This window comes from Acomys russatus, chromosome 11 (genome assembly GCF_903995435.1).
Source record: "Acomys russatus chromosome 11, mAcoRus1.1, whole genome shotgun sequence".
NCBI classification, from domain to species: domain Eukaryota; kingdom Metazoa; phylum Chordata; class Mammalia; order Rodentia; family Muridae; genus Acomys; species Acomys russatus.
In genome coordinates, this window is record NC_067147.1 from 40,516,365 (window position 1) to 40,657,703 (window position 141,339).

Below are 141,339 nucleotides of genomic sequence, written 5' to 3' on the forward strand. Positions count from 1 at the left end.
CTACACAGAGAAACCCTGTCTCGAAAAACCAAAAAAAAAAAAAAAAAAAAAAAAAAAAAAGGAAAAAAGAAAGAACAGGGAGCCAGGAATTAAGTTTTCTAGAAAGAATACGAATTAGGGGGATCAGAGGGTAGCCCCAGGGGCTGTCATAAGACAGTGACCAATACAGGCCAGCTGCTGAGTTATTTTTGTTTGTTTTGTTGGTGACGTTTCTTTTCTTTTGGGAGGATTTCATGAAGATCAACTTTGTTTCCAACTCTACACAGCTGAGGATGGCCTCAGCTCTAGAGTCCATCTCCAGGGTGATAGGATTGCAGGATTGCAGGCATGCGCCCCTAGACCCAGTCTAACAACTTTACTTTTTATACAGGGTTTCTCTATGCCTCTCTAGCTGTCCTGGAACTCACTCTGTAGACCAAGCCGTGCTTAAACTCACAGAGATCCACCTGTCTCTGTCTCTGAAGTGCTAGGATTATAGCCATGTGCCCTGCCTGGCTACTTTTTATTTTTATTTGTTTGTTTGTTTATTTATTTTGTGTTTTGAGACAGGGTTTCTTTGTGTAGCCTTGGCTGTTCGAGACTCGCTTTGTAGACCAGGGAGGCCTTGAACTCACGGTGATCCGCCTGCCGCCTCCCTAGTGCTGGGATTAAAGGAGTGCGCCACCACACCCGGTTCTTTATTTTTATTTTAAAAAATGATTTATTCTTCTTTTTTTTTTTTTTTTTTTTGGTTTTTCGAGACAGGGTTTCTCTGTGTAACCTTGGCTGTCCTGGACGGGCGTGGTGGCGCACAGCTTTAATCTCAGCAGTCTGGAGGCCCGGCTCAAAATAAATATTTAAAGTAAATGTTAAAAAACAGCCAAGTGTGGTGGCACACGCCTTGAACCCCAGAAGCAGAGGCAGGCGGATCGCTGTGAGTTCAAGGCTAGCTTGGTCTCGAAAAACAAAACAAAAAGAATAAATAAATAAATAACATACACACACACACACACACACACATACTTATTTTGTATATGTTTTGCCTAGATGTATGTGCATCACATGCGTGCATGGTGCCCACAAAGTCTAGGATTCTCTGGAACTGAAGTCACGCAAGGTTTGTGAGCCATGGTGTGCTGGGAGCCAAACTCAGGTATTCTGCCAGAACAAGTGTGCTCTTAACCGCTGAACCATCTCTGCAGCCCTCAACCTTTATTATAGTATCTGCGCGCGCAAGCAGTGCATGTGGGGCGGTCTGAGAAAGAACTTGTGGGAATCAATTGTCTCCTTCAACTAAGCCGGGTCTGGAGATAACCCAGGCCGTTCAGCCTTACTGGCAAGTGCCTTTAGCCATTGAGCCATCTTGCTGGCCTCGCTTTCATTTTGACAGAGTTTTTCTCTCTCTCTGCAGCCCCAGCTAGCCGGGAACTCACTAAGATACCCAAGCCGGCCGTAATCTGGAGTTGACCCTCCTGCTTCAGAATCCTGAGTGCCGAGACTGTCGGCCTGAATAACCTCGTCTGGCTAAAGAAGTGGTAAATTTTGAAGGACCAACTTCCCCGCAAACCTTCAGACAGAAGACCAGGACGCAGAACGCCCAAGACGTCTCCCCCTGGGTGACGCCCACTTCCGCTTTGATCCCCAGACCCTCTTGGCTGGAACCCAGCTGGTGCGTCATCATTCCGCGCCCCCGCGCCTTGGGCATCATCTGGCCCCGCCCGCGCGGCGGCCGGGGCTCCTGTCAGAGCCGGCTCCAGCCATGGTGCTGCCCAGTGTTTTGTAAGTTGGCAGCGGAGGCTCGGGACGTGGCGCAGGTCCCGATGGCGGCGGCGGCGGCCCTGGCGGCTGCGGCCGACCCTGCACCCGCGGTGCCGCAGGCGGCAGGGAACGGAGGCCCGACCTCGCGCCGAGACTTCTACTGGCTGCGTTCCTTCCTGGCTGGAGGTTGGTGTCGGTGTCAGCTGCCGGGACCCGGGGCTGGGTGGTGAAGCCGGGCCGCAGGCAGGTCAGAGCCAGCGGCCTGGGTGACAGCCCGGGGCCTCTCCTGCTGCCATGGTCAGCTGGACGTTTATCTCAGCGGCTGCAGCCGGGGCTAATCCTTCCCCCGTCCTCCCTCCATTGAACCAAGCACCTGTTCCCAATGGTAAAGAAGAAAAAGATCCTTTAGGTGGGATACGGTGAGCACCCGTTTCTGTTACAAACAACTTGAATGACAGTATAGGATTGGATTTTGCTGTTTGCTTAAATATTGGAGGTGAGGCCAGCTTGGGCTCACGCCCCCTTGGAAAGAGAGAGGGGATGGGGGGCAGAGTGGCGGCGGGATAATATGAGAATATTTCACATAGCCCGCACTTCATGCTGGTATGTGGCACCATATCCTTTATTCGATCAGTCTAGAACCATCCCTGTTGGTAGGCTGACAGCTCAGGCATCTATGTGCACTTCCTACAAGCATGCCTCCGTGTCCATACATACCTGCAGGTCAGTGCAACCGCCTAGGCACGGAGGCATAATTGCTGCGCTATAAGTGGGTGGTTGATTTTGTGGGCAGAGGTTGTTTTTAATGAAAAACACATTTCTAGAAGAAGAGTTTCAAATAGAACTTCCCAGTTAGGTAAGCTGCCCTCTGCTCTCCAGGCCTTGGGTATTACATTGCTGCGTGCTCTTAGAGCTGTTTGGCAGACACAGGCAACGGGGGCCAGTCTTCTGCCTGACGCTGTTACTAAGCGCCTCTGCCCATGGAGTAGGAACTGAGCTCTAGGCGCTGTGCTGACTTCCCTTTAGGAAGAGGTGGCCTCCAGTTTCTTCCTGACCTTCCATTTTCTTTTAGGTATTGCCGGATGCTGTGCCAAAACCACAGTTGCCCCTTTGGATCGAGTAAAGGTTTTATTACAAGCTCACAACCACCATTACAAACATTTAGGTGAGTTACAGATGCTGTCTTAGTCCCGGTTTCTATTGCTGTGACAAAACACCAAGAGCAAAAGCAAGCTGGCAAGAAAAGGGTTTATTTGCTTACTCCCCTGTATCACAGTTCATCACTAAAGGAAGTCAGCACAGGAACTCAAACAGGGCAGCACCCACCCAGTGCCTAACAACCATCCCTGGCTCCAGTCCCAGGGGATACAGTACCCTCTATTGAACTCTTTGGGCACCTGGCAGTCATGTAATGCATACAGACATGTAGGCAAAACAGTTGTCTGCATAAAATAAAATAAAATAAATAAATAGTTAAAAAAAGAAGAAATTGAGGCAGAGGCAGGCAGATCCCTGTGAGTTCGAGGCCAGCCTGGTCTACAAAGTGAGTCCAGGACACCTAAGGATACACATAGAGAGACCCTGTCTCGAGGAAAAAAAAAAAGAAATTACTGTTTGTGGTCAGGCATGATGTTGCATACTAGTAATCCCAGCACACAGGCGGAGGCACGAGATCAAGGTCATTCTATTTTTGTTTTGTTTTTCTAAAGATCTATTTATTCATCTGGGGTGGTAAATGCCTTTAATCCCAACACTGGTAAGGCAGAGGTAGATAGATCACTGTGAGTTCGAAGCCAGCCTGGTCTACAAAGTGAGTCTAAGACAGCCAAGGCTAAACAGAGAGACTCTGTCTCAAAAAAAAAAAAAAGTAATTTCTCAATAAAATCTCATTATGAGTGATGGTTTAGTAATCTCTATCAGTATTTTTTTGGGAGGGTTTTTAAAAAATTTTTTTATTAATTTATTCTTGTTACATCACAATGGTTATTGGGAGGGGTTTTTTGAGGCAGGATTTCTCTGTGTAGCCTTGGCTGTCCTGGACTCACTTTGTAGACCAGGCTGGCCTTGAACTCACAGAGATCCACCTACCTCTGCCTCTCGAGTGTTGGGATTAAAGGTGTGAGGCACCAGGCACAGCTCTATCAATATTTTTAATGGAAAGTTGGATTTAGGTATATTTATTAGAGGAAGGAACATTGAGACATACTGACCTACACAAGCACAGCAGTGTTGTAATAGTGCTTACAGCCATGCTGTAATCTGGTATAGGAAGTTTATCTGGGCAAGAGAAAGCCTTTGGGGCCTTCAGGAGGAGAGGGAGAGGCAGAGGACTGTACATGTGGACAGGCAGACAGGAGAGAGAGAGAAAGAGAGCGAGAGGGAGCTGGGGTGGCAGGCGGGTCCTGTCCCACCTGGCAGCACACCCGGCAGTGGCTGAAGGTGATGACGTAAGATGGTGGTAAGAACCTGAGGGCAGGCTAGTGGGATTGCCTGTGAACTCAGCCAGTGTGCACACATTGTCAAACAGGTGTACAATAATAAGTAAACACATACTAACAAGACAAAGCAGCCAAGACAGGATACGTGTGGCTCAAAGTTAGATAGTTTTCATTACTTTAATAGTGATTTTCTTCTAAACTCTTTTCATAAATAGGAGTACTTTCCACGCTGCGTGCTGTTCCCCAAAAAGAAGGCTACCTTGGACTGTATAAGGGGAATGGCGCCATGATGGTTCGCATCTTCCCCTACGGTGCAATCCAGTTCATGGCGTTTGAGCACTATAAAACGGTAATTGGTTTTTTCTCTCTTTTGTGCCTTTCAATGTTCTGTTTAGTACTAAATATCTGTTTTTATTTGTGTGTGTGTGTATACATGTTGTGGTGCACACTGGGGGTTAAAGAACAACTTGTGGAATTCTTCCATTATGTGGGTCCTGTGTGTTGGACTCAGGTTGTCAGGCTTGGGAGCACCAGCCTTTATTGCTGAGTCATCTTGTAGCCTTTGCATCTTGGTAAAAAATTAGTTTTCTTTCTCTCTTTTTCCCCCCCTTTGAGACAGGGTTTCTCTATGTTGATTTTCTTTCTTTTCTTTTCTTCTTCTTCTTTTTTTTCTTTTTCTCAAGACTGTGTTTTTCTGTGTAACCCTGGCTATCCTGGACTTGCTTTGTAGACCAGGTTGGTCTGGAACTCACAGAGATCCACCTACTTGCCTTTGCCTTCCTAATGCTGGGATTAAAGGTGTGCGCCACCGCCAGGCTGACACTGGTGGTTTTCAAAGTCTGGGAGCTGTGAATCCAGTGCAGGCTTCTATGCTTGTGTGGCAACACTTTCCCAACTGAGGGTCTCCTCATTTCTTTTCTTTTTTAAAAAATTTATTTATTTATTATGCAGACAGTGCTCTGTCTGATTGTACCCCTGCAGGCCAGAAGAGGGCACCATTCTAATTTCTCCAGTTCTCTAAGAACACCAGTGTGGCTTTTCTTTTATAGTTATATATTTATATTCTTATGTTTATATATTTTAAATTGACATAAGAATTATATGTGTGGGCCGGGTGTGGTGGCACACGCCTTTAATCCCAGCACTCGGGAGGCAGAGGCAGGCGGATCGCTGTGAGTTTGAGGCCAGCCTGGTCTACAAAGTGAGTCCAGGATGACCAAGGGTACACAGAGAGACCGTGTCTCGAAAAACAAAACAAAACAAAACAAACCAAAAAAAGGATTATATGTGATATAGTTAATAAGCATAGCATATATAATCACACACACACACACACGTGTTTTGCTGTTCTGGGGACCAAACCTAGAGCCTTGAGCATCTTAGACAAATGTTTCACTAAAGAGCTATATCCTCAGTTTAGGGTTTTGTTATTTTGTTTTGTTTTTGTTTGGTTTTTTGAGACAGGGTTTCTCTGTGTAGCCTTGGCTGTTCTGGACTCACTTTGTAGACCAGGCTGGCCTCAAACTCACAGCAATCTGCTTGCCTCTGCCTCCCGAGTGCTGGATTTTATTTTGAAACAAGTAAAGTCATGTTATAAAAATCTTTTTATTTGTTTGTTTTTCAAAACAGGGTTTCTGTATGTAGCCTTGGCTGTCCTAGACTTGCTTTGTAGATCAGGCTGGCCTTGAACTCACAGTGATCTGCCTGCCTCTGCCTCCCGAGTACTGGGATTAAAGGCCTATGCCACCACACTCGGCGCTCACAGCCATCTGTAATGAGATCTGATGCCCTTTTCTGGCCTGCAGGTGTACATGTAATTTAGGCAGAGCCTTGTATACATACTAATAAATACATCTTAAAAAATATTTTTTTTTAAATTCAGAATTTGTCTGGTACTCACTCTGTAGATCACTCTGGCCTTGAACTCACAGAAATCCACCTGCCTCTGCTTTCTGAGTACTGGGATTAAAGACATGTCCTCCCCTTAAAACTGTCCTTTCTTTTTATTTATTTATTTACTTATTTTATGTATATGAGTGCTCTATCTGCATGTACACCTGCATGCTAGAAGAGGGCATCAGATCACATTATAGATGGTTGTGATCCACCATGTGGTTGCTGGGAATTGAATTCAGGACCTCTGAAAAAGTAGCCAGTGCTCTTAACCACTGAGCCATCTCTACATCCCCCCTCCCTTTTTAAAAAATAAAGATTCGTTTTTATTTTAGGTGTATGAGTATTTTGCTTTGGTGCATGCATGTATGCGTGCATGTGTGTATATTGTGCATGTCTGGTGCCTATGGTAGCCAGAAGAGGTCATCCCCTAGAACTGCAGTTATGAGCTGCCATGTGGGTACTAGGAATTAAACTCAAATTTGCAAGAGCATCAAGTGTTCTTAACTCTGAGCCATCTTCCATTCCCTCCCTCTAACTTTATTTTAACACACAGACTAGAATCTTATTTAATGCATTGTTTTTTGTTTCTAGTTCATTACTACAAAGCTGGGAGTTTCTGGTCATGTGCACAGATTAATGGCTGGATCCATGGCAGGTAAGATGAGTAGGTATATTTTATATCTGATAAATAAATTCTTTATATTAAGGTGCTTAATTTTAGGGGCTAGAGAGATGGCTATGCAACTAAGAGTTCTGCCTGTTCCTTTAGTTTTTTTTTATTTGTTTGTTTGTTTTTTTTCTGAGACAAGGTTTCTCTGTGGTAGCCTTGGCTGTCCTGGACTCACTTTATAGACCAGGCTGGCCTCAAACTCACAGAGATCTGTCTGCCTCTGCCTCCCCAATACTGGGATGAAAGGCATGAGCCACTAAGCCCGGCTTAAAGATTTATTTTTATTTGTGTGTGTGTATGTGTGTGTGTCTATGTCTGTGTATCTGTATAAACCTTCCAATGGAAGGCAGAAGAGGATACCAGTGTTGGTACTTTTAACCACTAAGCCATCTTTCCAGCCCTATTTCTGCTCCTACAGAGGACCACAGTTAGGTTCCTAGCTCCCACTTCAGGTCATATGAGTACCCTAGTTGGAGGAAGATCCAATGCCTCTGACCTCTGTGGGCACCTGCTCTGTCACACACACACACACTTACACACATACACACTTAAACACAAGAAAAAGCCTCAGGAGGCAGAGGCAGGCAGATTGCTGTGAGTTTGAGGCCAGCTTGTTCTACAAAGTGAGTCCAGGATTTCCTAGGCTGTTACACAGAGAAACCCTGTCTTGAAAAACCAAAAAAAAAAAAAAAAAAAAAGGAAAAACAAAAAAGTTAGATCATGAGCCTGGTATGGGAGATCAGGCCTCTAAACCCAGCATTTGGGAGGCAGAGGCAGGTGGGTGGCTCTCTGTGATTTCCAGACCAGCCATGGCCAAATACTGAGAACATGGGTGTGGGGGTTATATACCTTCTGGGCTGGCAGAGAAGTTGCCAGAGAGGAGAGGGCAGCAGTGCCAGGATGACCTCATACAGCCCAGTGACTGTTAGAATTGCTGTGCACTGTGCATTAGAGTCTCAGAAAGGAGCGGGTCTTATCCACATGCTATATTTAGGGCTGGGGATGTAGTTCAGTAATTGAGTGCTTACTTTGCATGCTTGGGGCCAATATTACTGGAAAAAGTAAAAGCAAACCAAATGCTTTAGTTGCTTGCTTCGTTGTTTCGGGAGACCAGGTCTCATGTACCCAAGGCTGGCTTTAAACTTCCTGTGTTGCCAAAGATGATCTTGAGTTTTTGATCCTTTAGCCCCCATCTCACAAGTACTAGCACTAAGGCAATCCTGGTTCTCCCAAATACTACTGTTTGTTTTGAGGCAGGGTTTCCCTATGTAGACAGGCTGGCATGAAACTCACCATGTAGAGGGAGAAGGACTGAAACTCTCAGAGATCCTCCCTCCTCAGCCTCCTGGGTGCTGGTGTAGACCTGAGCCATCATGCCTGTCTTTCATACTTTATGTTAGAAAAGGAATCCTACCCCCAGTGAGCCATGTCCTGTTTCCACACCCCAGCTGCCTCCTAATTCTTGTGTAGTTCTTTTGTTTGTATTTGTATGTGTATCAAAATACAGTTCAGAAAACGTAGATCTCTGGAACACAGCTCAGTGAAAAAGTACTTGCCTGGCGTGCTTGCAGCCTTGGTCTAGAGAGCAGAGGTCTGCATATGAGACTGGCTCCCAACTCAGACAGATAAGCACAAACCAAGACCCAGGTTGTAATAGTCAGAACATACTTATGTTTCAACTTCAAGAAATGCATCCCAACTCTGGGGAAGAGGGGCAGGCAATCTCTGTGAGTTCTAGGACAGCCAGAGCTACATAGTGAGGTCTGTCTCAAACAAACAGCACTCATCTACCTCCACAGAACACACTGTAGCATTGGACTCTCTCCAACAGCTAAGGAATTTCTTTGCTTTGTGGCTTAGTTTTTAATATCTCTAATGCATTGTAATGCTCTCTTTGTTGCTATAGCAGAATACTGGAGGCTGGGTACTTTATAAACACAAAAGAGTTATTTATTTAGCTCATAATTTTGTATGCTGAAAGTTTAAAATGTGTGGCTCCATCTATTTAGCACCTGGTGAGGGACTTAGGGATAATGACTTCACAGCAGTATGAGAGCGTATGTATGAGAGCTATCGCACTGAGAGACAGGAAACCAGAGGTTTCAGGCTTCAGAGAATAACTTCCTAGAGTAGCTTCTCTCCTACTGTCCCTGGGGTTGAACTCAGCCTGTCAGACTTGGCATGTAGTGCCTTTATCTACTGAGTCGTTCCACCAACCCAGTCTCCTCCCTTTTTTGGGGGGTGGGGTGGGTTTCTCTGTATAGCCCTGGCTGTTCTGGACTCACTTTGTAGACCAGGTGTGTGCCTGGCTCAAACTTGAATTCTTGAGCATTGACTCTATAGCTGGAAAGAGACAAGGGATGGGAGCGTTGTAAACAAGAAGTAAGTGGTTTGGCTCTGAAAGAAGAGGATCAAAAACTAAACCCTGGGCAAGATAGGCAGTTAAGCTGGTAAAGGTACTTGCGGCCAAGCCAGGCAACCTGAGTTCAATATGCAGGATCCACGCGGTGGAAGGAGAGAACCTGCTGCTGCAAGTTATCCTCTGACCTCCACACCCCTGTGCCGTGGCAAAAGACTGAATGTAAATAGACAGCCCCACTGGTTGTGATTGTGTGCTCCATGCTAGTAGGATATGCTGAAGAGGCGGAGACAAGCAGATCACGCCCGGCTGATATGTTCTTTTCTGAACTTAAAAAAAATTTAAAGCCGGGCGTGGTGGCGCACGCCTTTAATCTCAGCACTCGGGAGGCAGAGGCAGGCGGATCGCTATGAGTTCGAGGCCAGCCTGGTCTACAAAGTGAGTCAAGGATGGCCAAGGCTACACAGAGAAACTCTGTCTCGAAAAACCAAAAAAAAAAAAAAATTTAAATGCCAGGCGTGGTGGCGCACGCCTTTAATCCCAGCACTTGGGAGGCAGAGGCAGGTGGATCGCTGTAAGTTCGAGGCCAGCCTGGTCTACAAAGTGAGTCCAGGACAGCCAAGGCTACACAGAGAAACCCTGTCTCGAAAAACAAAAAAAACCAAGAAAAAAATTAAAATTACATTTGTGTATGTGCATGTGAGCATCCTTGCGTGTGTGTGCGTGTGTGTGTGTGTGTGTGTGTGTGTGTGTGTGTGTGTGTGTGTGTGTGTATCAGAGGAGAGCTTGCTTGAATTGTGTCCCCCCCCTCAAAGACTGAAGTCTTGTCAGGCTTGTTTGTGAGTGCCTTTACCTGTTGTATTCTCACTGGCCCTTTACTTTTTAATGTTTGTGTGTATGGTCATACACACACATGTGAAGGCCCTGACAACTTTTGGAAGTTGGTTCTCTCCTGCCATGCTGTTTGGGGATCAGACTCAGGACACCATGCTTGTGCTGCAGGTTCTTTCCCTTCCGAGCCATCTTGCTGCCCTCTTCCCTCTTCCCTCTTTCTGGTTTCCATTTTATTTTGGCTGACACAGAACTCACTATGTAGACCGGACTGGCTGCAAACTCAAAGAGATCCACCTGCCTGGATTATAGCTACCGTGCCAGGCTTGTAGCCCAGCCTGGTCTCACATTCACTGTGTATGAAAACGGGGGTAATGCCCTGTTCCTGCCTCCCTGCCTCCACCTCTCAAATGCTTCCATGTTCTACCACCAGACTGTTTTGTTTTTTGAGACAGGGTTTCTCTGTAGCTCAGGCTGCTTAGAACTTACTATGTAGCTCATGGTGTCCCGGAACTTGTAACTTTTGCCTCAGCCTCTGGAATGCTGGGTATTCATATTTTTTTCATTCTATTTAGTTAATAACAAAGTAATCTACTTTTTCTTTCGTATGGACGGCCCTGAGGCCCTGAGGCCATCCATATTAGCACCAACAAGTACCTGGTGAAGAGTTGTGAAGCTGGCACTCGTTCAACTGCAGTTCTACCCTTCCTACATCGTACGCTTCCACAGGGTGTCGTCCTTTGCAGGGGCTCCCAACAGCAGCTATTCAGGGTCACAGGAAGGCCCAGGACACGGTAGCCAGGTTCACTTTGGCCAGGTCTTATGTTGATAAGGAACATGTGATTGAGGCTCTTTGTAGAGCAAGTTCCCTGGTCACCAGAAGACCCACATCTCAAAAAAGTTGAGCTTCACCAAATTTCATGCAGATGAATTTGAAGACATGGTAGCTGAGAATTGGCTCATGCCCAATGCCTGTGGGGTAAAAATAAATCCCAATTTCCCTCTGGACAAGTGTCAGGCCCTGTGCTGGTGAGGGCTTCTACTGTGCTGACCTCCCACCTCACCAATATTTATACTTTTTTTTATCTTCAAGACAGGGTTTCTCAGTATAGCCCTGGCTGTCCTGGAATTCTCTCTGTAGACCAGGCTGGCCAGAGATCCACCTGCCTCTGCCTCTCAAGTGTTGGAACTAAAGATGCATGTCACCATGGCCTGGCTTACAATCATTTTTACTATTAATCTCAACATCTAGTAACATAAAACCCCCTAGCCGGACGTGGTGGCACGAGCTTTTAATCCCAGCACCCGGGAGGCAGAGGCAGAGGGATCCCTGTGAATTCGAGGCTAACCTGGTCTTCAAAGCCAGTTCAGAATAGCCAAGGTTACACAGAGAAACCCTGTCTCAAACAACCAAACCAACCAACCAAACAAACAAACCCGTGATCTGTTTGGGCTTTACCATTTTGGTGCTGACAGCAGGATTTCACAATGAGAGGAATTTGATGATTTTGTTAAAAACTGACTCTTTCCAGAATTGGTGACACACACCTTCAAACCTAGCACTTATTGGCAGAGACAGCTGGTTCTCTGAGTTGTAGGCCAGCCAAGACTGTATGCTGAGGTCCTGTCTCATAAAACCAACCAACCAAGTGTGTGTCTGTGTGAGGGTGTCAGCTCTTGGAGTTATAGACAGCTGTGAGCCACCATGTGGTTGTTGGAAATTGAGCCCGGGTCCTCTGGAAGATCAGACAATGCTCTTAACCACTGAGCCATCTCTCCAGCCCAGGTTTCACTATTTCTATAATACAGAGAATGTTACTTTAGGGAAGATGTGCATTTGTACATGTATATATCCCTTTTTTTACACTTATGATTCCACTCTTCTCAGGCATGACAGCGGTTATCTGCACTTACCCCCTTGATGTGGTTAGGGTGCGCCTAGCTTTCCAGGTGAAAGGAGAACACACCTATTCAGGGATCATCCATGCATTCAAGACAATTTACGCAAAGGTATTTCATCCCACTTTCAAATTTATAGCATATCTTCTTATATTTAGGAAACTACCTTTTCCTCTGTTTGGACTTAATGATGCTAGGTTAGGGGTGTAGATTAGTGACAGAGGACTTGCCTACGCTGCACAAGTCAGTCCTGCATTGATCCCCAGCAGCACAGGAGAAGGAGGGGGAGGAAGTTAGTGATAGTAAGCCTGAGACGCCCATGCTTGTGTTGAGGTGAATCTAGGGTGGTTTCCATGGTATCACTTGCTTTTGTTCTATGGTGTTTATGATATGATGTGATCGTCTGTTTTCTTCATTCAAAGGAAGGTGGCTTCCTTGGATTCTACAGAGGGCTGATGCCTACTATACTAGGAATGGCTCCATATGCAGGTATGAGTCAAGTTGGGCCAGACAGGTGATGCACATCTTTAATCTGGCACACAGAGACAAGCAGGTCTCTATGAGTTGGAAGCCAGCCTTGTCTATGCAGCAAGGTCTAGGTCAGCCAAAGCTACAGAGCAAGAGTCCAACTCAAACCTAAAGCAGACCAACGCAAAGCAAAATGAAATTTGGCAGCATCCTACTGTGTTTCTATGTCACCAGTGGTTTTTAAGTGACAACATGAAAAGATACTATCTGAAAATGTTTTTTACTTAATGATGAAGATAGACTTATAAATCATATATGGTCACTAAGTCCATTATATAAAGTTTGCTATTTAGGTACACTGAGTATAAATGCAATTTTATGCCTTTTTATTAATACATATGACTCAGTTAAAGTCTTGTTAATGAACACTTAAGTTGTTAAGAATTCAGGTTTGGGAGCTGAGCACTGGCTGCCCTTAAAGGAGACCAGGGGCCAGCATGGTGGCGCATGCCTTTAATCCCAGCACTTGGGAGGCAGAGGCAGGCAGATCTCTGTGAGTTTGCGGCCAACCTGGTCTACAGAGCAAGTTCCAGGACAGCTAGAGCTGTTAAACATAGAAACCCTGTCTTGAAAAAACAAACAGAAGAAGGAGGAGGAGGAGGAGGAGAAGAAGAAGTTGTTGTTGTTTGGGTGGGGACTGGAGAGATGGCTCAGAGTTTAAGAGCACTAACTGTTCTTTCAGAGGTCTTGAGTTCAATTCCCAGCCATCACTCACATTGGTAGCTCAACCGTCTATAACGTGATCTGGTGGCCTCTTCTGGCATGCAGGTGTACACGTGGGGAGAGCATTGTATAAGAAATAAATAAACAAACAGATAGATAGATAAATAAATAAATCTTGAAGAAGGGGGAGAAGAGGAGGAAGAGGAAGAAGAAGAAGAAGAAGAAGAAGAAGAAGAAGAAGAAGAAGAAGAAGAAGAAGAAGAAGAAGAAGAAGAAGAAGAAATAGTAGCAGTAGTTTTTGAGTAGTTTTGACTAGGGTTTCATGTACCCTAGTCTAGCCTTGAAGAAGGACCTTAAAATTCGGATCCTCTTATTTGGGACTTCCAAGTGCTGGGCTGACAAGTGTGTTCCACTGAGCCTGGCTTCTATGTCTTTATAGTTAAGAATATTCTGATTACGTTTACTTATTGTGTACATGTGTATATAAAAATTAAGAATTATGGGTCACGTGTAGTGGTGCCTGTCTTTAATCTCAGCACTTGAGAGGCTAAGGCCATCCTGGTCTACATAGTGAGCTCCAGGCCAGCCATGGGCACAATGAGACTGTCTCGGAACCCCTTACCAAGTTATGATTTATGAATTTAAATTTCGGCCACTTTAAACTATTATTACTACAGTAATTCTGCTCCTATATGGTATGAAGTTGTCTTCACTTCTGCCCCTTTAGTGAATGTATGGTACATTAGTGTGTGAGAACCAATGCTATCATTTTTGATGAGTGCTAATGTCTTTGAATTAGTATTTATAGTATTAGTTAAATATATTAGGCAATTGTCTTAGATGAGGAAATGCATAATTGATTTCTTCAACTAACTTGTTATCATGTCAGGAAGTTCTTTTTCTCAGGTCATGTCATGGTGAATTTGTTTCTTTTCAGGTGTTTCCTTTTTCACCTTTGGTACCTTGAAGAGTGTTGGGCTTTCCTATGCTCCCACCCTGCTTGGCCGACCTTCGTCTGACAACCCTAATGTCTTAGTTTTGAAAACTCACATAAACTTACTTTGTGGTGGTGTTGCTGGAGCAATAGCACAGACGATATCGTAAGTGTTTCACCTTCAGCTCTCCAGTCCCTTCCTCTGTGTCCGTCATGTCTAACATCATTGATCATTTTTTCTCTTCTAATAGATAATTGGAGGGCAGAACCTCTCATAAAATATAACTTAATTTTGATAAGTATTAATTTAATCCATTTTTTCTGATATGCTTTCATTATAAGCATATTACAGGCCATTACATCACATTAATTTAGATCCACTTTCCTATGGATTCACTTGAAAAACAGCAAGAGAATCACTTACATTACATATGATCATTGATTTGTTCTAACCAATTTGCCCACAAGAATTTTGTGAATGTGGTTTGTAGTGTGTGTGTGTGTGTGTGTGTGTGTATGAGCCTTTTGCAATAAAAAGTTTTTTTTTAAAGATTTATCCGTTATGTAGTCTTCAGCCTGCATGCCAGAAGAGAGCACCAGATCTCATAATAGATGGTTGTGAGCCACCATGTGGTTTCTGGGAATTGAACTCAGGATCTTTGGAAGAACAGTCAATGCCCTTAACTTCTGAGCCATCTTTCTAGTCCAAGCAAGCACTCTTAACCACTGAACCATCTCTCTAGCCCTATGTTTCTTTATTGAAACAGTTCAGTGTATAACTGGATTTAAAGATGCTAGTATCAGTTTGCCTGAGGTGGCGTATGCCTTTAATCCCAACATTTGGGAGGCAGAGGCAGGTGATTGCTGTGAGTTCGAGACCAGCCTGGTCTACAAAGCAAGGCCAGGGTAGCCAAGATAACACAGAGAAACCCTGACTCGAAAAACTGAAAAACAAAAAACAAACAAAAACCTAAAAGATGCTAGCATCTAGAGGGGACATTATAATAAATATATTACTGTATCAAAATTGGAAAGGTGGTTTCAAGAAATCTCTCTAGACCAAGAGAGATTGAGTAGACTGAGACGTGAAGTGACTGGAAAGCAAGCAGCAGGACTTTTCAGAGAAAGAAAGTCAGAAAGCCTCTGTGGTGGTGATGGACACGTCCTGGCAGGAGGAGTGCTGTCAGCAGAGTCCAGGGTGGGACAAGTAAAGCCAGCGTCAGCTGGATAAGACGCTCAGAGCAAGAACTGCCCTGGGAAAGTAGATCGCATGTTCAGGTGGAAGCTGATGCTATCTGGGAAGTTAAAGGAGAGAGGTGTCTGCTTTGCTGTGGAAACCTGGCTGCGAGCACACGTCTTCTGTGGACTCATGACCATCTCCTGATGGTCTAGTCCTCTTCCTGGCCTCTAGACCTCCCTTTCCTCAGAGCTGACTCACAGTTTAATGTTCTCTTTCTCAATACCCCACCCCACCCCGAGACCAGGGTCTCCTGTAATCAAAACTGGTCTCAAACTTGTTATGTAGCTGAGTTGCTTTGTACTTCAGATGCTCCTGCCTCCACCTGCCCAGTTCTATACTGCCCAGTGGATTTAAGATTTTTGTTTCAATGGTTGTGAAGTAGGAAACGTGAGATTATTTTTTTTTTTTTTTTTTTTTTTTTTTTTTGGTTTTTCGAGACAGGGTCTCTCTGTGTAGCCTTGGCCGTCCTGGACTCGCTTTGTAGACCAGGCTGGCCTCGAACTCACAGCGATCCGCCTGCCTCTGCCTCCCGAGTGCTGGGATTAAAGGCGTGCGCCACCACACCCGGCTTCGTGAGATTATTTTTAAGCCTTTAATTCTTGTTTTTCTTTAGCTACCCATTTGATGTGACTCGTCGGAGAATGCAGTTAGGGACAGTCCTACCGGAGTTTGAAAAGTGCCTGTAAGTGTTGAGAAGTCTACTGTTGATAACCCTTAGAAATGTATTAGTAGTAGTACTAGTAGCATTTGTTTCTGTTTTTTGATTTTTCAAGACAGGGCTTCTCTGTGCAGTCTTGGCTGTCCTGGAACTCACTCTGTAGACCAGGCTGGCCTCAAACTCAGAGATCCACCTGCTTCTGCCTCTAGAGTGCTGGGATTAAAGGCGTGTGTCACCACGCCCAGCTTGTTTGTTTTTCTGAGACAGGGTTGTAGCCCTGGCTGTCATGGGCTCCCTTTGTAAACCAGGCTGGCCTTGAATTTAGAGATCCACCTACCTCTGCTGGATTAAAAATATGCATCACCACACTTTGTCTAACTTTACATTTAAAACCAAAAAAAGGTTTGTTTTTGTTTGTTTGTTTTTTGTTTTTTGACAGGATCTCTCTCTGTGTAGCCTTGGCCGTCCTGGACTTGATTTGTAGACCAGGCTGGCCTTGAACTCATATCAGCCCGCCTGCCTCTGTCTCCCGAGTTCTGGGATTAAAGGCGTGCGCCACCATGCCCAGCTTGCAAGAAGTTCTCTTAACTGCTGAGCCAAATCCAGGCCAGGTCTCAAATTTCTGATTTATTTTAGCAAAGGCTAGCCTTGAATTGCTGGTCACCAGTCTCCATCTCCAAAGTGCTAAGTGTACAGGCATGTACCACCCGGACTCATTTGTGTGTGTGTACACACATATATGTACATATATATATTTTAAATATTTATTTATTATATAGTGTTTTACCTGCATGTAACTCCTGCAGGCCAGAAGAGGGCAACAGATCTCATTACAGATGGTTGTGAGCCATCGTGTGGTAGCTGGGAATTGAACTCAGGACCTCTGGAAGAGCAGCCAGTGCTCTTCACCTCTGAGCCATCTCTCCAGCCCTGTATGTATATATTTATATATGTAAATATGTATTGGTGTCTTTGAGACAGAATCTCTCTTTGTAGCTCATGTTGGCCTTAAACTCCCATTTTAGCTTCTGAAGTTCTAGCATTACAAGTTTGAGGAACCACAGCCAGTTACGCCTCCTTTAAAAATGCTACTATGGTGGGCTGGAGAGATGGCTCAGCAGTTAGGAGCACTGTCTACTCTTCAAATGTCCTTAGTTCAATTCCCAACATCCACATGGTGGCTCACAACCATCTATAATGTGATCTGATGCTCTCTTCTGGCATGTAGGTATACATGCAGGCAGAGCATTCATATATATTAAATGAATAAATAAATCTTTTAAAAAAAAAATTCTACTATGAACTGGGGCTGGTGGCATAGTCCTCTGTCCCCAGCGTTTGGGAGGCAGAAGATTACAGTGCAAAGCCGGACTATGCTATAGAGCAAGATTCTGTTATAGAAGCCAACCAACCAAACAATAAACAGAGCTTCTCTGGGCTCTAAGGTTGTCTCGATGTCTCAAGAATGGTTGCTATCATGGTATATACTCACTTATAATTGGGCACTAACCCAAAAGGCATGTTCCATGAAAGTCTTCATTTACCATGAGATTGGGATAGATGTGAGGACATTCTACTGGGACTCTAGGTAAGAGAAATACAGGAGATGGGGAAATAGAAGGATCTAGAGGGTCCTAGAAACCTATGTGAAGAACATCATGACAGGTGGATCAGGGCCCAGGGGTATCTGCTCAAACTTTTGCACTAACCAAGGACAATACAAGTAGTAAACATTGAACCCCTACTTGGATCTTGGATCTACCCAATGGGCAGAGCATTCTCCACACTTGGGTGGAGAGCAGGGACTGACTCTGACATGAACTCTGGTGCTCCATATTTGATGACCTCCCCTTGGTGGGGAGCCCTGGTGGCACTCAAAGAAAGAATAAGCAGGCTACCAAGATGAGACTTGATAGCCTATGACCATATGATGGGGGAGGAGGTTCCCCTGGGTCTTAGACCTAGGGGAGGGGAAAAGGGTCAAAGTGGCAGGGAGGGAGGAACGGGAGGATACAAGTGATAGGATAACAATTGAGATGTAATCTGAATAAAGTAATTAAATCTAAAAAAATGGTTGCTACATCATCTTACCCACTGCCTTTCAGTACGATGCGGGAGACTATGAAGTATGTCTATGGGCACCATGGGATTCGGAAAGGACTGTACCGCGGCTTATCTCTGAACTACATCCGCTGCATTCCCTCGCAAGCTGTGGCTTTCACAACCTATGAACTTATGAAGCAATTTTTTCACCTTAACTAAGAAAAAAATTATGATCTGTGGTGATTTTCCTCAGTAAATTCTCTGAGGGGGGTGGGAATATATATATGTAAAACCTTAATTGTGAGGGAAACATTACTTGAAGAGGACATTTGCCCTGACACAGGAGCCGCTGGTGTTTTAGTACTTGATTTCTTCCAGTTTTTAAATCATAGATCAAAAGTACTTAGCATAATTTTTTTTATCCTTGGTGTGATCTCCATATGACACCCTGGCTGGCTTGGGACTCACTGTGGAGTCCAGGCTGGCCTCAGACTTGTGTCAATCCTCTTGCTCCTGCCTCCTAAGTACTGAGATTCCAGGCACGGGCCACCATACCTGTTCTAACATACTTTTCAATGCCAACATTATACCTTAGAGCCCTGAAGAGCCACCTGGGGCTGACAGTGCTTCCCTGTTTGGTAATTTTAAAGTACAAGGAAAAGAAAGCTCATATTGGAGTTCAAAAGATTGCCATTAGTTGTACTGTACTATTCCAAACCTTTCGTTGTGATTGTGGTTTTTGAGGTGGGGGAGGGACTGGAATGAAATTTAGGGGCTTTTGCATGTCAAGCACATGCTGTTCTGCTAAGCCGCATCCCCAGCGTGCAAGCGCACTGAGCTACATTAACGAGGTGCTGGGATCAAACTCACACATGCTCATTGCACACTGCCAGTGGCCCTCTAACTGCTCCCTGTTTACCCCACCCCACCCTGCCCTTCCTTCCTTGTGCTGGGGAATGAACTCAGGGTCTCTCGCCTGTCCTGCTAGATAAGGGCTCTACCTCTGAACTGCATCTCCAGCCTTCTAACAGCTATTAAGATCAGCAGCCTTGGTTTTACTTAGCACAATGAGAACTGAATATTTACGTTCCAGGAAACATACCCAGCAACAAGTAGTTCTTGTTATGTTTCTTCTCCTAATTCTGCTCCAGCTGATAATGGACACCTTTTCCTTCGTTGATCTGAAAAGCATTTTCTTTATTTTTATTTTACTCTTTGGGGATTGAATCTAGGACCTTGTAAATGCCAGGCAAGGGGTGTAGAACTGAGCTACATCCCCAGCTGTCTTTCATTTCTCAGTAAAATTAGTGTTGTACTTTAAAGGAGAGATTCAACAAACGAAGTTATCAGGTTTTGTTCCAATGCTATTACCAGGTACTTTGATTTTCATGAGTTTTTAAAAGCCACTGTATTCCTCAAAGGCAGTGATAATAAAAATTAAATATATTTGCTCCTAAAAGGAGGGTAGCATTGTAGATGCTTGTCTTAAATAATGTGGTATATACTGGAAAATTTAAATGGACCATGAATATAATAGATGAAACAATGTTTCTGAGGTATTATGTTAAGATGCAAGTTCTTCCATGTAAAGTAAGCTTAGTGTGTTATACTCCTAACTGTAAATATAAAACCTGTTTGATAGTTACATTTTACAGAAAGTTGTCTAGGATATAAGAATTCTGATCATTGTGTTTAGAGCACCTTTCCTCTTTTATTGTAAGCATGGCACATAGAGTAGAAGCAGTCAACCATCTGTCCTTAGAGGTAGTGGTTTGTAGAACTGATGTGACTTTTAAGATACTAAACTAAGTTGCAGAAGTTTTTTCTGCCCCTTTTTTTTTTTTTTGCCTGTAAAGATTTTTTGTCATGCCAGGTGTGGTAGCCCATGCCTTTAATCCCAGTACTTGGGAGGCAGCCGCAGATGGATCTCTGATTTCAAGGCCAGCCTGGTTTACAAAGAGAGTTCCAGGATAGCCAAGGATACACAGAGAAACCCTTTCTCAGGGGGGAAAAAAGATTTCTTATCATATCTTGGTAAAAATTGGATGAATTATTTTCATTTTTATAATCTTTACTTTAAAATAAATATGTTCCTTGTGATTTGTACAGGTACCAGGAGTGGGGATACATCTGTTTATAAAGCTCTTTTGTATATTTTAATTTCTGGACCACACTGTAGCTAATTATTCCATTCAGTCTTGAGGTAATTTTAATTTATAAAATAAGTATTTCAATTATATTATCAATAAAAGAACTGAAAATATTTTTTAAAATAAGAAATTGCATTCTATGTTACAGAATCCGTAAGATATTAAAAGTAATTTTTTAAATCCTTGTTTTGATGGTTTCTTTTACTTATTTATCATCTGTGGGACCTGAGATCAAGCCAAGGGCTTTGCACATGCTAGGTGAACACTACTATTGAACTGGATCCCCAGCCAGATGTATTTAGTTATATTTTATTTTATTTATTTAATATTACTTTATATGAATGAGTCTTTTGCCAGCATGTGTCTGTGGCCCACAGACATGCCTCGTATTCAAGGAGGTCAGAAGATACCAGATTCCCTGAAACAAGTTATAGATGCTTGTGAGCTGTCATGTGGGTACTTGGAATGGAACTGGAGACCTAGAGAAAAGCAACCAGTGTTCCTGACTAAAGAGCTATCTCTCCCGCCTTTATTTTTTGAAACAGTCCCTCTCTTTTTTTTTTAAGGATTTATTTATTCATTAAGTATACAATGTTCTGTCTGCATGTGTGCCTGCAGGCCAGAAGAGAGCATCAGATCTCATTATAGATGGTTGTGAGCCACCATGTGGTTGCTGGGAATTGAACTCAGGGCCTCTGGAAGAGCAGACAGTGCTCTTAACCTCTGAGCCATCTCTCCAGCCCCGGTCTCTTTTTTAAAAAGATTTATTTATTTATAATGAATGCAACATCCTGCCTGCATGTACACCTGCACACCAGAAGAGGGCACCAGATCTCATCATTATAGATGGCTGTGAGCTACCATGTGGTTGCTGGGAACTGAACTCAGGACCTCTTGAAGAGCAGCCAACTTTCCAGCCCCCGAACAGCCTCTTTATATATGTAACTGAAGCTAGCCTGAAACTCAGTCTTCCAGCCTCAGGTTCCCCTGTGGTGGGAGTGTAGATACGTGCCACCGGATCAGGCCAATACCTTGCGCCTGGCGTGGTGGTACACGCTCTTAATCCCAGCACTTGGGAGGCAGAGGCAGGTGGATTGATGTGAGTTCAAGGCCACTCTGGTCTATAAAGTGAGTCCAGGACAGCTAAGACAACACAGAGAGACCCTGTCTCGAGAAAAAAAAAAAAAAAAAAAAATTTAAAAACCAAATGTTTGCATCCCTGTAGAAAAAAAAAAAAAAACGTTAAACAAATACCGGAATGGAAGGGCTAGGGAGATGGTGGTTCAGGTAATAAACAATTATATAACCTACATTCATATTTCTAGCATCCAAATAGTAGCCAGATTTAGGAAAATAGACCTTGCCTGCCTCATAAAGTGAAGAGCCTTAGAAAGTGCTGAATGTCATACCACTGGTGTCCGCACTTGTGGTGGTGTCCATACAGGGCGCAACACATGCACAAAAACCAGAATAGAAGAATGTTAAAATAAGGAAGGCATGGTGGCGCATGCCTTTAATCTCAGCAGTCGGGAGGCAGAGGCAGGCAGATCACTGTGAGTTTGAGGCCAGCCTGGTCTACAAAGTGAGTCTAGGACAGCCAAGGCCACACAGAGAAACCCTGTCTCAAAAAACAAAAACAAAAACCAAAAAAAAAAAAAAAAAAAAAAAAAAAAAAAAAAAAAAAGTTAAAATTATGAGATGGCTTCGTTTTTTAAAAAATTTATTTTTATTTTATGTGCATTGTATGTCTGTGGAAGTCAGATTTTGGAGTTACAAACAGTTGTGAGCTGCCATGTGGTTGCTGGGAATTGAACTCAGGTCCTCCGGAAGAACAGTAAGTACTGCCAACCACTGAGCCTTCTTCCCAGCCCGAAATGGCTTTTTTAAAAATATTTTTTTATTTAGACTTTTAAAAAAGATGTATTTGTGTGTGTGTTTGCCTGTGAGCATGTGTGTCCACTATGTACATGAGTCCTTTGGAGCCTAGAGGAAGGCGTCAGCTCCCCCATATTGGCATTATAGGCAGTGGAAGGGGCCAGATGTGGTAGTGGAAACTCAAACCAGAGTCCTCTACAAAAGCAGTGCCTGCGGAACTCAGAGGATAATCTGCCGGGGTTGGTTCTCCACCCATCATGTGGGTTCCCGGAAAATCGAGGTCGGCAGTCCCCACCTTTCCCTTTACCAGCAAAGCTGTCTCCCCAACTCGCAACGTTTTCTCCAACTGCACACAGTGAAAGCCTGAGACAGGGGATTGCTGTGAGTTCCAAGCCAGCCTGGGATACTTGAGACCCTGTCTCAAACCTTCTAAAACCCAGAGCGTCGGGCTCGAGAGGTTAAGAGCACTGACTGCTATTCCAGAGGTCCTGAGTTCAATTCCCAGTAACCACATGGTGGTTCACAACCGTCTATAATGATGCCCTCTACTGGCCTGCAGGTGTACATGCAGACAAAACATTATACGTAATAATAAATAAATCCTTTAAAAAAATTAAAAACAAAACAGAAGCGTGGGAGCGGGGCAGGCCCACTCAGGTATCCCGTCCAGGACGGGAGAAGGCGGGAAAGCGTCTCCGGCCCTGCGCCCTGCTCCCCGGCGCTGACAGCGCGGGAGCCGCTGGGCGCGCGGGACGCCTCCTGCGCATGCGCAGCGCGCTGGGTAGTCTCCCGCCACGAATAGGTCCCGGCGCCGCAACTTCACGCCGCCACCTCTCCTGGCGGACTCGGCAGAGATGGAGCCGCTGGACGAGATGGACCTGCTGCTGCTGGAAGAGGACGGCGGAGGGGAGGCCGCGCCGCGGGTGGAGCTGTGAGCGGGCGGGCGGAGGGCGGCGGGCGGGATCCGCGCAGCCGTCCCTGGCTTTAGCTGGAGGGTTTTCCTCTTGTCCGCCTGTTTCTTTGGAGCTGGTCTTGTGGAGCCCACGCTGGCCTTGAGCTTGCTGCTTTTCACACGACTGCTTAGCACTGTCGTTAATACCTTGGATTGTGGCGATCGGAGGAGCACCTGTGGAAGTTCTTTGCTTTCACGCCAGAAATCGCCTTTAGAGAGGCCCAGGGATAGCATTTTGTGAGAAGTTATTTACGGGTGTGTGTGCATGTGCCTGAGTTTAGAGGCACCTCCTGGCGCTGCAGTTATAAGCAGTGGTGAGCTGTAAGCGAGGAGTGTTGGGAACTGAACTTAGGTCCTCTGCAAAAACAATGCATCCACGGAGCCATCTCTCCAGCTCATTGTATCTTTCAAAAACACCTCTAGGTCTCACCGTCTACGTCAGGAAAATCTTGGCGAGAGGCTAAGTAGGTGTTGAGTGATACATTTACAAAACAACAAATTGTAGAGCCAGCGGAAGAGGTTGGTAGGGGAAGGCATGGTCTCTCTATAGTCATGACCCGCCTGAGACCTTGAACTCGCAGAAATCCTCTTGCCTCTCCCCCATAGTGCTGGGCTCAAAGGTGTGTGCCACCATGCCTGGCAGGCATTTAATGTTTTTAACTGGAGAGAGTTGGTGACTTGGTCGGATTATGGAAACCGGTTCCTGAGGAGCCCGAGGGGCAGTTTGCTTTCCTGACAAGGAGAGGGAGGCCAGGGCCTCTTCCTTCGTCTGTACTGTGTTGGACTAGATTTGTTTAGTGGTGCAGGGGAACCCACACTGATTTACAGTAGGACTAAGCCCTCTAATGCTTAAAGATTCATATGATTGGCAGCTCCTGGCAGGAATTGCAGTGAACCTTCCGTGCTGCTCTCCAGGCTCCCTCCCACTCCCCCTCTTTCAATCAGTGACTGAGATCAGGCACAGCTTGGCAAGCAGGTGCTATGCCACTGAACTGTGCCCTGCCCGGTATATTAGTTATTTGGAAAATTGATCAAAATATCTCTCTTTCGTTGTACTTTGTAAAGGCGTTCAAGGATGGTAGGAACCTGTTTCAATATTTTCCAGGTTTTAAGGTAGCCCAGGCTAGCCTTGAACTGAGACATGTAGCCCAGCCTAGTGTTTGTTTTGCTGCTGTTGTTTTACACAGGGTCTCATTTTTTGTAGCCCAGGCTAACCTTGTTTGGTAATAGGCAGGAATGGGCCCTAGAGGCCCAAGAAGAAACAGCCATGCGGGTCAATTAATGGCTGGTTCAGGTATTTGTGAGAGTTGTCCAAACTGGTGGGTACTCTCATGTTTGTAAAGACTGACCATCTCCCCTGCAAACTCCCCACCCCAATCCTAACCATTACTGCCTACTAAGTTAAAAACCAATCACAGTATATGCCGCAGTGTGTAGAGGACAAAGCTAGTCTTGTGCTATTGGGAGCTCTTTACTCTTTGATACCGACCCTCTAGAGATAGTCTGCCTCCTTACTTAGAGCAGCTTGGGTGTCTCATGCTTCCATCTCTTGCACCACTGTATTTGTGGTAGTCCCCCTGCCTCACCCTCCCAAGCCCTGGGATTATAAATTTGAGCCATCATGTACAGCTTCACTTAGTACTTATGTGTTTTGTGACAGTTTCTCTGTGTAGCCTTGGCTGTCCTGGACTCACTTTGTAGACCTGGGTGGCCTGAAACTCATAGAGATCTGCCTGCCTCTGCCTCCCTAGTGCTGGGATTAAAGACACGCACTAGCACGCCTGGCTAGGACTAATTTTTTAAAAAAATATTTATTATGAATACAGTATGATCAGATCACATTATAGATGGTTGTGAGCCACCATGTGGTTGCTGGGAATTGAACTCAGGACCTCTGAAAGAGCAGTCAGTGCTCTTAACTACTGAGCCGTCTCCCCAGCCCTAGGACTCATTTTTTGTTTGTTTTGAAAGGGTGCCTCATGTAGTCCAGGCTAGCCCAAACTCCCCATGTATCTAAGGATGCCGCAGTTTTCTTGCTGCGTCCCACGTGCTGGGATTAGAAGAATGAGCCACCACACATAGACAGTTTATGCAGTGCTGGGGATCAGATTGACCCCTGGGGCTTTGTATATGCGTGGCAAACAGTCTGCCAACTGAGCTCCAGCGCCAGTCTCTGTAACAGGAATTCTCCCCCTGTGTGTCTGTTCAGTTTAAGGTTTTCTGATCAAACAAAACCAGAACACTAGGTTGACTCCTAGATAGTCCAGGCAAGCTGCTGCTTACATCACAGCTCTGATAGGATGGTTTTTGTGTTTACCCTTTAGGCTTCAGAGGAAGGTGGAAGCTTTCTTTCCTAACACAGTTCTGAGCCAAGGAGTGGATAACCGGTACCTGGTGCTGGCTGTTGAGACCTCGCAGAACGAAAGAGGAGACGAGGAAAAGCGCTTGGTCATCACCGCGTCCCAGGAACTGGAGAGCGAAGAGCTGTGCATCCTGAGGAGTGGCTGGTGATTTGCATTTGACTTTGAGTCATGGTTTGGTGGTCTGGAGGTGGTTTTCTTGTTTCTGTTTGCTTTCGGATACAGGCGCTCGCATAGTCTAGGTGTCCACCTACTCACCTCCCAAGCGCTGGGATTACCTGGCATGATTTTTGGTAAACTGGAGGATAGCACCTTCTGTGAGGCCTGTGTGTGCTAGGTAAACACTCCACCACTGAGCGCCAGTGCCAGCTCCAGGCTATCATCTGAAACCCAACTTGTGTGGGTTAATTAGTTAAGAGGAGAGAAAGGAGCCGGGCGTGGTGGCGCACGCCTTTAATCCCAGCACTCGGGAGGCAGAGGCAGGAGGATCGCTGTGAGTTCGAGGCCAGCCTGGTCTACAAAGTGAGTCCAGGATGGCCAAGGCTACACAGAGAAACCCTGTCTCGAAAAAACCAAAAAAAAAAAAAAAAAAAAAAAAGAGGAGAGAAAGGTACGTGCCGCCAAAACTGACCACTGGAGTTTGATACCTTCAAACCACATAGCTAGAAGAAGAGGACAGATGACCTCCACCCCATACAGGCATATAAAATAAACATGCTAAGAAAGGAAAAGAATAAGTCTTTTTTTGTTGTTGTTTTTTGTTTTGTTGTTGTTGTTTTTCCCCCCCGAGACAGGGTTTCTCTGTGTGTATCCTTGGCTGTTCTGGACTCGCTTTGTAGACCAGGCTGGCCTCGAACTCACAGCGATCCGCCTGCCTCTGCCTCCCGAGTGCTGGGATTAAAGGCGTGCGCCACCATGCCCAGCTAGAGAAGACTAAGTCTTAAGGGGGGAAAAAGAAAGGTTTGAGAGCCGGGCATGGTGGCGCACGCCTTTAATCCCAGCACTCGGGAGGCAGAGGCAGGCGGATCATTGTGAGTTCGAGGCCAGCCTGGTCTACAAAGCGAGTCCAGGACAGCCAGGGATACAGAGAAACCCTGTTTCAAAAAAAAAAAAAAAAAAAGAAAGGTTTGAGGAATGGCTCAGGGATTAAGAACACTTTCTGCTCTTGCAGAGGTCCTAGGTTTGGTTCCCAGTGAGCATCCACATGGCAGCTTACACCTGCCTATAACTCCAGCCCCAGATGGTCTGAGACCCTCCTCTGGCCTCATTAGGCACTGCACGGATGTGGTGCGCGTACAATCAGCCACAGGCATGTACACTTAATAAAATAATCACTTTAAAATGGAGAAAGATTTTTCCAGCTTATTGAAAGTGTGGCCGTCACTTAAGCATCTTAGTTCTTTTGTGCGCCAAATTGACAAGCTAAGTTGATTTAATTTTAATTTGTATTTAAAAATTTTACATTATGTGTGTGAGTGTTTCATCTGTATGTTCAGACACCGTGTGTGTGTCTGGAGGCCAGAAGAGTATTGGATCCCCTGGACTTGGAGTCACAGACAGTTGTGAGCTGCAATCAGGGGTGCTAGGAACTGAACCAGGGTCCTCTGCAAGGGCAGACGACATTCTTAACCATAGAGAGATCTCTGTAGTGCCCCCTGCCCCTTAAGTGAATTTTTGGGGGGAGGTTTCGAGACTAGGTTTCTCTGTGTAGCCTTGACTGTCCTGGACTCACTTTGTAGACCAGGCTGGCCTCGAACTCACAGAGATCTGCCTGCCTCTGCCTCCCAAGTGCTGGGATTAAAGGCATGTGCCACCACTGCCCGGCTTCTGTTTCCTTTCTTGAACCCAGAGGTTTAGAAATGTTTGTTCTTAGGATAAAATGCTCGATGCTTCTGGGAGTGTTTAACTGTGAGAACCTAGGTTACACATTTCTACTTCACCCTGGCTTTGTTTCAGGTGTTCGGTACCAGTGGAGCCAGGGGACGTCATTCACTTAGAGGGAGACCGCACATCTAAGACATGGGTAATTGATGATGACTCGGGGTATTTGATTCTGTACCCAGACATGCTGATCTCTGGCACAAGCGTCGCCAGTAGTATTCGGTGCGTGAGGAGAGCCGTCCTGAGTGAGACCTTCAGGGTAAGTGATTGCAGTCAGATTCCTCAGTGCTTCCCTCTGCTATGCTGAGGGTGTCCAAGGCCTTGCTCTGCTGCTGAGCTGTATGTTCAGCCCCTAGGGAACCCCTCCCCACTCACATCATTCAGTCCTCACTGTTTTACAGAGGGCAAGTGGGCTGAGAGCTGTTAGCTGTGCCACTTGCCCAGAGTCATATACCCAGTAACTGCAGCACTGGGGTTCAGACCAGGTATCTGGTCCTCAGAGTTTTATTTAGCATTTAATAGCAATACTTAAATCTTTGTGGGGGTACGTGACTGTGTCCAGCTTCCCCCCCCCGCCTTCTTAAGCTCAAGGACAATTTTCTAAGAATTTAAAAGAACACCTCTATGGGAGGCAAGCTGTCAGTCTCAGCAGCTGCCCAGAGGGAGAGAGAGAAAGCCATGCTGTGTGAGGTAGGCCAGCGAAGAGGTCAGCTACATGGTAGAAAAAATGGTGAAGCCTAAAGTGTTACAAAAAGCATGACGAGAAAGATAAAGAAGAAAGGAAAGGTCATGTTTTTGTGAGAATTCAGACAAGTGGACAGACCCATGAGGCTGCGTGTCGGTAGATTTTTTTTTTTTCTCTGTGTAGCCTTGGCCATCCTGGACTCACTTTGTATACCAGGCTGGCCTCGAACTCACAGTGATCCACCTGCCTCTGCCTCCCGAGTGCTGGGATTAAAGGCGTGCGCCACCACGCCCGGCTGTCTGTAGAATTTTTTGTTTGTTTTGTTTTGTTTCGTTGAGACAGGGTCTCTCTGTGTAGCCCTGGGTGTCCTGGATTCACTTTGTAGACCAGGCTGGCCTTGAACAAACAGAGATCCGCCTGCCTCTGCCTCCCCTGAGTGCTGGGATTAAAGGCTTGTGCCACCACGCCTGGCCCATGTCTGTAGTTTAAAAAAAAATATTTTTTTATTAATTATTTGACAGTTTCATATAATGTGTTTTGGTAATCCTTACCCTACAGCTCCCAGATCTATTTTAACCTCCCGCAAACAGGGTTTCTCTGTGTAACAGCCCTGGCTTTCCTGGACTGTTTTATAGACGAGGCTGGCCTTAAACTCACAGAGATCTGCCTGCCTCTCCTGGGATTAAAGGCATACACCACCACCACCCTGTGAACTAAAGGTATATTTGGGGATATTCTTTTTTTTTTTTTTTTTTTAATTAATTTATTTATTTTGGTTTTTTCGAGACAGGGTTTCTCTGTGTAGCCTTGGCCATCCTGGACTCACTTTGTAGACGAGGCTGGAACTCACAGCGATCCGCCTGCCTCTGCCTCCCGAGTGCTGGGATTAAAGGCGTGCGCCACCACGCCCGGCTTTTTTAATTTATTTAATCACTTTACATTCTGATCAAAGTGCACCCCTCTCTTCTTGGTCCCACCCACTTCCCCCTTTCCTCCCTACCTTTCTCAGAAAAGGGGAGCACCCTGCCTGGCGCATCAAATTGCATCAGGATTAATTGGGGGCATATTCAAAGCTGCTATGGCTATCCTGGAGGGTGCTGTGGGGGTTGAGAGAGAATAGCAAGGGGGGGGCAGGCAAGTCATGCCAGTTTTAAAGACACAGGTGTTGGGACAGGAGGATGCAAGTAGCGCCAAACAGCCTGAGTGTGTGTGTGTGTGTGTGTGTGTGTGTGTGTGTGTGTGTGTAGGGGGGCGATGGTTTGTGATCTAGAGGAGCCTGGGAGCTACCTGGGGACTTGGGTATGTGTTACAGGTATGTGTGATAGGGAACTAGATGGCTCACCGCTGAGTCAGCTGGAGGGGCACATATAGGAGGTAATGGCTCTTCTTTGAAGAAACGGAAGCTGATTCAGAAGTTTGTGAGGAATGCTGACTTTAGGCTTTTGTTGATCTGCTAGCAACCCTTCTGTTTACCCGGTCAGGGTCCTGCCTGTAATTTGGACACTGTCAGTGGCACTGCCATTTTGGAGGCCTAGTTTGGACCTAACACACCTCTATGCTAGCATGTTAACTGGCTGGATCTTGCACAAGCAGCCACAGCTGCTATGAGTTCATAGGTTGTCTGGAATTCTCTCTGTAGACCAGGCTGGCCTGATCCTCACAGAGGTCCACCTGCTGCTCAGCTTCTCAAATACTGGGATTAAAGGCAGGCACCAACTGCTCCTTGTTGCATCTGGCTTTGTTTGTTTGTTTTTGGTTTTTGGTTTTTTGAGACAGGGTTTTTCTGTGTGTATCCCTGGCAGTCCTGGACTCACTTTGTAGACTAGGCTAGCCTCGAACTCACAGGGATCCACCTGCCTCCTGAGTGCTGGGATTAAAGGCTTGAGCCGCCACTCTTGGCTTGTTTTTTGTTTTTCAAGACAGGGTTTCTTGGCTGTCCTGGACTCGGTTTTGTAGACCGGGCTGGCCTCTGCTTCCCTGAGTGCTGGGATTACACAGGCATGCACTACTGTTCCTGGCTGGCTGTTTTTAATATGAGATCCGGGAATCAAACTCAAGTCAGTAGTTTTGTGGGGCAAGTGGTGTGCAGGCGTACATTTGGACAAAACATCCATGCTCAGGAAAATGAACTGATGAAAAAACTTTGTAGCTGGGTGTGATGGTGCACACCTGTAATCCCAGCACTCAGGGAGGCAGAGGCAGGCAGGTCTCTCTGAGTTCGAGGCCAGCCTGGTCTACAAATTGAGTCAGGACAGCCAAAGCTACACAGAGAAACCCTGCCTTGAACCACCACCACAAAACAAACAAACAAACAAAACAAGTAAAACCCAAAACTTTGCTAAGGTATTGACATTTGTCTTAGTTCATGTTGGCTTCAGAATGTATAATCACTGTGTTAATGTATTGTGACATGAGATGTGCACGTGACTTGTTTTAATAGGTTTCTGATCCAGCCACTCGCCAAATGCTGACCGGTACGATTCTCCATGAAGTCTTTCAAAAAGCCATAAGTGAGAGCTTTGCCCCAGACAAACTGCAGGAGCTTGCTTTTCAAACTGTCCAAGAAATACGGCATTTGAAGGAAATGTAAGCAACAGAGAAGTGCAACTGTATCATTCAGGTCTCTGGAAGGAGACCCTTCGGTATGGCTAGTGTAGCCGAAGTTCAGCCATCCTGCTCACTGTATCCTGTGGTGTCTCTGGGCAACAGAGGCTCTTGGGTACCGTTATTGAAACACCCTACACGTGTGCTCAAGACAGACTGGGCTACACAGTCCTCAGCCACATCCTCAGAGAGCATGTGACAATTGCTTTTCGGTTAGATCTGGAAACCGACAAAGTGAGCACTTCCTGGATTTGGAATCAATCAGGCAGAGGGAAAGTTCACTTCCGGCTTTGCCAGCTTTAATGATGTGAAGACTTTTGTGGCTCCCTACCCAAAGATTGGCCTGTTGTGTTATCTTTTTCTCAGGATGTGTATATTGAGTCAGTCCGTCCTGTTTCTGCTGCTCTGCTGTATAATCCAGGGTAGTTGGCTTACCTGCTCCCAGCGAGCTGGCTCCTGCTGGCCCACTGTACTAGAGTGTTCGGGTTACCTGTGGTGCATGAGTTTGTTTGGTTTTTTTTTTTTTTTTTTTTTTGGTTTTTCGAGACAGTGTTTCTCTGTGTAGCCTTGGCTGTCCTGGACTCACTTTGTAGACCAGGCTGGCCTCGAACTCACAGCGATCCGCCTGACTCTGCCTCCCGAGTACTGGGATTAAAGGCGTGCGCCCCCACGCCCGGCAGTTTGTTTGGTTTTAGACTTCATTTTGCTTTTTATTTTTGTCTATTTGTGTCTGATGTGGGCTAAGCACATGTGGGCAGCATGTGATGATGAGGGCAGCTCTGTGCAATTGGTTTGTCACATTTACATGGGTTCCAGAGATCTCAGCCTTGTGGGGCCAATGCTCTTACCTGCTGAGCCGGCTCCCTGACACCTCCCTCTCTCTATTTCCCTCTTCCTCTCCCCCCCTCTCCTCTTCCCTCCCTCCCTGCCTTTTTTCTGTTATTTTGAGTCAGGCTGGCCATACCCAGCAGGCTGGCTTGGTACTTCTATGTTGTGCAGGCTGCCCTGTGACTTGTGATTCCTCAGTGTCTACCTACTCCTGTTTAGCTTATCCACTGGCACCAGCACACTCGGTTTTGTCTCTTATTTCTTCTGTCTTGTTTTGTTTTTAATAATAATAACAACAACAACAACAACAACAACAGCTGGGCGTGGTGGCACACACCTTTAATCCCAGCACTTGGGAGGCAGAGGCAGGCAGATCTCTGTGAGTTTGAGGCTAGCCTGGTCTACAAAGTGAGTCCAGGACAGCCAAGGCTACACAGAGAAACCCTGACTCAACCAAAAACAACAACAAAAATGTATTTGTGGTGCATGTTTGTGCATGTGCAGCATCCTTGGAGGCTAGAAAAGGCGTTAGATCCCTTGGAGCTATACTTACAGACAGATATGCATTCTGGGAGTCAAACTCTAGTACCTGTGAGAGCCGCAAGTGCTCGGAACCGCTGAGCCATCTCTCCAGCTGTTTGTTTCTTCACTTGGAAGCAGATCACCTTTTTTTTTTTTTTTTAAGAGGTAGTTTGGTTTTTTTCAAGACAGGGTTTCTCTGTGTAGCCCTAGCTGACCTAGAACTCCGTTGGTAGACCTGGCTGGCTTGGAATTCACTCATAGAGATCTGCCTGACTCTGCCTTCTGAATGCTGAGATTAAAGCTTCCACTTTATATAATTTTTAAAGATTAATTTATTATTTATATAGTGTTCTGCTTGCATGAATGCCTGCATGCCAGAGGTGGGTACCAAATCTCATTATAGATGGCTATAAGCCACCATAGGGTTACTTGGAATTGAACTCAGGTCCTCTGGAAGAGCAGCCAGTGCATGCTTGTGCCACATTTGGAAACATCCATTCAATAGCCTGTTTCAATATTTTCTTCATTTATATTTCTTATGTTTTCTTATTCATTCCCCCCCCCCCCTTTTTTTGGGCAGGTATCGCTTAAATGTGAGTCAAGATGAAATAAAATGTGACGTTGAGGAGTATCTCCCCTCCTTTTCTAAGTGGGCCGAGGACTTCATGAGTAGGGGCCCTACCTCTCGACTCCCTCAAGTGCAGCTCTCTCTGTAAGAAGTGGATTTTATTGATGTGCTGTTCAGTTTTTTTAAACAGGATTCATTTATGCTTGTTGATTCAAAGCTTTTTGGGTTTTGTTTGTTCTTCACGTGTTTAAGACGGGGTCTTACTGCCTAATTCTGTCTAGCCTGGAACTCCACATGTAGACTAGGCTAGGCTAAAACTCATACAGATCTGCCTGCCTCTCGACAGCCAGCTCTGAGCTGTTTAAAGGGGGCTGGAGAGGCGACTCAGTGGTTAAGAGCACTTACAGAGGACCGAGTTCTGTTCCCAGAACTCATGTGAGACAATTTCTGTAATTCCCGTTCCAGAGGATCTGGTGCCTTCCTTATTCTGGCCCCTGAGGACTGGTGCATACACTGGTGCATATAAACTCACAGGCACACAAACGTGTATAAAAAGGATAAGTACGTAGAGCTTTCAAAACTTTTTAAAGGTCGAGATGTAGGTCAGCAAGGTGGCTCAGCTGGTGAGCCCACTTCCTTTCACACAGTGGGAATTGAATATCGTCATCTGATTTTTGTATGCATGCGATAGCATTTGTGGGTCCACATACTTACACGCAAGCACACACACAAAGTAAATACATAAACGAAAATAAATTAAGGCAAAATTTTCACTGTTTTGTGACTGGAGAGATGGCTCAGCGGTTAAGAGCACTGACTGCTCTTCCAGAGGTCCTGAGTTCGAGACCCAGCAACTACATAGTGGCTTATGACCATCTATCATGGGATCTGATGCCTTCTTCTGTCATACAGGCATACGTGCAAATAGAACACTCATATGTATAAATAAATAAATCTTTGTTTAAAAAATTCACTGTTGGAATAGTTTTGATTTAGCTGGGCGTGGTGGCGCATGCCTTTAATCCCAGTACTCTGAAGGCAAAGGCAGGTGGATCTCTGTGAGTTTGAGGCCAGTCTGGTCTACAGAGTGAGTGCGGACAGCCAAGGCTACATATAGAAACCCTGTCTCAAAAAACCACAAAAGAAAAAAAAAAAAAAAAAAAAAAAAGGAATGGAGAGATGGCTCAGCTGTTAAGAGCACGGTCTACTCTTCCAGAGGTTCTGAGTTCAATCCCAGCATCCACATGTTGGCTCACAACCATCTATAATGTGATCTGGTGCCCTCTTCTGGACTACAGGTGTACATGCAGGCAGAGCACTATATACATAATAATAAATAAATAGTGAAGAAGGAAAAAAAAAAACAGTTTTGTTTTGTCTTACCTTTTATGTTTTTTCCCCCTCCAGTGGGCACCATGATTTTGGGCCTTAAAATGCTTTTGGAAAATACTTGATTACATTGCTGATTCTCGACACTTGTCACAGCCACAGTGTTTCTAGCAGCTGCCTGAGTAGCAGGATTCAGATCATTCAATCATCTTCCAAACACCATGGCAGTTTTTTGTTTGTTTGTTTGTTTAAGATTTATTCATTATTTATACAGTATTCTGCCTGCATGCCAGAAGAGGCCACCAAGTCACATTATAGATGGTTATGAGCCACCATGTGGTTGTTGGGAATTGAACTCAGGACCTTTGGAAGAGCAGCCAGTGCTCTTAACCTCTGAGCCACCTCTCCAGCCCCATGTGTGGCAGCTTTTCTGTCTTGTTCCCAGGTGATGCGAATATTATAGGTTAGAAAACAGGACTTCAGCAATCAGAAGAGATACTTGTGTGGCAGTCACTGGTCAGGTGTGGAGTGAGCTGTGTTCTAATTAAGCATCTGTGTTTCTTTTCAGACCAAGTGATGGTAGCAACAGAGGTTCATCTTGTAACATTGAAGTGATAAAGTCACTGGATATTGAAGAAAGCATCTGGTCCCCTAGGTTTGGACTGAAGGGTAAAATAGACGTTACAGTTGGTGTCAAAATACATCGAGATTGTAAAACAAAATATAAGATAATGCCACTGGAGCTTAAAACTGGCAGAGAATCAAATTCTATTGAACACCGAGGTCAGGTATAACTCTTAAACAAACATTTATAGTGTTGAGGGTCTTTTGTTTTGTTTTGTTTTTTTATTTTTGTTTTTTTTTGTTTTGTTTTGTTTTTTGTTTTTTCGAGATAGGGTTTCTCTGTGTAGCCTTGGCTGTCCTGGACTTGCTTTGTAGACCAGGCTGGGCTCGAACTCACAATGATCCGCCTGCTTCTGCCTCCCAAGTGCTAGGATTAAAGGTGTGCACCACCATGCCCAGCTATGTTGAGGGTCTTTAATCATAAACTGTTTTATTATCTTTCAGCTCAGGCAGCGTTTGTGTTTCACATTGTACTTTTTTATTTGTGATTGAAGTTCGGAGTACTCGGCTTGTTTCATCAGTACTTATATACTCGGTAGAAAGTTTTCTTCGGCTATTTAGTATAAGAGCTTGGAAAAGGGACTTTTATTCATGTGTTTCAATTGTTGTCTGGGAGGCTTACTGCCTCTGTCTGCTAACCTAGCCCTAGTCCTGGAAGCTTCTAGCCTCTGTACTATCTAACCTAGGCCTAGAATGTTTTCATCCTCGGACTTACTGCTTAATAAGCATCATATCTCCTGGAACTGGAGTTAATGTTGTGAGTGGTCATGTGGGTGCTTGATTCGAACCTTGTTCCTCTGGAAGAGCAGTCTTTTGTTTGTTTGGTTTTGGTTTTGGAGACAGAGTTTTTCTGTTTAACAGCCCTGGCTGTCCTGGAACTTGCTTTGTAGACCAGGCTGGCCTCAAACATAGAGATCCACCTGCCTCTGCCTCCCGGGTGCTGGGATTAAAGGTGTGTGCCACCATGCCTGGCCACAGACAGTACTCTAAACTGGTCAGCCATCTTTCCCAGCTCTTGCCAAATTATTTTCTCCCCTTTGGTTATTTGAAACAAAGTCTCTAGGTCTGGCTGTTCTGGAGCTCACTATGTAGACCAGGCTACCCTGGAGCTCACTATGTAGATCACTTTGCTCACTATGTAGACCAGGCTATCCTGGAACTCAGCCATCTTCCAAGGCATGCACCACCACTCCAGGCAGGCAGGCTGTATTTGTGATGGAGCTAGTGGCGTCCCCTGCTGGACACTTTTAATGTTAACCCTCCAGCAAGTGATGAGAACTCCTGCTTTGGGAAAGTCACTGCTAGTTTTGTTTAATTGTCATAGTGGCTAATGATGTAAATTGTGAGCGTTTCAGGCTTCATTTATTTAAATGAGGAAGTTATGGCGTAACGGCTATTTAACTGTTGAGGTGAGGAAACCGTTTTCTCCCTCCCTCCTTGTCTTCCTGGTTTTTAGACAGGTACTCTGCCTAGAAGCCATGCCCCCATTTCCCAATCCACTACATTTGTTTGACACTGAATTTGGTTTGTCACCTTTACCAGGTGATTGTTCCTTTTCCATATGTGCTGGTTCCAGACGGTGTAGGGAGAGAGCAAGTCACAGTTTGTTTGACAGTCTGTCTTACACAGGTGGTCCTGTACACGCTGCTCAGCCAGGAGAGACGAGAAGACCCCGAGGCTGGCTGGCTTCTCTACCTCAAGACCGGGCAGATGTACCCTGTGCCGGCCAACCATCTGGACAAAAGAGGTTGAACTCTTCTCTTTTTGGCTTTCCCTCTCTGACCCTGCTTCAGCTGTCAGCTTCTGTTGATACTTTTTGTTGCTGTTGTTGTTGTTGTTTGTTTTTCTAGATAGGGTTTCTTTGTGTAGCCCTGGCTGTCCTAGAACTCACTCTGTAGATCAGGCTGGCCTCAAACTCACAGAGATCCATCTGCTTCTGCCTCCAATATGCTGGGATTAAAGGTGTGCATCACCTCTGCCTGGTTTGGTGGTACTTTCATGCTACTTGCTAAACTATACTATAAGTTGTAATTTGTAGTTATATACTTTATAAAATTATCATTTATTTTTATTTATTATTCCTGGGAAGAGTGCAGATATAGAGGTTGAACGGCAACTTTGTGGAAGTCAGATCTTCCTTCCACCTTTATGTGGGTTCCAGGGATTGGACTCATGTCTCCAGGTGTGCACAGCAATTTCTCTTACCTGCTTAGCCATCTCACACGCCTTCAATCTGAGCACTCCAGCACTTGCGGCAGGCAGAGTCTCTATGAGTTCAAGGCTAGCCTAGTCAACATATCCAGTTCCAGGCTAGCCAAGTCTACACAGAGAGACCCTGTTGCAAAAACAAAAACACTAGCCTCCTAGTACTTAGCAGACATGAGAGAAAGAGGTTGTTTTTTTAAAAAAAAAAAAAAAAAAGACCTCATCAAGTAGACTGGGCACGGTGGCAGGAGGATCTGTGTGAGTTCAAGGCCAGCCTGGTCTACAAAGAGAGTCCAGGACAGTTAAGGCTACACTGTCTCGAAGAACCAAAACAAAAAACTCATTAAGTGTACAAAACTTTGAAGTACACCTTCACGGTATGACTATGGTTACTCAATACAGAGGTGACTACCCATATTCTTCTCTACTTTTTTTTTTTATTCCTCCCAAGACAGGGTTATTCTGTGTGGCCTTGGCTGTCCTGGGCTCATTCTATAGACCTCCGACTTACAGAGATCCACCTGCCTTGTGCCCCACCATGCCCAGCTCTCTACTTTGCTTTTTAAATATGAAGCTTTGGCTGGTAGAAGCTGTGCCTTCTTCTGAAAAGCCACCTTTCCGTGTCCCCAGAACTGCTGAAGCTCAGGAACCAGCTGGCGTTCTCCCTGCTGCACCGAGTGAGCAGAGCTGCTGCTGGGGACGGGGCTCAGCTCTCTGCCTTGCCGCAAATAATCGAGGAAGAGAAAACCTGTAAATATTGTGCACAGATGGGCAACTGCGCTCTTTATAGCAGGTAACCATGCTGGCGTGAGTGCGTGCATGTGTATGTGTGTGCATGTGTGCGTGTGTGTTTTAAGACAGGGTCTTTTTTTAAAAAATTATTTATTATTTGTATAGTGTTCTGCAAAGAGGGCACTAGATCTCATTATAGATGGTTGTGAGCCACCGTGTGGTTGCTGGGAATTGAACTCAGGACCTTTGGAAGTGCAGTTAGTGCTTTAAACCTCTGAGCCATCTTTCCAGCCCTTAAGACAGGGTCTTGTGTAGCCCAGGCTGGTGGTCTCAAGATTGCTATATAACTGAAGATGACCTTGAACTTTGGGAGGGCAGAGACAGTGGCACTAGATGTCCTGGAAGTCACTATTGTAGACCAAGCCTGGCAGCCTTGAATTTGTGATCCTCCTGCCTCCGCCTTTCAAGTGCTGGGATGGTAGGTACGCATTGCTTTAATGAATAGTGTAGATGTTTTGTTTGTCTGATTTTCACTCATCTTGATTTGTTTTTAATTTATTTGTGTGTATTCGTGTATGCATAGGCATCTGAAATCCCAGCGCTTGGAAGTAGAAGCAAAAGTTGTTGCTGGACATAGGAGGCCAGTGAGGTCTATGCAGAGAGTTGCAGGTCATCTAGGGCAACGTACTGAGACCCTGTCTCAGAAAACCAAAACAAAACACCCCACCTCTGCCTGTAACTGCAGCTCCAGGGAATCCAATGCCCTCTTCTGTTCTCCAGAGAGACACATGTGGCAAGTACATACACGTAAATCGAAATATATTTTTTAAAAAGCCAGGGTGGCGAATGCCTTTATCCTAGCATTCAGGAGGCAGAGATAGGGAGATCTAAGTTCCCCAGGGCTGTATAATGAAGCCCTATTTGTTTGTGTTTTACACACACACACGTGTGTGTGTGTGTGTGCTCAGTTTAGGAAAACTTTATTTCACAGCCTGCCAGGGAAATGTCTGTTTAGCTCTAATTGGAACTTTGTCTTTAGAGCAGTTGAAGAGCAGGCGGGCGACACGTCCATCCCAGAAGCCATGCTGTCCAAGATCCAAGAAGAAACCAGGCACTTGAATCTGGCACACTTGAAGTATTTCAGCCTGTGGTGTCTCATGTTAACCTTGGAGTCACAATCGAAAGACAATAGAAAGACTCACCAGACTATCTGGTTAAGGCCCGCTCCCGACGTGTGAGTGTTCACTGAGTGCACTGTGGTGTCAGGGCTGTGCTAGGTAGCAGTGTACGGTGGCATTTGGAGTTCATGACAGCAGAAGAAAGACACGGACCATGGAGACTTGGTTGGTAAAGCGCTAGTATTACAGGCATGAGGACACACGTAAAAACTAAGCCCGGTGCTGGGGCCACTGAGATGGGTTGGTCTTGGAGCTTCCCTGTCTGGCCTCAGGCCATTGAGAGGCTTCGGGTCAAATCCAAGGGACCAGTTCTTTTTTTTTTTTTTGGTTTTTCGAGACAGGGTTTCTCTGTGTAGCCTTGGCCATCATGGACTCGCTTTGTAGACCAGGCTGGCCTCGAACTCACAGCGATCCGCCTGCCTCTGCCTCCCGAGTGCTGGGATTAAAGGCATGCGCCACCATGCCCGGCCAAGGGACCAGTTCTTAAGGGAACACCCAAGGTTGTCTTGTGGCCTTCTCAGGTAAGTGAGCAAATGAGTGCATGCATCTGCACAGATGTGTGCATACATGAACACACTCATACACACAGTTTCTAAAAAGTGTTTGTGGCTCCATTTATTCCTGACTTTGTCATAGTGACACAAAATTATGTTTTAAAAAAAAACCTGAAAACAAATAGAAGCTTGTTGAAGTGGCATTTATACTTTATAGTGGATTTTATAAACCATTAAGGGAAAAAAGAAGAAGAAGAAGAAGAGGAAGAAGAAGAAGAAGAAGAAGAAGAAGAAGAAGAAGAAGAAGAAGAAGAAGAAGAAGAAGAAGAAGAAGAAGAAGAAGAAGCTATTAGCATTGTTTGCCAGGGGCCATAGGCTAGCAGGATTGCTCAGGGAGTAAAGGCCCTGCAGCTAAGCCTGATGATCTGAGTTTGATTCCTGGGATCATGGAAGGAAAGAACCATGTCCTGAGAGTTGTCCCCTGACCTTCACAGGAGCAGCTAGCTCACACTCAGATCATACAACAATAATAATAATAACTTAAAAGAATGTTTTACCAAGAAGAGACTTGATACCCTATGAACATATACAGGGGAAGGAGGTCCCCCTCAGTCACAGTCATAGGGGAGGGGAGTAAGGGGGAAATGGGAGGGAGGGAGGGAGGAATGGGAGGATACAAGGGATGGGAGAACAATTGAGATGTAATATGAATAAATTAATAAAATATATTTTAAAAAACAATAAAATAACCCATAAATTTGATGCAAAAAAAAATATATTGTAGAAAAAAACAAATATACTATGTCAGTAGCAACTGTCTTGTTTTCATAGGGAGGAGAGTGGTAACTGCGTTGGAAACCTGGTCAGGACCGAGCCTGTAAAGAGAGTTTGTGATGGACAATACTTACATAATTTTCAACGGAAAAATGGTGCTATGCCAGCCACCAATCTGATGGCAGGTGACAGGATTATTTTAAGTGGAGAAGAGAGAAAACTGTTTGCTCTGTCTAAAGGCTACGTGAAGAAGATTAACACAGCAGCAGTAACCTGCTTGCTAGACAGGTACATTGGCAACAGCCTTTCGTTTGTTTGGTTTGGTTTTTCAAGGCAGGGTTTCTCTGTGTAGTTTTGGCTGTCCTGGATTCACTTTGTAGACCAGGCTGGCCTCGAACTCATAGAGATCCGCCTGCCTCTGCCTCCCAGAGTGTGGGGATTACAGGTGTGTGCCAGCTGCTTTGGGCGGCAACTTTGTCGATAGGGAAGTCATAGGTCATGTATCCATCCACTTAATAGTCTGTGCAGTAGTGTGGTTTCTGATAATATTCAGAGGGACCCAGAGGGTTGAGGATGAAACTAAACAGCAGAGGGCTTTCCAACAAGCAACACACCCTAGGATCTATCCCCACTGCTGTGAATATTAATAACTAAATAAAATATAGCCATCATCAGTTTTGGAGCTTTTCATGACCCAGAAGAGACATGTCTTTTAGCACTCACCCCCATGTCCCCTCACTCCCTAGTCTGGTCAGGTTAAGATTATATATATGTATATATATTACACATTATATTATATATTTTATATTTTATGATATATAATATATTATATACTCTTGCTTTGTAGTCTAGGTTAGCCTGGAATTCACTACATAGCCATGCTGACCCAGAGCTCTCAATCTTTCTGTCTCAGCCTCCAAAGGACTAGGATTATGCATGCTGCTAATCTGCTTCCTGTCTCTGAAAATTTTCCTCCTGAACATTTCAAACAATTTGGCTCAATATAAGGCCTTTGGTAACTGACTTTTGTCACAGTGGTTAGAAGAGGAGTGGCCCCCATGGGGCCCATAGGGAGGGCCACTATTAGAGGGTGTGGCCTTGTTAGAGGAAGCATGTCACTGTGCGGGGGAGCTTTGAGGTCTGCTATGCTCAAGCTACACCCAGTGTGGCACACAGGCTCCTTCTGTTGCCTGTGGATCAAGATGTAGAACTCTCAGCTCCTCCACCACCATGCCTGTTGTTGCTTATAAGATGTTGTTCTTTATAAGAATTGCCAGGGTGCCAGTGGTGGCGCACGCCTTTAATCCCAGCACTAAGGAGGCAGAGGTAGGCGGATCGCCGTGAGTTCGAGGGTCTACAAAGTGAGTCCAGGGCAGTCAAGACTACACAGAGAAATCCTTCCTTGAAAAACCAAAATAAATAAATAAATAAATTATATGTATACACACATACCTACACACATACCTACACACATACCTACATACATACATACATACAATTGCCATGGTCATGGTGTGTTTTGAGCAATATATATATATAACCCCTAAGTAAGACACAACTTACTGTGTTCTTCTCCCCCCGCCCCCAACCCGAGACAGGACTTCTCCGTGTAACCTTGGCTGTCCTGGACTCGTTTTGTAGACCAAGCTAGCCTTGAACTCACAGTGATCTGCCTGCCTCTGCCTCTGCCTCCCGAGCGCTGGGATTAAAAGCATGTACCACCACACCCGGGACTCATATTGTGTTTTGTTTTCCCCCTGAGTTTTCGTTTTTTGATGCATATTAGTTGTTCACCTCTGTACCCAGCACTCCCAGCCTGCAGTTGCCATCCTCACTGCCCAGTCCTTTATCTTTCATGCTTGAGTCTGAATCCAGGGACTCAACGATATTAGGTAAAAACTATCACCGAGTTGTATCCCCAGCTCACCTCAGCAATTGTTAGTATACTGAGATCAGGGATCAAGACAATGACGGAGGCTGGCAGGATGGTTGAGGAGTACTTGCCGCACAGTCTGCCCATATTCCAGGGATCCACGCAACGGCAGAAGGAAGAGAACCGCTCCACATGGTTGTCTTCCAGCTCGACGCTCGACACACACATACACAATAATGATAGTCTCCGAGAACCCCGTGCTCCACTCAGAAGGCTTTTTAGGAAAGCCAGTCCCTCCAACCACAGGCTAGATAACAGCATGAGAGGCATCCTCAAAACCAACATGGTGCCAGGAAATCATGATGGTGGAGTGTCGTGTGACCCAGGGGTGTTGGAGATGTGTGGGCAGCTCTGAAATGTAAAGTATAAGGAGGTGGGGTAGAAGTGCCTTCCCACATATGGACGAGGCCTTGAACCCCACCCCCCAAGTGCTAGAATTACAGGCGCACACCCCACGCTCAGCTCTTTTACAGTCTTAGCCAGTAGCATTGTGCGCCTCACAAGCCCGTGTGAAATGAATGTTTCGTTTTGTTGTTTTAGGAACCTGTCGACACTCCCGGAAACAACGTTGTTCAGATTAGACCGGGAAGAAAAAAATTGTGATATAAGTACGCCACTAGGAAATCTCTCAAAATTGATGGAAAACACGGATACCAGGTTGGTGATGGCGAGAGTCTGACTCTCTTCCCACTTTTCTAGAGATTCTAGTAAACACGCTTTTGTTTTTCTTTACAGCAAAAGACTTCGAGAATTAATCATCGATTTCAGGGAACCTCAGTTTATAGCCTACCTCAGCTCCGTTCTTCCACACGATGCGAAGGACACAGTGGCCAACATTCTAAAGGGTATGCTGTAGCCAGAATTTTGATTTGATTTTCTTGTTTCTTTTTATAACAAACTATGCCTAGTGTCCAGTTGCTTAGCAATCGACCAGACATGTAGTTATATAGGGCCGGGGAAGGGGACCTGCCATGCAAGGCTGACGAGCTGAATTTGATTCCTGAAACCCATTTGAAAAACAGAGATGCAGTGTCTTTCACCTGCACCTCAGCACTCATGGCGAGATGGGAGAAGGGTAGAGACAGGAGAATCATCATGACGCTCTCGGGCCAGCCACTGACCTTGAGCGTGTGGCCGAAATAAGAGAAATCCTGCCTCAAAATGGTGGGAGGAAAACACCAACTCCTCCAGAAAGTTGTCCCCCTGACCTCCACACATGGTACAGCACACACACTGTTCCTATACACACAGTGAGTTTACAAAGGTAGATACTCGATGGCTCAGTGTGAGAAACCACTTGCCATGCAATTGTGACGTTCAGATTCCCACCACCCATAAATGCTGGCTGGGCATGACAGCTGGCCAGACCAGGGCATCCCTGGAGCAAGCTGGGGAGCCAGCCCAGCCCATAGTGGTGAGTTTGGGGTTTAATTTAGAGACTCTGCTTTACGTGCTTCAGTGAATAAGGCACAGCATGACCAAAAAACACTCCTGGTGTCGACCCTGGGCCTCTGCACGCATGCGCACACGTGTGCACCTGAGAACATTTGAATATGCATGCATATGCAAATGCATACTAAAGGCACAATATCGCCGTAACAGAGCAAGCTGTGGTGGGTCACAGCTATAGTCTCAGTACTTGTCCGGTGAGCTTCTGAGTTCGGAGCCAGCCATGACTACATAATAGACCTGGTCTTAAAGAACACACCGTTGCCAGGCTGCGGTGACCCACGCCTCTATTGCCAGCACATGGGAGGCAAAGGCAGACGGATATCTATAAGTTGGAGGCCAGCCTGGTCTACAGAGTGAGTCCAGGACAGCCAGGGCTGTTGTTACACAGTAAAACCCTGTCTCAAAACCAAAAAGAAAGAAAGAATGTACTCATATTCAGAGCCTGCTTTTTGTTATAAAATTTTATGAGCCAAACATGGCTCTTATCCCTAATCCCAGCACTTGAGAGGCTGAGGCAAGAGTGCATTTCAGGGCCAGCCTGTGCCACACAATCTAGTTAGCAAGAGCCTGTATCTAAAAAAGAGAGTTCATTGAAATGAAATATTCTCATTTTTGTTCTGTTATTTGAAATGCAGGTTTGAATAAGCCTCAGAGGCAAGCAATGAAGAAAGTTCTTCTTTCAAAAGACTACACACTCATCGTTGGGATGCCAGGGACAGGGAAGACCACTACAATATGTGCTCTCGTAAGCTCTGAATCCCAACGCTCATATTGGACCCTTCCCTCCTTCCTTCCTTCCTTCCTTTCTTCCCTCCTTCCTTCCTTCCTTTCTTCCTGATTATGGGATGCTTGATACCACAGCTGCTGTTAACCCTGAAAACCTCGAAGAGAAAGACCAGTTCCACAGTTATGCAGTCAAAGCAAGCTTTACTTAGTACTGGCTAGGAAGATGGACACGCTCCAGGTCCAGACCCAAGGTTCCCAGAGAATGGTGCTGGATTAGGTCAGTCAGGTGCCTATAAAGGCCAAACCCACAAAGCTATGTCCTTTCCATATTCACCCAATTGGGGACAAGCGTCAAGCATATACCCTGCCTTACTGCCTACCTATGTATCTCTCACCTACATGCAACCAAGCACATCCTGTGGAGTTGGGGCAACCAGCCTTGTTCATTAAAGTGTTATCTTACAAGAATAATAGCCCCCAGCTTTCCAGGAAGATGTCCGTTTTGGGGCAAGCAGGGCTTACAGGTTAACTTTAGCTATTGTACTGCTGGATTTTGCCTGGTGTGGTGGCTCACACCCTTAGTCCCAGCACTTGGAGGCAGAGGCAGAAGAATGGATATATGTAAGTTCCAGTCCAGCCTGGTCCACATAGTAAGTTCCAGACCAGGCAGGTGGTACACAGACCCTATCTAACCGAAACAAACAAACAAAAAAAAGTGATAAATTAACTTGGTATGGTGGTACAGTCTACACCCACACCACTGTGGGGTCTTTGCTGGATACAGGGTCACTGAGATTGGCATGAGTAATAGCATAATAAAAACTCCCACCAGGTGTGATGGCACACGGCTTTAATCCCAGCACCCGGGAGGCAGAGGCAGGCAGTGAGTTCGAGGCCAACCTGGTCTACAAAGTGAGTCTAGGACAGCCAAGGCTACACAGAGAAACCCTGTCTTGAAAAAACAAAACAAACAAAAAAACCTCCTCAGGCAGGCAAGATGGCTCAACAAACAAGTGTTTGTTAGTGACCCTGCTAAGCTGAATTCAATTCCAGAATTCACCTGGTAAAGGGACTCCTGCCCTCTGACCTTCACTTGTGTGCCATGGTATGCATACACGCACAGAAATAAGTAAGTAAAATGTAATAAATTCAATGCCATATAATTTTTGTAGGTCATTCAGTTTTATAGCTCTTTAGAAAAGTTCCTTAGCCCCTCTCTTAGATTCAGGTCTTACTGAACTCCGTGACTATTCCAAAACTGTAAGCCTGTTAGCGGTTATCTGGGTTTCAAAGTAATGCTATTTTTCTGTCTCCCATTTCTAGGTAAGGATCCTCTCTGCGTGTGGTTTCAGTGTTCTGTTAACCAGCTACACGCACTCTGCTGTTGACAATATTCTCTTGAAGTTAGCCAAGTTTAAGATGGGATTTTTGCGTTTGGGTCAGTCTCATAAGGTCCATCCAGACATCCAGAGGTTTACAGAGGAGGAGCTGTGCAGATCAAGGTCGATTAAGTCCTTAGCCCATCTAGAGGAACTCTATAATAGTCATGTAAGTCTGCCTCTGTGTGTGCTTGTGCATATATGAAAGGACACCCTCTCATGTCTCAGGTGCTGTCTGTCCTGGAGTTTGCCAAGTAGGCTAGGCTGGCTGCCATTGAGGGCCAGGGGAGCCATCTGTCTCAACAAAAAGGTTTTGTTCTCTCTCTTCTCTCTCTCTCTCTCTCTCTCTCTCTCTCTCTCTCTCTCTCTCTCTCTCTCTCTCTCTCCATCATTTGTCTGCCTGTCTCTCTCTCTCTCTCTCTCTGTCTTTTTCTCTCTGCCTGCCTCCCTACCTTTTTCTCTCTTTCAGTGTCTCTCCTTTTCTCTCTTTCATTGTCTCTTATTGACCAGGCTCATCTTGAAGTCACTTTGTAGTCAAGCTTGCCCTTGAACTCTAACCCTCCTACCCTCAGGAGCTGGGATTATAGGCATGTACCCCTCTGCCTGGCTTCCTGTGGAGTTTGGGGACTTAATAGCCTTATGAGTGCTTGGATTAAAGGCATGCACTACCACCCCCAGCTGGATTTTGATCTTTTATTTAAAAAAATGGAGGATGATCCAAGTCCCTTTGACATATTTACTAATTGGCTTGTTTTCTGTTTTAGCTTATAGTTGCAACAACTTGTATGGGAATAAACCACCCAATATTTTCCCGGAAAACCTTTGATTTTTGTATTGTGGATGAAGCCTCTCAAATCAGTCAGCCCATTTGCCTGGGCCCCCTTTTCTTTTCTCGGAGATTTGTGTTGGTGGGGGACCATCAACAGCTTCCTCCCCTGGTTGTAAACCGGGAAGCAAGGTAGGTAGATGTCCTTGCTGGCTTCCTGTTGCTGTGACAAACGCTGATCAAAATCTTGGGGGAGGAAATGTTTTATTTGGCTTACAGGTTACAGTTCATCATTGAGGGAAGTCAAGAACTGAAGCAGAGACTGTGTTCCCAGGCTCATGTTCAGCTACTTTTTTTTTTAAAGATAGGTTTGTTTATTTATTTACTTATTTAGTGTCTATCAGTACTCCACCTGCATATACACTTGCAGGCCAGGAGAGGGCATCATAGATGGTTGTGAGCTACCATGTGTGTGCTGGGAATTGAACTCAGGACCTCTGGAAGAGCAATCAGTGCACTTAACCACTGAGCCATCTCTCCAGCCCCATAGCTACATTTGTTTTTCTTTCTTTCTTTTTTTTAAAGATTTGTTTGTTTGTTTGTTTGTTTGTTTATTATGTATACAGTGTTCTGCCTACATGTACACCTGCAGGCCAGAAGAGGGCATCACGTCACATCACATTACAGATGGCTGTGAGCCACCATGTGGTCCCTGGGGGTTGAACTCAGGACTTTTGGAAGAGCAGGTGGTGCTCTTCCCCACTGAGCCATCTCTCCAGCCCTAGCTACTTTTCTTATACAGCCCAGGCCTCCCTGTCCAGTGATTGTACAGTGGGCTGGGCTGTCCTGCTCCTCCATCTGACAGCAGTCATTAAAATGCCCCACAGACATTCCTGTATGCCAGTTCTTCCATCGAGGCTCCCTCTTCCCAGTGCATTCAGTTGATAACACTGGGGACAGTAGATATTTCACTGTAGTGTTTTTGTTTTGTTTTGGAGACCAGGATCTTACTGTGTATCCCTGGTTGATCTGGAACTCACTATGCAGACCAGAGATGTACTGCTCAGCCTCCCGAGTGTCGGCACTAAAGCTGCGTACCATCACACAGGTCTCAGTTTTGTCTCAATAGGTTGGATTTCGCTGTCTTGTCCAGCCTTGAAGGATCTTTCTGCCTCGGGCTTCTAGGGACTTGGAGTGGCACACCTGTGTCACCGCTCAGTGCTGAGGTCTTAACTGTAGGAGCTGAGGATGTAGCTCGGTTTGTTTGCCTGCAGTGCATGAAGCCTCGGGTCAGTCCCAGTACTGCATACACCAGGCAGGTATATACATGATAATTGCAGCGCTGGGGAGGTAGGAGCTGGAGGGTCAGAAAGTCGAGGCATCCTCTGCTACCTTTTAAGTCTGTAGGTCCAGCTGGGACACTTAACCCCGTCTCAAAATAGACCCAGTTAGGTTGCTCAGCAGGAAAAGCACTGTCACCAACTTTGATCCCTTGGTAAAAGTGGAAGGAGAGAAACACTGAAGGAAGTTGCCCTTCTACCACACAGAACACCACAATGGGGGGTGCAAAGCGCATATGCATATATATCTTAGTAAGTAACATTAAAAAATTAATTGGATTTTTTTTTTCTTTTGAGGCAGGGTTTCTCTGTGTAGGCTGTCCTGGACTCTCTCTATAGACCAGGCTGGCCTGGAACTCACAGAGATCCTCCTGCCCCTGCCTCCCCGAGTGCTGAGATTATAGGCATGCTGCGCCACCGCTCCCGGCTTAATCGGGTTCTTTTTAAGGGACAGTTTGATGTGCTTCTCAGCCTGAATGTGATTTGTTGGCAGAGCGCTGGGTATGAGCGAGAGCTTGTTCAAGAGGCTGGAGCGGAAGGAGAGCGCCGTGGTGCAGCTGACCGTGCAGTACCGCATGAACAGGTGTGTGCGGCCCTGCCAGCCCTGCGCGCTTTGCTTGTTTATTTTCATCTCCGTCCAAACTGAGGTTGTGCTTTGCAATTCTTCCAGTAAGATCATGTCCTTAAGCAATAAGCTGACATATGAGGGGAAGCTGGAGTGTGGATCAGACAGAGTGGCCAACGCGGCGCTAACCCTGCCCAACTTGAAGGATGTCAAGCTGAGCCTGGAGTTCTATGCCGATTATTCTAATAACCCCTGGCTGGCAAGAGTGTTTGAGCCAGACAATCCTGTTTGTTTTCTTAATACGGATAAGGTAAAATAAGAATGAAGAAGAAAAAATCTGTTTTTTTTTTTTTTTTTAATATTTGTCTTACTATTTATTTATTTATTTTGAGACAAGGTTTCTCTGTGTATCTCAGGCTGCCCTGGACTTGATTTGTAGAACAGGCTGGCCTCGAACTCACAGAGAACCACCTGCCTCTCCCTCCCTGAGGGCTGGGATTACAGGTGTGTGCCACCGCACCTTGCTTGTCCTAATATTTATTTAAATCCCTCATTTTGTCTACTTTTTTGTGTGTTTGTTTGTTTTGGTTTTCAAGACAAGGTTTCTCTGTGTAGTCTTGGCTGTCCTGGACTTGCTTTGCAGAGCAGGCTGGCCTTTAACTCACAGTGATCCACCTGCCTCTGCCTCCTGAGTGCTGGGATTAAAGATTTGTGCTACCATGCCCGGCATCTCTACCTTTTTGAGTAAGGCTCTCATTCTAGCTGGCCTCAGACTCAGACATCTATCCATCTGCCTCTGCCTCACAAGTGTGGTAATAAAGGTGTGTGCTACCACACCTGCTGGCTCTCCGGACGGTATTTATTCTACAAGTTGGTACATGTCAAGGTTAACTTCTCTCTTTTTAAGACAGTATTTTGCTGTGTATTCCAGCCTGTAACTAAAGCCCAGTCTGGCCTCAAACTTGTAACGATCCTCCTGCCTTAATTTCTCAAGTGCTTAATTTTTATCCCGTGCTAAGTACTGAACCCATGCCTTTCTGTATAGTAGGCAAACATTCTAACCCAGTGCATCTCCCAGTCCACACTTAAAGGAAAGCCTGCCAGCCTGGAGACACACCTGTGCGCTCAGCACGTGGGGTGTACAGTTCGGTAGGCTCAGAAGTCCAAGATCATCCTGGGCCACAGGTGTAGTTTGAGGACATCCTGGGATACACGGGCACTTCAAGCAAACAAATATACATACATTAAAAAAAAAAAACCTTCACACATAAGATGAAAGCTAATGTGCGCAAATAAATCACCCCTTAGAGCATTCCTTCAGGCTTGGTGGGGGCGCTTCTGCCACATTATTTGAATAAAAGCACCAAGATGTGTCAGTGTTGGGGCTGGAGAGATGGTTCATTGGTTAAGAGCAATTCTCAGTGTCCACATGGAAGTTCACAATTGTCTTCTGCCCTCTTCCGCCCTCTGTGGGTACCAGGCAAACACATGATGCACAGACACATGCAGGCAAAACACCCATACACCAAAAAATAGGGAAAAAAAGATGTGTCAGTATGGAGCACTGTGCTGGAGCCAAAGTAATTGTGAGGGCCCTTGTCGGTCACTGCCTTTCCTGTGTTTGATTTCTGTGCAACAGACAACACTGAACTGTGAGAACCAGCCTGAGCTGTAACGTGTTTATTATGAGTTGTTATCATGTGCTTTTCTGAGGATGAACTCTGCCTGTATGTGCTGAGTGTGTGTGTGTGTGAGTGTGCGTGTGTGCGCGCCCCCCACCGCATGCACATGCCCCCGAGTGCACATGCACCCCTGTGTATTTAAGACTGTTTTAAATTTATCTCCAAACCTAGTAGTCCTTGCAGCTTAAACCTGACAGATTGCATCACTGCCTCACATTTCTCTGCTTAGGTTCCAGCTCCAGAACAAACTGAAAATGGTGGCGTGAGCAACATCACAGAAGCCAGACTCATCGTCTTCCTAACCGCAACCTTTATTAAGGTAACATAGAGGGTTCCCGGCCAGTCAGTAGGCACACAGAGTAATTATTGACTATTTCATTAAACACTGTCAGACTCTTAGGGACATAAGACCTGGTGTTAACCCTTGGCCACTGAGATAAGAGGGTTGGGGGCTGGAGAGGCGGATCCGTGGTCAGGGCTGATGCTCTTTGAAAGAGCTGGGGTTCAGTACCCATCATCCATGATGGTCAGTTCACAACCACCTCTAAGTCCAGCTCCAGGAATCTGAAGCCCAGATATTATAAAATAATAATAATAATAATGAGACTGAAAGCTTATTGGTTGGAAAACTTAAGGATTTTTTGTTGTATTTTTTTGGCAGGGTCTCTCTGTATATAGCTCTGACTGACCCGGAATTCACTCTGTAGTCCAGGCTGGCCTAGAACTCAGAGATCCACGTGCTTTGTGCCTTGTGCCTCTGGAGTGCTATTAAAGGCATGTGCCCCAGACCCAGTGAAATAAAATTCATTTATGGTGGGAACTGAGGTTTCCTTTTATGATCATTGAGTAATACCCTGAGTGTAGGGTCTGTAGAAACTTGACAGTGAGTGGGATGGCAGAAAGCTGAAGGGAGAGAACATAGCGGCGGTGGCGTACGCCGTTAATCCCAGCACTCGGGAGGCAGAGGCAGGCGGATCGCTGTGAGTTCAAGGCCAGCCTGGTCTACAAAGTGAGTCCAGGACAGCCAAGGCTCCACAGAGAAACCCTGTCTCGAAAAACAAAATGACAATAGCAACAACAACAAAAATCACCTTGCTCTCCTTGCTTGGGGACCTGAGTTCAGATTCCCCTGGACCCACACAGACATCAGGGTTGTGTGTGATGGCCTGCCTGTAAGATCAGTTCTTTGGCTTTCACATCCACAGGCATCCCTGCCTCGCACACAGGTACTCAAACACACATACAAACCATGTACACCTGCAAAAGATGAAAACTTAAAACATTTTCAAAGTTGGGGCAAAAAAAAAAAAAAGTAAATATTGAGCAATAAACTCAGTAAAGCTTAAAGAACTTGGGAATGCATGTAAATTATCCTTGTTTTCCGTTTAGGCTGGCTGCAGCCCCTCCGACATTGGCATCATCGCACCATACAGGCAGCAGCTAAGGATCATCAATGACTTGCTGGCACGTGCTTCTGTGGGGGCAGTTGAAGTTAACACAGTAGACAAATACCAAGGAAGGGACAAGAGTCTCATCCTGGTGTCTTTTGTTAGGAGTAACAAGGACGGGACTGTAAGTTGACTATTTGCTGCTGATTGATTTGGGCTTTCCGCCCCGCCCCCCACCTTTCCTGCCTCACAGCGCGCACGCACACACACACACACACACACACACACACACACACACACACAAACACACACACGCAAACTTGCCACCAGGAGGATCTCTGAGTTCCAGGCCAACCTAGTCTACGTAGTTTCAGGGCAGCCAGGGCTTCATGTGAGACCCTGTTTCAAAACAAATAAACAGAAGTTTCATTCATTCATTCATTTTGAGGCAGCGTGCTCTATAGCCTAGACCTGTCTCTAAGTCACTTTGTAACATGTTCCTGTCTCCACCCGCCAGAAGCTGGGATTGTGGCTGTGTGCCCCATGCCTGCCTGTTGTAACCATTGCTATATGTGTAGCTCAGTACTTTTTTAAAAAATTATTTATATATAGTGTTCTGCCTGCATGTACACGTGCAGGCTAGAAGAGGGCATCACATCACATTACAGATGGTTGTGAGCCACCATGTGGTTGCTGGGAATTGAACTCAGAGCCTTTGGAAGAGTAGGCGGCAACTCTTAACCACTGAGCCATCTCTCCAGCCCATGTAGCTCAATACTTTGAAGCAAAGCTATTCAATGTTACAAACATTCTCATTTTGTGACTAACAGTCCACGCCTCATCCTTGTGACCACTGCTCTTTCTTCTGTCCCTGAATTCTGTTTTGTTTTGTTTTGTTTTTTAGCTTAGAAAGAATTTTTTTCTTTTTAAGTAGATGTATGTATTTATTATGTATACAGTGTTCTGCCTGCGTGTATACCTGCAGGCCAGAAGAGGGCATCAGATCACATTACTGAATTTCCTGTATCTTTACCCTGTGACTAGCTTATTTCACTTGGGTTGATTCACAGTATAGCATGCATCAGGATTTTGTTTGTAAGATTGAATTATATGCTGGGTGTTGGTGGCACACAGCTTTGATCTTAGCACAGGGAGGCAGAGGCAGCCTGATCTCCAAGTTTGAGGCCAGCCTGGTCTTTAGGTTGAGTTCCAGAACAGCAGGGACTACACAGAGAAATCTTGTCTAGAAAAAAAAAATTGAGCCAGGTGGTGGTGGCGCACGCTTTTAATCCCAGCACTTGGGAGGCAGAGGCAGGTGGAGCTTTATGAGTCTGAGGCCAGCCTGGTCTACAAAGTGAGTCCAGGATAGTCAAGGCTACACAGAGAAACCCTGTCTCGGAGAAAAAAAAAAAAGAAAAAATATGGAATTATGTTTCATCATCTTCACATTACATTTGGCTTTTCTACTTATCTCTAGATGAGTGTGTGAATCACGTTTACCACTTTGCTTTTGCATTTGGGACATTTTTAGCACAAAATCCTTTCTAATTCACAGATACTTCCAGGTTTTTGTTGTTGTTGTTGTTGTTGATTTGGTTACATTTTTCCCACTATTTAATACCCTTTTTAAAAAAAAAACTTATACTATTATTTTTGCATATGAGTATTTTGCTTGCATGCATGTCTGTGTACCTTGTTCCTACCTGTTGCCTTAGAAGTCCCTGGACCCCCTGGAGCTGAAGTTACAGATGATTGTGAGCCACTGAATGGGTGGGTGTTGAGACTCAAACTCAGGTCCTCTGGAAGCGTAGCCAATGCTCTTAACCACTGAGGCACAATACCATTTTTTAAAACTGTATAATATACCATATGCTTTTTTGTTTATTGTTTTTTGTGGTTTGTTGTTTTCAAGACAGGGTTTCTCTGTGTAGCAGCCTTGGCTGTCCTGGACTTGCTTTGTAGACCAGGCTGGCCTCGAACTCACAGAGATCCGCCTGCCTCTGCCTCCCAAGTGTTGGGACTAAAAGTGTGCACCACCACGCCCAGTTTATCTGGATGATTTTTAAAACACACTCAACAAAAAGTCTGGGTCTTTGCTGTGTCCCTCACTACTTAGTTGTTACCTTACACATACGCACATTTTTTTTATTTTTGTGACTTCTAGGTATGTATAAGTCATGATGGAATTCACTTTCCCACCTAATATTTTGGGTTATGCCTGTAATAGATGATGAAACAGGAAGGCCTTGATCTGAAAGCTAGCCTGGGCTACATAGCAAGAACAAATAACAAAGCCACCACGGCAGCACAGGACTGTAATCCTAGTACTTGGGAAATGGAGGCAGAGGATCTGGAGTTCAAGGCCAACCTTGACTGTAATAACAAGTTGGAGGCCAGTCTAGGTGGGCTATAAGAGAGCCTAGCTGGAAAGCCAAAAACAACAATTAAAAAAAAAAAAAAAAAAACTGAAATCACTCAAGGGAAACCATGTCCTTGGCTGTAGCAAATTCATACTATGACTGCAATAATTGGAATCTTTTTTTTTTTTTTTTTTTTTTTTTGGTTTTTCGAGACAGGGTTTCTCTGTGTAGCCTTGGCCATCCTGGACTCGCTTTGTAGACCAGGCTGGCCTCGAACTCACAGTGATCCGCCTGCCTCTTCCTCCCGAGTGCTTGGATTAAAGGCATGCACCACCACGCCCGGCCATTGGAATCTTTTTATTTTCCAGCTTGGTGAGCTCCTGAAGGATTGGCGACGGCTCAACGTGGCAATAACCAGAGCCAAACACAAACTGATCCTCCTGGGCAGCATGTCCTCGCTGCAGCGCTTCCCCCCGCTGGAGAGGCTCTTTGACCATCTGAGCACCGAGCACTTAATATCCTTGTTCATTCGCGTGGTCACTCGAGGTTTGCTGCTGTGGCTTCCTGTGCTTGAGTGAATGGAGACTCGCTGCCTTCTTTTTCCATAGGCATATTTTAAAGACTGTTTTAAGTGGTGTCTATCTTTAGTCCCAGCCCTGGGCAGGCCAAGGCAGGTGGATCTCTGAGTCTGAGGCCAGCCTGGTCTACACAGTGAGTTCTAGGATAGCCAGGGCTTATATAGACCCAGTCTCAAAACAAATAAATAAATAAATAGGCCGGAGGGGTGGGCAGGACTGGCCTAAAACTCTTTACGCTCCCGTGTCAGCCTTCTCCTTGGTTGGGTTGTAGGCTTGTTCCACCATGCAAGTGTGTAAGCACTCATTCAAAGCAGCCTCTGTATGAAACCCTGACTGGCCATGGACTCAGAGCTTGCCTAGGCCTCTGCAATGTTGTGATTAAAGCAGCAGTTCTCGGGCTGGAGAGATGGCTCAGTGGTTAAGAGTGCCGTCTGCTCTTCCAAAGGTCTTGAGTTCAATTCCCAGCAACCACATGGTGGCTCACAACCATCTGTAATGTGATATGGCGCCCTCTTCTGGCTTGCAGGAGTACATGCAAGCAGAACACTATACATAATACATTAAAAAAAAAAAAGCAGCAGTTCTCAATCTGTGGGTCTTGGCCCCTTTGTGGGTGGTGAAAGGACCTTTTCATAGGGGTTGGATATCAGATATCTATGTTACGGTTGTGGCTCACCACAACATGAGGAACTATACTTAAAGGTCACAGCATTGAGAAGGTTAAGCCGCCCTGCATTCACGGAATGCCCCACACCCAGCTTCCGGTTCCATTACTTTTTATTATTTATTTATTTTTATGTGTATGAGTGTTCTGCCTGCGTGTACACCTGCAGGTCAGAAGAGGGCATCAGATCACATCATAGATGGTTGTGAGCCACCATGTGGTTGTTGGGAATTGAACTCAGGTCCTCTGGAGGAGCCTTAACCACTGACCCATCTCTCCAGCAGCCCCCCTCCCCACACCACCACCCCCCATTATATTTTTCAAATTGATTGTTCTATGAGGTAAAGTATCCAGTATCCCAAGCTGGCCCTGCTGTGACTTTGACCCTGAGGTGACCTTGAAGTTCTGTTCCTCTGCCTGCCCTGGATTTAGGCAAGGGCCACCGCACCTGGCTTTCTATTACTTTTCAAATAGATTATTCTCTCCTCTCTCTCCCCCCTTTCCTCTCTCCCTCCCCATAGGGTCACATGTATCCCAGGTTGTCGTCCAGTTTGCCATTTAGCAAACAATGCTCTGGAACTCCTGATCATCCTCCTGCCTCCACGAGCTGAGGGCTAAGGCTGGAGATGTGCACCATGCTGCACAGATATTCACTGGGTCTATTTTCCTTAATTTATCTTACGTCATGGACCTTCCATCAAGAGAGCACGACAGTCTCTGCCACATCCTGGGGGACTGACGAAGAAGGAAACACTACACTGCTGCCTCCACGCCATAGGAATTGACAGTGTCACCCAGTGGATGGTCCAGCTTAGGCTTGCTGGGACTGCCAGGCTGAACTGTGAAGACGATTTTTAGCGAAAAGGTACAAAGTGACTCGAATGTACCCTTCTCAAGGTTCCAGATTTTTCTCTTCTGTCACCATGCAAAATTTTACTTTAAACGTACCAATGTCCCTGAAACTGAGATTTGTGTAACATCTAAATTTGCAAGTACTTCAAGTCTATCTGTGTATGGCCAAGAAAGGGTTCGAGACTTTCCGGCTTGAAAGGTGGATCAGCACTGGGGTCTGGACTTTAATGCCAAGTTTCAGTTATATCCCAAGGCTGAGGTCTCAAAAGAGAAATTAGAGTTTCAGCTTTGATTTCAGTATCGTAGAAGTTATATTTAAAAGGTTGGATGGATCGGCTGTGTTGCTCACTTGAAGCCACTCTGTGTTAAGGGTCCCAGGGGATGGACACTCTCTGAATTTGGGGATCCCTGGTTCTCCTCACTTTGCTTTTCAGTGTCAAATGTGTTTTCACTTTAAGCCTCATCTTTGAAGTACATCCATGAATTGTGTCTCTCCAACTAGTTCTTCGTTCCTCTTTTCATTAATCACCTTGTTCTCGTTGTAAATTTTTGGGACTCAGCATTTCAATATTAGAGGAGGTTTTGATATAAAACATATTTTTATATATTTGCTATAAAACAAAATTTTTGAGAAGTAGTTTTGTTTTTTTAATTGATGCTAGTTTACAGGGTATGCCCTATTTTCATCTCGTATTGTCTCTTTGGGGGCATTACTCATTTTTTTCTCTTATGTACAGATATTTTGAGAAATAAATCTACCAGTAGGAGTGTGACATTTTCACATCAGGGTCCCATCTCCTGGAGGGAAAAGCTTCTACCTCACTTAATGGAAGTTTAACTATGTTAAAATTGTTGGTGCGTCTGCCTTTTTAGTTATTTAAAGTACAGTTTAATAAATTGTTTTGGCACTGATAGGCCTGACTGAACAATTTTTCATTTTATGACCTGTGTGTGGAGATAGAGTTTCATGTATCCTGGGTGACCTCGAACTTCTGATCTTCCTGCTTCCAGCTGTAACGTGCTGGGAATACCGATGTGGGCCCACATGCCTGGTGGGTGCAGAGGTGGAGATTGAGTCTCGGGCTTTGTGAGTGTGCATCCCCCCAACTGAGCTACATACACTCTCTGCCCCGAGTAATGACTAAGCTCGGCTGTCTAGCTTTTTTTTTTCTATAATGAGGGGTGAAACGTTACTCACACTGTAACTCCGGGTGATCCGATACCCTCTGACCTGCGTGTGTGCACATACATGTAACAACTAAGAAAAAACCAGGTCTGCGTGGCACACACCTTTAATCTCAGCACTTGGAAGGCAGAGGCAGGTGTATCATTGTGAGTTCAAGGTCAGCCTGGTCCACAAAGTGAGTCCAGGAGAACCAAGGCTACACAGAGAAACCCTATCTTGAAAAACCAAAGATAGCTGCGCGTGGTGGCGCACACCTTTAATCCCAGCACTAGGGAGGCAGAGGCAGGCGGATCGCTGTGAGTTCAAAGCCAGCCTGGTCTACAAAGTGAGTCCAGGATGGCCAAGGCTACACAGAGAAACCCTGTCTCGAAAAACCAAAAGAAAAAAAAAAAAGAAAAAAAGAAAAACCAAAGATAAAAATAAAAATAATAGGGCTGGAGAGATGGCTCAGAGGTTAAGAACATTGGCTGTTCTTCCAAAGGTCCTGAGTTCAGTTCCCAGCAACCACATGGTGGCTCACAGCCATTTATAACATGATCTGATGCCCTCTTCTGGCCTGCAGGCACACATCCAGGCAAAATATTCTATACATGGTATACATAATAACTAAGTAATTTTTTTTTTAAGCTAAACGAGGGCTGGCAAGATGTGGGTGAAAGCAGACCTAATGACGTAAGTTAGATTCCTGGAATGCACGTGGCAGTGGGAGAGAACCAGTTCCTCAAGGTTGCCTTCTGACCCCTCTCCTAGGTCCCCCAAATAAAGGAATAAAGTGTAATAACTTTTTGGAAAGACAAAGCAGAGAACAATGACAACACATACTTTGTGGGGGCATTTGCCAGAGAAGACTGCTTGGACATAGTTTTAAGCCAATAGAAAGAAAGTCTTAAAGAGGCCAGCCTGCTGTCACCCGGGCAGGTGCCACTGCAGTGAGCAAGTATGTAGTGGAGAGATGGGAGAGAGAGAGAAGTGGAAGGTGTGTGCACTGTGAAGAGAGGCAGAGCTGAAGACACAAGGGTGGGGAGGAACTGTCTGATGTGAGGGGCCTGCCCTGCCGCCTGAGGCCATGATGATATTCTGTGCTGCCACAGAGGCCATGTCTGTGTCCGTTGCCCTCAGCAGCCAGGGATCTGTGTTAATGTCTGTGACCCATGTTACCACCAAAGGCCATGTGGACATCCCTGGTCTTGCTGCCACCTGGGGCCATGTTGCAGTCTGAGAGCTGTACAGAGCTAGGCTAACCCATTGCCTGGGCATCATGGGAGAGCTGGCCTGCGGGAGAGGTTGTTCCCTCCCTTGCTTCTCCCCACCCCCCCTCAGCCTTGCTGCCTGTGGCACACAGGAGAGCTGCCCCAAACCTTGCCTGGGCAGCACAGTGGAGCTGTCCCTGGTGATGTGGGTGAGGGAGAGAGAGCCCTGCCCCTGGCCACCTGCAGCAGGCAGGAGAGCTGGCCCTGCCCTTTGCAGCTGCCACAGGCAAGAGAGCTGACCGCACCCCTCGCATGGGCAGAGTCGGAGAGTTGACTCTGGTGGCACAGATGCAGGGGAGCCAGCAGGCTGATCAGCTCAGCTACCACCCAGGCCTAGATTCGAGGCTTTGAGTTGGCCCACCCCAACATCTATCCCATCTGTGAACTGCTGGTGCCCATAAAGGAGCTGGTCCTGTAAAACCAAAGTTCTAGGATCTTCATGACACAGGGCAACAACAGGATATCCAAGAGGAATCCAGGTGAGGATCCAGTATTGATGCTGCAGCAGGAGCCAGAGGCCTTGAACCAGGCCAATGACTCATTGCGATGAACATTTGCAAGTAAAGCTGTTTGGGCAAAAGTGTATATACTGTATGACATATGAACACACTGAAGCTTTCATGTCAAGACGTGGGTTGTTTTTTTTTTTTTCTTCTTCTTCTTTTGATGAGGAGGTTGCAAGGGTGGGGGGCAGATACAGAAGAAAGGGGAGGAGCTGGAGAGATGGCTCAGCGGTTAAGAGCACTGCTGCAGGGGTCCTGAGTTCAATTCCCAGCAACCATATGGTGGCTCACAACCATCTGTAATAGAATCTGATTCCCTCTTCTGGTATATACAAAAGCAGAACATTCAAATACACAAAACAAATAAAAAAAAAAAAAAAAAAAAAAAAAAAAAAAAAAAAGGAAGGGGAGATGAGTGGGATTGGGGTCCATGATATGAAATTCACAAAATCAGTAAAAAGTTAAAACAACAAAAAGTCTTAATAGCTGGTGGCTACACTGGGTTCTGGATTCCAGTGTAGCACTGAGCCTTTCTCAGGGTGAGCTTTTAAGCACAAAAACCATGTTCCGGATTGACATATTTCAGTTAGCAAGGACGGTTAGCCAGAAGCAGAACTGCAGAAACTGAGAAGCGAGGTTAGGACATTCAGAGACTGTCACAGAACTGTATGGACTTGGATGGATTAAGACTTTGTTTTAGTTCTGGCAGGTGGTGCTGTCTACCTGCTGCCTTTTACAGTCCGAATGGCACTTCCATCATGGAGTCAGTTGTGCTAAGGTCTGGGGCCCTGTGACATACCTGACACCAAACGACTGTGGAATAGTATGAAGTCTAAGCCAGTACAGAAGAGATAAAAAAGACTTGAACAAGGTTTTTATAGACCAAGAACTGTAAACAAAGTCCAACCATGAGGAAAGGTGGTTCCCCCATAAATAAAGAACAAAGCCAGGCATGGTGGTGCACGCCTTTAATCCCAGCCCTCGGGAGGCAGAGGCAGGTGGCATCTCTATGAGTTTGAGGCCAGCCTGGTCTACAAAGCTAGTCCAGGACAGCTAGGGCTACACAGAGAAAACAAGAAGAAGAATCTCAGCATTAAACCACATACACAGACAACAGCAACGACGAGGAAATTCTTACTTCCAAGCATTCCAAGACAGAACAGCCAAAGCTACACACAACTGGTAGGAGTGTCAACTTTAGTTCCTGTTTTTGCCTGTGTTGCAGTGCTGTCAGTCAAGCCCAGCACTTGCCTCTGGGTCACGTCTCTAGACCCAGTAGTGTAAATTTTGAGGAATTTAAAAAAGTTTGGCTTTACTCAAATAGGTTATTTTAAAGGTAACCCTGGTGGGACAGTGGTGGCTCATGGCTTTAATTCCAGTGTGAGGATGAGACACCCAGCCCTAGATGGCATTGTTTTTCTCTGTCTAGAAATGAACTACTTGTGCTCAGACCTGTGTAATAATTACACAGGTCCCCTGTGATGTGTGAAGAAACTAACTATGGGGCCAGGCATGCCTTAAGGGCCTTTGACCGTTCGCTCTGGAATGCAGGTGAGTTAAGTGTAGGATAATGGGCTGTGAGATGTTAACAGCTGCTTCTGCTTCTGTACAACCTGCTTATTGATATAGGAATGGTGGTGAAAGGTCTTTTCGTTACAATATAGCAGGAAAGTAAGGACCAAGTAAGGGAAGTAAATGGTCCTGCCCAGTGCGGATCCCACAAACAGATGTAATACATCAGGTCTGATGCCCATTTTAAAACCCCTAACCTAAATGCCCCTTTGGCACGGCATGCTGTATTGGCTCTAAGACTTCTCTCCTGCCAGCAGTAGGAATAAATCCATTTAATCTATATATGAATTGAACCCAAGTCTTTGGTTTCTTCCAATGAATTCAAACGCCACAACCTCAGTACTCAGGGAGGCAGAGTTCAAGGCCAGCCTGGTCTGCAGAGTGAGTTCCAGGACAGGCGAGACTGCACAGTGAAACCCTGTATCAAAAAACAAAACAAACAAAAAACCCAAACCAAACAACAAAACAAAACCCAAAAAATTCGACTACAAAGTGAGTCCACGGCAGTCAAGGCTACACAGAAAGACCCTGTCTCGAAAACAAAACAAAGGAAACCAAAAAAAGTAAGGTAATCCTGATTTCCTGGTAACTTTGTTAATTTAACAAAATGTCTTACTACATTTATTTATTGGGTTGTGGATGCTTGTCTCCTAGCACCACCTGTGTGGAGGCTGGAGGACAGTTTTCAGGGGTCAGTTCTCTCCTTTCATCATGTGGGCTCAAGGGAATGAAACTCAGGTTTGCTGGCAAGTTCCTTTACCCTCTAAGCATTCTCACCAGACCTTCACAGGCTTGGATCCCTCCTGCATAGAAGAGGGGAAGAAATAAGTAACAAAGTATTTCCTTTGTGGGGAGTATAAGCATCCTAAAACCAAAGCTACATTGTTTAGGGTCACATACTTAGGTGCTGGTAAAATATTATAAAAGTAGCAAGGGGTGGTGGCACATGCCTTTAATCCCAGCACTGGGGAGGCAGAGGCAGGTGGATCGATGTGAGTTTGAGGCTAGCCTGGTCTACAAAGTGAGTCCAGGACAGCCAGGGCTACGCAGAGAAACCCTGTCTCAAAAAAACCAAAAACCAAAACCAACCAACCAACCAAACAAACAAAAAACTCCCCCAGGAAAGGAATTTTAGCAACAAACATTCCAGGTCATCTTGCTTCCACCTCTCAAGAATTGGTATTTTATAGGTCCACAACACCTTACAAAGTACTACATTTTGCTATTTGGGACAGGTTCTTTCTAGCTAGCCTTGGATGACCTGGCACTTACTATGTAGCTCAGAGTAACCTCGAGTTCGCAGCAGTTCCCCCCCCCTCCACCTCCCGACTGAGTGAGGCGCCACCGGATTTCAGTGTCTTGTTTTTTCAAACCAGACTGGCTTCAAACCCAGTATGTAACTGAGCCTGGTCTTCGACTACCGATCCTTTTAACTCCCGTCTCTCAAATGCTGGGATCACACCCGCCCCCCCCCCACCCCGGCGCTGTTAATTGCGTGAGGATTTCTAAAATCTGTCGCCCAATCTGGGTTTGTCAAGATCAAAGGAAGCGGCCCATGCTTTTCATTAAACTCATCTAGCCTACGTGGATAAATCGTTTGCAGGTGGCTTGAGGCCCCTTCTTCATCCACCCTTGGCCCTGAGCTGCGGTGCCGGAGGCCCCGGATCCCTCCCCACGCCCTTTTCTCTGACTCTTCAAGATTGGTCAGAAGGGAGACCATCCACCAGGACCGGCTTCGCGCGGCCTTGGCGTCCTCCCGCCGCCAGGGGCGCTGTGGCGGCGCCGAGCCGGGTCAGACGCCGCGGCCCGCCGCGCGCCTGGGGGGAGCTGCTGACCTGCCCCGCGAGCCCGTGTCCTACACGCACCGCCGCCATGGGTAAGGGCAGCAGCTGGGGTCGCCATCCTTCACTTGGGTCGCGCAGTCACCGGGTGAGGGGGAACAGGGGGCTCCCCTTCCCTCTCCCGGGGTCCCCATGGCAACGCCCCCCCTCCTCCCGGGGCCTGCATCCCTGCGCCCCGCCCGCCCTGGGGCCTAGCGGCTGGGGCGGGTGGACTGGCGGGGACCGGGGCACCTGGACACAAGGATGTCCCAGTCTCGCGAGTGGCGGACGGAAGGCTGGGGAGGGGAGCGGTGTGGTGCCAGGCCTGGGGAGTGCGCCCGGGTGCAGATTGGGGACGCGGAGGGAGCGGGGCCGCCCTCCAGGGTTTAGGGGGAGCCCTGCAGTCCGCTCCACCTGCGGTCGCTGCTGCACAGTCGCCCTCCTAGGCGGGTTACAGGTTGTGGTGAACGCTCTAAAAAGAGAATTCTGCGGATTATGAAACGTCGTCAGGTGGTTTCACTTCGGGCGCGGGGGTGGGGAGAGGGCATCACACCATCGTGGAGAGTGGCAGACCCTTCACCACCCTGCCTGGCTGTTTCAGATTGCTGAGAAATCAGAGTCAGGAGTCAGCCTGGACTCTTGTTTTGTTTTTTGAGACAGACTCACTCTCTATACGTCTGAGTTCTACGTAGACCAGGCTGGCATCGAACGCAGAGATGCCAATAACCCCCCTCCCCCCACCCACCCACACTCAGCCTCACAAATGTTGGGATTAAAAGCTCACGGCCACACCCAGAGCTATGTGTAAATTAAGAAATGTTATTTAAGCGCTTTGTTTTTCACTTCAGTTTTGTCAGCTTTGCAGAAAATATTTGTGCCCCTTGGCAGTGTTTAGAGTGTTGGGGGAAACAGCTGATTTTTTTGTTTGTTTGTTTTGGGGTGTGTGTGTGTGTGTGTGTGTGTGTGTGTGTGTGGTGTGTGTGGTGTGTGTGTATGTTTTGTTTTTGAGACAAGGTTTCTCTGTGTCGTCTTGGCTGTCCTAGAATTCACTCTATAGACCAGGCTGGCCTTCAACTCACAGTGATCCGCCTGCCTCTGCCTCCCGAGTGCTGGGATTAAAGGCGTGTGCCATCACGCCCGGCCTGGCTGTTTTTTTCTTTTTTTCTTTTTAAATGATATTTTAAATAAGTGTGTACCTGAGTGTAGGCTTTCAGAGTTCAGAAGGGTTGGGGCTCCTTGGAGCTGGAGTTAAGCAGTTGCCACAGGTGGTGGTGGGGATTACCTTGGGTCCTCTGTAACAGCAGTAGGTGGTCTCCACCTGAGTCTTCTTTTCTTTCTTTCTTTTCCTTTCTTCTTACTTGGGAATTGTGATTTTGAGACCCTAGCTGGTCTGGAGCCCTCCCAGTTGCAGAGGTTAAAGGTATGGACCACTGCTACCCAGGACTGAGCTGTTTCTTCATCCTCATATTTGCTAGAGTGTTTTGATTTGTTTTTATTGTTGTTTTCCCGGTAATGCTTGCTCTGAGAGATTCTGGAATCTGATAACTTTACCTTTTATTTTGTTGCCAGTATATTTTGAACTTCTATTTATTTTGGTTTTTCAAGACAGGGTTTCTCTGTGTAGCCTTGGCTGACCTGGACTCACTTTATAGACCATACTGGCCTCGAACTCACAGCAATCCACCTGCCTCTGCTTCCTGAGTGCTGGGGTTAAAGGCGTGTGCCACCATATTTTGAACTTTTTTGTTGTTGTTGTTGGTTTTCAAATCAGGGTTTCTCTGTGTAGGCCTGGCTGTCCTGGAACTCACTCTGTAGACCAGGCTGGCTTTGAACTCTCTGACTGCTTCTGCCTCCCGAGTACTGGGGGATTAAAGGTGTGCGCCACTGCTGCCTGGCTGAACTCTTGGAAATAAAGGTAGGAGTGTGTGTGTGTGTGTGTGTGTGTGTGTGTGTGTGTGTGTGTGTGTGTGTGTACGTGTACATGTTAATTATGCCTTCAGGGGCCAGAAGAGGGTGCTGGGCCTTCCGGTGCTGGGCCTCCTGGTGCTGGACTTACAGGTAGTTGTTAACCATCCTAATGGATGCTAGGAACCTACTTTTTGGTCCTTTGGAAGAACAGCAAATGCTCTTAATAGCTAAGCCATCCTTTCAGCCTCTTATTTGTTGCTGTTGATTTAAAAGTAGTGCTAGGATTAAAGGTGTCTGTCACCACACCCGGCTGCTGCTTTTGTTTTGTTTTTTGAGACAAGGTTTCTCTGTTGTGGCTTTTGCTGTCCTGGATTCACTTTGTAGATCAGGCTGGCCTGGAAGATGCCTGTTATATTTTAAAATAGCCTTGCTTTGCCTGGGGCGGGGCAGATATTAATCCCTAAACTACCATCTACAGCTCCCTGCCCCTATCCCATGCCATCTGCTTCTAGTAATTTCTATCGCACTACCTCCCATCCGTAATCCTAAATACTTGTTAGTTATCATCATCTGGGCCAAGTCTCCATCCTTGCCCGCCATGTGCTTCTTTCCCCACCTAACCCATGGTGGTGGCCTCCTTCCTTTCCTCTTCCTCTGCTGTGTCTTCCCAAGATCCTCTCTGTCCTCAAAGCCTGAGAACCTTAGCCACGCCTATCCCATTTGCCCTGCCCATGTGTGTTGGCTTTTTACTGGTCAAACAGGAACCTGGGTTTATTTATTTTGTATGCAGTGCTCTGCCTGCAGGCCAGAAGGAGTCATTAGATCATATTATAGATGGTTGTGAGCCACCATGTGGTTCCTGGGGATTGAACTCAGGACCTCTGGAAGAGCAGTCAGTGCTCTTAACCTCTGAGCCATCATGCGCACTAGGTAGCCACAAGTGTCCCATGGATGGAGCGCAGGTGGTCCAGGCCTGCACATCCCCCCTGAGCCATCTTGCCAGCCCAGAAAGTAAGGCTCACACTCTGTGTGGAGGCTTTAGGATACTTCATGCGCACTGGCTGCAGTGGGCGTGGCAATTTGCTGCGGCTTGTGAGAGAGAAAGAAAGAGGTTGTGTCATGGCACCTTGGCCTGAGGAGATAACCGATCAACACCCACAGAGGAGCAAACCGTGCTGGGGACAGATTGATGTACTTGTCATTGTCCCATCCTGGGAATGACGTTGGACTTCCTTGCATTTTTTTCAGCTACGAAGGACCCCACGGCTGTGGAGAGAGCCAACCTGTTGAACATGGCTAAGCTCAGTATCAAAGCGCTCATTGAATCTGCCCTGAGCTCTGGCCGCACGCTGGACTCCGACTATCCCCCGCTGCAGCAGTTCTTCGTGGTAATGGAACACTGTCTGAAACATGGCCTTAAAGGTATCAGAGACCCCAAACACAATTCGCCTTTAGTCTTCTCTTTTTACCTTATCTTTGAGAAATAGTTTTGAGGCCATAGCTACTGCTATTTTGCATTTTATTTTGTTATTATTTTTATTTATTTATTTATTATTTTGGCTTTTTAGAGACAAGGTTTCTCTGTAGCCTTGGCTGTCTTGGACTCACTTTCTAGATCAGGCTGGCCTCTAACTCATAGCGATCCACCTGCCTCTGCCTCCCGAGTGCTGGGATTAAAGACATGCGCCATCACACCACATACACACACACACACACACACACACATATTATATATGTTTTCAAATTTTTATTTTATGTGCATTGGTGTTTTGTCTGCATGTATGACTGTGTGAGGGTGTCCTATCTTGGAATTATAGAAGTTGTGAGCTGCCATGTGGGTGCTGGGAATTGCACAGGGGTCTTCTGGAAAAGCAATCAGTGCTCTTAACCACTGAGCCATCTTTCCATCTCTTTTTAAAAATATATTTCATGTGCTTTGGTGTTGTGCCTGCATATGTGTCTGTGTGAAGGTGTCAGGTCCCCTGGAACTGGAGCTACAGACAATTGGGAGCTGTAATGTCGGTGCTGGGAACTGAACTCAGATCCTTTAGAAGATCAGCCAGTGCTCTTAACCACTAAGCTATCGCTCCAGCCTGTTTTGCGTTTTATTTTATTTTATTTATTTATTTATTTTAATGCCTTAAAAAATTTTATTTATTGTATATATAGTGTTTTGCTTGCATGTATGTCTGCACACCAGAAGAGGGCACCAGATCTCACTATAGATGGTTGTGAGCCACCGTGTGGTTGCTGGTAATTGAACTCAGGACCTTTGGAAGAGCAAGCAGTGCTCTTAACCTCTGAGCCATCTCTCCAGGCCCTGTTTTGCATTTTAAATACTGAATGTTGGGCCAGTGGGGTGGCTTCAGGGGGAAAGGCCTTGCAGTGAGGGCCGGAAGGCCTGAATTTGATCTTTGGAACCCAGGTTAAGGTGAAGAGAGCTAGAACCCTTGAAGATCTTGTGGCCATGTCATTCCCATACACACATCACACAATAATGATATAATAATTGCCGGGCGGGGTGGCGCACGCCTTTAATCCCAGCACTCGGGAGGCAGAGACAGGCGGGTTGCTGTGAGTTCGAGGCCAGCCTGGTCTACAAAGCGAGTCCAAGACAGCCAAGGCTACACAGAGAAACCCTGTCTCAAAGGGGGGGAGGGGGAAGGAAAAAAAAGGATGTTACTCCCATTTAATGAATTGAAATTGTACCTTATTTTTTTCAGTGAGAAAATCATTTTTGAGTTATAACAAAACTATCTGGGGCCCTCTGGAACTGGTGGAGAAGCTGTACCCAGAAGCCGAGGAGATTGGAGCGAGTGTCCGGGATTTGCCTGGCCTTAAGTAAGTGTGGTCATTCGTTCCCAGAAGCACACCTGCCAGCCTCTCAATGAGCACAGGCTACTTTACCACCCTTTCAGCCTGGGTCGCACTTCCGCTTTCTCATTCTAAAGCCATGCCCACTGTTCTAGCTCACTGTTCTAGCTCAGCTATTTCCTGATTCCTTCATGAACTTTTCTTAAGTCCCTCTTCAAGTACTAGCCACTGAGAAGACCAGTGAGGAGGTTGAGGTAAGTAGACCTCTGCACATTCAGGGCTAGCCTGGTCTATACAGAGATTTCCAGGCCAGCCAGGGACACATAATGAGTCTTTGTCTCAAAAAAAAAAAAAAAAAAAAAAAATTACCAATACTCTAGAAACTAAAAGCAGAGGCAGGCAGATCTCTGTGAGTTCTAGACCAGCCTGGTCTACAAAGAGAGTTCAGGGCTATACAGAGAAACCCTGTCTCACAGCCACAAAGAAAACAAAACAAAAGGAGCATAGTTGTTTTCTTTCCCCAAGCATTTATGTCTGTGTGTGTGCGTGTGTGTGTGTGCGTGTGTGTGTGTGTGTGTGTGTGCGCGTGCGTGCGTGCGTGCGTGCGTGTGTGTGTGCGTGCGTGCGTGCGTGTGTGTGTGCGTGTGTGTGTGTGTGTGCGTGCGTGCGTGCGTGCGTGTGTGTGTGCGTGTGCGTGCGTGTGTGTGTGCGTGCGTGTGTGCGTGTGTGTGTGTGCGCGCGTGTGTGTGTGTGTGTGTGTGTGTGTGTGTGTGTGTGTGTGTGTGTGAAAGAGAGAGAGGCGCTCGTCCCACTATCATATACTACCTCTTATAGAAGTAATGCTTTTAGAGAGTTCTTTCTTCCAAAGCGTGCAGTAATACTTAATAACTTGAGGCTGGAGAGATGCCTCAGTGGGTAAGAGCACTGGCTGCTCTTCCAGAGGACCTGTGTTCAATTCCCAGCACCCACATGGCAGCCTGTATCTTCCATCCCAGGGGATCTGACACCCTTTCTGGCCTCCATGGGCAGACGTTGCACCTACGTGGTACACAAACTTACATTCAGGTGAACACTTTTATACATAAGTAATAGACAGAAATCTCAAAAAATAAATAAATAAATAAATAAATAAATAAATGAAAGCCTTCCCAGAGCAGGTTTACTGACTACCCAGAAGTAGAACTGCTAGCATAAGAAACTGGAAAGATGGCTCAGCTCTTTGAGAGGACAAGGGTTTGATTTCCCAGCACCCATAGGGCAGCTCATAACTGTTTATATCCTCACCAAGTCCAGGGGATCCAGTGCCCTCTTCTGGCCCCTGCAGGCACGGTATAGACCCCTACACACCATATGAAATTGAAAGCTAGCATAAGGACCAGGGAGAGTGTTCAGAGGGTAAAGTGCTAAACTGCACAGGCATGAAAACCTGAGTTTGTGGCCCCAGAACCCAAGTACAAACTCGGTGCCCTGGGTAACGAGGCTGCCAGGCAAAGCCTAGAAACACTCACTGTGCACACAGTGCAGTTTAGGTTCAGTGAGAGATTATGTCCAGAGTTAAAGTGGAGAAACGATGGAGGAAAGACATCCCAATGCCAGTCTTTTGTTTCCACGTGTGCCCTCTTGGTCAAAAGAGCACAGGCGTGCATACATTGGCATCCACTTCTAAAGGCAAAAACAAAAGCTTGATAAAAGGCGCTTTTCCTTGTCAGTGTTGACTTGAACAGATACTGAGTACGTGGCCAGCGATTTCAGCATCAAGGCTGTTTTCTAACCCAATGGTTCTCTTCCTAGGACTCCCCTGGGTCGCGCTAGAGCGTGGCTCCGGTTAGCCCTGATGCAGAAGAAAATGGCCGATTACCTGCGTTGCTTGATTATCCAGAGGGAGCTCCTAAGGTCAGTGTCATTAAGTCATGTTCATTTTTTAAATTTCGTTTATATCTTGTCATCCAAAAAGAAGTGAGGAAAGATGTATGAAATATGAAATGCCATAGCGTAAGAGGAAAAGCAGAATGAGAAAACAAAGGACACCGTAGGGACATAACACCAGTGAGAAACTGGCCCCAAACAAATACCATTAGCTTCTTATCACCAGATGGGGCAGCATAAGCGTAAGCATGTTTTCTAGTTGGTTCCCTCCCTCCTTCTGAATCACCGTTTTGTGGTTACAGATTTGCACTGTGACTTGGGGGTTTAACTGAACATTTCCTCTTACGCTCTCTAATGTCCAAACGAACACTTCAGCTGTATGGTAGCGTTGCTTAACTGAAGATCAAAGATTGACGACAGCTTTCAGAGCAACGTAGGCAGTCTCCAAAGGGAGCAGGCCCAGGGAGAGCCCTGTCCTGGGTTCTCTTGGCCTGCCTCTCTGGTATGTGGGGACTGCTGTTCTGTGTTAGTTTTTTGTGACTCTATTTTCACATCTCAGTTCTTCCACTTGTTAAGTGAAAACGGCCGTAGTTGAAGCACTGGGAGCCCTCAGCAGTACCCTGAGGACCCGTTAAAGCTGTAGGTGGCACAGCTTTGACGTGATGGTACCAGAGCTTTTCCTGATTCTAAAAAACCAGTAACTTCATTTTTAGACTATTCTCTTTGCAATTCTCTCTCTCTCTCTCTCTTTCTCTCTCTCTCTCTCTCCCTCTCTCTCCCCCTCTCTCTCTCTTTCCCCCCCTCCAGAATCTTTTTTTTTTTTTTTTTTTTCCGAGACAGGGTTTCTCTGTTTAGCCTTGGCCATACTGGACTCACTTTGTAGACCAGGCTGGCCTCGAACTCACAGCGATCCGCCTGCCTCTGCCTCCCAAGTGCTGGGATTAAAGGCGTGCGCCACCACGCCCGGCCCAGAATCTTATATAGCACAGGCTGGTCTTGAACTTGCTGTGTAACCAAGGATGACCCTGAGTTCTCAATCATCTTGTCTCCACCTTTCAAGTACTAGGATCACAGGGGTGCGCCACCATGCCTGGAGACAAGGCTCTTGCTTGGGCACTTTTTAGACTGTTGCCATCCATGTGTCCTTAGATGATGATTATCTGCCCAATAAGAATACTTAGGGGAGCTGGATATGGTGGCACACACCTGTAATCCCAGCACTCAGGAGGCAGAGGCAGGTGGATCTCTGTAAGTTCGAGGCCAGCCTAGTCTACAAAGCAAGTCCAGGACAGCCATACAACCATCTTATTCTGGAGATTCTATGCTTTCTTCTGGCCTTTGAGGGCACCAGGCACACACGTGGTGCACATGCGTATATGCAAGCGAAATGTTCAAACTCATAAAACAAATCTGTTTTTTGTAATAGTGTATCACAAACGTTGCCCTGGCTGTCCTAGAACTTGCTCTGTAGACCAGGCTGGCCTCGAACTCACAGAGATGAGTCTGGGATTCAAGCCGTGCACCACCATAGCCAGCCATTCCAAAGATCTTAACGAATCTGGGGACTGAAATGTCAGCTCTAATTACGTGTCATAATTGGATCAGCAGCAGTTACTGAGTCTGAGAAGCCAGCCTTCCAGGCCTCAGGGTTGCCTCTTTATCTGCTCCTCCACAAGTTGGGGTGCTGGCTCAGCAGTTAACAACACTGGCAGCTCTTCTAAAAACCCTGGGTTCAGTTCCCAACACCCACAGCAGCAGCTTACAACTGTCTGTCACTCCACTTGTGGGGATCTAATGCCTCCTTACTGTCTCTGTGGGCACTGAATGTATTGGTGCACATAGACACATGCAGGCAGACACACGTATAAGATAATAAAACAATAATTAAAAAAAGGAGGGATGGTCTAACTTTCTGCCCAGGCTGGCCTGTAACTTACAGTGTAATTCAGGCTGGCCTGGAACTCATAGCAATCCTCCTGTCTCAGTCTCCTTAGTACTGGCAATTTAAGGCACAAGTTTTTTTTTTTTAAGGCACAAATTTTTATACCTAGCATTACCCCTTTTTCTTTCCCCCCACCTCCCGCCCCCGAGACAGGGTTTCTCTGTGTAGCACTGGCTGTCTTTGACTTTGTAGACCAGGCTTGCCTCGAACTCACAGAGTTCCACCTACCTCTGCCACCCCAAGTGTTCGGATTACAGGCATACACAACCATGCCCACACCTATGCCCATGCCTGGCTTGACATTGAGCCTTTTTACCGGTCAGGTGTTGAGAACACAATTCAGAGGAAGGAAGGAAGGTAAGGTGTTACGGCTTCAGGGTTGAGCGGTAAGTTAGGTTTGCAGTGACGGTCTCTGCTCTGCTGTCCCCAGCGAGTTCTATGAGTACCACGCGCTCATGATGGAGGAGGAAGGAGCTGTGATTGTTGGGCTGCTGGTCGGCCTGAACGTGATCGACGCCAATCTGTGTGTGAAGGGGGAGGACCTAGACTCGCAGGTGAGCGGACATGGGGATGCCAACCACTGTTCCCACTGCATGCCGCTCTTCCTGGGTCCCTGCGGCTCTAAGCTGTGCGGACATGGGGATGCCAGCCACTGTCCCCACTGCACACCGCTCTTCCTGGGTCCCTGCGGCTCTAAGCTGTGCGGACATGGGGATGCCAACCACTGTTCCCACTGCATGCCGCTCTTCCTGGGTCCCTGCAGCTCTAAGCTGTGCACGGTGCAGCAAGATGCTTACAAAATCCAGTTGCAGGTTGTGTTAGACAAACACCTGATAGAAATAGCTCACATGTTAGTTACTTTTCTGTTATGGTCAAGTGCCATGCCCAAGAGCAATGTACAAAGAAGAACATTGTCCTGGCTCGCAGTTACAGAGGGCCACAGTCCATAATGGTGGGTGTCTTAGTGATGGTTTCCATTGCTGTGAAGAGACACCGTAACCACAGCAACTCTTACAAAGAAAACATTTCATTGGGGCTGGCTCACAGTTTCAGAGGTTCAGTCCATTGTCATCATGGCAGGAAGCATGGCAGCGTGCAGGCAGACATGGTGCTGGAGATGGGGCTGAGAGTTCTGCATCCTGATTGGCAGGCAAGGAGACTGTGTGACTAGGCATAGCTCGAGTATTTATAACCTTAAAGTCTCCCTCCACAGTGACACACTTCCTCCAACAAGGCCACACCCCCTAATAGTGCCACTCTCTGTGGCCAAGCATTCAAGCATGTGAGTGTGTGGGGGCCAAACCTATTCAAGCCACCACAGTGGGGAAGGCATGGCATACGCACAGGATCAGGAAATCTGCTGATCAAGCAGAGGGAGAGAACAGGAAGTGGGGTACGGCTATAAACCCTGAAAGCTTATCTATGGCGGGGTTTCTTCCACCAAGGCTGTACCACCTCAGGGTCCCATAACCTCTCCAAACAGTGACAACAGCTAAAGGACCAAGTGTTAAAACACATGAGCCCACGGGGCACTTGTCATTCATACTACCACAAAGCGGGGAAAGGGTTTATTTGGGCTCATGGGTTTAGAGGCTTCTGACAGACCGGCTTGTTCCATTGCTATGGGCCTGTGGTGTAGAGAGAGCATGTTGGCAGAAAGGAGACCAGCACGCAGAGAGTAGCAGGTAAGGCCCAGGGCCAAGATGTGTCCTTTCGAGGTGTGTCCTCAGCAGTGGCTTCCTCCAGTCAGGCTCCGTCTGCCAGTTCTGCGGGCTCCCTGCAGGCTGTTCAGGTTTTAAATTAGAACAAGGAGGTCAGAGCTAGCAGGACCTACACATCTCTAGAGGTGCCCTCCTGGACACACGCAAACGCCTCCTTCCCTCACCTGCGGTCCCTCATCACAGCAGCTCTGCTGCCCCGCATGCCTTCTCTTTAAATAAAAATCGCTTTATAACTTCAGGTTGGAGTGATTGACTTCTCAATGTATTTAAAGAATGAAGAAGAGATCGGAAACAAAGAAAGGTATGCCTTCCTCCTCACTTCTGAGCTCTAGTTTTCATGTAGCCATCTCGAATGAACTCGAGCTGTGTTCACAGTGTGGCTCCTGCTCCCTCCCTCCCTGGAGCCTTGGCTTGTATTTTTACTTCTTTAAAAGCATCTACAGGGTGGAAAAGGAGAAGTCCCTTTTTTGGAGGTGGATGTTGGTCCACAGTAGGAGTCTTGCTCATATCTGTCCATATATTCTGAGAGAGACCTTAATAACTGTATTTTGTGACAGTAGTGGCTTATTACCTAATTGGCTCTAGGTTTAAACTGTTGAATGACACATCAGCAAGCTGGTCAGTCAGCAGAGCTCCTAGTACTGCGTCACACAGAGCTCCACTGCTGTACAGCAGCCTCTGTTTTAAAAGCAAAGCCATACTTTATGACTCTTGAGTTTTACAAGTTTACAGATTTAGATTATTTTTTTCCAAGACAGGGTTTCTCTGTGTAGCCTTGGCTGTCCTGGAACTCACTTGCAGACCAGGCTGGCCTGAAACTCAACAGAAATCTGCCTGCCTCTGCCTCCCAAGTGCTGGGATTAAAGATGTGCGTCACCACCCTGAGATTAGATTTAAAATTTTTTAAATTACCTTTTCCTCTCACCATAGGAATGTTCAAATTGCTGCCATCTTAGACCAAAAGAATTATGTTGAAGAACTAAATAGACAACTCAAGTAAGTATTGTGAATGCCTAACTATGCATTAAAGAATCTCATTTTAGGGTCTCCTGGGTTTAATCTTTTTTTTTTTTTCAAGGCAGGGTTTTTCTGGGTAGCCCAGCTGTCCTGGACTCGCTTTGTAGACCAGGCTGGCCTCGAACTCACAGAGATCTGCCTGCCTCTGCCTCCCGCGTGTTGGGATTACAGGCATGTGCCACCAAGCCCTGCTTTAGCTTAATCCTTACTCCTTTCTACTTAGCATCTTTGATTGCTTGTCTTTACCTGGTAAGCATGTTTGAGGGAGCCTGAGGGCATGGCTAGATGCAGAACAGAAATTCATAATACACAGAGAGAGCTGGGTGTGGTGTCACACACTTGTAATGATCCTAGTCCTTGGAAAGTAGAGGTAGGATGGTCAGATGGTCAAGGTTCTGTTAGTCAGTGTGAGAAAAGCCTGACCTAAGCAAGGCCCTGTCTCAAAAATAGAACAAACAGCCCCAAAAGGCTGCTGATGTATCTCCACGGTAGAGCCTTTGCCTCAGCTGCCCAAGGCTCTGGAGTGAGTCAATTCTGGCATCTAAAAAGCACCAAGAGGAATCTGAATGGAAGTGTTGATTCTCTTGCCGTGGTCTTTGTTGCTCTCCTAGCGCAGATCAAGGTATTCACATTAATGAAATTTCCCCCTCCAGGGGTGGACATCTGGGTCATCCATACATGTCAGTAAACATAAGTCTGGGGAGAGGTGCTGGTCCAGCCTTTGAGCCTGTGGGACTCTGAATGTGTCTTTTCTTTGCCAATTTCAGCAGCACAGTCAGCAGCCTCCATTCAAGAGTGGACTCGCTGGAAAAGTCAAACACGAAGCTGATAGAAGAGGTACTGTCCCCAGCAGTGGAGAGCTGTCTTCTGAGTGCCCTGTGTTTGTGATCCTTTTATATTTTAATCATGAATGCTATCAGTATTCACCACCCCATAACACAGGCACGCACACATACAGGCACGCAGACACTTTGATCATGGTGGGACGTTTGTAGGCAAAGACTAAGTTCTAGAGAACCCACATAGACCTTGACTCTGAGGTACTGCTGTTTGTGATCATCAGTAACTGGAAATCAGCCCCAGACACGAAAGTCACAGCCTCCTAAATCCATGAAGTGAGATCGCCATTACTGTGGGGACCACCTGTATGTGGGTCATGGAATGCCCTCTAGGCACCATTGTCTGGCTGGTCACATATTTTTCCTCACAAGCAGGGCTACATCACCCTGTCCTCCACCCTCCTGTGTATAGCCTACCAGCCGTGGCTTCCCACACTGTGATTGTGGCCAGTGGGGGTCCCTTTATTTTGAAAATAAAAACAAATAAAAAGTCTGGGCATGGAGACTGGCTGAGTAGTTAAGAGTGCTTGTACTGTTGCAAACAGCCCAGGGTCAGTTCTCACCCACATGGCCGCTCACAACTAACTCCAGGTACAGGCCCCCCCCTTCAGATCTGCACATACAAATGAATAAATCTCTTTAAAAAAAAAAATCAGCTCCTCAGTACTGTTTTGGGTGCTACTTTTTGAGATAATTAATTATTTATTTATTTGAGATTAGTTTTCACTATGTAGACCAGACTTTCCTTTGCCTTCCAAGTTCTAGGATTAAAGGTGTGCATCATCCCACTTGACTTTTTTTTTTTTCCTTATCAAACCTATTTTATGATATATGCTGGGAATCTGTTATTAGCACCGTGGCCCTATTTTTCCATGATAATTAAACTTCTTCTTAGAGTTGTCCTGATTTCTTTCCAAACCAGGCAGCTGTGATAGATTGAATACTTGCAAATAAGAACGCATATGTGGGGGCTGGAGAGATGGCTCAGAGGGTAAGAGCACTGACTATTCTTCCAAAGGTCATGAGTTCAACTCCCAGCAACCACATGTTGGCTCACAACCATCTATAATGAAATCTGTATACATAACAAATGAATAAATCTTTAAAAAAAAAAAAAAAAAAAAAAAGAACGCATATGTGAGGCCAGGTAGGATGGTGCCTGCCTATGATCCTGGCACATGGGAGGCAGAGAAATGGTAGGGAGAGCCAGCCTCAGGTACACATTATTGAATTTTAGCAAGCTTGGCCTACATGAGATTCTGTCTCAAACAAAAACAAACCCAAAACCCAAAAGAATAATTAAGAGCACCATCTGTATTTTGTTGGTGGGACTCTCACTTGGGGCCTGTTCTGGTGCTGCCCATGAGCCTGTGTCTCTCTTTTGGCCTTCCATACACAGCAGGTTTCGAGCGGTTTCCCCAGAGTGTTGAGAAATGTATGCGCTGCTGGCACTTTTGGGGAGTGGCCTCTGCCCCAATTTTTTTCATTCTGGGCTTCAGAGCCAAGCTACCTGGGCTCTGGTGTATGTTCTGATGCTAAAAGTTGTCTGAGTTGCCATAGTTCCTGGAGCCCCATCACCTGTCACACCCACGGGGTGGCTGTCCTGAACATTGATCATAGTTTTAAACACAGCAAACCTTTTCCCCACATGCATAGGCCTTTATACTGTGCGAGTTTTCCACATGACTTCTGTGTGCTTCCTCCCACAGTGTTCCACACAGTGTGAGTCTGACAGGCACTGTTTCTCACGAGCCTAGCAAATGAGCATGCGTTTCAGCTGTGAAGGGAGACAGTGTGAGGGACTAAGACGATGCCTCATCGGGTAAGAGCACTGGCCACTCTTGCAGAAGACCAGGGGTTCAATCCCCAGCACCTACATGGTGGTTCACAGCCAACTGTAACTCCAGTGGCAGAGAATCCAACCTTTTGACGTCTGTGGATACCAGATATACATAGGACATGCAGGCAAAACACAGACACAGACACACACACACACACACACACACACACAGAGACACACACACACACACACATCTAAAAAAGAAATACTGGAAAGAATAGCTCAGCCAGGCGTGGAAGGCATGCCTGGTATCCTAGCACTCAGGAGACAGAGGCGACAAATCTGAATTCAAGTCCACCCAGGGCTAGAATTCCTGTCTAAAAAAATCTACCAAAATAAAACAAGATGAATATACTTTAATATTTTTTTATGTGTATGGGAGCTGGACTTGGGCCTCTGCAGAGCAGGGAGCACTGACCGCTGAGCCATCTCTCCAGCCCACAGCTCATTGTTGTGATGGAAGCTTCTGTAAACTGTGAGGCTATTCTTTCTGGCTTTAGGGCTTTGTTCTTTTCAGTGTGTAGCCACACACAGAGCCTCCACAGCAAGTCCACGGAACGACGCTCAGAATGGCCTTTTGTTTCTGTTTCACAACTTGCAGCTAGCAATAGCAAAGAATAACATCATTAAGCTCCAAGAGGAAAACCATCAGTTACGTAGCGAGAACGAGCTGATCTTAACGAGAACCCGGCAGCACCTGGAGGTGAGTGGAGACTGCCGAGCTGACTGGGGTCCCGAGCCTCATGGGCCAGGTATGTATGGCGACAGAGCCGTGTGATGGATGGGTGACTTTTTTCTTCTTAGGTTACCAAAGTGGATGTGGAAACTGAGCTTCAAACATACAAGCATTCCCGGCAAGGTCTGGACGAGATGTATAACGACGCCAGGAGGCAGCTCCGAGACGAGTCACAGCTGCGCCAGGTAGCTCACCCTGCGGCCACAGTTAGCACAGCCCTGGGGATAGCTGCCTCAAGTGGCATCCTCAGGGGCTGAGCCTTAGCGTCTTGGGTGCGGAGTAGAACCTGCCACCCCTACTACACTTTGACTCTTCCTTTTCTGCATTCATTCTGTATGTCTGCACACGCGTCATGGCACACATGTGTAGAGGGCAGAGACTTAACTTGCTGGAGTCAGTTCCTCGTTCTTTCGTGTGCTCCGTCTGCCACAGGGATTGAACTCAGGTCATCAGGCTCGGCAGCAAACACCTTTGCTCTCTGTTCTAGTCCTCTCTGTTGCTGTTGAGAAAACACTGACTGAAATTCATGCAGGGGATGGAAGGGTCAGTCCCAGTCCTTCCTTGGCGGAGCCTCAAGCTTGCCTGCTCATCCTGAGGCCTCTGCTTCGGCAGCCTTACATAGCCTTCCATGCCCAGGGAACTGCACTCACACACAGTGAGCTGGGCCCTCCTACATCAGTTAACAGTCAGACACGCCACAGGTCATAAAGCTATATGTGACACCCATGGAGCCATGTTGCCGGCCCAGTGTTCTTATTTTAAGCTTTTAAAAACACATCTCATTGTTTTCATGCTTTGTCTGTCTGTCTTTTATTTTCTTCTGGGCCAAGGCTGCAAGGGTAGAGGGCAGATGAGTGGCACTGCAGTGCATGGTGTCAAACTCAAAGAATCAATAAAGAGTTGGAAGCTGGGCGTGGTGGTGCACACCTTTAATCCCAGCACTCAGAGGCAGAGGCAGGCGGACTACTGTGAGTTTGAAGTCAGCGTGGTCCACAGAGTTAGTCCAGGACAGCCAGGGCTACACAGAAAAACTCTGTCTCAAAAAGCAAAAAAAAAAAAAAAAAAAAAAAGAGTTGGATTCAGTGGCACCCGCCTTTAATCCCAGCACTCGGGAGGCAGAGGCAGACAGATCACTGTGAGTTTGAGGCCAGCCTAGTCTACAAAGTGAGTCTAGGACAACCAAGGCTACACAGAGAAATCCTGTCTCAAAAAAACAAAAACAAACAAACAAAATTTTTATTTTTACTCGAAGATGTCTTAAGCTGTGTTTTTGTTTTGTTGTTTGTCATTGAGTGCTGGATAGTTTTTGTTAGCTTGACATAAACTAGAGTCACCCTGGAAGAGAACCTCACCTGAGAAAATGTCTCCATTGGACTGGCCTGTAAATAAGTCTGTGAGGTTTTGTTTTGTTTCTTTAAGTGATTGATGTGTGAGGGTCCAGTCCAGTGTGAGCAGTACCATTCCAGGCAGGTGGTTCCTGGGCTACATAAATAAGAAAGCAGCCTGAACAAGCCATGGGGAGCAAGCCAGCATTCCTCTATGGTCTCTACGCCAGTTTCTGCCTCCTGGCTCCTGCCCTTGCTTGTGATGGGCCAAATACACCCTTTCTCTCCCAAGTTGCTTCTGTTTAATGCTTTCTCCCAACAAAAAGCAAACTAGACCAGACAAGATCTCACTGTGTAGCTTAGGCTGGTGGACCTCTCTATGTAGACCACAGTGGTTTCAAACTCCGAGATCCTCCTGCCTCTGCCTCCTGAGGAGTGCTAGGATCAAAGGTGTATGCCAGCGTGCCCGACCCTTGTTTTTGAAACAGCCCAGGCTGGCCTTGAACTCGAAGCAGCCCTCATATCTCTTTCTCTTCGGTGCTGGGACTACACATGTGAACCACCACACCAGGCAGGTTGATGGTTCAATAATAGAATTAAAAGGACCAGAAGGGTGGGACGGTGTCCCCAGCCTTGTTAGTGGCTGCGCATCTGATCTGGATCACCTGGAATAACCTGAAGCCATTGTGGACTTGCAGGATGCGGAGAATGAGCTGTCCGTACAGGTTGGCATGAAGCATGAGATTGAGCTTGCCATGAAGTTGCTGGAGAAGGACATCCATGAGAAACAGGACACTCTCATAGGCCTTCGGCAGCAGCTGGAGGAGGTCAAAGCCATCAACATTGAGATGTATCAAAAGCTGCAGGTATATATAGAACATCCCTCGGCGCTCGGCATTGCTAGGAACCAAAGCAGGCTTCACGCATGCTGGACACATCCTGTACCACTGAGCCACCTCCACCGTGGTCTCTTTCTTTATCCTGTACCACTGAGCCACCCCCGCCGTGGTCTCTTTCTTTTCTGAGACAGTATTTTCTTGTTTTTCAAGACAGGGTTTCTCTGTGTAGCCCTGGCTGTCCTGGACTTGCTTTGTAGACCAGGCTGGCCTCGAACTCACAGCGATCTGCCTGCCTCTGCCACCCACGTGCTGGGATTAAAGGCGTGCGCCACCACACCTGGCACGACAATGTTTTCTTTACATAGCCCTAGCTGTCCTGGAACTCACTATATGAACCAGGCTGGCCTACAACTCCCAGAGATCCACCTGCCTCTGCTTCCCAAGTGTTGGAATTAAACTCATGTGCCACCACACCTAGAACCTTTTTCTTTTGGGGTGGTCTATTTCTCTTCTCATTGGGACAGAATACCTAAGGTAATTTTACGAAGGCCATATTTTGGCTCAGTTTGAGGGCGGGACAATCAGTTACTCTGGGGAAGGCAGTGCTGGGAGTGGCTTGCAGCCGTAGCTACTTACACACCAACAGACAGGTGACAGAAGGCGTGGCTCGCTTCTTGCAGTGAGGCCCCAACTTCTAAAGGCTCTACCACCATCCAAAGTAGCACCTCCGGTTGGGACCAAGTGTTTGGACACCTGAACATTTTCACATTCCTAATGTAACACAGGGTCTCACCTGGACAGAGTTTATAATCCCCCTGCTTCCTCCCGCGTGCTGAGATTCTAAGCACGTACATGCATGCCAGAGTGTAAATGTGGAGGTCGAAGGGCTTAATCCTGTCCTTCCACCACATGTTTGGCAAACAAACTCAGATTTAGTGGCAAGTGTCTTTACCCTCTGAACTATCTTACTGGTGCTATTTTTTTTTCCTCCGACACAAATTTATTGCAACTGTTACTTTAGGCAATACCTACGTTTGTACATTGTATCTACTAATTCTTTGTTGTTATTTGTTGGTGCTGAGAGCCAAGCCTGGGCCTCATCATAAGGATGCATCCCATCTACCTTTGAGTCCCTTCTCTCTCTCCTAATTATTAATTTCAATATTTTAAAAAATGTAGATTGGCCAGGCATGGTAGTGCATGCCTTTAATCCTAGCCCTCAGAGAGGCAGAGGCAGGGGGATTGATGTGAGCTTGAGGCCAGCCTGGTTTACAAAGTGAGCCCAGGACAGCCAGGGCTATACAGAAAAAAAAACAAAACAAAAAAAAAAACAAAAAACAAAACCAAAACTAAAAAAAGATTGATTTTAAGAATGTTTTGCCAAGAGGCAGAGGCAGGTTATCTCTGAGTTTGAGGGCAGCCTGGTCTACAAAGTGAGTCCAGGACAGCCAGGGCTACACAGAGAAACCCTGCCTCGAAGACCACCCCTTTGCCCCCGGAAAAGGTTCTACCTACATGTATGAATGTGGGAAGTGGAGTTGTAGGTGGTTGTGAAGTACCATGTGGGTGCTGAGAACCAACACTGAGCATCTCTCTAGCCTCTGATTTCAGTATTTTGTGTTTGAGACAGGGTCTTACCGTGTAGCCTTAGCTAGCTTGGAATTCATTTTGTAAATCAGGCTGGCCTTGAACTTGCAGGAATCTGCCTGCTTTTGTTTCTGGAACACTGTGTACCATACCACCATATCTGGCTCTCAGTAATGTTTTATCACATTTGTTTTTTGGTGTGTGTGTGTGGCACAGTGCACACACAGATGTCAGAGGACACCTTGTGGAGTGGGCTGTCTGCTCTCCTGTATGTATCCTGGGGATCCAACTTTGGTTCTCCAGATGGGCAGCAAGCACCCTTACCCACTGAATGATTTCACACATCTCTCAACTTGTTTTGAGACAAGGGCTCTCTAGATAGTGCTGGCTGGCCTTGAATCCAGATTTCCTGCCTGCCTCTACCTCATTCAATTAAATATTTTGAAATGTAAATCTCCCCCTACTCGCCACTGGATTTCTGTGTGTCCCCCTGGTTTTCCAGGAACTTACTCTGTAGACCAGGCTGGCCTTGAATTCACATTGATCTACCTGTCTCTGCTTCCCTAGTGCCACCATGCTTAGCAGCCTGTTGTTACCTTTCCTTTCTTTTTTTAAAAAAAAGATTTATTATTTATACAGTGTTCTCCCTGCATGTGAGCAAGCAGGCCAGAAGAGGGCACCAGATCTTACAGATGGTTGTGAGCCACCATGTGGTTTCTGGGAATTGAACTCAGGACTTTGAGAAGAACAGCCAGTGCTATTAACCCCTGAGCCATCTCTCCAGCCCCCTGTTGATGTCCTTCAATAACATTGAAGTATGAGAGGTTTTTGTTGTTGTGTTAGTTTGTGTGTGTCTTGACACACATAGAGGACAATTTCAGTAATAGACTTACCTTCCATCATATGGGTTCCAGAGGTCGAACTCCACTGATCAGGTAAGGGCACCTTCTGAGGCCCTCTCTGGTGCATCCTGTATTTTGGTTATTTTGGGGAGGAACTGGCTGCCTAGGCTGGCCTCAATGGCCCTGTAATGAGGCTGTTGGCATTGAATGCACAATCCTATCCCCAATTCCTGAGTGCTAGGATTCCAAAGCATATGCCATTACATTTTGTCTAGCATTTGGGTACCAAAACCAAAATAGCTGTTGTATTTTTATAAATTAGGGCTCCGAAGATGGCTTGAAAGAAAAAAATGAAATAATTGCCCGACTAGAAGAAAAGACCAATAAAATCACCACGGCCATGAGGCAGCTGGAGCAAAGGTAAGCTCCTCATGTTCACGTCTCTCCTCCCCCTGTCTTCTCCTCTGACACCTGCCACAGAAAGCTGTTGGAAAAGCTCACCTAGGGCCTGTGTCTGTCAGAGCTGCATGGAATCAAGTTGCTTTATTTAGAGTGATTCATTTGAAGTTGTTCTCTTGGAGATATTTTAAAGGCACAATATCTACAATTTCTTGTCATTTAGTCAGTTATATAAAACTAAACACAAAGGCCTGGAAAAAAAGAAATGGGCAGGCTCTGGCAGAACTGTCCCTGGAGACGGCCATGCTTTGCTGTTGTGGTGCCTTTCCTCACCACTGGCCATCTCCTAGCTGAAACTCCAGCCTGAGTTGACAGTGTAGTTACTTTCTGAGATAGGACCCTCAGCCTAACCCAAGGCAGGATTTTATGTCAATGGCACTTCCATTTTACTGTTGGAGATTGTAATGTATCCATTGCCTTGTCATGTTGAGTCGACATGTCTCACCATTGCTTTCTTTGAACTTAGAGAAAACATAACTATTGATGCTTTACTGACACAAATATTCTTTTATTGACATCCTCTTTCTTCTTTTTTCTTCTTTCTTTTTGTTGTTTTCTTTATCCCCACTTTTGGACATCTTTATTACTGTTTCTTGTCTTTGATTTCTGTCCATTCCATTATGAAGTGACAACGATTTGTTAACTCAGACTAGGACAATTGCAGTGTCATTAGTGAAAAGTGCTGGCAGTGACCCTCAGGACCAATACAAGCTGGTCAAAGACATCTCTTTCTGAAACCCCCTCAAAGAGAGAACCCATACTTTTACCATATGTTAAACAGAAAAGAATTTATGCTCTCTCACACTGTACAGGCTGTAGGAGCCCCTCATGGCTGCTGTGAGACACAGCAGGTACACTGGGCTCCTGATGCATTCCTCAGCCTGTGCGCAAGGGCAGACCTAAGCCTCATCTTTGTGGAGGGCAAGATTTTCAGTTTTATCTTTTTAGCTACCTTTTGATGGAAACTAGAAACCCTTGGTTTCAGGCTGTGTTCGCACAGATCTCTCTCTCTCTCTCTCTCTCTCTCTCTCTCTCTCACACACACACACACACTAGCACACTGCCTAATGGCTCCTTACTGATTTTAAAGTTAAGTTTTTAAAGGAGTTTTCAAGCCAGGTTGGCCGTTGCCCTGGGCTTCAGCACCTCAGTTTTCTAATACCCCAGCCCTCTTTTGGGATAGCACAACTGCAAGGCCTACCTCACTTACTTCCTATACCTTTAGAGAAGAAAGCTGAGGCCACCCTACCGCCTTAATCCTTTCATTTCAATGTAAACCTAGAGGTAACTTACTTCCTCTCCTTTCCTGGAGGCTTTTATACTCGCAATGTGTGTTGCCTTACTTAGGGTGTTTTTGAGGCAGATAGGAAGATGCAAGAGTTCACTTGTGACTTCTTGTGAAGAGTTAATGTCCTCTGAATCCTGGAAAATATTTTCTTACAAAAGATTAAAGATAAACCTCAGAAATCTTGATGGTCAAGGGGTACAAGGAGTGGAGCTAAGCCTAGGGAAAATCAGTGACTTAAATAAAAACAGGAAAAAAAAAAAATGACCACACCATTTTAAGCTAATCTGTAAAGAATAAAAATTTTATCTAGGGGGTTGGAGACATGGTGTAGCAGTTAAGAGCACATGTTCTTACAGAGGCCCTGGGTTCAGTTCCCAGTACCCACATGGTGGCTCAAAACTGAAACTCCAGTTCCAGGAGATCTGGCATCCCCTTTTGGCCTCTGTGGGCTGTACCAGGCATGTATGTGGTACTCAGACATACATGTAAAGAAGACATTGATAAATGTAAAATATCTAAAAATTGATCTCTAGGGAATGATGCCAACAAGCGTTAGATCTTTCTGAGTCTTAATCTTGGATGCATAGACACGTACATAGACAGCTTTGCATACTTGAGCAGCTGCACAGAGGTCTGATAGAAGACTCCACTACTGAGAGAAACTGTTGCTCTTTGCTCTTGGCCTTGTAGTGCGCTTGATTCCTGGCACACACATCTTAGCATCACATAAAGCAGATGTGTTCTGCGTTTACTATAGACCCAAGTGTGCTGCTCATAGTTTTGTAAAAAGGCAGCATCATACCTAGCCACATTGAAATTTGAATCATTATCCTCCAACGGTAAAAACTGTATTGCTTTGCATTAATTATGAACAAGAAATAAAGCAAATTCAAAGATAGTTTTCTGGGCATATTATATCTTGTATTGAAAAAAAAAAGCACAAAACAATTTCTAGACATTGTGTGGCTCTTTCACATTTGAGTTTGTGAGTTCTCCCCCAAACTTTGTTTTCATTTAGAAATGTTTCTATTTCCCCATTTTTTCTTTTATTTGTCTTCTTCACCCTTTTACACCCTAGTTCTAGCCTCAGTTTTACCCAAAGTTGATTTGAATTACACCAGATTGCAGCAAGCAGAGAAGGCACAAATGGAAGCTGAGGACAAGGATGAGAAATATGCCCAAGAGTGTCTGAGCAAATCCGACAGTCTGCAGAGACAGATCTCGCAGAAGGAGCAGCAGCTGTGAGTGTTTGGTCTTGGAATCAAATTCTTAAACTAACATGGTCTCTGTCAGCCAGTATAGCCACCTAAAGGAGGTGTGTGGGACAGGTGATGGCTCAGTAGGTTTCTACCAAACCTGAGTTCAGTCTCTAGGACCCACGTAGTGGAAGGAGAGAAACTGAGTCCTGTAAGTTGTCCTCAGATCTCACACTAAATACAATTTTTTAAAAATTGGGCTAGAGAGATAGTTCAGTGGGAAAGCACGACCCTAGCATTGGTGAGGCCCTGGCTTCAACCTCCAGAACCACACAGGTACTGAAAAATGTGAAAATAACAGCTTTACTCCCATTATTTCTGCTTACATTTGGAGATAATGTCTCATGTGCCCCAGGCTGGCCTACATAATTCCCTACATAAGGGTGACTTTGGACCTCTGTTCTTCCTGCTTCCACCTCGGAATGCTGGAATTACAGGTAAGTGCCACCATGCCTGGCTTACATGATGCTAGGGGTCAAAACCCAGGCTTTGTTTATGCCACACAAGCACTCTAGCCACTGAGCTGCATCATCAGCTGGTGGCTTTACCATGTTCTGGGCTGCATAATAGTTCATGGGTAGAGTATATATGCTTCTTAGTTTGCACAAAGCCCCAAATTCAATTCTCAGCACCACAAAGTAAGGGCAGGACATGATTTTTCTGTGTGTGTGTGTGTGTGTGTGTGTGTGTGTATGCGTGTATGCAATGCACAGCTTTATTTAGTATGTTAGATGAGTATACATGTGGAAAGGTGTGTGTGTATATATATAGAAGGGTTGGATTTTCTTTTCCCAATGTGGGACTGTTAGAGCAGATTCAGGTTGTCAGGCTTGGAACCAAGAGGCTTTACCCACTAAAATGGTCTCAAAAAAAGGTAGTTCTAGATGGCCTTGAACTCAGAGATCTGTGTGCCTCTGCTGAGATAAAAAGTGCGTGGCCTAATTTTATTTTAAAAATATTTATTTTTTCAAGACAGGTTTCTGTGTAGCCATGGCTGTCCTGGACTCGCTTTGTAGATCAGGCTGGCCTGGAACTCACAGTAATCTACCTGCCTCTGCACAAAATGGCAGAGCAATTTTGTGCTAGCCTCTGGAGTGCCGGGATCAAAGGTGTGCGTCAGGACTGACTGGCTTAAAATAGTTGACAGATTATCTGAAAACTTTTTTGAAATAAGGTCTTATACAGTCTACATTGGTTGTATAAGCTGAGGCAAAAGGATTAGAAATTAAAGGTAAAATTTGGCTATGTAGCAAGTTTGCGGCCAGCCTATATAATATATGCGACCTTGTCTCCTTTTTAACAAAAATGAAAAAAAAATAAAGGGTACTGGAGGGCTAGTACAATTGTTAACAGCATGTATGTTCCTCTTGCAGAGGAGCACCAGTGTAATCCATAGGACATCAGGTAGCTTACACCGCTTACAAAACGCTGTCTTTAAACATACACAAATACACACACACACACACGCCTTTATGTTTCTGAAAACAGGGTTTCTCTTTGTGTAGCTCTGGCTGTTGGGGAACTTGCTGTGTAGACCAAGCTGGTCTCAAACGTACAGAGATCTGGATCCATCGAGTGCTAAGATTAAAGGCATGCACCACTAGCACCTGACAGTAGACACACTTGTGGAGGCAGGACTGGGATTCTGGGATTAAGGGTACACTTGGCTACATGAGACCCAATCTCAAAAATGACTGAGCACTGAGCTTCTGTGTTTGCTGTTCAAGGGTGCAGCTGGAGACAGACTTGAAGATTGAGAAGGAATGGAGGCAGACTTTGCAAGAAGATCTTCAAAAGGAGAAAGATGCCCTGTCTCATCTTAGACATGAGACCCAGCAAATCATTAGTCTTAAAAAAGTAAATAGTGGTAAAACTTTAAATTTTATATCTTTATGTTAATTAACTCTTGTTGGAGACCGGGTTTCCTACTATAGCCCAGACTGTCTCTGACCTCTGCAGCAAAAGCTTCCCTTGACCTCATGGCAGTTCTGTCTCAGCCTCTGGAGTGCTGGAATTAAGGCATGAACCACTGTGCCCAACTTCTTTCAGCTTATATAAATGATTTGGGGGCAGAGGGGACTGCTGTCAGTAAAGTGCTTATAGAACGCGTAGTCTTAGCTGAGCAGGCAGCCCTGGGACTCACTGGCCAGCCAGTCTAGACTAACTTGTGAGCTCCAGCCAATGAAATACAGTGTCTCAAAGGAGGTGGTAGGCAGTGCTATGTATAACAACCGTGGTGTCTTCCAACCTCCATGCACATGCATACAAATCTTTTAAAATGATACTTTATACAATTTACATGTATATTAAGAAACAGGATATAGTCGTCATTTTTGGAATATGGGTAAGGAGGAAAGAGTTCAGATACATTCTGTCTCTTAGAAAAAGATTAAGGGGTCTGGAGGTGGTGGTGCATGCCTTTAACCCCAGCATTTGAGGCACAGACAGGTATACAGAGTGAGCTCCAGGACAGCCAGGGCTATACAGAGGAAGCCTGTCTTGGGAAAAAGAGAAATTGAGTGTTGTGTGTATGCCTGTAATTCCAGAACTGAGTAGGCTGAGGCAAGAGGTTGAGGCTAGCCTAGCTACGTGACTTCCAGGCCACGGTGAGCTCTTAGTTGGTGACTCACGACCGTCTCTAACTCCAGGTGCAGGGGTCTCATGTTCTCTTCTGACCTCTGGGCATCAAGCATACAGAGTACATATACATACATGTAGGAGGGATGAGGTATCTGAAAACTCCCTTTCAAAGCTTGATAGAATACTCCTGTAATTCTAGCACTTGGGAAGTAGAATGGAAGCAGGATCAGAAAAAACTCTTAAGATATTTATACTTGCCGGGCGGTGGTGGTGCATGCCTTTAATCCCAGCACTTGGGAGGCAGAGGCCCGCCTGGTCTACAAAGCAAGTCCAGTATAGCCAATGCTACACAGAGAAACTGTCTTGGGGGGAAAAAAAAAAAAACAAACCAAACCAAAAAGATATTTATATTTTCCTAATTAGTGATACATATGCAATTTGGAGTTTTTGGTTTTTTAAAAGTTTTATTTTCTGTTTTTTATTGAAGGAGTTTCTTAACCTCCAAGATGAAAATCAGCAATTGAAAAAAATATATCACGAGCAAGAACAAGCTCTGCAAGAACTTGGCAGCAAACTCTGCGAGTAATTCCTCTCTCTTCCTTCAGCTAAGTGCCCATGTGTGTCCACTTCCCCCCCGGTATCCAGGCTTACTGCACACCGGGCTGGGCTGGAAGCAGTGAAGCTTAGCTTTGGTGGGTGGGTGGGTGCAATGTGCAATCTCCGTGCATGATGAGAAACAGCCTTCTGGAAAGACAGCTTTTTAATTGGGGGGGGGGGGCGGAAACAAAGGCCTTTGGGGATTAGGTAAGGGTTTTTGGGGTGATTCTACATCTTTGGTACTGGGAATGCCTTATTTGCATGAAGAGGAATTCCAGGTGCTTGCTGGATTATGATCTTATAAGGAGACTGAGGAAGTTTAACCGTAGCCTGGCCTCAAGGGTGGCAGAGGTGGCAGGCTATATGCCTGCAGCACTTGCAGGCCCCGGGCAGGGAGGGGGCTGGCCCTATTCCTGCTCAAGTCTAGACCTGCCTCACCTTACTCTTGCTGCAGGCCTGCTTTCATGGTATCACTCCAGCCCATGAATGTGTATCAGATCCATTATGCAGAGGGGCTTGAGTATGGGGACACTAAAAACTGGCTGTCCTGGACTCCCTTTGTAGACCAGGCTGACCTCAAACTCACAAGAGATCACCTGCCTCTGCCTGGGATTAAAAGTGTGCACTACCACCCCTGCCCAAGACTAGATTCTTTAAAGGAGTTTTAGTAGTTCTGTGCATTTCAGTGGACCTTGCTCTGAAGGATTCCAGCAAGTGAAAGCAAGAACAATGTTCAGTGATAAAGCATTTTGTCAGGACAACATAAGCTGAAATTTGAAAATGTCCAGAGCTATCATACTATTTTGAGACAAGAGCCAGCTTTGTTGGGAAGTAGAGGTAGTTTTTATGCCCTAGGAGGCCACAGCTTACCATGATTCATTGTGTTCTTGTAGTAAAATGTTGTTATGATTCCATAATGAAAAGGAAGCCAGAGTTGGGTGTGGTGGCGCACGCCTTCAGTCTCAGCACTCGGGAGGCAGGGGCAGGCGGATCACTGTGAGTTTGAGGCCAGCCTGGTCTACAAAGTGAGTCCAGGACAGCCAAGGCTACACAGAGAGAAACCCTGTCTCGAAAAACCAAAAAGAAAAAAGGAAAAAAAAAGAAAGAAAAAAAAGGAAGCCAGGAGGACTGCAGAGATGACTAAGTACAGAGGGCTCTTCCTGAGGACCCGGGTTCAATTATCAGTACCCACACAACAGCTTACAACTGCCTGTAACTCCAATTCCAGGGGAGCTGACACCTTCACACAAACATACATGCAAGTAAAACACAAATGAACATGAAATAAAAATTAAAGAAAAGCCAGGAAAGAGGCTGTGATCTCAGTAGTGGTGGAAAGGTCAGGATATCAAGGTCATCCACAGCTGCAGAGAAGCAGGACCAGCCTTTCTATCATGCCTTTAAAAATCAAACAAATTGGGCTGGAGAGCTCAGTGGGTTAGTGTAGTTGTTCTTGCAGAGGACTTAGCTAAAATTCCAAGCACCACATGATGGCTTACACCCATCCCTAACTCCAGTTGTAAGGAACCCAATGCCCTCCTTCTGACCTTTGGGTATCAGACATGTACATAGTATACATACATACATGCAGGCTAAACAGTCACACACATGATCTTGTTTTTGTTTTTTTTTCGAGACAGGGTTTCTCTGTGTAGCCTTGGCTGTCCTGGACTCACTTTGTAGACCAGGCTGACCTCGAACTCACAGCGATCCGCCTGCCTCTACCTCCCGAGCGCTGGGATTAAAGGTGTGTGCCACCACGCCCGGCTCAAGTGTTTATTTTCTTGAGACAAGGTCTCAAATATCCCAGGCTGGCCTAGTAACTTCCCAAGTGCTAGAATTACAGATGTAGGCCACCACACCTGGGTTTATACGGTGCTGGGGAATCTATCAAAGGGCTTTATATATGCACTTCCACAAACTCACACACACCCCCACGCCCACAGACGCTTTTGAAAAATCTAGCTGTAGATTATGAAACTGTCTTTAAAAAAAAAAAAAAAAAAAAAAAAACCAGTTTGTGGAAATCTCAAATACTGCTTTTTGTTTTAGGACATTTAGAAAAGTTAGGAAAATGCAAAATATTCACTTAGCCAGAGGTTTTTAGGATCTTAAAATTATATGCAATGAAACATCAATGCCTTCCCAATGAGAAATATTATGTGTTCTGTATTTACATGCATACTAAAATTTGGACCTGTTTGTAATGTTTTTAGATCCAAACTTAAAATAGATGACATCAAAGAAGCCAACAAAGCATTCCAGGTGAGTGAAAAGGAAAGTCAGTGCAACTGACTTTCTAAAGTCGGCAAACCTGAAGTGTTTGAAAGGCTTTGGTTTGGTCCTAGCACCCACCAGAAGGATAAATGTGCAGTGTACCCCAAATCCCAGAGTACAGAGGTCGCAGTGCTGAAGGCAGTGCGGTGGTACAGACACTCTTCCATCATTATCTCCATTCTTACTGACGTGCTGTAGAAGATGGGAATGGATGACTTTTTTAGTGCATGTTAAAGGATGTATAATCTTGATGAAAGATGACACTGTAGTGCTATTTCAGTAGATAGTATGTCCTGACTAACCCTCAATTTACCTTTCTAGACTAGCTTCTAGCTTCTGTTGCATACAAGGTTGCTTTGACAATGTGTGTTACTTTGGGTATGTCTGAAAGAATCCTTCTCTGAGATGGGACTACTGATTGAGTCAGCACTTTAGTGACTCAATTTTTTACTCAAAATGTTACGTGAGGCTGGCCAAGCAGTGGTGGTGCACCCCTTCAATCCTGACTCTCAGGAGGCAGGTGGATGTCTGTGAATTTGAAGCTAGCCCAGTCTACAGCGTGAGTTCCAGGACAGCAAGGGCTATACAGATAAACCTGTTTTGAAAAACAAAATGTTATTCAAAAAGTCCTAGAACCTCGGTTACTCTATTGCTGTAATTCAGTACCCTGATCTAGTAAAACAGTCATATAGAGACCAAAAGGGGATTAGATCCCTTGGAACAGGAGCCTCAAAATCAATATCCTCCTGCCTCTTGAGTGCTGGGATTAAAAACGTTATGTCACCACATCTGGCCTAAACTTTCCCCCTTTCAGACATGGTGTCTGTACATAGCCCTGAACCCAGAGATCCAAGAAGTGCCATTGCCTCTTATGTGCACTACATCCTTGTCATTTCTCCTCAAGTCAACAGCCTGTTACTGGATTTATTTTCCCATGCTTTACTTCAGCACTAGAATATTCTCATTCTTCTATAACTTAGCACCTCTGTCACATGTCCCCGGAAGAAGCTGGGTGGCTCATTTGCCTTTAAGGCAGCCCCCTGCCCACATCTGGCCTGGGCTCTTCTGTCTCGACATTTCCTGAGTTCCCTGACCTTTCTCTGAGAGCTATTGCCTGAACCTCAAGCCTTTAGAAGTGGGTCCCTAAAAACTGGTGAAATGAGTCATAGGAACTCTGCACACAGGAATTATGTCTTTTCTATTTTCATGCTTTTTAGATAAGTTCAGACATTACTGATTTGAACACTAACACTCACCTTTCCTATTAGGGACTGGTCTGGCTGAAAGACAAAGATGCAACACACTGTAAGCTTTGTGAGAAGGAATTTTCACTCTCCAAAAGAAAGGTAAGAAGGGAGCTGGGTTCAGTAGCACATGTCTGTAATCTCAGCACTTGAGGAGGCAGAGGCAGACAGACGGATCTCTCTAAGTTCGAGGCCAACCTGGTCTACAAAGCGGGTCCAGGACAGCCAGGGCTGTACAGAGAAACCTTGTCAGGAAAAAACAAAACAAAACAACAACAACAACAAAGAGCCATGAAGAGGGTGAAAATGAGCCTAAACATTTGGGCAACAAAAATGGTTTCTAATTCAGTTTCCCCTCCCCCAATTTTTCTATTTAATAGCACCACTGTAGAAACTGTGGGGAAATTTTCTGTAATGCCTGCTCTGACAACGAGCTGCCTTTGCCTTCTTCACCAAAGCCAGTGCGTGTCTGTGATTCCTGCCATGCAATGCTCATTCAGAGATGCTCCTCTAACGTGCCGTGACACGGGAATTCAATTCTCCTGCAGTGGTGTGAACACCGTATGTACAGCAGTGTCCGTTTAGCATTGTACTCTCCTCCAGCTAGCACACAGGTTTTTAAGTTGTATGAGTTAGCATTCCATTCCTGTACTTACTCAGACTTTAAGACGGCATGCTTTATCACAACTAGGAACAATCATGTAACCCTAATGAAAGGCCAGAAAGCAGAGCCAATGCACACTTGCCTTACCTTGTACCTTGTAAAGGCCTTCTTGAGAACAAGGCCACAGCTTGTTTGCTTCTGAACTTTCATGTTGGCACTTGATGCACTTTAAAGCTTCACAGTTCTCAAAGGAAGACTGGAAACACATTCACACATTCACCAACTCAACATCCTTGTTTGAAACATTGAAGCTGGTGGTGGCACACCTTTAATCCCAGCACTGAGGCAGAGGCAGGTGGATCTGAGTTCAAGGCCAGCCTGGTTCACATAGCAAGTTCCAGGACAGCCAGGGATACAGAGAAACCCTGTCTGGGGGTGGGGGTGGGGAGGTGGGCGGGAGCAGAGAGATTGAACCAAAATCATTCATTTTTGGCCATGAACTCATTTCTTGCCTCAGCTCTAAAGTGCTGGGATCATAGGTGGGCATCCATAGTAGGCCTGTATATTTGTCATTGTTATATTGTATTTATTTGCTTGTTCTTTACCTTTCTACGAATGGAAAGGACAATGATTCTATCCCATACCTTTTCACTTGCCCACACCTTTCATATAGTGAATTAAAGGACCAGTATGATCTGGCCTCCAGCTTTTCCTTCACTATTTAAGGGAAGTTACATATAACCACCATCTTCGTCAAAAATACTAATTTTTTTTTTTAAAGGGTTGGATTCCAAAGGAGAAAACATCCTTTCTGGGAGGAAGGGAGATAAAGGGAGACCATAGGCTTTTAAAGATTCTAAGCATTAAAAATAAAAGCATTGCTTTTGGTATGACAGAAGTAAGTCATCACCTCCCCTGCCCAATTCTCTTAGAAACAACTCCTAGAGGGCATTACATTGTAGTTTATGCCTATCCACAGTAGATTTTCATCCTATGTATCAAGTACTTTTATGCTACAGTCTTAGTGCTTTTTTCTTTCCTCTGCTTGAAAAAATAAGAAACCGGGCTGGAGAGATGGCTTAGTGGTTAAGAGCACTGCCTGCTCTTCCAAAGGACCCAGGTTCAATTTTCAGCACCCACATGACAGATCACAACTCGTTAACTCCAGGATCTGACCCCCCTCACACCAATGCACATAAATTAAAATTAAATATTAAAAAAAAAAAAAAAAAAAAAAAGAAACCTAAGTTACAGCCAGGTGTGGTGGCACATGCCTTTAATCCCAGTACTCAGGGAGGCAGGGGCACGTTAAGTCTCTGTAAATTTGAGGCCAGCCTAGACTACAAAGCAACTCCAGGATAGCCAGGGATACACACTGAGAAACCCTGTCTTGATAAAAGAGAAACCTAAGTTAAATTTCCAGTCTTGTAGTTTTAAATCTATAAGCCTTTACATTCCAAAGGACACTATTCAGTGATTGGCACTTTTCTGATCCCCCTTTCTCCAGTATCTTTTCAGCCAGACTCCCAACCAGTATTTACAAGCTTCTGAGGTAAAGTTCTCTGACAGATTTTTACACGTTCCTTCTTTTGTAAACAGGAAAAACCCAAGTTGGCCTGGTGTGACACAAGGGATGACTTTGAGCTGATTCTGACTTCCACACTTCCCGGTGCTGAGATTACATCTGTGTGGTATTTGTTTTTGAGACAGGGTTTCTTTGTGTAGCCCTAGCTGGCATCACAAGAGATCCGCTTGTGTCTGCCACCTGAGTGCTGGGGTTAAAAGGCGTGCCACCGCACACCCAGCCTGTGTGTTTTTATGTGGTGCTGGGGGTGGAACCCCTAGCTTTGTGCACATTGGCCGGTACTTTACCCTACCAACTGAGCTACTCCCCTACCCCCAAGATGCCATTGTTGAGAAAGGGTCTTGAGACAGAATTAAGATGGTACCGCAAGAAGGAGGACTACCATAAATTTCAAGGCCAGGCCGGTCCATCCAGAGATCAGCCTATTCACATATAAAACCTCACATAGAAATTAGAAAAATAAGGATTATTTTCTTGACCCATTGTAGTTTTTTGTTTTGTTTGTTGAGACAGGGTTTCTCTGTGTAGTCCTGGCAGTTCTGAACTCTTTGTAGACCAGGCTGGCCTCAAACACAGAGATAACTCTGCCTCCCGGAGTGATGGGATTGCAGGCATGCACCACTGTGCCTGGCTTCTTGAACCATTTTGGACTGTTCAAAGTGAGCAGTAATGAAAAATTTTAAAGACTTTATTATGTGCTTTCTATCACCATCCAAAACTTGTGTTATTAACATGGGCTTTTTCGTGGGCAGGCATTAACTTGAATTGATCCCCACTGTGGTGGGATGAGGTTATAGCTCAGTGGTAGAATGCGTGCTCACTCAATTCACAGCACTACCACCAAAAAACAAAACAAACCCTAAACTTAGGATATCCTACTCATTATAAAACATTAACAACTTTCACTCTGCAAAAACTTGTCATTCCCTTACTTACATAGCCAATACTACCACAAAGATGAGATCATGGTGCCAAGGAATTGCAATTCTAAATCTGTAATATTTTAAAAATAAACGTGCATTTTATAAAACAAAGATTTGAAATTTTATTTTTATTTCTTTAAAGAGTTGTTTTTATCTCTTTGTGAGTGTGTGCCATGTGTGTACAGGTGGCCAAGGAGGCCCGAAAAAGGTACTGATTCACTGGAGCTGGAGTTATAGCAGGATTGTGATCCACCTGATGTGGGTGCTGGGAATCAAACTCAGGTCCCTCTGAATGAGCACCACTGAGTCATCTCTCTAGCCACCTGCCTTGAGATTTTAAGGTAATGCTTAAGTACTTTTGACTTCTGCGCCAGGTGTGCAGACTAGCTCATTAATGTGTAGGCAGTATGTGAAACCCTCAGTCCCAAACTAGAAGACAGAAACTCACTCTTTCAGGCCTATCGGCACTCCCTTTTCTTAGCCCGGGGGAAATCACTCCTTTGCTCTCAATTTGGCACCCAAGCGATGGGATTAAAGGCATGTACCACCACGCTTTCTACCAATACATTATAGCCAGTAACCGACACAAAGCATGCTAGGACAGACAACATTCCTTTATCTCCCATGTTGACATTTATTACATGAATAACATTTTTAGCAAAAACAAGTAGCAAGTTCAATAACTGAATTCACATTGACAGGTTCATTTGATCCATTAGCCAATTTGGGGAAAAGCCATATTGATCAAAGTGATAATTAGAAAGCACCTTTTCCTTGCTACACAGAGCACTTAACTACTCAAAGCCAGTATCAGATACAAAATCCAGCTGCAGCAGTTTTATATTTTTCCTAAATGTAGTAAATTACACAATTAAAAACCCTACTTTCTTAGGTGAGAACTCAAAAGCACAAGAATACAGCCATCAGAGTAAATCCCTGTGTATTTGCACTGAGTTCTTTTGTCATCATCGAGAACTCCAAGCTATTCCAACAAACTAATTTGGGGAACATTTTTGGTACCCTGGTCAAGTGCTATGAGGATTTTTAAATCTAGGGCTATAATTTCAACTAATACTCCCCCGCCATCCCCCAGTTTATAATTCATAACACAATTGTGAATATTTAGAATCCAGATACCTCTTAAATTACTCAGAGCTATGTTTGTTGAGATTAAAAAGAGAATACAGAATTAGCTTAGCTTATATTCCTGAAGCCACCTGAACGCATCTTTAGGCTTTTTATTTACAGTGTGTCTAGGAGATGCCTGCTTATTAAGACTTGCAATCTTACCCTAACACTGCACTATGCTACTTTTTGTAGAGCTAACAGTAATACACCATCCCGAATTTTACGAAGGAAGCACATCGTTAAGAGGACCTATATATAAAAAGTAGCAACATCAGTGGTTTGAATATAAAAATTTATTTTAAGTATGCAACAAATAAAACCTACAGAAAACAGATTTTCTCATTACAATCTGTTGCTTTACCAAATAATATCCTGAAAACACATTCCTTCAGTCATTATAAAGTTCTTGAAATACAAAAGAAATTAAATCTGTAAGAAAGTCTAGTAGACCAGATGTCTGTTAGGACTTGTACGTTGGTGGTAGTGTTTTCAGTACATCCCACGCCATCCACCGCCACTCATTCCACCTTGCCCATAGTAACCTCCACTGCCTCCACCACCACGACCTTAAGAAGACATTAAGAACCATCCATCAGGACATATCCATGCATATTATAAATATCCATGTCTTAATACAAAAATAGAATTACTTACCATAACCTCCCAAGCCATCAGGAGTGCCATATCCTCCACTGTAGTTGTTCCCCACTCCCATTCTCCCAATGGGAGATCCATATCCCCCTTGATTATCTGCACATAAAAAGAGAAGTAACAGAAGGATTGCCAAAGTAGCCAACACTGCTTATTCTAAAAAGTTTATCAACTGAGGCTGGAGAGATGGCTCAGAGGTTAAGGGCACTGTCAGCTCTTCCAGAGGCCCTGAGTTCACTTCCCAGCCACCACATGGTGGCTCACAGCCATCTAAATGTGATCTGATGCCCTCTTCTGGTCTGTAGGTGTGCATGCAGGCAGAGCACTGTATACATAACAATGCTACCATACCCAGCTCAAGTACAAAGCAATACATACCCATTCCATCTCTGCCATATCCTCCCATTCCAGAACCTCCCATTCCAGAGCCACCTCCAGGGGTAGAATTCAAGAAGAGTTCAATGTATCGATGTTCTTTAAAAAGAGCAGTAGAGAAAAGAATGTTGGATCAAATGTATTGAAGGTCAATTAGCTAGTATTTAAAAGTAGGCTTATCCACAAACATAGAACTATTTAGACAGTCATTAAAGTTTAAACATTATTAACAGGTTAAATGATTTTAAGCCCTAGATCTACCCCAGGCATTTAACAAAGATTTTATAAAAAGTACACACACCTATAAAAACAAAAGCATGCCAAAGATACCACTTACGCATGTTGTTTTTATCTTTAGACATGGCAGCTACCGCATCTTCATGTGTTACAAACTCTACATCTGCCTCTCCCGTTGCTCTGCCATCAGCTCCAATATCAATATGAACTCGTATTGGATTGAGTGGTGAGAAGAACTAAATAAAAATTACTCATCTTTAAATTCCAGTTATTTAAAGTATCATGTACCTTTTCTCCCCCACTCCCGCCCCCATCCACTAACACGAACAGTCTCTAAAGGCTGCAGTATTGTGGAGGTAGGATGAGCCATCCTTTGCTCCAGGTGGTGCATAGTTTAAAATGCAAAGCACTTACTGCTTTTAAAGTAAAGTAATACTAAACTTTAAATTAAAATTGTAAAACTGGGGATAGATCATCGTTATGAATATCTTGAGTTTGGGGTTGTTTCAAAAGCAAAATCCTACCTGACTCTCTAACTCTTAACAACAGAGTTAGATTTGTTGTCGTTGTGTATTTTTAATGCATTTTCCCCCCGCTCCTTAAAAATCTCATGCAGGTCAGCACATAATAGGCACACACACAAAAAAAGAAAAAAATCTATCACTAAGTGGCAACCCTTGCCTGAATTTAAAGATGAGTCAACTGGGCATGGTGGCTGCCCATAATTCTAACATGCTTGAAGCCAAGTTAGGATTTTCAAATCCTAGCCCAGTTTGGACTTTCAGTCAAGAATAATAAATAGTAATGATAAATAGCCCACTATAAAAGCGATTACTCACATTAGCAATATCATTTTCAGTCGCACGAAAAGGCAGCCCTCTCATGTGCACAAAATGACCTCCATGGAAACCTGAACTCGCATCACCAGCTCCACCATAGCCATGTCCTCCCATGCCTAGATTATAAACCATTGTGGGTTCACATAAGTACAACCATATAAGTATCCAAAGCAGTGCATTGACACAAGTTTCCATTAACCTATTCAAAGTTGCCAAATTGTGACTGGAAAGTTACCTAATTACAACTGGAAGGTTACAATGGAAAACAATAAAATTAACTTCAGCAGGACATGTATTCTGAGTTTACCTCTTCCATCTCTCATCCTGTCATCAAAGCCATCATTTCCATAGCCATAGTTATTATAGCCACCATAGTCATCAAAACCTCCATAGCCTGTGCAAACATTTACAAAAAGAAAAAAAGATTCAATTCTGAGCCATTTATTTTGTAAACTAGTTTACAAAATAATTTTGTGGTCAACAGTCTTAGCTTCTTGTTTGCAAATTACTGCATATGAGAAAAGCCGTTAGCACTTTAAACATTCACAGGATAAATTCAAACACAACATGAAAACCAAATCTTATCTTTATGCCCAGTAGAGAACATGCCAATTATCTTTATTTCTACATTAAGTTTTCTAGGTGTCAATATGTGCATCAATCAAGTTCCACCAGATGGTCATGGAATCCCATAACCTTTCATGAACAGGTTTTAAAACCTCATAGGTACTGAAATTACTGCCATTTCTGTATTTCTTGACAAAGTGTCAGGAACATCAAGAAAATGACAACAGAACCTTTGTTCATTAGATACACATACCACCATCATATCCATCACCTCCTCGTCGCATTCTGTCATACATACTTCCACGCCCAGCTCCATAATAACCCCCTCTTCCTCCTCCTATTGGTCTATCATATGGTCCCGGTCGCTGTCCCAGCAATCTTCTTGGTGGATCATAAAATCCTTTGATTTCACTCCTGCTACTCCTGAAGATCTCAATATACCTATTTAAAAATGTTTTAAGGTACAAGTTTCAGCATAGATGTATTAGAGAGTAAATTAGATACGGGGCAAAATGCATATAACTTTGTCTATATCTAGGTACGTAGCCCAATTTAAATTGCCTAAATAAACCATAAGGTAACATTTTTACACCTACAAACTTAAATAATGAAATATTTAAGTTTTACATAACAAATGAGTCATTTGAAAACACTCAATTAGGAATATATTTTTAGTTTTATATTTTCCTTTAGTACAAGATAGGTATTTTTAAGTGATTATACAAAAACAAATTTAACAACCCTACAAAGAAATGGAAACAATCTAATTTTAATTTAAACTATTAGCATTAATACCCCACCCAAATCTGTAGTTTCCATGTTAAATTTAGGTAATTATCAATTCTTTAAACTACCCCAGAAAAATGTTATGGTTACCCCCCCCAATTAAGCAAGTGACCCACAACCCCCAAAAATAAAAATTTAACACCATCCCAAACTCTCCATCCCCACCTGTGCCCTATTCTTTCCTTGTGTTTCCCCAGAGCATTTTCTGCTATCTCCTTTGAAGCAAACTGCACGAAGGCCTCCCCTGTGCTTCTCCCCTGGTAGTCCATCGTCAATGTTATCCCATTTGGCACGATTTCCAACCCTTTAACCCAAGGACAAATACCCCATCAAGGGGAACAGTGTTAAAGGCTGAAACATTCCTGTCTGAGTCAAATATTTAAAACAAATCTAAATAAAACAAAACAAAAGGCTTAGTTTCCCATCACCCCATAATACAAGTGGAATATTTTTCAAATATCATTGGATTAAATATTTTCAGTGACTAGTGTCTTAAAATTACACTTCTAAAAGCCCCACTACATGAAAACACTACATGAAAACTGTGCTCCCAATGCTAACTCCATAGCCCATGTCATCACAGTTATTCTTAGTTAACTATACTGTACATCAGTCAATGTTTACATAGTCTACACAATCTCTGCTGAACATTAACTGGAGCACATTTCCCATTTTACTATATAACCCAGATTATCACAAAGTTAAAATTCTTAAATCAAATGGAATTTATAAATTAAAAAATGAGTAACATCTCATTAAAAAAACCACATATTAAAATACTACTAAACTTTGACTAGTACTAGCGGTACCTTGAAAGAACTGAACTATTTCCTCTTTGCTGCAACCAAATGGCAGTCCACGAAGTCGCACTGTCCCATCACTAGCGTCATTTGGACCATTATGTTTCATAACCCAATCCATTTCAATACCGCTTGATTTAAATGCTATGAAAATAAAACAAGCACATAAAGCAGTCAATCACAACACACTCTTACCAAGACTTGAATACCTCTGACAAGTGTCAGCACAAAATGCATGCAACAACGCAGTGTTCTATGAACACTACTTTGGGGTGCGGTAGGGTAATGAAACTCAACCTCTGGCCTACCAAACAACCCTGAAGGTCTAATAAAGCCTGCAGAATTCTACCACCAGAGTAAGATTTGTTATAATACTTTTTCTTCATTCCACACTTAACTCTTACTTTTCCAACTTCAATGTAGTCTTGGGTCACCAAGACGCCACAATTTTTCTTTGCTTGCAGACAGGGTGTCACAGTGTATCCACTGTATACCTAGCTTGTTTTTGTTTTTAAAATACGGATCTTTTCCTTTAATCCCTGCACATGGGAAGCACAGAGGCAGGTGGATCTCTGAGTTTGAGTGCAGCTTGGTCTACAAAGTGGATTCCAGAATAACCAGGGCTGTTCTACAAAAAAATTTTGTCTCAAAAACCAACCAACAAAAACAAAACACAAAAACCTAACCAAATAAACAAAAAGCCAGAACAATGGTCTTCTTACTCAATAGCCCAGGTTAGCCTTAAACTTCAGTCCTGCCTCAGCTATGGAATACTAAGATTTCTTGAGTCACTTACCCAACTGCAAAATGTTCAAAATAATTATGCAAAAGGCATAAATAGTCCATTCACACTGATGTTTGAGTATAAGAAACAAACACCACAGCCAGGTGGAGCTCAAGGTCATCTTTGATGCACAGCAATTTGAGGGTAGCCTGGGCTACACAAGCCCCTTTCTCAAACAAACAACCCACAACAACAAAGGAAAACAAGAGGCTACTCAAAACCAAATGCTATGTCCAATATGGTAGATAGTACATGCCTGGGGTTCCAGTACTTGAGAGCCAGGGGACGATTATATGAATTTGGGACTATTTGGGACTAGCTGAGACTACAAGGAACTGCTCAACAAACATACCCACCACGATGAATGCCTTGACAGAAACACCCTTTTTTGCTGTTGGTTTTGTGGTGATGGGTTTAAGACAAGGTGACCAAGACCCAGGCTGGTTTTGAATCACAGATTCTCTCAAACCAGAGTGCTGGGATTAAAGGAAAGTCTTCCCACACCACATCCTGCTCTGCCTCTTTTTTTTTTTTTTTTTTTGAGACAGGGTTTCTCTGTGTAGCCCTGGCTGTCTGCCCTGGAACTCAAGAGATACCCCTGCTTCTGCCTCTTAAAGGCTGGGATTAAGGTGCATAACCACCCAGCTTCCTCTTAGCCTTTTTTAATCAAGCAGGTTTAAACAAAATTTACCTGAAATATATATCACATTCACACAGTATTTAAAAAGCACAGCATGAAGCCTTCTTTTTCTCTAATGAACTAGATCCCCCGTTCCTTTTAAAATTCCAGAATATTTTTAGAGACTAAGGCAGTAGTTCTACAGCGTGGAAACTTACCAGCTTTCACTAAACAGCTGTGAGAATCCTACTCACCTGAATAGTCCAAAGTTTCCCTCACCACCTCCTTCCCTGTCAACAAAACATTTTTTTTTTCTCACTTGACTCCTTTAGGCTTGAAGGTATTATCAACACTATCCACTAATGGTTAATTCCACATGACCTAATTACATTTATTAGAGGCAGCATCTACAGAGAGTTAACAATTCTAATTTTCTTAAAATCATATGCTAGTAGCTGGGTGTGGTGGCGCACATCCCAGCACTCAGGAGACAGAGGCAGAGGCAGGTGGATTTGAGGCCAGCCTGGTGGTCTACAAAGCGAGTCCAGGACAGCCAAGGCTACACAGAGAAAGAAACCTTGTCTTGAAAAACCAAAAACCAACCAACCAAATAAATCATATGCTAGCACATTACTACAACCCTAGCACTGGGATTGAAGTAAGAGTTCCAATGGCAGCCAGGCGGTGGTGGGCACACCTTTAATCCCAGCACTCGGGAGGCAGAGACAGGTGGATTGCTGTGAGTTCGAGGCTGGACTTGTCTACAAAGCAAGTCAAGGACAGCCAAAGCTACACAGAGAGACCTTGTCTCAAAAAACCAAAAAAGTTCCAAAAGCTAAAGGCCAGATTCTGCCTTAAAAAAGAAGAACAAGTGAGTTTCGGGATAGCCAGGGCTACACAGAGAAACCCTGTCTTCAATAAAATATGTGTGCATCCACGTGTTAGCATTCATGGGAATTCTTCTAGAATTTGAGCATAGCTCAGTGGTACAAGTAAACTACATGTGCCTGCACCTGGATTGCATTCTAAACATCTCTCCCCAAATAATTAATGCATTAATTTAAAAACTGACATGTGGGGAGGGGAGTAAGGGGGAAATGGGAGGGAGGGAGGTATGGGAGGATACAAGGGAGAGCATAACCATTGAGATGTAATATGAATAAATTAATAAAATTTAAAAAAATAATGTACTATTAACTCTTAAAAAAAAATAACAATAAAAATAAAAACTGACATGCTAAGCAATAGTGACCCACACCTTTAATCCCAACATTCTTGAACTTGGGACAGGTGGCTCTCTGAGTGTTGAGGCAAGCCTGGTATACAAAGCAAGTTCCAGGATAACCAGAGCTACAAAGAAAAACCCTGTCTCAAGAAAAAGAAGAAAGGGTGGGGTGGGGGTGGGGAATCCATCCAAACCAACATAATAGCTGATTCTTGGGAACACTTGATTTAAAAGAAAGCATGAGGCACATGCCATTAATCCCAACATCTGGGAGACAGAGGCAGACTGTTCATTCAGAAGTCAGCATAGTCCATATAGTCAGAGTATTATTTAAAAAAAAAAAAAAGCATTGAGTTTGAATGGCTAGGTATTCTGCCATTTGATAGCTACTTAAAACATTAAATTTCTGGGCCTGGTGTTCAACAATAAAAAACAGCAGTAAGTAAGGTATTGGCACCCACTGCTATATTTTACAAGAACTGTATTTATATTCTGCGGTTCTGATCTGCTTCAGAGTAAAAATTCACCTGTGACAATTATCAAGCCTTTATAGACCCAGTAAAGTAGTGATTCGCCAGGCCTGGTGGTGCACGCCTTTAATCCCAGCACTTTGGAGGCAAAGGCAGGTGGATCACTGTGACTTCGAGGCCAGCCTGGTCTACAAAGTGAGTCTAGGACAGTCAAGACTACACAGAGAAACCCTGTCTCAAAAAAACATACAAACAAACAAAAAGTAGTGATTCTCAATGCTGCAACCCCTTAATCCATTTCTTCATGTTGTGGTGATCCCAACCATAAAATAACTTCCTCAGTAAAATCGTATCTAATTTTACTACTGCTATGAATTGTAATGTAAATATCTGTTTTTGCATGTGTTTTAGGCAACCCCTGTAAACCCCCACAGGTCTGAGAACCACTCCTGTAAAACCAGTGAGACACTCTACATTGCTGCCCCCCTCCCCCCGCCCAAGACAGGGTTTCTCTGTGTAGCCTTGGCTGTCCTAGACTTGCTTTATAGAGTAGGCTGGCCTCAAATTCACTCTGCCTTCCAGAGTGCTGAGATTAAAGGCATACACCACCATGCCACGCTGCTCCACTGTACAAATCTTATCTTTCTTTCTTTTCTTTTCTTTTTTTTTTTTTCCCCCTTCGGTTTTTCAAGACAGGGTTTCTCTGTATAAGAGCCCTGGCTGTCCTGGACTGGCTTTGTAGACCAGGTTGACCTCAAACTCAGAGATCTGCCTGCCTCTGCCTCCCAAGTGTTGGGATGAAAGGCGTGTGCCACCACGCCCGGCTCATTCTACAAATGTTAACTGTATCTGAAAACCATTTTGGTCCTGAAATGAAACAAGGAATATTAAAGGTTTGCTTGTTTTTGTTTTTATGTTTAATACTATTCTAAAGTATTCTGGAAAGACAGCACCAAATCAACTTTGAAATCAAAGTTCAGAAATGTTTTCTGAAGAGTTCCACCATTTTCTTAGAAACAAAAAGGGAGTGAGAATAGAGCTCAGTGGTAGAATGCCTACCAAGCATGCCTAAGGCTATAGGCTCAGTTCAATCCTCAGTGCCACAAAAAACAAACCAAGCCCCCAGAGTGCAGGTGGTATTTTTAAAAACCAACTCTAAGAGCATTTCTTTCTTCTGGAGACACTGCCCCCTGCCTCACCCCAGGAAGGCAGGTTCTAGAACCTAGACTGCAGCCACAGATGGACTACAGGTGCTAACTCACCATCTTAGTCCTTGCCCACTGTGTGAAGACTGTGACTCATCACAAAGAGCACCGGCTTCTCCTGCAGGGGATGTGGGTTCTATTCCCAGCACCCACATGGTGGCTCACAACCTTGTATAACACCAGTTCTCTGAGCTTTCCAGAGGTACCACAAAGCCATGTAGTGTGTACATACATAAACACAAGCAAAACACTCAAAATGAAAATAAACGAGGGAAAAAAAGACTAGTATTTCAGTAGCAAATGCGTGTGTCAAAACCTAACACACTAGTTTTGCCAGTACCAACGATAAAAGTTCTTATGAAAACAAGAACTGTGAAAAACCCTACACTGTGGAGGCCAGAGGAAAATTTTTGTGGATCAGCTCTTGACTTCAATTAACAAAATTTTAGCGGGAAAAAACAGATTTGGAGCACAATCTCATAGGGTAACTTTCCATTCCAAGTCTGAAGACAGTAAGGAAATAGCCTTGCTCTAATATGCCTTTAAACTCAAGTACAGAATCCTACGAAAACACAACGGGCAATCTGTTGCTTTAAGTGTGGGGCTTTCTACGTGCCCATTTTAGCTCCCCTAAAATGAGGTGGAGACCTGTTACATTTATTAGAATCTTTACACTGGGCAGATTCTCACCCACTCTAACCCGACCATGCTAGCCTGGCCTACTTCCCAGGCAAGTCCCCAGTTATCTTCCATCTAGTCCCACCTTCCATGTCTTGACCTCCTGGAGACTCCTTTCCCTTCTCCACCTGGAACCCTGCCTCCAGGGATTGCCAAATCGGGCCAGGGATTGCCAAATCGGGCCTAGTCTGCCCTGGCCTGCTATAGACTGTTCAGCTCTTTATTGACCATTCAGAGATGATGGGGAACAATTTTTACACATCAAGACAGGAGATTCTTTAATAGCAATGACAATGCCAGAATCTGTTTGCATATAGCTCACTGCCGGTTCAGCAATTAACAATTCTTAACAATCTGGAATATACAAGATAGAGACGGTTATCTTAATGCAATGTGAATGAAGGTCACCTCTACAACACTGTTCTAATACCTTAATAAAGCTTTCAAAGGGTATGCTAAAGTTTACTATTTAGAATACTCCAACCTGAGCCGGGCGTGGTGGCGCACGCCTTTGTAATTCCAGCACTCGGGAGGCAGAGGCAGGCGGATCGCTGTGAGTTCGAGGCCAGCCTGGTCTACAAAGTGAGTCCAGGATGGCCAAGGCTACACAGAGAAACCCTGTCTCGAAAAACAAACAAAAAAGAATACTCCAACCTTTGTTTGTAACAAGTGTCATAAACTAATCTCTATTCTGCTTTGGGGAGCTCAACAGTTCTCAGAGCTTGAGTCGGGGAGACCAGCCTGGATTCCACACACAAATGCACTACGTGCACAGGCGCAGTCCCTTGCTTGTAGTCTAAATACAGTGGGTGCTAGAGCACAGGGATGGTGTAAGCATCGGAGCTTAGGTTGCCTGAGTAAGCAGAGAACCACTATAAAAAAAAAAAAACCCCAAGTGTCAGCACTTTGTACATCTTTTTGAAATAATGGAAGTGTAAAACTGGGTTGTAGTGGCAGTCTGACAACTTGTAATGTACTAAAATCCATGGACAATCACTTTATACAGAAGTTGATGGTGGCTCCCAGCTGCAATCCCAGCAGCGGGGAGGCAGAAACATCAAGATCATCAAATCAAGGCCGGCATGGTCTACAATGAGACCCTATCTCAAAACAAAACATTTGGGGGGCGGAGGCAGGAGGCTCCAGGAGAGTTAGAGGGCAACCTTCTATACACATCTAGTTACAAGCTAACGTCAAGATCCCGTCTCAGAAAACAAAGATGTTTCTAATGTAACCCAATTTTTAAAAAGTGGGCATATCACACTTAGCTCCTTACAGTCTGAAACCTTTGCAATTTCAAAGTCCTTTAAGGATCTCCTTTTTTCTATGTGGTAATCTCTTCCTTGTCATTTTTCCCCCCTTGAGACAGGGTCTTGCTCTGTAGCCCAGGAGCTCACAAAATTCTGTTGTTTTACCCAGCTTTTGTTTTAAATCTTGGACCATACATCAACAGTATTCCCATTACTCAGGATAACTACCGCAAGCTAACTTTCAGGCCAAGGGTGTCCTTTTTCACCCAACCCACCTCAACCAGCCCTCGATTAGGCTTCCACTTTAGTAGGCTTATTTTTTGGTTCCTAATATCACAGTTCGATACTTAAATTTTAAGCATGCCTAACCATTAAATGAAAATATATTTGACTCCCACCTTTTAATTACAAGTCGACACAAAACACAACACTTGGAGAATTAACTACACAAAACCTAACTTACCTATTCACCCCTGCCTAAAAGCAGTACCAGCGTTCACCTATTTGAAACATACCCATTTCGTCCTATTCCTAACAGGTAAGCCATTCACGCCTCTTACAAAATTAAAGTCCTGGTAAACATCTAAGCGTGGAAGAAAAAAAATTCTTTGGAGATGCGTACGTACTCTTTCCACAGTTCCAAATCTGGGGTATAAAGCTCGGCTAAGCGTCCTTTACCTCCTCCTGGAGACTTTCCGTTTATCTAGCTTGCCCTAGAGACCAGAGAACTAGGGGACACCCCCACCCCGCCCCGGGCCTTCGCCGACGAGCAGCGGAACTACAAAGGAGGACCGCGGCCGCCTTTGTCCCGCATCTGGCAGTGGAGCGCCCCCGTCATCACTGGCTTCTCCTTTCCCCCAGCAGCTCCACCTGTCTCGTCCAGGGAATCTGCGTCAGCGGTCGCGCGCTGCCCCGCTAGCCCAGGTAGTAGTCCCTCCGAGACCACAGAGGACGGCGGTGGCCGCGATGGGAGGCCGGGCCCAACGGGGCGCCATTTCCACCGGGAGCGCGTCCCGCCGCCCCGCTTTCCCTGCTCGCGAACCTCCCCCGCCCTCACCCCTACCAGAGAGCTCGGCTCTCCTCTCCCTCCCCACCGCCCCCAAGCCCCAGCTTTCCCAACACTTCCCGCAAAGCAGGAGGCGACAAAGTAGCCCGAGCGGGGAAAGGCGGGAAGACACCCCGGCGGCCGCCACCGGGCCCCCCCAAGATGGCGGCAGCCGAGCGGCGGGGAGAGCGGGGGAGCGAGCGGCTGGAGCGCGCGGCGTCGGCCCTCCTCCCGGAGGCCAGCCGACTCCACACACCCCCTCACCCGCTCCCTCACGGAGCTCCTCCGTCCTTCTCCCGAACTCCGCTCTTGGCACGGCCGGCCCAACCTACCCCCTTCTACTTCAGATACCCCGTGGGGCGCTAGCAACGCCGACTCCGACGCTCGCGGGCGGGGACCACCGGCCTGGCCGCGGGGAGCGACCTCCACAACGGTCTCTGTCCTAACCGTCTCCAGCGGCCGCAACCGCTCGGAGAGCTGCGCAGCACAGATACTGGCAAGGGGGGAGGGGAGGGAGCGAGCGAGGAGGAGGGGGCGGGGCGGGGCGGGGCGGCCAGGCCCGCCGCGCTGCTCTCGCGAGACTTGAATGGCACCCGGCGGGGGGGGTGGGGGGAGGCGAGAACTGGACGCAGCAGTGCACCAGCGCACTTGGCGCCTGCTTGGTTGCCGCTACGGTTGTCACCGAGTGGTGTGCGAGGGTGCGGTGGCGGACTCTGTGTCTCTCTGGCTTACGGACCAACCCTCAGCGCCCGCGAGGTCACGTTTGTTCCTCCTACGGGAGGGCGTGAGTGGGTTCTGAGGAACCGTGGTGACGCGGTTTGCTAAGGCTCTTTTCTGCTCCGCTGGGGATAAATCCCATAATGGCTCCACCCTTGCCCAGCTTGGAAGCAGCCACGTGGTTCTGCCCCCTCTTTTCTCGCCCCCCCCCCCGCCCCAAGCCAGGGAAATGGTTTTCCTATCCACCATGTTCGCATTATGCAATCCGAAAAAAACCCGAATGTTTCACCTGCGAAGATACAAAGGCTGGTTTCCCGTCCTAGCCTGGAGTCTCCCCTTTGCTCTCAGGAGTTGCCATCCTCAACCTCTTGATTGGTTTGCTACCTGCCATGTTTCATTTTTCTTGTCATTAAACCCAGTGACAGATCAACGGCTCGTGGCAGTACACTTGTAAATAGAGTTTGGTATTCCTGAAAATTGTGCTTACAGGAGACACCTAAGGCGTTTTGAGGTTCCAACGTGCTGCCAAGATTCCTTATGACACTGATAGCCCTTTCTCTTCAGTTGTTACACAAATGGCACATGGAAAGTGTGCGGAAAAGTGGGATTGGGCAACCCTGGTGTAACGTGTAACAGGAGAGCAAAGCAAGTTGAGATGGGACCGGACAGTCTGAGGGCAAAGAGAGGGTAGGTTTAGCCATAGGCTAGGCAGGGCGGATTAAGACTGTGGGTGAAAAACCCAGCGGTGGTGATGCATGCCTTAATCCCAGCAGTCAGGAGGCAGAGGCAGGGGGATCACTGTGAGTTCAAGGCCAGACTGGTCTACAAAGTGAGTCCAGGACAGCCACGGCTACACAGAGAAACCCTGTCTCGAAAAACAACAACAAAAAAAAAACAAAGACCGTGGGTGAAGCCAGGCTGTAATCACCCTTCAGTGTGCAGTTCAAAGATTTGTTTGTACTGCATACCCTGGGAAGTCCATTAGGAGTGGAGTAGGACAGGGTGGGGAACATGAGCAGTGTGGAAGGATGGATTGCATTTACTATGAGATTGTGTGTGTGTTTGTGTGTGTTTAGACTGGAGCCAGGAGGCCTGGTATGGAAACGTGTTTCACAGCTTGAATTCATCTTCAAACCTACTTAAATGTCTTTCCTGCTCTACCGATTTTAACCCAAAGTATCCCTCAGAGAAAGGGGGCAGGGGTGGGACGGGGTGGGGGTGGGGGGGACGAGACAGTGTGATTATAATTACAGACAGGAAAATCAAAAGATGTTCCGGAAGCTGCAGAAGCTCAGGTTTACTAAGAACTCACTGGAACGGCATGGTAAGCCATTCATTGTCTTTGTTCTTGGGCAGCCAAGGATATCCTTGCACTCTTGACCTACCTCGATGCCATCTGTGTCTCTACAGCCCCAAAAAGCGGTATTCATTTCACAGATGCGGTTCCTACTCCCACAAGAGTGCAAATTACTGCCGAATATATAAAGCTGAGTGACACTAGGTAACACTAAACCCTTTCTTGTGGTTACAAATTAGTAGTTTACTGGCTGGAGCCTGCTGAAGCTTGGTTAGGCTAGTCTTACTTTAATGCCCTAAGGTCTGCCCCTTTCTTTTAATAGCTGTGGATTGAATTTAGGGCCCAAACCATGTTCTCCCTTTAAAAGATGAGTGGCTTATTAGCAAAACTCCACATCCCACACTTAGGATGACTTCTCCCCAGCCCTTCCCTTCTTCTATGGGTTTAAATTACATGGCTTCTTTATGCTTTCAGTCTTTCAACCCGATTTGGTGGGTGGAATTCTGTAATCCCTTTCACTAATCGCCTGGAATTCAGTCCACTTACTGCCTGAATGAATGTGGCATTCTTTGTACACACTTTGTGTGGTTATGGGCTACAATCCTTAAATCATTCTGATGATTCTAACATAGGACTTTCCACCACCCAATGGTGAGGTTACTTTTGGAGGTGGTATTTTGTTTGTTTGTTTTTTTTGTTTTCTATAATTTCTTTATGGTGAGTGCTCTTGGAATTAGTACATATATTCCTTGTGCCTTTTTACTACAGCAAGTAGGAATTTTTTAGTTTATGCATTGTGTGTGGTAAAGATAATTTGCATTAGCTTCTTAGTTTACTAATTTTCTCTACAAAATTAAAAACAAAAAACATCTGTTTCTTCCCCAGACAGTTTAACCCTGTTGTAAGGCTTGCTGTGATTGGACACTGCTGCTCAGGCCAGATTGCTCTCTAAGGAGTTGTTTCCATGGAGACGGTTACAACTCAGGGCTCCCAGCTGTTTTCTTGATCTCCCCTTTCTTTCTTTCTTTCTTTCTTTCTTTCTTTCTTTCTTTCTTTCTTTCTTTCTTTTCTGTCTCCCCTTTGCTTCCCTCATCTCTCTGCCTCCTCTCTCTCCTGGGCTCTCCTGTTTGCATAGAGAGCAGAGGGCCCTGAAGAGAATTGTTACAGTTTATAATGAGAGAAAAGATGAAGTAGCAGGAGGAAACGGAAGTACCTAACCCTCGCAGTGGAAGGCAGTTGGAGGCACCCGGTGGTGGTGCCTTGCCCCATCAGAAGGCAAGAGAGGAAAATTCCGTGCAGGGCCTGCGTGGAAATGGAAGACAGCACACACTAACCAGAAGCTGCAGTCAGTGTTCACATATCCCTAAGGCACTGCAGCGCATCACTAACATGGGATTATCATAGTCAGCGCCTGCGTGAAAACAAACCAAGAACAAAAGAACCCTCAGAAACATATTGGGGGTGTGTCTAATCAGTGCTTAAGGGCCCTGGAACAGCCACTCTGACACTACTCTGTGACGCGCTCCTTCTTTGCTTTATGACCTAAATATTCTTTAGGAAACTGAGCACCTTCTTCAGATGCCCACCACTGTTTCTCAGGAAGGGGTTTTCTGGCAAAGATTTCATTTTATAGACAGTTGTTTAAATTACTTCACTGGCAACTATGGAAACCGAAAGACCCATCTAGTAGGACACTAAGTAAACATATAGACCCCTAATGGCAGGAAACACCTGTGTGTGTGTGTGTGTGTGTGTGTGTGTGTGTGTGTGTTGCAGGTGTAAGGGTCAGAGGACAACTTGCAAGGGTCAGTTCTCTTTATTCTCTCTGTCTACCATGGTGAGGAATGTTGCAGGATATTTTATCCCATTGTGAACCTCGAGATTGTGAACTGTAAAAATCTATTTCTAGTTGTGGAGTGGCTCAGCCCTAGCACACACCATTAATCAAAAGTTTTCGAGCCGGGCGTGGTGGCGCACGCCTTTAATCCCAGCACTCGGGAGGCAGAGGCAAGCGGATTGCTGTGAGTTCAAGGCCAGCCTGGTCTACAAAGTGAGTCCAGGACAGCCAAGGCTACACAGAGAAACCCTGTCTCGAAAACTAAAAAAAAAAAAAAAGTTTTCTGTTCAGAATTAAAGTTAACCTAGGTCAAGAGGCAGAACAATCTGTCTCCAAAAAAAAAAAAAAAAAAAAAAAAAGGCCTGGAGAGATGGCTCAGAGGTTAAGACCACTGACTGTTCTTCCAAAGGTTCAATTCAATTCAATTCAAGCAGTCACATGGTGGCTTACAACCATCTATAATGAGATCTGGTGCCTTTTTCTGGCCTACAGGCATACATACAGGCAGAGTACTATATACATAATAAATAAATAAATAAGAGGCAGAACAAGTAACCAGCTGACAGGGGTTAAACAGAAAGGAGGGACATGGAGAGAAGGATATTTAAGACAGAGTGGAGAAGAAGAAAAGGGGTTTTGGCTTTAAGCTTTTGGCCTTTTTCTTCTGGGGGGAAGGAGGAAGGCCAGCTGGGTGCTTTCTCTGCCTCTCCAAGCTGGTGGGCTTTTACCCCAGCATCTGGCTCCTGAGTCTTCATTGGTAAAATTGAATGATTGGGATGTTCATTCTTTAAGACAACAGGGGAATGAGGAATCAACTCTGGGCATTCATCTTGGCATCTCCTTAGGCTTGGCAGCAAGTGCCTTTACCTGCTGCTGAGCCATCTCACTTGTCCCCATACACTTCTTAGTGACACAGAGTCTCACACTGGCCTAGGGGTTGCCTAGGCTAGCCTGGCTAGCCAGCAAGCACCGAGAGATTCTCTTGCCTCAGCCTCCATGCCCAGCTTCTTCACATGGGATCAGATCAGGTCTCCATGCTTGCAAGGCACCCACTCTACCAGCAGAGCTTATATCTTCAGCTCCCTCTTTCTCCAATTTTTGGAAATAGTTCCAAGTGTTGAACTGCTCCAGTAATCACTGTGGGAGCCAAAGAGAGGAACCAGGAAAGGTGAGTCACCACAGTGGCTTTCAGAATGTCTAAGTGGGTGACAACATAGAAAATTCAGCATAAAGTTTTGTATATGTGCAGCTTTTTTGAGACTTGCTACATAACTCCCCAGGGTACTCTGGGATACTCCATCCTTCTGTTTTGGTCCACATATGCTACTGACAGGTGTAGTTCTCCTCTTCCCCGGGGGGGGGGGGGGGGGGAGAGGGGGGGGGACGGACGACTTTGCTACCAGCCCACCAAGACAAGGGCAGCAGAAGACACAAGACGCAAGCACAACAGAGACCACACACTCCAGGAACTACTTCAGGAGCTAGTTCAACTTTACTCAGGGAGAACAAAGGCTATATAGCCCTTGGGGAGTGATTAGGGGGCTCCCAGGACAGGTGTACCTAACTGGTTGAAACCAGGTACTTTAAGGATGCTTGTTTTGTATTTAGCAGCACATTCCTATCATATGAATGGGAACACAGTACCTAATTATCCTATAGACACAGGGAGGGGAGAGCTAGCAGGAGCTGTGTCAAGGACCTTATCTCAAATGTGGTTAGGGGCATCTATGTCTAAAGACACTCTCCACATGGAGTCAGGCAGAGAGCCAAAGGCCCTGCTGGGGAGAGAGTCCTACACCTAATGCGGAGCTCAGAATGGCTATATGGACTGGGGGGCACTGCAACCTCAAACAGCAGGGTCCTTCCAACAGGTGTGTATCAGCACACCTAACTTTTAAGCTTTTCTTCTTCTTCTTCTTCTTCTTCTTCTTCTTCTTCTTCTTCTTCTTCTTCTTCTTTCTTCTTCTTCTCTTTTATCTTCATCTTCTTTATCTTCATCTTCATCTTCTCCTAGATTTAAGTTTGTGTATATGTGTGGGTACCTGCATGAATTCTGGACTCACAGGAGCCCTCAAAGGCCAGAGGCCATTGGATCCCCTAGGACTAGAGTTACAGGCAGTTGTGAGTCACCTGATAGGGTGCTGGGAACCAAACCCTGGTCCCTCTGCAAGGGCAGTGAGCCCTCTTCACTGCTGAGCCATCTCCCCAGCCCTGCTTTTAAGCCTTTAGTGGTAGACACAAGTACAGGTTTCACTGTATAAGTGCCTATGTTTATCATGTAAAATTAGTAATGTTGGTCACATTTGGTGGCAGGGACCCTTTAATTCATTTTATCACAGCCCAGCAAATTATTATATGTATGTTTTTGTGTATGCACATATGCATAAGAGAAACAAATATACACATGCATGCAGCCTTGCCTGGCTTTTTGCATGGGTGCTAGAGATCCCAATTCAAATCCTCAGCCTTGTGAGCAAGCCTCTGACCCAATAAGCCATCATCTCCCCAGCCCACAAAGTTATTTTGTGGACCAAGGAATTGAAGAATAATTGGACATAATATAATGCTTTTTTTGTCTACTTCAATAAACCATTGGCAAACTTTAATAACCTTCATAATCAGGAAATGGGAGGCCTGGGTTATAGTCTAGTAACCCACTCATACTTGCCTTTGCTGGACCTCAGTTTCTCAATCTCTTAAAAGGACAGTTGGGATAAAAGATAGAAATGGCAACGTTCAAACCAGGTGTGGTGGCACACACCTCTAATCCCAGCACTCAGGAACCAGCGGTAGGCAGATCTCTGAGTTCAAGGCCAGCCTGGTCTACAGAGTGGGTTCCAGGACAGCCAGGGCTGTACAGAGAAACACTGACTTGAAAAAAAGAAAAAAGGAGCTTCTTCCTCGGCGCTACCTAGGAGGTGGCTGCCATCTGTTTTGCGGCATCACTCACCAGTCAGACTGATGTGTCAAAATTACATGAAACTGGGGCTAGAGAGGTGGCTCAGTGGTTAAGAGCACTGCCTGCTCTTCCGAAGGAACCGGGTTCAATTCCCAGCAACTACAGGGCAGCTCACAACTGTAACTCCAAGATCTGACACCCTCATACCAATGTACATAGATTAAAATTAAATTTAAAAAATTGTTTTTTAAATTACATGAAACTGGTGGAAACCCAGAGGCATCGACAACAGGATGAGAAGATTCAAGGGCTAGATCCTGATACCCAACATTGTTTACAGGAGCAACAAGAAGACCAAGCACATGCTGCCTAGTGGCTTCCGGAAATTTCTGGTCCACGATGTCAAGGAGCTGGGGTTAAAGACGTGCACTGCTATAGTTCCATGTTCTGCTTAGCAATTCCTTGCTGAGCTATATTCCCAGCCCATGACATATTAGTCAGAGCTTTCAAACTCCCTTTTAGGGCTGGAGAGATGACTCAGCAGTTAAGAGCACTTGCTGTTTTGGTTTTGTTTGTTTTGTTGTGTTTTGCTGTTGTGCTGTTTATTTTGTTATTGTTTTGAGACAGGGTCTCGATTCATTGTCCTGGCTGTCCTAGAACTTTCCATGTAGACCAGGCTGTTCTCCACCTCAGAGATTCACCTGCCTCTGCCTCCTCAGTGCTGGAATCAAAGATGTGTGCCACTATGACCACTAGCACTTGGGCTCAGTTCCCAGCACCCACAGCAGGCAGCTCCAAAGTCCTGTGACTCTAGCTCCACAGGATCCAATGTCCTCTTTTTGCCTTTCATGGGTGCCCACATGCACACACATTAAAATAACCCTTAAAAATAAACACCTCACAATCTCTTGTGCTCCTGCTATTTCTTACAAACATTTGGTTAAAGTCCATTGTTTGCCTCAGAAATCTGCCTACAAGTCAGGCACACAAATGTTATTAAACAGTTGGTTGGCTGTTTTTGACAAGCAATTCTGGAGAAAAGCTGTTTTTACCATGTGAACCGAATCAAGTTAATAGAAAAAGCCTTGCTACTGCCAGGAGAATAGCAGAGAAGCCAAGCTGTACTTCATTGTGAACATATCTCATCCCTATCGGAAACTCTCTGGTTGTTCCAGAATGATGGCAATCTCCTCTTCCTCCTCCTCTTCCTTCCCCCTCCCCCCCTCTTTCTCAGTGTTGTTTGTTTTTGAAAGAGGGTATCACTTTGTAGTTTAGGCCACCCTGAAATTCATTATGTAGATCAGGTTGGCCTCGAACATATGGTGAGTCTCCTTTGTCTCTTTTTTGGTTGGTTGGTTGGTTTTGTTTTGTTTTGTTTTTTAAGATTTATGTGTTATGTATACAGTGTTCTGCCTGCATGTACACCTGCACACCAGAAGAGGACACCAGATCTCATTATAGATGGTTGTGAGCCACCATGTGGTTGCTGGGAATTGAACTCAGGACCTCTGAAAGAGCAGCCAGTGCTCTTAACCTCTGAGCCATCTCTCCAGCCCCTCCTTTGTCTCTTAAGTGCTGGATTACACACATGAGTTCCTAAGTGCAGCTTGGCTCTTTGTTTTTGTTTGTTTGTTTCTTTCTTTTTATTTTTTTCTTTTGGTTTTTGGTTTTTCGAGACAGGGTTTCTCTGTGTAGCCTTGGCTGCCCTGGATTCACATTGTAGACCAGGCTGGTCTTGAACTCACAGCGATCCATCTACCTCTGCCTCCCCAGTGCTGGGATTAATGGTGTGCACCACCACCCCCAGCGATCTTGTTTTTTTGCAAGATTATGGCCTTGGCTATCCTAGAACTCACTCTGTATACCTAGGCTGGCCTTGAACTCACAAAGATCAGCTTGCCTCTGCCTTCCAAAGGCTGGGATTAAAGGCATGTGCTACCATGTCCTGGTACCTTTAACTCTTGATCCTCCTGCTTTCTGCTTCTCAAGTACTAGAATTACAGGCATTAATTTCAAAAGAGCAAGATTCTACAGTGTTCTATAAAAAGATTTGGTGCATCTAACTGTGCAAGATTATATATAAAACTTCAAAAATCAAAATATAAATATCTGGGCGGGCGTGGTGCCACCTTTAATCCCAGCACTCGGGAGGCAGAGGCAGGTAGATTGCTGTGAGTTTGAGCCCAACCTGGTCTACAAAGTGAGTCTAGGACAGCCAAGGCTACACAGAGAAACCTTGTCTCGAAAAACAAAAAACAAACAAACAAAAAATCTGGCATAGTCAGTGTGGTTTCTTTGTGCAGGAGCAGAAAGGACCACCAGTTTTTGATGGGTCACAGATATCTATATATCTATGGATATATTTAGATATGTAATATTATATATATCACACATATATGATAATTTATGGAGAAATATATGATATATAATGTTATAGATGTATATATTTCCTTATCTTGGATTTGACAATCCAGTATAATCAGTTGATTGAAGCTAATTACCTCTTGCTAATAACAAAACCTACTTATGGATTTTTAGGAGCTACAGTGGGGACAACTTTGGGGAGTCGTTATTCTGGCTGCTACTGTACTAACAATGTCTTGAAACTATGGGACTTTCACTACGCATTATGCAAGAAGTTTGGAGGTAGGAACACTTTAGAGGCATCTAGCAGGCTAACTTCAGCACCACAGAGCATGTGCTTCCCCTATTTCTGGTCCTTAGCTTGCTGTCTCCTTGCTTGTCGTGGTCCAAAGGCCACAGGCTGTTGCATTTCTAGTGTCAAAACTATGTTGAGCTCGGGGAAAGGAGGGGCAGCCTGTTCTCCTAGCTCTGTCCTATTGTTCAGAGAGCAAACCATTTCTCCCAGCATCTCTCAAGCCATCTTTCCCTCACTGAGACTTGTCGCCATCTAGCTGTGGGAAATCTTGAGGCCTGAGGACGTGGCAAAGGGAATGAAATTGTCCTGACTGGCAGGGGTCCTCTGCATCCCGGAAGCCAAAGCAAAACCCAAATTCTCTGAGGAAAAGAAGGTGTAGAGACCCTGTCTCGAAGAGAAAAAAAAAGAAGGTGAAGAAGGGGATGCTATGGAGGGCTGGGAACATCTTGTTGAATAGATGAAGGACACAGGTTATTAGACCCTTTGAGACCTAATCCTTTGTTGTGGTTTGGGAGGCAGAGGCAGCTGCCTCTGTGAGTTCGAGGCCAGCCTGGTCTACAAAGTGAGGCCAGGACAGCCAGGGCTATACAGAGAAACCCTATCTTGAAAAACCAAAACTAAATTTAAAAAATTGGGAACTTTGGGAGTTGTAAACCTGTGCTTAGCATGATTGAGTCCCTGGTTTTAACCCCCAACACACATGTACCCATAACACACCCACATACACAATACATACATCCTTTCAGAATGTATATTTGTATGTATGTACACATATAAATATATATTATATATGTATATATACATTATATAATATACACATGTGATATATTATATATATGCATTTGTTTTTTGAAAGAGCCCTTCTCGTCCTGGAACTCACACTGTGTACCAGGTTGGCCTGGAACTCAGAGCTGCTCCATCTGGCTTTGTTCTCAATCCTCCCACCTTAACCTCCTACATAAGGAATCACAGGTGAGAGCTTCCATGCTTGACCTTGAGAGAAGAGCTTGTCTGCTAGTTGGAAAGACTGCAAGACATGCGTCTCTCAGACATGGCATGAATTTCATTAAAGATATCGCCACAGCTAGTTTCGGCTACTCCAGGAAAGATGATGATTATGTGGCAGAGTTCTGTGTGAGGGGTGAACAGCCAAAGGTAAAAGTGATTCATTTAACTAATATTTTAAAACAAATTAAATGTAGAGGCTTTGAAATGTAGGGGCTCACCCATCTTTAGGTACAACTGTGTTGCAATAATTGTTTGATTTTTATTTTTTGTTTTTTGTTTTTTTTGAGACAGGCTCTCTTTGTGTTATCCTTGGCTATCCTGGACTCGCTTTGTAGACCAGGCTGACCTCGAACTCACCCTGCCTCTGCTTCCCGAGTGCTGGTATTAAAGGAGTGCGCCACCATGCCCGGCTTGATTTTTTTAATCTGGGAACTGTTAACTATGCTGTACATGGAGTAAAACATTAACTTTTCCCCCCTTCAACAACAGGAAGTGAAGCATGCTCCCAGAAAGGCAGGCACCTCACAGACAGAGCCAGTGAGGAAAATGAAGCTCCCAATTTTCATAGCAGATGCGTTCACGGTGACAGCTTTCCGTGGCAATCCTGCTGCTGTCTGCCTCCTGGAAGACGTGAGTACCCAGTTCCCAAGGGCCACGCCTGAAACTCTAGAAGGGTGCAGATCCCATGACCTCTGTAAGAGAAGCGAGACACCCATCTGGAGTGTTTGCCACTTTGGCTTGTGCTCTTTGTCACATCAGTGATGGTCGTGTCTTCAGGTCACAAGCAGATGGCTGTATCTAGACTGAGTCAGAGCCACAGAGACCCCCCCCCCCCCAGGCAGAGGACCTGGCAGCAGCTGGGAGTAGGGGCTCAGGCCTGAAGCTCTGGTGTTCTAAAGGATAAGACAGTAGATTCATGAGTCTGAGGCCAGCCTGGGCTATATAGCAGGCTCTAGGCCAACCTGGGCTATTAATGAGAACTTTCTCAAAAATAAAATGAAATAAATCTTACTCTTCTACTCAGAGCAGCTAGCATAAAGGAGTTGATTGTCTGGGCTAAAGAGATAACTCTCACCTCATCTCAACTGTGCGTGGGTTAAGTAACCCTACAGCTGCATTTGCCTTCCACCAGATGTAGAGGATAAAGGAATTACGAGGCTTTATCTAGTAATACAAGAGCTTGAAAGATTAGGGAGAGAATAATAAGCAACCAGATTCCAGATTCCAAATCTGGAACCTTCCTTGGGATCAATCTGGCAAGCACAACTTCCTGTCAAACAATTGTGGAATCTACTGTAACTGCTTGTCAAAAGTCTTGCTATATCTGTCCTGCATCTCAGTGTCATTCACACACATGTGTAGACACATACCTGAATGCATAGACATATATATGAATATACACTTTTTTTTTTTTTAGTTTTGAGACATGGTTCCTCTGTGTAATCTTGGCTGTCCTGGAACTCACTTTGTAGACCAGGCTGGCCTGGAACTCACAGAGATCCACCTGCCTCTGCCTCCCAAGTGCTGGGATTAAAGGCATGCACCACCACTTCCTGGTTTATACACACATACATACATACATACGTACATACATTTGAGACATAGTCTATGTAGCTGCATAATGTCTTTGAGTTGTGAATGGTTTAAATACACAGTTTTCAGCAGGTAATAATAAGTTGTGTTGTTTCATAACTTGGATTAGCTCCAGAACACTAACATCAGTAAGCACTGGAATTAAATGATCTGTCGTGTGCCTCCCTGCCCCATATTTTTTTGGGTTTTGTTTTCTTTTTCTTCTTCTTTTTTTTTTTTTTTTGGTTTTTCGAGACAGGGTTTCTCTGTGTAGCCTTGGCTATCCTGGACTCACTTTGTAGACCAGGCTGGCCTCGAACTCACAGCGATCCGCCTGCCTCTGCCTCCCGAGTGCTGGGATTAAAGGCGTGCGCCACCACGCCCGGCTCTTTTTTTTTAAATATTTATTTATTTATTATTATGTATACAGTGCTCTGGCTGCCCGTACACCTGCAGGCCAGAAGAGGACACCAGATCACATTATAGATGGTTGTGAGCCACCATTTTGGCTGTCGTTCAGCAGTCAGCAGGGAGACTAAGAGACCTAACAGTAGCAGGGACAGTGCCGGCTCAGGATGGAGCAATGCTGGGCTTTGTGTGCTTGCTTTTGTTTTATACTGTGAGTTGAAGTCAGGGCCTGGAACCGGCTAGGCAAGCACTCTACTACTGGATTATACCCTTCAATAATATTGGATCTCATCAAAGAAAAAAGCCGTGCTGGGCTTGAATGAACTTTTGTGGTGTTTCACCTTGTCTTTTTAAAATTTATTTAAAATTTGAAGCCAGGTATGGTGGCACACACCTTTAATCCCAGCACTCTAGGAAGGCAGAGGCAGGTGGATTTCTGTGAGTTCGAGGCCAGTCTGGTCTACAAAGGGAGTCCAGGACAGCCAAGGGCACAGGAGAAAATGTGTCTGGAAAAACCAACCAACCGATAATTTGAGCAAATCAAAAAATTGTATTGTGCCCATGGATACATATAGTTTTTAAGTTTTATGTATAATATCAGTCAATAAGTAGAACTGAAAATGATTTGCGATGAGATAATCTGCACTTGGTGTGCAGGCTGAGGCTAAACTTTGTACTCTGAGCCTTTTGAGTGCTTGATAAAAGGCTGGTGTAGGGGTTGGGCGTGTGTCTCACTCCTAGCATGATGGAAGCCCTGGGTTTGATCTCTAGCCCCATATAAACCACGAGTGGTGAGGCACCCCTACAATCATGAGTTAAAGGTCATACCCAGCTCTGTAGCAAGTCCCAAGCCATCCTGGGCCACTTGAGACTGTGTCTCAAAAACAAAACAAACACAGTTGTGTAAAGAAAATGAACAATCCTGAACGATAACACCCCAAGAGCTTTTATAATATTCTATTTTGTTTTCTTTTCTTCTTTTTTAAAAAAGATTTATTTATTTATTACTATGTATACAGAGCTCTGCCTGCACACCTGCAGGCCAGAGGAGGGTATCAGATCACCTTATAGATGGTTGTGAGCAACCATGTGGTTTCTGGGAATTGAACTCATGATCTCTAGAAGAGCAGTCAGTACTCTTAACCACTGAGCCATCTCTCAGCCCTCTATTTTGTTTTCAAGCCATCTTATTTCTTGAAAATTCCACACAAGTAACCTATAATATTGTTAGGGCCCAGAGGAAGCTGCACAAACCATTCAGACATCAATTTCAGTCAGATATAGATGGTTTATTGGATTCACAGCCCAAGACTGATCGCAATCAGGGATGCAGTCCAGACTTAGGAGCTGAACTGTGACCTCCAACATTCTTTAGAGACAGCTTATATAGGCAAAAACTGCAATTAGCCCACATGGGGGTGTGTGAGGGGGACAGTGGAACAGGGTAGTCACCCCGACTCAAGTTATTTTTGCTAGCTAGACATATAGTTCTAGCTAACCTTGAAAGTGAGGCTAGCATCCAAGGCTGGTTGGGCCTATATTTGGGGGGAATTTCCAGGAGTAGCAAGGCCACAGAGTATGCTAAACATAAATGTAGTTTTTGGTCAACCTGACTTTGCACAGAGAGCTTTCCCTATATCGGCAACAAGTTGAAATAAAGACGCTAGTGCCTGGGAGAAAAATGGCTATAGTTATGCCAAAAGGAGCAGGCTTCAAAGATATTACATAAACAATAAAGGCAAAGACATGTTAAGGGTTAAAAGATGGAACAGATAGCTAAAAATAAGTTAATGCTAAAAAAAAAAAAAAAAAAAAAAAAAAAAAAAAAAAAAAAAAAACTAGACGTTAGACATGGTGGCACAGGCCTGAAATCCCAGCACACAGCAAGGCAGAGGCAGGTGGATCTCTAATTTCAAGGATGGCCTGGTCTGCAGAGTAAGTTCCAGGACAGCCAGGGCTACACAGACAAACACTGTCTCTAAAATAGATAAATGGATAGATAGATAGATAGATAGATAGATAGATAGATAGACAGACAGACAGACAAAAAGCAAGCAAGCAAGATGTTTAAGCTGGGCATAGTGACACATACCTTTAATTCCAGCATTCAAGGAGTCAGAGTTCAAGGCCAGTTCAAGGGCTACATAGCAAGACCTTATTTCAAACAACTATAACAACAAATTAATCATGTCCTCAGCTTCCTATCAGTTCGACAACAAAGAAGTGTATCAAAACATGGAAAAATATATAAATAAAAAGGGAGGTCGACACACTAACATGACAAAGTAAAAACAAGCCAGACCCAGGCCGGAAACTGAGATGAGAGGATTTGATGCCTGTCAAAAAAAAGGGAGGGAGTGGGATGGGGGTGGGGCTGGCAAGATGGCTCCTGTCACCAGACATGATGACTTGAGTTTGATTCCCTAGACCCACAAGGTAAAGGAGAGAACTGAGGTCCTCAGACCTCTTTGAACTTCACCTCCCAAATAAATGTAAAAAGTTTTCAACAAGCTAACAAGGGGGGAAAAAAAAAAAGCTGCAGTAGGGCAGAATGCTTGGGTCCTGCAGAGCAGTGCTTTCCCAGCTGCGAGGCTTGCTTTAGCACGAGAGAAACAGCCTGTGGTAGCAGCTGCACGTTCTGGCCTGGTAGATTTTGGTTTTGTTTTGACAAAGTCCCACTATGTAGGGACCTGGCTGTCCTGGAACTCGCTCTGTAGACCAGGCCGGCTTCTGTCATGCTCTATCACATGAATATGCAAGTGTGTTTAATTGCTTAATTATTTATTTTATGCCTATGGGTGTTCTGCCTGCATCTATGTCTGTGGCAAGTATATGCCTGGTGTCCAAGGAGCTACTGTGCCTGACCCACTGTACCACCTCACTGGCTCACTACATACGTACATATATAGGTATGGATATGTGTGTGTGTGTGTGTATATTCGTGTTACAAAAACTTATTAGCTTGAATTTGTGGAAGGTTAATGTGAGAGAAGAGATGTTGACATGGAATTCTGCTTCCTGTGTGCCCATCTGACGTCTAGCCATGGTCGTCAGTGTTGGAGCAGTGACTATGGCATGTTCACAAACCGAATTCATTCACACTCCCGCTCTATTTTTTTTTTTTTTTTCCGAGACAGGGTTTCTCTGTGTAGCCCTGGCTGTCCTAGACTCACTTTGCAGACCAGGCTGGCCTCGAACTCCTAGCGATCTGCCTGCCTCTGCCTCCCGAGTTCTGGGATTAAAGGCCTGCGCCACCATGGCTTCCTCACACCTCCACTCTAGGAGTGGGCTTTTTATTACTGTCTTTTTTTTTTTTTTTTTTTAAGATTTATTTATTATGTATACAATGTTTTGCTTGCATGTACCCCTGCAGGCCAGAAGAGGGCACCAGATCTCATTATAGATGGTTATGAACCACCATGTGGTTGCTAGGAATTGAACTCAGGACCTCTGGAAGAGCAGTCAGTGCTCCTAACCGCTGAGCCATCTCTCCAGCCCTTATTACTGTCCTTATCTTTCAGATCAAAGAACAGAGGCAGAGGACAATTATGTGATTTCCTGGGGTCACTCACTCCTAAGTGGCTGACTTAGTACCCCACCCCAGACCTGCCAGGCTGCAGAGCCCTACCCATCTGCACTCTCACACAGCACCACCACACCTCCCAGACAGCCATGTTCATCTTGGTTTAATCCAGTCAGCACAGCCTCTGAGCTCTTCACCTGCTGCTTCGACTTGCCCAGCATGTGGGAGGCAGATCGATACGAAGAAGTTATAATCGATTGAATTGTGGCAAACCCTTCTCCTAAGAATTCTTGTTAGGGCCTACAGAGATGGCTCAGTAGGTAAGAGCACTGGCTACTGCTGCAAAATACTCAGGCTCCATTCCCAGCATGCCGTGGTGGCCCACAGCCGTCTGTAACTCCAGGTCTAGGGGACCCAGTGCCAATTTCTGGACTCAGCAGGCACCAGGCACATATACGCATGTAGTGCATAGGTAAATGATAATAATTCATAAAAACAAAAAAACAAAAAACTCCCAGAATTCTTGGGGCTGGAGAAATAGCTCAGTGGTTAAGAGCACTTGCTGTTTTTCAAGAGGACTTGGGTTCAATTTCTAGCACCCTCCTCCTGCAAAACAGCTCATGGCCACTTACAACTTCAGCTTCGGGGAATCCAACACCTCTGGCCTCCTTGGGTACCTACACTCATGTGCACATACCCACATGCAGACACACACAACTCTACACAGATGATGATGACGATGACGACGACGACGACGATGAGGACAACGATAGAATTCTTGTTAACTGGCAGTCACTGATTTTATGGGTTTACCTTAGAGTGATTGGATTGGACAGGGCACAGCACATGAACAGGAAGACTAGGAACGGGACTTGTAGGACATGTCGTCCCCAGTATGTGTGAGGCTTAGAACAATGAGCACAAACTTTCCGTTATGTGATAGAGTTTGATTTTTTTTTTTTTTTTTTGAGTCAGATGTGCTGGGCCTTTGTCATGTGAGTCAAGTGCTACCTCCTGAGCCTTGTCCTACCACTGAGCTTCATCCCCAGCCTCCATAAGAACTATTAGGAACATGTGAAGGTGTGGACAGTGCCTCCTCCAGGAGTTCAGGTGCAGGGTGTTGATAGCACTTCCTGTACCAGGTGCCTCTGGCTTCTCTGAAGGCCAATACAGCAGAGGGACAAAGACCCAGAAGACAAGCTGTCACACGCAGGCTGCCGTGTCTCTATGTTGCCACAAGATGGGAGTATAAAGTAAAACTTTGTTCTGGTTTTCCACCTCAATAATCCTGTGGGTGCTAAGATGTCAGCTAGGATTGTATTGTCTCGCACTGTGGAACATGGGCACTCTGCTTTTTTTTGGGGGGGGGTTGGTTTTTCAAGACAGGGTTTCTCTGCATAGCCTTGGCTGTCCTGGACTAGCTTTGTAGACCAGGCTGGCCTCGAACTCACAGCGATCCGCCGGGCACTTTGCTTTTGGCGTTGGAAATTTGATCTCCTTGAGGATGCCAAAGGGAAATGGACATTGAAGCCAGAGGCTGCCCAGAACGGTGGGGCAAGTCTGGGGTGCCAGAGCTTGGAGGTGGACGAAGGAGGATCACAAGTCAGAATCATCCTAGCTACAGAGATCAGCCAGCCGAGGCCACAGTAGACACTGTCTCAACAAGACAGAACAAAGATCTGTATCTGGTTATTTGGAGGGTGGGCTGTACACACTAAACCTGTGTTTTGCCACTGAGTCACACCCTCAGACCGGGGTTGTGTTACATGTATTTTTTAATCTATTTTATTGGGGTTCCTTATACCTCTTCCTCCTTACAATCCCCTGACACTAGGTAGGAGAGAAAGAAGGTTAAAGGGGAGGTAGACCTCTTTGGACTTAGTTCCTTCGTAGTCAGTTTCAGAGGCTTAGTCTATAATCATAGCAGAACACATGGTGGTGTGCAGGCAGACGTGGTGCTGGAGAGGCAGCTGAGAGTTCTACTTCTCGATCCACAAGCAGCAGAAGGGGACTGTGTGCCACACTGGGTGTAGCTTGAGCATATGAGACTTTAAAGCCTCCCCCCCCACCACCACCCACAGTGACACACTTCCCTAAGCAAGGCCACACCTACTCCAACAAGGCCACACCTCCAAATTATGCCACTCCCTATAGGTCTATGGGGGCCAATCACATTCAAACTACCACACACAAATAACTTCTTTCTTTCTTTCTTTTTTCTTTCTTTCTTTCTTTTTTTTTTTTTAACACGTGGTCTCACTATATATCCTTGGCTGTGCTGGAACTCTGTAGAGACCAGGCTGGCCTCCAACTCACAGAGATCCACCTGCCTCTGCCTCCGCGTGCTGGGATTAAAGATGGGCTCCACTGTACCCCATTTAAGCATATGACTTTTGATGCCAGGCAGCTACTGTGTTAAGTTGGATCTGTGTGCCAGACTCTTAATAACCTTTTGTTTCTATTCAAGACACTGGATGAAGATGCCCATCAATACATTGCAAGGGAGATGAACCTCTCTGAAACCGCTTTTATCCGAAAACTGCAACCAACTGACAACTTCACACAAAGTAAATATACATTTAGATTTTTCATTTCATGTGTATGTGTGTGTGTGTTTGTGTGAGGTTGGAGAACAGCTTGCAGGAGTTGGTTCTCTTGCTCCATCATGTGGGCCCCGAGGATCAAACTCATGTCCTCAGAACCTTTCCCGGGCAGGAGGAGACTGTGTCTCTCTTCTGTGCTCACCCCTTTATGAAAGGGTTTCCTGTCAGCCATGCTAGTGACTTAAGGAAGAAGATGTGGAGGCTTTTTAACCTGACTGTGTGGGTTTGATCTTGCTTTCCCTTGGCCTTTCTTCCTTCAAAGGCTCCCGTTTTGGACTAAGGTGGTTTACCCCGGAGAGTGAGTTCCCGCTTTGTGGCCACGCCACCCTGGCTTCTGCGGCTGTGCTGTTTCACAAAAGAAGTAATGTGCACTTTGCTTATTTATTTATATATTGTTGTTTGGGTTTTATGATAGGGTCTCATTTAGCTAAGGCTAGCGTTGAACTTCCTGTGTGCCTTGAAGTTCTGGATCCTACTGTTTCCGCCTCCTAAGTACCATGGCTTAGTAATGTGGATTAAAAAAAATTATTTATGTGTGGCAGGGACACACACACACACACACATACACGCGTGCGCGTGAATAGTATGGACATGGCATATAATGTAAAACAAAGACGTGCTGTTTTCCACATAGTGCCCTATTGATCTTAAACTCCTACTTTTTTTTTTTTTTTTTTTTTTTCGAGACAGGGTTTCTCTGTGTAGCCTTGGCCATCCTGGACTCACTTTGTAGACCAGGCTGGCCTCGAACTCACAGCGATCCGCCTGCCTCTGCCTCCTGAGTGCTGGGATTAAAGGCGTGTGCCACCACGCCCGGCTCTACTTTTTTTTTTTTTTTAATTGGGTCTTCTCATATTCCAGGCAGACTTTGAACTCCTTATACACCTGATAATAGCCTTGAACTTCTGCTCTTTGTGCCTTCACTTACAAGTCTTGGTATTACAGGCTTTCACTAACACAAACCTTTTATGTAGTGCCAGGGACTGAACCCTCAGCTCCATGCGTGTTAGGCAAGCACTCTACCAACTGAGCCACATCCCCTGCCTTAAAAAAACAAAACAAAACAGGTGCTTTCTACCTAACTCTATTTGGTCTGGAACTTGGTACTTGGGCTGGCAGGACTTGAACTTGCAGCCTGCTGGGATTACAGCTTTAAGCCATCACACTTAGCTCAAACAGCAATTAAAAACAATTATTTTTGTTGTCAAAGGCTGGACTGATCCAAGGCTTTCCCTAAGGCTCTGATATGTGGAGCCTCTGATTTAAGGGACCACAGCTCTTTCCTTTTGTAAAACCAGGAATACGCTGGGCAGAGCTGGTGATAGCCTGGGGCTAGGGCCTTGGGGAAGCTGTGGCTTCAGATCCTGAGAACCCAACCATTCCCACCTGATAGGACTATAGTTGTCAACCCCACGACCACTGTGTGCCGAGTCTGTGATGCTCTGGAGATATCCCCTGTTCACCTTGTGCCGCATTATCTGCTTAGTGCCCCGCTGACTTCATCCCATTGTATGGTAGTTTCTGCTGACTTTATCCCATTTCCCCTCTGGAACTAGTATATAAGGTTATGTACTTCTTAATTAAGCTTCCTTGTCATAGGGAATAGCTTAGGTAAGACCTCCTGAGACCACTTGCTCTACCTTCTTTGTCTCTGATCCACTATGCCTTCCTTCTCAGGACCCTGTCACTGAAGAGTGAGCTGCTGGTCCAGGCCAATTTTTCCATTTATTTTGGGGTGTATAAGTGTTTTTGTCTGCATCTGTGTACCATGGATGGGTCATGCCTGTAGAGGCCTGAAAAGGGTTTTAGAGCCACCAAACAATTTTTGTTACATTTTAATTAATTACTTACTTTTTGTATATGCACTAACAAATGCCACAGTGTACATGTGGAGATTGGAGGACAATTTTCAGGAATCTGTTCTTTTCTTCCATCATGTGGGGCTGGGGTTTTGAACTCAGAATGTTAGTCTTGGCAGCAGGTACCCACTGAGCTATCTAACTGAAACTCAGAGTACTTTTAAAATAATTAATTTTTTTTATTATTGTGTATACAGTGCTCTGCCTGCATGTACACCTGCAGGCTAGAAGAGAGCATCAGATCACAATAAAGATGGTTATGAGCCACCATGTGGCTGCTGGGAATTGAACTCAGGACCTCTGGAAGAGCAGTCAGTGCTCTTAACCTCTGAGCTATCTCTCCCGCCCTCAAAGAGTACTTTCAAAAGTCAAATTTTTAGGGACTAGAGAGATGGTTCAGTGGTTAACAGAACTGGCTGCTCTTCCAGAGGACTGACTCCAGGTTCCACTCCCAGCACCCCGATGGTGACTCACAACCATCTATAACCTCAGGCCCAGGGGATCTAAGGCCTCTGAGGGCAATGCACACACGTGGTGCACAGACATACACACAGGCAAAACACTCATACACATTAACATTTTTTTGCTTTCTAAAAAAAAAAAAAATAAAATCAAACATGTACTACAAATCCAAAGAGATGCTGATCTGATACCTCAACACTGACAAATGATGACTGAAAATGTTAGAGAAACACATCCTATCTGCAGTAGAAATGGTGTGAGCCTGTGTGCTTCATTGGTGGGAGGAGAGAAGGCAAGCAAACGCAAAGTGTGCGTGTCTCGAGGATACAGTGCTGCTACACCATGCAACACGGGCGAGCACAGCCAGAAAATCTTTCTATTTGTTACACATAAGATTTTGAATTACAAACTGGGCGTGGTGACGCACACCTTTAATCCCAGCACTCGGGAGGCAGAGCCAGGCAGATCTCTGTGAGTTCGAGGCCAGCCTGATCTACAAAGTAAGTCCACGACAGCCAGGGCTATTACACAGAGAAACCCTGTCTCGAAAAAAACCAACCAACCAACCAAACAAACAAACCAAACAAAACCAAAAAACATTCTGAATTGCTTTTTGGCTGTTGTGTGTTCAGAAGCCATGTACTATTGATAATTCTCTGTAACACCCACAGTCAGTTACATGGCCCCATATGAGGTTGTGACACACGTTTAAGAAGGTGAATATAAGACAGGGACCTTGAGCTAAAGAGTAAGATGAAAGCAGTGCACGGAGATAGAGTGGGAGGAGATACATCCTCCAAGGCTGCACCAAGAGCAAAGCCCGGACAGTGTCTTCCACAGACCCAAGTGTCCTTAGGTTCTTGAGGGAGCCTGTGCCTGGCAGGAGATGAAGCTGCAAGTTAGTCAAGACCCCTCTCCCACATGATCCCGCGTACTCATTTCTTTCCCATTGCTGTGATAAAATACCTGACAGAAGCAACTTAAGGGAGGAGAGGCTTACTTTGGCTTACAGTTTAGGGGATACGGTCCATCATGGTGGCCATGGTGGCGCAGTCCATGGCTTTAAGGGCTTACACTAGCAACGCTGAGCTTAGAGAGGAAGCAATAACCACGGCTCAGATGCTGGCCACGTTACAACACTCGAAGGCCGCGGCCCTTTGTAAGGATGGAGTACTAGAACACAACCACTGCTCAGAGCACAGCGCCATGCAGAAGCTCCTGCCCTCTCAACCACTGTCAGGCACCTCATGGAGACATTATGAGTAACAGACATCCTGTGTCAGGAACTCTCAGCTGGGGGAGTGATTTTACATCCAACAAGTTCCAGGTAGCCATACATCCTGCTCTACACCCCCTTCCCTGCCTCCTTCCTGGGAATCAGAGCCTACCTATGGGCTTGTGCTATGAAACTGTGCCCATGCTTAGAAACGTATAAGAGACCTCCACTTCTGCCACGTGGGCACTGATTTCTTCTCTTCAGAACCCCAACATGCTGTCTGTCTCAGGTGTTGGAGTCCTAACTCTGCTCAGGGTCTCCGCCATATTATCATTTGTCTGCCTACAGTGTTAACTGTTTTAATCGACCCCTAGCTCCCCAACAATCTCTTAGTGTCCGTCTGAGACCTTTCACCTGTGACCTAGTTCTCAAACTATGCCTCTCCCCAAAACAGTACTGCCAGCTGAGGACCAAGTGTTGGGGACATTTTATTTTTAAGTCATAAAATCTGATTGTTACCCTTTAGCCGCAGCAGCCATCTTGCAGTAACTCGCCAAAATGACAAACACAAACGGAAAGAGGAGGGGCGCCCACTATGTGTTCTCCAGGCCTTTTAGGAAGCATGGAGTCGTTCCTTTGGCTACATACACGCGAATCTACAAGAAGGGTGATATTGTAGACATCAAGGGAATGGGCACTGTTCAAAGAGGAATGCCCCATACGTGTTACCACGGCAAAACCGGAAGAGTCTACAACGTCACCCAGCATGCTGCGGGCATCATTGCGAGCAAGCAGGTTAAGGGCAAGATTCTCGCCAAGAGCATCAATGTGCGCATCGAGCACATCGAGCGCTCTGAGAGCAGGGACATCTTCCTGAAGTTCGTGAAGGAGAAGGACCAGAAAAAGAAGCCAAGGAGAAGGGCACCTGGGTCCCTATGAATTCATGGCCTAATGTGCAAAGGACTGTAAAAAAAAAAAAATCTGATCGTTATGATAAAATGATTTTGTTTGTGTGGGTAGAGAGTAAGAATGAAAGAAGCAGGCAGATCACTGTGAGTTCGAGGCCAGCCTGGTCTACAAAGTGAGTCCAGGACAGCCAAGGCTACACAGAGAAACCCTGTCTCGAAAAGAAAAAATGGAGACAAGTTTAGGTTGGTGAAATAATCCTGAAATCCCAGTTATTCAGGAGGCTGAGAAAAGGGGATTAAAATTTCACAGACTTCCTGGACCACAGAGGGAACTCAAGGCCAGCCCAAACAAAAATAAAAGGCCATGAGGACAGGGGAGATAGCTTAGAGGGAGGTACTTGCATGTGTGACCCCCGAGTTCATTCCACAGTAGCACACACACACATACATACACACACACACACATACACACACACACACACACACACACACTGACCACCATCATTAAACCACCAACCAACAATGAATCCCCAGAAAACACAACCACATTTATTTTTCTGCTTCTTGATTCCCTCTCTGTCCAGAGAACACAAACAGCACTCTAACCTTTGTCACCATGAGTGGAGAACTAAAGGCCAGGAAAGCAGAAGATGGCATTGTGCTGGATTTTCCTCTCTACCCAACCTTCCCTCAGGTCAGCTCTTCATTACCATATTTACATATAATTATAATATGCAATTATTGCCTCAAACTGCCTTAGCCTACAGCTCTCCTGTTCAGTAGTATAACTCTCTCTTTCCCCTCCTAGGACTTCCGTGAAGTAGAAGACTTGCTAAAGGTGGGTGAGAAGAATCTACTTTGAGCCTGTGTGCCGTGGTCAGCTGTGTTTGTGTTTGAAAGCTTGGGTGTGACATGATCGCATTAAATAGCCCCATCTAGTATACACACTGCTGTGGAAACCTAGGTGATTTCAGGTCAGAATGTTAATATTGCATTTTATTTAGTAAGGTTGATGGTGTTCAAATCTTTTTTTCTTTTCTTTCTTTTTCTTCCCCTCTGCCCACCCCCCACCCCCCGCCGAGACAGAGTTTCTCTGTGTAGCCTTGGCTGTCCTGGACTCACTTGAACTCACACAGATCCACCTGCCTCTGCCTCCTGGAGTGCTAGGATTACAGGCCTGTGCCACCACAGCCCAGCTGTGATCTTTCTTTTCTCATTGTGTAGCCCAAGCTAGCCTTGAACTTGGAATGCCCTTGCTTTTCAAGTGCTAGGATTACAGGCCATTCAATCATACCTGACTCATTTTATTTAACCCTGAGCAATATAATATCCACAGCGGGACAGGAGTAAGAGTTAGAGGCAGACAGAGAAAGCCTGTTTGGGGTAGACAGAGAAAGCCTGAAGGAGGTGGTGAAGAAGACTTCAGGCATCCTCCGCCCCTTTCGACCATGAAGCACTGAATTTCCAGTTTTATAAAAGCAGCGTGTTTGTTGAGCAGAGCATAAGATGAGTTCTAATCACAGGGTTAGCCCTGAGTCCTGGCATATGGAGCGTATGTGGGGTGGTCTACCTGTGGCTGCACACAGATATTTCACCAACTTTTTCCAACTCAAGGAAGTGGGCTAGACACTCCCACGGTGAAAGACAATTGACTTAGACTTGAGAGAAGGAAACAGAAATAGTCATGGGGGGAGGGGAAGAGGAGGGAAGGGGGAAGAGGAAGAAAGGGAGGGGGCTGGAGCCCTGGGTCTGTGGGGACCTACCTAATGGAGCTATGTGTTGGGACATGTTCCTGTTCCGGGACTGGCAGAGGGGAAGCTGAATTGTCCCTGAAAGGTCGTTCAGTTGGCCAGGAACCTTGAGCCCTGAAACTGAAGGAGTCTCCTGGAGCCTCAGGACAGTGTGGGGCCTGGCTCACAACACATGCTTCATGAGAGATTGTTTCTCATTCATGGGGACCGAGGCGTGCTCCTGAGGAGGAGGTTTGCTGCTGTCATTTGTAGCCCTGGTTGGCCTTGGTCTCCATACAGGGCTATAGTTCGCAAGGAGCCTCCTGCCGCTGCCTCCCTCGTGCTGGCGTCAAAGGAACGTGCCCAGCGGTTTGTTCTGTTATTTGTTTTTAAGGCAGGATCTCTGGCATCCCAGCCTGGCTTCATGTTTGGTGACTAGTTGAGGCTGACCCCGAACTCCTGATCTTTCTGCTTTTCTCTTGGGTATAAGCACACATAAGCATGGAGAGTTAGTGTGGCGCTAGGGACGGAGCCAGGGCTTCTGGCATGCTAGACGAACATCCAACAACTAAGAGCTGGCCCTCTGAGGAGTCTCCATCTGCTTCACAGGCAGCCATAGGTGACACTAGGGTCCAGGACATCCGGTACTCTCCAGACACCAAAAATCTCCTGGTCAGGCTCAGTGATTCTTATGACAGGTAAACCTCATGTCTAACCATTTTTATATGCCAGCACCTATAGAGTTCTAGCTCTGCTTCACTCAGGCTGCGCTGTTTCTCTTTTTCTTTTCTTTTTTTAAAGATTTATTTATTTATTATGTATACAGCATCCTGCGTGCATGTGGGCCCGCCCACCAGAAGAGGGCATCAGATCTCACTATAGATAACTGTGAGCCGTCTTATGGTTGCTGGGAATTGAACTCAGGACCTTTGGAAGAGCAGCCAGTGCTCTTAACCTCTGAGCCATCTCTCCAGCCCCAGGCTGCGCTATTTCTAAAGCATGATCTTCTCTTCTCTTCTCTTCTCTTCTCTTCTGAGACAAGGTCTCCCTTTGTAGCTCTGGCTGGCCTGGAATTCATTCTGTAGACCAGGCTAGCCTGAAACTCTCAGAGACCCACCTCCCTCTGCTTCCTGAGTGCTGGGATTAAAGGCACCTGCTGCTATGCCTGGCCCAACCACTTTCTTTCCCATAGGCAGATGTCAAGGCAGACTCTCCCTTCCCCTGCTGAGCCATCTGGGCACAGCCTAGCCTCTTTCCCATCGGGTGGGGTGGGGTGGGGTGGGTGTCAGCAAATGCTTATTCCTAATCATCCTGTGTGTGCTTAAGGTCCTTTCTAGAGACCCTGAAGGTGAACACGGAGCCTCTGCCTCGGATGGAAAAGACAGGGAGGGTGAGAGGACTCATTCTCACTCTCAAAGGAGAGCCTGGGGGGCAGAGGGCCCCGTATGACTTCTACTCCAGATACTTTGCGCCATGGGTTGGTGTGGCTGAAGACCCAGTAACAGGTACTCTTCTGGTCAGGGCTGGGTACCAGGTGCCTGCACTCTTACTCAAAGAATTGAAATAAAGGCCCAGAGAGATGACAAGTAGCAAGGGAGTTTATTCAAAGTAGTAGTTCAGATCAGGACACAACACACTGTCAAGATTGATAGTGAGATACATGAGCAAACATCTACTGAGGGGTCAAACTATTGGAGGAGGGGGAAGGGAGTGGGGGGGGGGGGAGAGAGAGAGAGAGAGAGAGAGAGAGAGAGAGAGAGAGAGAGAGAGAGAGAGAGAGAGAGAGAGTTTGCGCTCATTTATGTGCAGTACCCCTAGAGGCCAGCCGAGATTGGGGTAACACGTGGAGCTGGAGCAGCCAGTGGTTGTGAGCTGCTCAGCATGGGTGCTGGGAATGAAGCTCAGTCTTCTGTAAGAACACCAGTGCTCTGAGCTGCTGGCCTGACTCTCCAGGCCTGACATCTTCTTTTGTGGTGCTCAAGGGAAAGAGGAGTTTGGTTACTAAGGACATAATTTGAGAGATTCTCTGTTTTGACTGGCAAGTATGGGTTGTGTAAGCTTGCTCTCCCTGGACATACTGCGTGCAATGATGCGTCTGATCTTAATCATATACATACCCAATTACTTATAGGCAGAAGGTGGTGAGTAGAGGATTCACCCTAAAAGTTCACTTTAAGGATAGTTTGCCTTCTTGTACATGTACCCAAAACCAGTCTAGTCTGCATTGGCTCATTGGCCATGGCACAGTTCTCTGACTGTGGCCCATGATGTATTTGGATAGAAATAGGATGCTATCCAGGGTATGCTGAGGGGAAATTTTTATTTATAAATTGTTTATAGCAGGTGTACCTGCAGCTCTGAGGGGGGTGGGTCCTAACCTGTTAATAGCTTGCTAGCTAGGTACATTGTTCAGAGAGAGGTGTGTACATAGCTCACGCCAAGTGGAGTCCTAGGCTGCTAAGTTATTCCTTATGCTTTCTGCTCACTGAGACAAGGGGAGGGCCACACAGTACCCTTCGTGAGTGCTTTACTAACAATGCATCGAGATCCCCGATCCAACCTTGTGCCACCATAAAGCCGAGGGAAGACATTAAAGAAGGGAAGAAGTGTGGTGCCTCATACTTCTGTCCTTAAGGACAGTGGTTTCTATAGCCAAGGGTGGGGGCGCTTGATGGAAGGAGGCTGCTGGGGATGAGGTTCATAGCTGAAAGGACCTGGGCAGAGGCTCCAGATGCCAGGAGCCAGAATGTTTCTTCACTGGATTCTTGGTGAGGAACAAAACCAACACAACAACTGGAAGATGAGCACATAAGTACAGCTGAGGACTCAGGAGCATGCCCACAGTGTCCGTGTCCCTGTGGCGGAGGACTCTGGGCAGCATGTACAGGTATACAGCTTCTTCTGCTCCGCCTGCCTCTGCCTCCTGAGTGCTGGGATTAAAGGTGTGTGCCACCATTGCCACCATGGCTTTGTTTCCTCATTCTCATATGTAAATTCTAGGCTAAATTACACAAAAAAGAAATAAGATCTAGTTGGTAGAAGGCTTACATGCCATATAGGGGCCCAGTAGTGCAGAAACCAACACACACACACACACAGCAAAAACAAGTAAAGTTTCAACTGCAGACAAAAATAAGTAAAGGTCAGTACCAGCACAGCTGCGGTTCCCCCCCCCCCAAACAAAACAAACCCCTCCAATTAAAAAGAATGTATCTCTATGAGTTGGAGGCCAGCCTGATCTACAAAGTGAGTCCATGACAGCCAGGACTATCACACAGAGAAACTCTGATTTGAAAAAATAAAAGTGCTTTGGGTCCCCAAAGCCCTGGGAGGTTGTCTATTGTCTGAATTTTCTCCTTTTCTGGTGTTTACAGAACAGGAGTTTGGAGTTATGTGCCCTGGAAGATGTAGAAAGATTCATGTAAAGCCCTTGAGTTGATGAAGAACTGACGGACAAGCATTAAAGCCCACTGTCTTGCCTGGCATGAGGGTGCAGATGGCAAGGTAGCACTAAGAGATTAGGGCAGAAGGAGAAGTTGTTCAAGATCAGCCTTAGCTAGTTGCAGGATAGCCTGGGCTACACGAGACTATCTCAAAAAGAAAAACACGAAGAAACAAAAAAAATTACCCTACATCCAAATGCTGCTTTGGAGAGAGTAAGATAGCTTTGACAGGCACTTTGGAAGTGTTTATTTATAAACCCTCTCTTTTTCCACACTTTCACACTCTGCTGTGGCCACCTTGATGTAGGACTGGATGTCCTAAGGGTTAGCCACACTGGATGGTTGGCTGTTATGTTGATACATTTAGAGAAACGTCACTCTATGGCTCTCATGACTTGTCACTTCTTTTCAGGGTCCACCCACACGATTCTTGGCCCCTACTGGTCTGAAGAGTTGAGGAAAAAAGAAATGCGAGGTAGGATAGCTCTTGGCAGCCCTTCCTTCCTCTCCTTCTCTTTGGAAGCCCGGGTGGTGAACTCAGGGCCTTCAGATGCTCGGCAAACGGGCTTCCATGGAGTCCTGGCTACAACTCTCGGCTTTTTGAGACAGAGCTCTGCTGTGGAGCTCGGGATGGCCAGAGCGTGCCTCTGCCTCCTGAAGGCCCAGCCCCCCAGGAGTGTCTCAGAATAGGAGGCAGCTACATTAGCTCACTGTCAAAGCAGGGCTCCGATCCCCAGACATAATCTTACTGAAGGAAGGACTAAGTTTGTATGGGAGATCGGGAGAGCTAGTGTTTCTTCTCTGACCTGGCTGAGTCTAATGACTAGCTGAGCGTGCAGCTCCTAGAAGGCTGGGGCTGTGCCTCTCATGGGCATCGAGCCTTGGGGTTGCTTTAGCTTACTACAACAAAACAAACTCCACCTGACTTTTCTGAGCTGGAAAGGGACAGCAGGGGTTGGGGTGGGCCAGGACTCCCCCCTACATTTTCTTAGACATCCCCTCCCCTCCCTTCCATCTCTTCACATCTCCTTGAGTATTTTCAGACAAAGCTTCAGGTGGGACACAGCTGGGACATTGCAGTAAGTAGCAGCAGAGGCCCAGGAAGGCTCTATGGAGGTGGGAGGCGCTATGGACACATGGAGGAGTTTATTCTGGAGTCTGGCCTGGGAGGAGTACTGGGTTTGCAACAATACATCCTGCACTGTGTGACAAACCGCAGGGAAAATGCTCTTAGTTGGCACCACTTTGTGTTCTTTAGCCTTTCAGTGTTCCCGCCGAGGAGGGGAACTGGACATTTCCCTGCGACCTGATGGACGAGTTGACATGAAGGGTGGTGTTGTTATTGTCTTGGAGGGCACGCTGACGGCCTAGAGACGCCAATGCTGGCCTGTGGTGGCCCCTCCACGAGGTGTTTCTGCTATACCAAGACACCAAACCAACCAAACAACAAATGCACAGAGCTTACCTCAGCAAGCCTGCCAAGCAGTGTCCTCGGTCCTCTCATGAGGAACAGGAAGGGATACATTAGCATTTCCAGAGTCTTTACCTGATAGTGGGGCTCTGGCCTCTGCCTCTGCCCTTCTCTTCAGGGACCCACAGCAGAGACTGATGGTGTCACTTCTTTTGATGACTGCCAATGAAAGTGAGAGATCCATTAGTAAAGAGATGAAATTCAGATTTAGGCATGAGTACCCAACAGAAGGTTTTCCAACTATATATATGTTCTCCTGTATGCCTTAAAACTGGTAATGCAAAGTTTTCTCTTGTTTAATAAAGCGTGATTTAACCTAACTTTGGATTTGTTGTGCTCTGTGATACTGACTCCCCATGGGTGGCTTTGGATAGGATTTCCTCCTCGGGTTGGCAAGATAATCCTAAACTGCACATGCCTAGAATCTCAGCACTTGGGAGAGGCAGGAGGATCAGGATTTCAAGGCTAGCTTCAGCTGAACAAATTATCAGCTAGCCTGGGCTACTTGAGACCCTGTCTCAGGAAATAAACAGTGTTTGGTAAAACACTGATGTTAATTCTCAGCCATTTCAAAAGCTGTAAGCTAGCCTGGGTTGGTTCCACACATCTATAAACCCAGCACTTGTGCTGAGGCAGGGGGATCATGTATTGAACTCTGGGATCATAGTCAGATGGACTCACAAAACAGAATGGAGCAAAGGCCCTCCTTCGGCCCCCATCTCCAGGCCAATTGGAGTTTCTTAGGGCCGCCCCAGTTTATTATTCAGTAGTCTCTGTGTTCTAAGTGTGCTGGGGATATAACCAGGGTCTCGTGCACAGCAGGCAAACACTGAATCACATGGCTGGTTCTAGAATGTAAATCCTCAAATCTTACTGGGAACCTAAAACTCAAGGAATGGAGGGCAAGTGACAGCTTTGTAGAGTTAGTCTCTCCTCCCACCTTTGTGTGGGGTCTGGTCCAGGCTTGTATGGTAAATGCCTTCATCTATTGAGACCTCTCACTGTTCCCTGAATTAATGCTCATAAGTATTCAGAGCCAAAGCCAGCAGCTCGCTTGTAGCCTCAGCTAATGGAGAGGCTGAGGCAGAGGGACCATCTAAGCACTCTCATCTCTTAAAAACATCAGGGATTCAGGGGCCCAGGGAAGGGATCTTCCTGTGTTATAATACATATGTTTAGCATGCCGAAGTCCCTGAGTTTAAGCCCTGAAACACACACACACACACACACACACACACACATACACACACACACACATACACACACACACACACCCCACACATACACCACACAACCACCACACACCACCACACACACACCACACCACACACACACACATACACCACGCACACACACACACACACACCCCACATAACACACACCACACACACACCACACACACACACCACACATACACCACACACATACACCACGCACACACACACCACACCACACACACACACATACACTACACACATACACCCCACACATACACCACACACCCCACACATACACCACACACACACACATACACCACACACATACACCACACACACCACACATACACCACGCACACACACACACACACATACACACACACACACACCCCACACATACACCACACACACACCACACACATACACCACACACCATATACATACACCACGTGCACACACACATACCACACACACACACACACACACCACACAATTTCCTAAGACTGTTTAACATTTCAAAACCTTGCAGCCATAACTCCTGATTACTAGAGTTCATGTATTTTTCCCTCTCAGTGTTCATTTAACAAGAACTGATGGACAGAGCCAAAAAGGCTGAAGTTCAGTCAAACCCCAGACACAGTTCTTGTTTTGTTTTGTTCTTTGAGACAGATATATCCCAAGGCAACCCTCCTGTTGCAGTCTCCCGGTTCTTGGTATCACAGGCCTGGGCCACTAGGCTGACTCACAAGCTTCCGTATTAAACTTGTGAGAACCACTGCCAGGTCTGGAGACAGAAACCAGTAACCTCAGCTATTCAGGAACCTGAAGCAGGAGGATTGCAAACTGAAGGCCTCCCTGGGCTCCACAGAGGGGCCGAGGCCAACATGGACAATACACCGAGATCCTGGCCCCACATAACAGGCCAACAAGCTCAGTACTAGAGCAGGTATGAGCCATGTGTGAGGCCAGGGCTCCATCCTGGCCCTGCAGAAGGAACCCGTGTGTCATTAAAGAAGCTTCATTCCTTTCTGTGCTGACTCACGCTGTCTGATATAAGGAAGGCAAGCTACAATGAAATCGCCAAACAACTGAAAAAAAGACCTGAAATGCAGGCTGGAGAGATGGCTCAGAAGTTAAGCACACTGAAAGGTCCTAAGTTCAATTCCCAACAACCACACAGTGGCTCACAACCATCTATAATGTGATCTGATGCCCTCTCCTGACATGCAGATGTACATGCAGGCAGAGCACTGTATACATAATGTATACATAATTTAAAAAAAAAAAAAAAAAAGGCCAGGTGGTGGTGGCGCACGCCTTTAATCCCAGCACTTGGGAGGCAGAGGCAGGTGGATCTCTTGGTGAGTTTGAGCCCAGCCTGGTCTACAAAGAAAGTCCAGGACAGCCAGGGCTCTGTTACACAGAGAAACCCTGTCTCAAAAAAACAAACAACAACAACAAAAAGACCTGAAATGCAGCGACAAAAACAGTGATGCTACTGATGGAGACCTGTCCTGGCAGATGCCACTACTCACAGACAAATCCTCCTGTTTGTCCTCCACACGCTAAAACTCAGTAATGATGTATGCCCAGTATATTACTTAAGTCACTCAGTAGATACTGTGTGCCAGGGACTCATGCAGCCGCTAGGTGAATTCAACAGGAGAAAAGGGAAGTTGGGTGTGGTGGCACAGGACATTAATCCCAGCACTTGGGAGGCAGGGGCAGGCAGATCTCTAAATTCAAGGCCAGATTTAAGATCTAGGCCAACAAAGGCTGCGTAGTAAGACCTGGTGTTAAAAAAAAAAAAAATCAAGAAGAGGGTGACTTGATGATAAAAACCCAATGTTTACATTTTACCTGTCCAACTCATAAGGGCAGGAAACTTTCATATACTGTGTAAGTGGGTAAACTCTTTTGTGGTTTTTGAGACAGTGTTTCCTGTATCCCAAGTTGGTGGCCTGGAACTCCTCTCATATAGCTGAGGGTAGGTTTGAGCCTGTTCCTCCTGCCTCTATTTCCTTGTGCTAGGTTAACGTATGTATGCCATCATGCCCTGTTTAAGGCTCACTGGGGATCAGATCCAGGGTTTTGATCATGCCAAGGAAGGGCTCACTTGCCCGGTACTGAGGTACTTTCTGTGTAGGCCATTCAGTTCAAAGGCTGAAAGCATAAGAGGCTTGGCGTCTTTAAAGGTGACCATGATGGAATAATTGTTTGGCTTTCTAGCTGGGAACCATTAACTGCGTGTGTGCACCAGTGACACATTAACTTTCTGTTTGTTTGTTTTTTTCCCCTTCAAGGACAGGAAGTGAAGCAGGCTCCCAGAAAGGCAGGCACCTCACAGACAGAGCCAGTGAGGAAAATGAAGCTCCCGATTTTCATAGCAGATGCATTCACAGTGACAGCTTTCCGTGGCAATCCTGCTGCTGTCTGCCTCCTGGAAGACGTGAGTACCCAGTTCCCAAGGGCCACGCCTGAAACTCTAGAAGGGTGCAGATCCCATGACCTCTGTAAGAGAAGCGAGACGCCCATCTGGAGTGTTTGCCACTTTGGCTTGTGCTCTTTGTCACATCGGTGACGGTCGTGTCTTCAGGTCACAAGCGGATGGCTGTACCTAGCTGAGTCAGACCCACAGAGACCCCCCCCTCAGGAAGAGGACCTGGCAGCAGCTGGGAGTGGGGGCTCAGGCCTGAAGCTCTGGTGTTGCAAAGGATAAGGCAGGAGGCTCATGGGTCTGAGGCCAGCCTGGGCATCTTACAAAATAAAAAATAAATAGACAAGCAAATAAATACTTAAAAATTAGGGGAAGAAGTTTCTTCTAGCTGTCAGTTTAGTTTTTCTTTACTAAATACGGCTGAAAACTATGTTTGGATTTTATTTTAGGGGTTCTCCCATGGGGGTCGGGAGAAGGGTTGAGACAAGATCAAAAATTTTCAGTCCTGTCTGGCCTTAAACTCCATCTGTCTTAGCCTCCTTGGCGCTAGGGTGACAGGTGTGTGCCATCATGCCTGGCTTTAAGCTTCCTGATACCCAGACACTTAGAAATTCTCTTTAAGGTGCTGAAGGCTCATTGGTTAAGAGTGGGTCCTGAATCTGGACACTGTGGTGCACGCCTGTAATCCCAGCACTCAGGGAGGCTGAGGCAGGTAGATCACTGTGAATTCAAGGCTAGCCTGGTCTACAGAGCAAGTCCAGGACAGCTAAGGCTTCACAGAGAAACCCTGTCTGAAAAAGTGGGCACTGCTCTTGCAGAGGACTGGAGTTCCCGTCCTACCAGGCATGTGGAGTGCTTACAACTGCCTGTGACCCCAGCTCCAGATCTAACGCTCTCTTCTGACCTCCAAGGGCACTGCACTCATGTGTACAAGCCCAGACACACACACACACATACACACACACACACATACACACACACACACGCCCCCCTCACACACACACACTCATTCTCTCTTTTTTCAGACCTTCAAACACTCTATACTCAAGTGTACTGATAGACATGTTCATTTTCTCTCTCTCTCTTTTTCTCAATCTTCAAAGGCTCTACACCCAAGCATATTCATACACACACACACACACACACACACACACACACACTCATTCATTTTCATTCACTCTCTCTTAAAATAATCATCAAAATATTTTAAAATCTCAATCTTTGGGATTGACAAAATAAGGCACCTGCAAGGAATTAAGTAGAAACAAGCAGTTGATCTCTTGGACAACTTAGTTTGCCAAAAATCTTCATTTTATAACTAGCTCTCTTACAGCTCCCATGTTGGCTTAGCAGGTAAAGGTCCTTGGCACCAAGTCTGAAGACCAGAGTTCACTCCCTGGGCGCCACATAGTGTAAGCAAAAAACCTCCTCCTGCCAAGTTATCCTCTGACAATCGTGAGTGAACCACGCCAGACAAGTGCCTCCCCCGAGAAATTAATTAGTTGGATTTAAATAAAAAATATAATGCTAAGAAGTGGTGGCGCACACCTTTAATTCCAGCACTTGGGAGGCAGAGGCAGGTGGATTTCTGTGAGTTCGAGGCCAGCCTGGTCTACAGAATGAGTTCCAGAGCAGCCAAGGCTACACGGAGA

The 141,339-nt window shown here is 45.6% G+C and overlaps 6 protein-coding genes across 11 annotated transcripts in view; 5 read left to right on the forward strand and 1 right to left on the reverse strand.

Annotated features, from left to right (window-relative positions):
- Positions 1–1,694: 1,694 nt before the first annotated feature.
- On the forward strand, positions 1,695–18,130 carry Slc25a16 (solute carrier family 25 member 16). The gene is made up of 9 exons (XM_051153150.1): positions 1,695–1,923; positions 2,810–2,902; positions 4,391–4,524; positions 6,663–6,726; positions 11,820–11,941; positions 12,253–12,319; positions 13,959–14,121; positions 15,809–15,877; positions 17,959–18,130. The coding sequence occupies exons 1-9, from the start codon at positions 1,800–1,802 to the stop codon at positions 18,113–18,115; spliced, it is 993 nt and encodes a 330-aa protein (XP_051009107.1). The 5' UTR covers positions 1,695–1,799; the 3' UTR covers positions 18,116–18,130.
- Positions 18,131–22,725: 4,595 nt separating this feature from the next.
- On the forward strand, positions 22,726–53,826 carry Dna2 (DNA replication helicase/nuclease 2). Its single transcript, XM_051152493.1, has 20 exons — positions 22,726–22,852; positions 25,198–25,380; positions 27,190–27,373; positions 30,240–30,385; positions 32,334–32,465; positions 34,219–34,438; positions 35,904–36,021; positions 37,110–37,272; positions 38,251–38,445; positions 39,715–39,945; positions 42,131–42,247; positions 42,326–42,435; positions 43,678–43,787; positions 45,092–45,316; positions 45,912–46,105; positions 47,747–47,836; positions 47,924–48,128; positions 49,730–49,819; positions 50,890–51,072; positions 53,617–53,826. Exons 1-20 carry the CDS (start codon positions 22,776–22,778, stop codon positions 53,824–53,826), a joined length of 3,183 nt encoding a protein of 1,060 aa, XP_051008450.1. The 5' UTR covers positions 22,726–22,775.
- Positions 53,827–61,667: 7,841 nt separating this feature from the next.
- Positions 61,668–91,191, forward strand: Rufy2 (RUN and FYVE domain containing 2). Its single transcript, XM_051153151.1, has 18 exons — positions 61,668–61,729; positions 64,830–65,003; positions 66,305–66,422; positions 68,187–68,288; positions 70,634–70,757; positions 72,164–72,225; positions 72,855–72,920; positions 73,709–73,778; positions 76,222–76,323; positions 76,425–76,541; positions 78,380–78,547; positions 81,272–81,369; positions 83,818–83,937; positions 85,680–85,809; positions 87,020–87,114; positions 89,346–89,394; positions 90,675–90,752; positions 91,031–91,191. The coding sequence occupies exons 1-18, from the start codon at positions 61,726–61,728 to the stop codon at positions 91,172–91,174; spliced, it is 1,821 nt and encodes a 606-aa protein (XP_051009108.1). The 5' UTR covers positions 61,668–61,725; the 3' UTR covers positions 91,175–91,191.
- Positions 91,192–95,026: 3,835 nt separating this feature from the next.
- On the reverse strand, positions 95,027–106,929 carry Hnrnph3 (heterogeneous nuclear ribonucleoprotein H3). 5 transcript variants are annotated; one of them, XM_051153156.1, is made up of 10 exons: positions 106,754–106,929; positions 99,155–99,289; positions 98,511–98,649; positions 97,813–98,000; positions 97,300–97,386; positions 96,993–97,108; positions 96,254–96,389; positions 95,920–96,015; positions 95,545–95,640; positions 95,027–95,456 (listed from the first exon to the last, which is right to left on the reverse strand). In XM_051153156.1, the coding sequence occupies exons 2-10, from the start codon at positions 99,264–99,266 to the stop codon at positions 95,380–95,382; spliced, it is 1,047 nt and encodes a 348-aa protein (XP_051009113.1). In that variant the 5' UTR covers positions 99,267–99,289; positions 106,754–106,929; the 3' UTR covers positions 95,027–95,379. The 5 variants fall into 5 exon arrangements, with proteins under 5 accessions (XP_051009113.1, XP_051009109.1, XP_051009111.1 ...); XM_051153152.1 differs by having other exon boundaries at positions 106,773–106,912; XM_051153154.1 differs by having other exon boundaries at positions 97,858–98,000; positions 106,754–106,896.
- A 10,372-nt stretch (positions 106,930–117,301) lies between these two features.
- On the forward strand, positions 117,302–136,277 carry Pbld (phenazine biosynthesis like protein domain containing). Its single transcript, XM_051153160.1, has 9 exons — positions 117,302–117,468; positions 124,809–124,908; positions 125,207–125,305; positions 129,974–130,083; positions 130,198–130,227; positions 131,729–131,817; positions 132,446–132,624; positions 134,975–135,037; positions 135,821–136,277. The coding sequence occupies exons 1-9, from the start codon at positions 117,385–117,387 to the stop codon at positions 135,931–135,933; spliced, it is 867 nt and encodes a 288-aa protein (XP_051009117.1). The 5' UTR covers positions 117,302–117,384; the 3' UTR covers positions 135,934–136,277.
- A 3,283-nt stretch (positions 136,278–139,560) lies between these two features.
- The window catches only part of LOC127195648 (phenazine biosynthesis-like domain-containing protein), a 13,660-nt gene continuing 11,881 nt past the window's right edge, over positions 139,561–141,339 (forward strand). Inside the window, exon 1 of one of the 2 annotated variants that reach the window (XM_051153157.1) lies at positions 139,561–139,699. In XM_051153157.1, coding sequence (XP_051009114.1) covers positions 139,616–139,699 — 84 coding nt within the window. In that variant the 5' untranslated portion in view covers positions 139,561–139,615. The remainder of the gene's footprint in view (positions 139,700–141,339) is intronic. The other variant, XM_051153158.1, reaches the window with a different exon arrangement.

What these genes read in the sequence shown, in the direction of transcription:
- Dna2 (XM_051152493.1), top strand. Translation starts at nt 22,776, where the DNA reads ATGGAGCCGCTGGACGAGATGGACCTGCTGCTGCTGGAAGAGGACGGC. An exon ending in CCTCAAGTGCAGCTCTCTCT is followed by an intron (nt 32,466 to 34,218) that starts GTAAGAAGTGGA and finishes GTTTCTTTTCAG; the next exon opens with ACCAAGTGATGGTAGCAACA. An exon ending in GTTTTCTTAATACGGATAAG is followed by an intron (nt 48,129 to 49,729) that starts GTAAAATAAGAA and finishes TTCTCTGCTTAG; the next exon opens with GTTCCAGCTCCAGAACAAAC.
- Pbld (XM_051153160.1), top strand. Translation starts at nt 117,385, where the DNA reads ATGAAGCTCCCAATTTTCATAGCAGATGCGTTCACGGTGACAGCTTTC. An exon ending in TCTACCCAACCTTCCCTCAG is followed by an intron (nt 130,084 to 130,197) that starts GTCAGCTCTTCA and finishes TTCCCCTCCTAG; the next exon opens with GACTTCCGTGAAGTAGAAGA. An exon ending in GGCTGAAGACCCAGTAACAG is followed by an intron (nt 132,625 to 134,974) that starts GTACTCTTCTGG and finishes ACTTCTTTTCAG; the next exon opens with GGTCCACCCACACGATTCTT.
- Rufy2 (XM_051153151.1), top strand. An exon ending in GAACCCGGCAGCACCTGGAG is followed by an intron (nt 76,324 to 76,424) that starts GTGAGTGGAGAC and finishes TTTTCTTCTTAG; the next exon opens with GTTACCAAAGTGGATGTGGA. An exon ending in ATGAGGCAGCTGGAGCAAAG is followed by an intron (nt 81,370 to 83,817) that starts GTAAGCTCCTCA and finishes GAATTACACCAG; the next exon opens with ATTGCAGCAAGCAGAGAAGG.
- Slc25a16 (XM_051153150.1), top strand. Translation starts at nt 1,800, where the DNA reads ATGGCGGCGGCGGCGGCCCTGGCGGCTGCGGCCGACCCTGCACCCGCG. An exon ending in TCAAGACAATTTACGCAAAG is followed by an intron (nt 11,942 to 12,252) that starts GTATTTCATCCC and finishes CTTCATTCAAAG; the next exon opens with GAAGGTGGCTTCCTTGGATT. An exon ending in GCAATAGCACAGACGATATC is followed by an intron (nt 14,122 to 15,808) that starts GTAAGTGTTTCA and finishes GTTTTTCTTTAG; the next exon opens with CTACCCATTTGATGTGACTC.
- Hnrnph3 (XM_051153156.1), bottom strand. Translation starts at nt 99,266, where the DNA reads ATGGATTGGGTTATGAAACATAATGGTCCAAATGACGCTAGTGATGGG. An exon ending in CAGGATGAGAGATGGAAGAG is followed by an intron (nt 97,109 to 97,299) that starts GTAAACTCAGAA and finishes TTTATAATCTAG; the next exon opens with GCATGGGAGGACATGGCTAT. An exon ending in TGATGGCTTGGGAGGTTATG is followed by an intron (nt 95,457 to 95,544) that starts GTAAGTAATTCT and finishes TGTCTTCTTAAG; the next exon opens with GTCGTGGTGGTGGAGGCAGT.